General features: G+C 51.8%; 3 protein-coding genes across 5 annotated transcripts; 2 read left to right on the top strand and 1 right to left on the bottom strand.

Moving 5' to 3' along the window:
- Window positions 1–33,852: 33,852 nt before the first annotated feature.
- PLS3 (plastin 3) lies at window positions 33,853–91,269 on the top strand. 3 transcript variants are annotated; one of them, XM_059732927.1, is made up of 17 exons: window positions 33,853–33,916; window positions 61,916–62,018; window positions 63,089–63,175; window positions 73,184–73,347; window positions 76,973–77,102; window positions 77,575–77,707; window positions 80,265–80,346; window positions 81,085–81,250; window positions 83,839–83,981; window positions 85,368–85,463; window positions 85,935–86,130; window positions 86,519–86,597; window positions 87,000–87,114; window positions 87,241–87,374; window positions 88,286–88,409; window positions 89,048–89,172; window positions 90,012–91,269. In XM_059732927.1, exons 3-17 carry the CDS (start codon window positions 63,109–63,111, stop codon window positions 90,142–90,144), a joined length of 1,887 nt encoding a protein of 628 aa, XP_059588910.1. In that variant the 5' UTR covers window positions 33,853–33,916; window positions 61,916–62,018; window positions 63,089–63,108; the 3' UTR covers window positions 90,145–91,269. The 3 variants fall into 3 exon arrangements, with proteins under 3 accessions (XP_059588910.1, XP_059588911.1, XP_059588909.1); XM_059732928.1 differs by lacking the exon at window positions 33,853–33,916 and adding an exon at window positions 45,589–45,769; XM_059732926.1 differs by lacking the exon at window positions 33,853–33,916 and adding an exon at window positions 52,856–53,012.
- An 11,364-nt stretch (window positions 91,270–102,633) lies between these two features.
- Window positions 102,634–103,683, bottom strand: LOC109284415 (nyctalopin). The gene has a single exon (XM_019492766.2). The coding sequence runs from the start codon at window positions 103,681–103,683 to the stop codon at window positions 102,634–102,636; it is 1,050 nt and encodes a 349-aa protein (XP_019348311.2).
- A 10,794-nt stretch (window positions 103,684–114,477) lies between these two features.
- On the top strand, window positions 114,478–118,788 carry AGTR2 (angiotensin II receptor type 2). Its single transcript, XM_006265531.4, has 2 exons — window positions 114,478–115,245; window positions 117,283–118,788. The coding sequence occupies exon 2, from the start codon at window positions 117,355–117,357 to the stop codon at window positions 118,462–118,464; it is 1,110 nt and encodes a 369-aa protein (XP_006265593.3). The 5' UTR covers window positions 114,478–115,245; window positions 117,283–117,354; the 3' UTR covers window positions 118,465–118,788.
- The last annotated feature ends 22,452 nt before the right edge of the window (window positions 118,789–141,240 follow it).

Genomic DNA, 141,240 nt, shown 5'->3' with positions numbered 1-141,240 from the left:
GACGTGCTCTGCTCCTAGCTCACGTCTTTCTCATAAGTATAATTCATGATGGAGGAAGAAAGACTTAATGGCCTGTTGTAGGCTGGCAGACAATCAGTCATGTCCTTTCAAACGATTCTCCTACTAATCCGTGCTGCCCTAGGTGAGTGCAATTCATTCACTGGCAAGATCCTGGCAAGCAGGGCAGCAATGCTGAGGAAGCAAACCGGGTCTGTGCTCCTAGAAAAGCCGAAGCCTTCAGCATCTTATTAGCAAGAGGCAGAGGTTACTAGCACCCGTCGGACAGCCCATGCTGCATCTGTGCTTGCATTGCACCTCGCTCTAAATCTGGGTTTTGTTCGTACCATGCAACCCAGCTTCCCTGCAAATGAGCCCTTCCCCTACCAAATATTAAATCCAGTCACGAGTTACGTGTCGGCTGCAGCCGTCTACATTTCCCCCCAGACTGATGCATGCAGCCCAGGATGCCCGTAGCCAGCTTCGCAGCAGGGCACACTTTATTTTGGGTTATTTCTGCCCATAGCCGGCATCTAACTCTTCTGCAGCGCTCCTAGGAAAAGCAGTTGTAACTGCTGCAAAAATCTCTCTTTTCCATACATCTCTGCACATTATTTTCATACACGTGCATTCCCCAAGTTTATACCACACATTAAAATTAATTTTGAGTTGATGTATGTATGATTAATGAGCTCTCCACTTGGCAGTTAATACTTAAAAATGTCTCCACTTTCCAGATAAAGGCCTGCAAAACCAGAGGATGAATATCTCGTAGACATTGTTAGCATTTTTTTGCTTGTTTAAAACTGCTTCTAATTTAGAGTAAAATATGCAGCTCCCTTCCTCTCTTAGATTAGTGCCTACCGTTGAGATTTGACTACGGCGTTGTTATTTGGACTTGGCTGCGGCGTCCTGGATGACTGGCTCGTGAACACGCACTTTCCGTTTGCTTTCTACTTCGTGCACGCAGAAGGTACCACAGTGACATGAGTAAAGGTTGCTGCACCTATCTCTAATTACAACAAACAGTGATGAATAATCGCCCTTAGAGATATTCTGCCAAGTTTAGCCCAAAGCAAACCATAGTGGCTTGGTGACAGCTCTCTCACTCCAACCATCTAGATTAAAATTGCTCGTTCGCTAGGGACCGTACCCGCTCCCCGTGTGCCGTGGCAATGGGTATATTCAGCATGCTGCTTCTTGCTACGGGCGGCACTGACAGCTTGCTACGAGGTTGCCCTGGATGTCTGCATTTGCCCTTTGAGGAAGTCAATGCTTTCAACAGCTGGACACCTACCTGACCGCAGCCCCGATCCCAAACCCCCTGGGAGTCACTTGGAAGAAGTTTTTTCTCTTTGGTTCTTTGGGAATAAGAGCTGCGGCCAGGTCTAACAAAGCAAATAACATTGCTCCGATATGAGCTGCATAGCAACCCTCCCCTTTCTCTTCCTGGACCTTGTTTCTTGACTTCATCTCTTCCCTGGAAACAACCATTCAGGTTTGCACTGTGCAGGCTCAGCCCTCGCTGCCCGTGACCCCGGCAGTCACTGCAGCCCAAAGGCCTCGTCACCCTGCATGCATCGCTGCCTGAGCATGCAAAGGATGTGTCCCAGGGCTCAGCTGAAAGGGGCTGATGCTCTTCGCTGCATGAGATCTGGATGGGGCCGGGCCATTGCAAGCAAACAGTGGGCAACTGTGCACCATGGAAAATCTTATCCAGATCTAGACGGTGGCTGCAGGTGCTGGGACATCCCCACTGCCCATCCCATGCAGGTCTGCAAAGCCCGGGCTGCCTCTGTCACTGCTAAGCAGGTCGGTAACCTGGGGGCAGACCCGCAAAGAGTTTTAAGCTCTTCACTTCTGTTTAAGGGTGATTAAACCAGGAGGATTCGGGCTTCTGGGTAGCTCCTACATTGAGCATCCCTGGACCTGGGCTTGTTCACGTGCCTAAAAAGCAATGCACTGTTGGTGCCACGGAGGGTCCACGCTGCTCAAGCCAGATGCCAGCTGCTTTCTGACGCAGGGCATCTGTGCAGGGGACTTGTCCGGCAGCCCGGCTCTTGGAGGAGGCGAGCCTGATGCGGGGAGGAGCTGGGAGGGGATCTCCAACGACCAGACACTCTGCATTTATCATCACCCTGAATGTGTGCAGCGGTCGCTACCTGCTGGCCTTTAAACCCCTGGCAGCTGCCGACCTGCAAAGTGCTGTGCCCGCTCCGGTGCATGCAGACTCTGAGGTCTCCGCGGTGTTCGTAGACGTTACCCACCCCACGTGCCCTGGCTGGCTGGGTGGGAGGCATCCCGTTTGTTTGCCCTCTCTAAGCAGGCAGCAGTCGTGTCCGTGGCCTGGCTCATTAGGCTGTGCAGAAGCTCCCGGCTTCCCAGCTGTTTGCATGTTTACATTCACAGGACTGCATGCCGGGGTGTTTGTACAGTGTCTGACAAACAAGGTCTCTGGCCTTTGCTGCGCAAGCAGGACTGAAGCTTTCCAGCAAAATCCTACTGAGCGCGGCTGGGAGCATTTGCTCCCTCGGGGGTTTTTGGAGGTGAGACCTGTGTCCGCGTCCCGTCTGCTCTGAGGCTCCGTGGGTCACTTCACTACCTCTGCCCCATGGTGCCAGCGGGTGACCTGTGTCCCCTGCAAGGGGAGATGCCCCAAGGGACGCTGTGTTTGCCCTGGGAATGGCACCGGCACCGGATGGATGCATCACGGCTAGGCCTCCTTCCACCGCTGTGCAGCAGCTAAACCAGAGCACGGCTTCCCTGCCCCCGGGACGCAGAGGGCAGGTGGGCATGCACTGCCACGGGCACACCTGAGGGTCCCTGGCCCTGAGAGCACCGTCAGCAATGCAGCCAGGCCCCGTGCCGGGCTCCCGGCAGGCAGGACGCACGGGGATGCCGTGCACCGGGCTGGGGACAGCATGCGGTGCACAGCATCCAAGCCAGCAGCTAGGGGAAAGGAGGGTAACCCCAACCTCATCCTTTTCAGGCCAATTTATGGTGTCCCAGTTACTGCACTCCCTCTGCAACCCCCTGCCCTACCCCTGCAGAGAGCCCCCGCACAGGCACGGCCCCATCCCAAAATCGTCAGCTCCACAGTGCCCCGGCAGCCTGCTAGCCTAAAAGCACAAGTCCTGGAGATCTCGCCCAGGCCCCAATCCCCGCGTCAAATGAAAACAGGGCATCTTAATCATGCAATCGTAGGCCAGCTGGGCTGGCAAGGCCCTCAGGTCCCAGCTAATGCAACCGCTGCTTCAGGCAGGACCATTGCTGACCAAAGCATCCCAGACCAGTTTGCCTGTCCCCATCCCGGCCCTGGTGCCTCCGATGGCCATTGCTGTGCTGGTCCCTGAGCCAGGAAAGGAAGACCTGGCACCAGTTTCTGCAGCAAACCTGGCCTGTGCCCGGCTTGGCTCGCTTTGCCCTTGCCCCATTGCTAGCTGCCAGCCTCTGCCGAGCACCCTTGGCCGACGGCAATTGCAGAAATGAGACGCGACTGCAACTGATTTGCACCACGTTAAAATCTGCGGGTATCTGTTCTCCATCCCCGCCAGCTCCCTTTGCAAATGCACCCGGAGCAGTAATGACAGCCATCTCTGCACCCCTTGCAGCCAGCCCTGCCCGGGACGTGGGGCTGAGCGCAGGAGCCGCGCTGTCGCTACCTCTGCCGCTTTCGCACGGGGCAGAGGCACATCCTCCAGGAGGGACCTGACTGATAAGAGCCCCTTCAGGAATGTTAAAAGGTTTTCCCCACTCCCCCAGCCTAATTGCATGGAAATATAAACAGCCCAGCGCTCTCCGGGGACCCCGTGGCACCGCCAGCTCCCACGTGGAGGGGTCTTCGTGGGTGTCCCATTAGAGGCTCTCAGACTAACGGGGCAGGTGGCTGCAAAGTTTCTGTCATCAGGCAGCAAAACGAGCAGAGCCACATCTCAAGGGGCCTCGCTTCGTACAACAGAAGCCGATTTTGGGACCCAGCAGAAGCGGAGTGGCACACGGCTGCGCTCAAAGCAAGGCAGGGGAAAGCTCCCCCTGAACAGCTGCGTATGAACTGGACCCTGGGGAAAGGTTTGATGCAGATGTGCATCCCCATTGCATCCCAGAGTGGCCAGACTGGTCCCAGTGGTCTGGCCAGTCATAGTGGTAACTGGGGGAAGCTGGCCAGACCACTGTATCACGGAGGGGTTTTGCTGGGGGAGCAATCATGCTGCGTGTCTACCCCGAACACAGCCCGAGGCGCAGAGGGATGCGTGTCTACCCCCAGCGTGACACAGGGACGTGGGCCTGGCAAGGGAAATCAGCCTGAAAGTCCCCAGTGAATCTGCTCCATCAGTGTAAAAGACGGGGGTCTGCAAGCACCAGCGGCCCTCGGCACAACGCAGCGACACCGGAGAGTCGCCCCGTGAGAAAACCCGCAGCAAGTCCCGTGGGTTATCACGCAGCGCCTCGCTCTCGCTCTCGCTGCTCCAGTTCTCCCCACTTCCAAATGCTGGGTGTAAACACGGTGGTGGCTGTAGGAGCAGACCAGAAATCAGTTTGCACAGCCTCGATTAACCTGGGCTATAAATGCACCAGCCTCCAGATGTTTCATTTCAAGGCAGCTCCAGAGCCGGACTATATATGCCCTGCTGGCCCGTGCCCGTGGGTCGAGGGCAGACTGAACTGCGTCGTAGGAGGCTGTACCCGACCCCACGTCCACAAGCCCAGACCACGACAGCACGTTTTGATTAAAATACTCCATTTCAAACCAAAAGCAGATGCGAGCTTCCTGGCACACGCGTGACTCATGGGGTTCAGGGCTGGGCTGCAGCTCTGCCTCATGACACAAGTCAAATCACGGGCTCCTCCCGGGGCTTTTGACAGCAAACTCCCTTCTCGGTCCCGGTCCTGAATGAGCTCATGAGCACGCGGTGGCCAGCAAAACAATGCAAGTCTCTGAATGGCTCTGGATGACACCGGCTGCCTCCCCTACAAAGCCTGCTGCGGGTTGCAGTAAGAGGCTGAAACAACATCGCCGTGTTATTTGTCTGCTAAGGAAAGGGAAGAGCAGCGTATCAATATTGCTTTAGCTCCACAACAGCGCTTTCTTTTGGGAATGTCCCCCCTTCGGTGGCCAAGGAAAGCTCCTGGCTATTAAATGCACGATTAATCGTTCACGGTATTTCCTGTGTTTGCAACAAGCTGCACGATAACCAACTGCTGGGTCTTTATTGTGCGCTGGGCATTGGCGAGGCACGGGCCGCTCCTCTGCACCACCGCCGTTTCGTGCCGGGGGCCGGGCGGACCCCCAAAGTCTGTTTGGGGGCTGTGGCTTGAGGAGGCTTAACCAGCACCCCGAAGTGTGAGCTTAGGGAGCGTGGTGCAAGCAGGCTGGCCTGCAACACTTCTTGGCCCAACCACCGCTTCGCTGTATGGCCTTGGGCAAGTCACTTAACCTCTTCAGTAGCTGAGCTGCACACTGGGGGAGAGCTAAAAAGGACCGCTCTGTAGCCTACCACGAGGCCCTCTGATAGGGAGCAAAATGTACGTGTAGCCCAGAGGAAAGCTGCTCACAACCGGTGCTCCATTTGCCGGCCGCGGGGTGCTTTGCTGAGCTGTTGCCTGCGGCTCCTGTTCTGACGGGTGAAAGCTGCAAAGCCAAGCACTGCGAGGCCCGCGGGTCCGGACGGAGAGGTTATGTGTCGCACCGCAGGTCCAGCCCTGCTCGGACCCGTGCCAAAAGCTGCCCCGAGCTGCGAACGGGCCCCTGGTCATTGCCGCCGGGCAAGAGGGAGGCAGGAGTAAGACGGGCTGCAGCCTTCCCTTGCAGGCTCAGGATGTGGCCTGTCCAGACCAGCCCCATGGCCCAGCTTTGGGACAGTGCCGCGGTCTCAGGGGCCTCTGCCCCCCAGCGTGGCTCACGTTTTGGCTGCAGAAAAAGGACGGGATCAGAGCTGAAAGCTGGATGTCTGTTTGCAGTAACTCGGGGAAAGGAAAAATGCAGAGGCAAAAGGATGGGCTGCAGCCTGGCCTGAACTAGAGCTGGCTAAAGGTTTGAGGCTGAAGAACCAGCCAACTTTTTGGAAGAAATTTGCAGATGCTTCTGGGTTTTGCTCTGCCCCCCCCCCGGCATGGCGATTGGGGCTGGGCAAACCGAGTCCCCGCACCCGTCTGGGGAAAAGCAGCGGTTTCTATTAAGCAACGCCTTCTTCTGTGGGGTGGAAGCGATGACTGAATTATCTCCCTGGTGCATCATGCAGGATTTGTCCGCAGTTTTGGCTGGCACTTGCTCCTGAAGTGAAGTGACAGACATCGTGGGAGACAGAGGACTCGCGGAGCATCCTCTGCACTGCAGACCTTGAGGCGGCGGCTGCCGAGCTCCTTGCAAAGCCCCTGCAGCAACTGAGGCACGATGGACACTTAACTTCAAAGGGCTTTGGGGCTGTTTAAATGAAGGGCTGCCAGATCGGACCCTTGAACTGCACAATATCAAGAGCTGGTGGACAAAGGATTTCTTTTCCGTGGAGAATGAGCACTTCCAACCTGCCAGGGAAGGCGGTCAGAGGAGAGCTATCCCCGCACGCAACATCAGGACTTCCCCGCCCTGGATCCCGAGGCTGTTCAGCTTCCAAATACAGAAACAAAAAGCGCGGCGAGGGTCTTGCAAACAGAGGGGCAGGGTCCAGGCTGCTTAGACAGTCGTTCCCACCAACTCCCAGCGTTGTCTCTTGGCTTTCGCTAGTGCAACGTATCGGCCGATCTGTCTGCGAGTCTTAAGAGCCCCGACAGCACTGGGCCAGGCCCGCGGGGCATCCAGACCAGCGGCAAGCCGCTTTAGGGGGAAGAATATTAATAACAGGGTAGCGTGGTCCATCTCCTGCCACCCCGCATAGGGGATGCTCCCAATGGTCGTGTGCAATGGGGTCCAATGGGCCCATCCTCCATTTGACATCAAAGGCCGTTTTGATGAAGTGACCACCCCTCATAGGCGCCAAAAATAGCTCACGACCCTCTCTCGCCTCTCTGATTCCTCGCGAGAGAGCAGCTGAGGTCCCGATCCTGACATTTCCAGGCGGCCCAGGCACGCTGGGCTCCAAATCACGGCGGCAGGCAGCGTCTGACCCGTCGTCACCTGCGCACAACGCAGCTGGAGGCTCAATTCTCAGCGCCGCGTACAGGAAGAAACAACTGGCCTCAAGGAGAGAGAGGAAACGTATGAATTAAGGCTGGAACTGGATTAGACCTAGGCTATCATTGCCTTTGGATTATTTATGTCCTCTGCACTTAGCCCTGATGATACTCATTACGGTGAACATAGCCCACACGCTGTTTCGCCCCCGAGCCGGGACACGGCAAGCAACCACCACATGCCACAGGGCCAGGACAAGCACTGCAGAAATACGAGGGGAGCACCTGCCTGGCGTCCCCTCCTCTGGCTTCTTTCTTTTGCATTGATTTATTCTTAAATGCATCCCGAACGCCGGCTCGGTGCATGCAGAGCTGCCTCTGAAGGCTGCGGACGTGTCCCAGCTAGGAGATTGCACTCGTGCACATGCACATGCCTCTCTGGGAGCAGGCATGAAGAAGCGTGCAACACCACCAGTGTCAGGCAGCCCCGTGCCCGCCAGGCTCCTGGTCCTGTCTGTGCAATGGCAGGGCCTATCCATCCCAGGAGCAGGAGGCAGCACCGCCACATTCATGCCTCTGGGAGCACAGCTGGTAGCAATGAATTTCCAGCCATTCCTGCCCCGATGCCAACTGCATCGTACGTGCACGCAGGGCTGGTTTAACACCATAAGGACTGCCATGGACCGGCCCCGACCTGAAGTCCACCCTGCCCAGTCTCGTGTTGCACAGCGGCAAAGAGTGGATGTGGAAAGGGAGAGCGAGTGGGGATCCACGGGGGTCTTTTCCACTACTCCTCGCTCACTTGCAGCTGCCTTGTAGATTCATAGATTCATAGATGTTAGGGTCGGAAGGGACCTCAATAGATCATCGAGTCCGACCCTCTGCATAAGCAGGAAAGAGTGCTGGGTCTAGATGACTCCAGCTAGATACTCATCTAACCTCCTCTTGAAGACCCCCAGGGTAGGGGAGAGCACCACCTCCCTTGGGAGCCCGTTCCAGACCTTGGCCACTCGAACTGTGATGAAGTTCTTCCTAATGTCCAGTCTAAATCTGCTGTCTGCTAGCTTGTGGCCATTGTTTCTTGTAACCCCCGGGGGTGCCTTGGTGAATAAATACTCACCAATTCCCTTCTGTGCCCCCGTGATGAACTTATAGGCAGCCACAAGGTCGCCTCTCAACCTTCTCTTGCGGAGGCTGAAAAGGTCCAGTTTCTCTAGTCTCTCCTCGTAGGGCTTGGTCTGCAGGCCCTTAACCATAGGAGTGGCCCTTCTCTGGACCCTCTCCAGGTTATCCGCATCCTTCTTGAAGTGTGGCGCCCAGAATTGCACGCAGTACTCCAACTGCGGTCTGACCAGCGCCCGATAGAGGGGAAGTATCACCTCCTTGGACCTATTCGTCATGCATCTGCTGATGCACGATAAAGTGCCATTGGCTTTTCTGATGGCTTCGTCACACTGCCGGCTCATGTTCATCTTGGAGTCCACTAGGACTCCAAGGTCCCTTTCCACCTCTGTGCCACCCAGCAGGTCATTCCCTAGGCAGTAGGTGTGCTGGACATTTTTCCTCCCTAGGTGCAGCACTTTGCATTTCTCCTTGTTGAACTGCATTCTGTTGTTTTCTGCCCACTTGTCCAACCTGTCCAGGTCTGCCTGCAGCTGTTACCTACCCTCCGGCATGTCCACTTCTCCCCACAGCTTTGTGTCATCTGCAAACTTGGACAGAGTACACCTCACTCCCTCGTCCAAGTCACTGATGAATACATTAAAGAGTATCGGTCCCAGGACCGAGCCCTGCGGGACCCCACTGCCCACACCCTTCCAGGTCGAGACCGACCCATCCACCACGACTCTCTGGGTGCGACCCTCCAGCCAATTCGCCACCCACCGGACCGTGCAGTCATCCACGTCACAGCCTCTTATCTTGTTCACCAGTATGGGGTGGGATACCGTATCGAAGGCCTTCCTGAAGTCTAAGTATACGACATCCACCCCTCCTCCTGTGTCCAGGCGTTTCGTAACCTGGTCATAGAAAGAGACTAGGTTGGTCAGGCACGATCTGCCCGCCACAAACCCGTGCTGGTTTCCCCTCAGCATAATTTGTCCTGCCGGGCTCTCACACATGTGAGTCTTGATAATTTTTTCAAAGACTTCGTGACCTGCTGCAATCAGCCGTGGGTGCCTCTCCAGCCCGTCTGCCTTTCTGGTACCCGCGAATACCAGCAGGTGCGTGCCAACCTCACCCACTTAGCAAACACAAGCACAGATCAACAGAGGAAAACACAGGAGCTCCTGAAAGCTGCTGCTGCTGCTGCATTCGGCCAGGGACTCTTCCCCAACCACGACCTTGCATCCACGGTTGCTTTTGCAGAGGCGCGTACTGCTGGAGGATATTTCCCAGCTCTTTAAAACCCCCTGAAACCAGACGCAGGAGGCAGGACCTCCAGGCCGAGGAAGGGACACGATCCTGCACGCACAGATCAGCACTGAGTGGTGCTTGTGGTAACGGGTGCCCAGAGGAAGAAGCCAGAGGTTTCAAACCCTTGAGCACTGGCAGCGGTCGGGGGCATCAGCCCCTTGGACATGGGGTTTGCCATGTCATTGTGCCCAGGAACAGCCCTTCTGGGGCTGCTCGTGAGCTGGGGGTGCTCAGCCCCTCTCAGGAGAGGCGGTTCCCCATGACGTAAAGCAACGCTCGCTTGCTGGAGCTCGTTTCCTTCTGCAGGGCGGGATAGCCGACAGGGAGAGCACGGATTTGTGCACCCACATTTATAGGCGCGCAGAGGAAGCAACAGATTACCTCTCCAAAAGTCCATAACATTAGGTACTGGGAGCCAAGATATTTTAAAAACACCAGACTATCAAGTGAGGCCCCCGGGTCCATTTTTATCCCCCAGCCTGGTCTTCCAGCCTCGCCCGCAGCAATGCCGACGCCGTTTCCGAGCCGCCGGGCACTCGGCTTCCTAAAACACAGGCCAGCGTCTAAATACAGCTCCTATTTTTGAAACTCTTTGGTCTGGGAGCAGCCTCCTCTTCTGGTCGGTCCTTCGACGGACAACGACGGTATTTGGAGAAGGCGCGTGCAGCCGTCCGGCCCAGGAAGCGTCGTCCCGCGCCGCCCGGCGCATGAGCTCTCCCCGTCCGTTCCTCTGTTTATTTAAGGGAAGTGTCAGCTGAAGCTTTTTATTTCTATTTAAAAACAGCAAACACAGGTTTTTATATCTGCACCCTCTCCTTAGTGTGAATGACGCAGGTTTTGCAGGGCCGTGTCATAACCCCGTCTAATTTGGTGGCTATAAATCTGCAGACGGTGCAAGAATAGCATGGCCCTTGTGCCTCTGCCAGTGTAACCGGGGCACTGGCCAAAGGCTACAATAATGCTGTGATCACCCCCAAAATCTTTCCCTTTTGTGGGTTTTGATTTCAGGAAATCTTCTGTCAGCCTTGGGGGTGCAACGGGGAAGGGCAGGAGCCTCTCCTTTGTGTATCCGAACTCATCCGGCAGGGTTAGGACACATCTGCGCTGCTCCCAGGATGTGCACGACCTGCCTGCTCCTGCTTCTCACGTACCAGACCCAGAAGGGAGGCAGGAAAGACCCCGAGGGCATCCCCCACCTGTAGGCATTGCTCATACGACCATCAGCCTTGCCCCGTGTTCAGGTTCATAACCTCAGGCCTCATGCAAACGCTCAGCTGCCCCCAAACAGGACGGGGTGTCTAAAAGCCCGGTGGCTTTTTTGCCTGGTTTGCATCCGACTCGATAAAGCAGATCGGCTTGGAGCCGAGTCCAGGCTCACCCTAAAGTTTCTTGGCCTGAGGGTTGCATGGCTTATGCTTGCCAACATTTAGCACGGCTCTAATTATTACCTACCCGCTGCTGTGGTTCAGCGGTGGAAACCTTGTCTGCCTTGTGGGTTCAATTCTGGGATGTGCAGCCGTCGAGGAACGAATGTCCAGACTCGGGCTGGCCTTTGGCTGCTGTCTCAATGGTCAAAAGCGGGGCTGAAAGGTCCGGGCAGCCTCCGCTCCTCCATCCTCCTGCCTCGACGTACGTGTTGAAGTCGTGGTGACCTTGCACACGTACACCGGGACCCAGATGGATTGATGGTAGCCTACAACTACTAATTATTAGCCATTATCCCACAGCACATGCTATGGAGACAGCAACCATCTCGATAGTCCTGCGTGTCACCGACTAGGACGTGTCAGGACCGTCGGAGACGACAGAGGCTCTTCTCTCGCCGCAGGCCCGGGAATGAAAACCTTACAAACGTTACCAGAAGCTGCACCACCTTCGCCACCACTTCTGTCTGAGCTGCAGACGGACAGCCCTTCTCCATTTGAAGACTTAATGTGATGGGAAATCCGCTCCCTGCCTTCCTCGGGGAGCCGGCTCACCATCGATTTTCACCATTAGATGACTTCCACCATTGGAAACCTGTGCCCTGCTCGTTTGCCTAAGTTTCCCCAGCCTCGGTCTCCAGCCACAGCGTATTGCCCGGCCTCGTGGAGTAGCGGGAGGCAACCTCCACGGGCCGGATCCTGCAGGCCGAGCCCTGCACAGCAGCAAGGATCAGACATGCCTGCACCACCGGCATGCACGTCGCCCCCGCGCCTTTCCGTGGAGGAGCCGAACACATGACGCTGCTTAAAAGTCTTGCGCTACAAGGAATATTTTTAAAACTTCCCGTCATCCCCGTGTCCGTTTTCGGAGCCCTTTCCAAGGGTACGGGACAGGTTTTCAGCCTAGTGGGGCAGCCGGGTTTCACCGAGCTTCCTTTCCCTTGCCATTTTGCTTAAAAGAAAATCCCATTCGCAGACACGTGGGATTTCTGCACAGATCCTTGGCGAAAACAAGCGGGTCACCTGGCCGCTCTTCTGAAATCCAAGCCCTTGTTTTTCCCACTTTCCTAGGAAAATATTTTGGAGCCAAGACGCTCACCCTGGTTTTTATGAGCAATGCTCATCTCACGTCCTTCGCCGCTCGTCTCATTACTGTCCCAGCTCAGCGACCTGTCAAGCCCGTGCCACGCCGCCACCAAACGTTGGCCCTGCAGCGAACAAGTTTACCGAGAGCTGGACGTCATTCATGACTCAACCTGCACAATTTAATCCCCTCCATGATTTCCTTCCTGCAATTCAGAAACATGAAATGCTGAACACAGAATATGGCTCTCCTGGACGCGGGCTTTGGCACCAATACCTCCCGCAGCCGGATGTACAGGATGGGCAGGGGAAAAGGAGCTTTTGGGTGGACTCCCGTGTTTCGTGCTCGTGGCAAAAGCTTACGGTGGATGAGATTTCAAAAATGTTCCTCATTTAAAACTCATTTACAAACTTTGCACGTTCCAAAGCTCTTAGTCCATTAATGATTAAAAGATGTGCCTCAGTGCATGTAGGTGCTAGCCCGTACTTACAGCCAACTTTTATCCTCATTTCATTTCTCTTTCATTTTATTCTTTCTTACCATTCCTCAGACAACGGATACTTCAGCATTGCAGCCCTAAGCACGGCAGGGCCCCTGGGAAGATGCTGGGCCCTGGACCATTTGCTGGGAATACTTTAGACCAAAAGTAAAGTAAAGTTTCAGGCCTCCCCCTCGCTGAATCCCACACGTTGGATTTGATGATCCAGTGGTTTGAATCCAGCAGCTTCCCTTTACGCCATGTGGGAACGGGACTGTCTCTCCCTACATGCTATATCTGCACCCAGGCACTTAGCAAACTTCCTGCCGGGAATAAGTCACGATACAGAACAGCTCACATCTGCCTTGCCAGAGAGCGACTCTCACGGCAGCCCTCCCTCTCCCGGGCATCACACAGACACATGCCTGCAAAAGCTGAGTGCACCGGGTAAGCCCTGAGTTTGTGAATAAAACATCATACACAGGAGGAGTTGCTGTCGCACACCCAGATTGACGGGAGCACGAGGCACACCGATGCAGGCAGCAGGGAGCAAATCCATCCTGATCCGCGGAAAAGACACAGGTAATTATCTGAGCTGAAGTCACTGAGGCCTCCTGGCACTCAGTCACCGCCGCTGGGCACATCTCACTCATTCACACCTTGACACCTGGATAACCTCTGCCTGGTTGGGAGTGAGAAGGGCCGCCCAGGTCCTTCTCTGCAGAGCTGCTGCCAGCCCGTCCCCCCAGCCTGCCCCGGTGCAGGGGATTGCCCCCCTCTGTTAAGGCCAAAACCTTTTTGCACAGAAGTGGGGAACCAGCACAAAGCCCCCCAGGGCAAGGTTAAAGCTGAGCAGCGATAAAACGCCGTAGTGACCTTGACAGACCGAGTGTTTTTGTGGTTCTGATAGTCCGAGAGAGCCCGGCTTTCATCAGACCCACGCGCTCTGGGCTGCAAAGGCCATTTCTCACTGCACCTTCCTGTTTTCTCCGGCAGCAGAGCCTAATCTGTGCTAAACTATCAGTCACTGGAGTGTCCTTGACAACCTCTAATTTGTTCCAGTTACGCAGGTGGCCCTGGCAGCCAGAGCGCAATGCAATGCAATGCATCATCTTCCTTTCCCAGAACAGCAGCCTCCTTGATGAAAACCCCTTTTTCAGACCGACAGTCTTCTAGCAACCCAGATCCATGGCACCAGCCACCAGAGAAGCAGCTGAGCCATGCTGGGATCAGTGCTGAGCCAGCTTCTCTGGTATAAACTGATGCGTCTTCACGGTCTGGAGTGGAGATGTCCGCACTCATCCCAGCGGGGCATCCCTTTATTTATTTTATTTATCCCTTTATTTCCCCTGCCCTTCCAGCTCTAAGGGCTGTAGAGGTGCAGTGGCAAGGAGGAAACTTCCCATTTCATCCTCACAAAGAAATCTGTTCCAGTAACGGGGGTGCAGCATATAAAAGCATGAAGGGTAGGAGCGGTGTGATGGAGCTGAGCAACACGTGACGGCCGTCTCAAGGTGGCTGAGCACCTTGGGCCTTCACCTCTAAAACTATGACAGCACAAAATTACAACTATTAATGCCTGGCTTCTATCTACGTTCTTGCACATCCAGCAATTTATCATTCAAATGCCTACGGAGGGAGCGACTTACTGAATGCCCATAGCATAATCCATAGGAGAGCCAGGAAACTCTCGTCAGTCCTGTGCCAGGCCACGGAGAGCAATGCACAGTTCAGCTATTGCTGGATGCAACGAAGCAGGTGTCACAGCATCGACACTATGGGATCGTCCGTTCCTGCATCTTCCCCGCGCCCCAGCAGCCTCTCGCGCTGACTTTCCACACTGCACTTGCTATGCTGCGCTGGGCTCATTTGCACACAAAACGGCACGTTGCATCGCTGGAAATATAAAGGGCAAAAATCCTCCACGGATGTCATCGCCCTTTCCGTTGCAGACGCCTGGATTTAAATCCTGGGCGTTATAAATATTTAACAGCGCGCTGGGGAGGGGAGGACTCTGTGCCTTGGAAAGCAGTAGGTCTCTCGTAACTCGAGCAGGCGCAGGCGGACTGAACGAAGGCTGTGCAAAGTGCGTTTGATTTCCGAATGGCTGCGACGGTGCAGGAGGGACGACGGGTGGAAATGCTCCTGCAAACATCAGCTGGGAGGCAGTTTTCCAGGCAAACACGGGCCTTTCTGAACGAGCCCCTCCACCTTCAACCAAACAGCCCTGCATCTCCACCTCCTCCAGGTCCCAGGCCTGGGACTCGACTCCCTTCTTCACCTGCTTTGTCTCATGCCTCCACCCTTGCTGATCTCTCCCTTCGTCCTTCAGCCACTCGGGGAGGTCTTTAATAATAGAGTGATTTGGTATTTGTACTAAGACAGCACCTTAGGGCCTCAGCCTGGCCAAGCTGGGTGCATCGCTGCCTAATAAATGACAAGCCCGGTCCCAACAGCCGGACTGTGATGATGATCTTTCTATGCCCAACCTAGGAGCCAGGGAGATTTTCACCCTGCAGCAGCTGCTAGATTTTCATACAGCACGGAGACGATCCAGACATTAACCACATCCAAATGTACTCTGGAGAAGACAGAAACAGCTGCCACTTAAAAGGGGCGAAATTAATACAGCGGGTTCTTGCCGCCTGCCGTGACTTTATCACCAGGAGTTTGCAAATGCCCAGGCTGAATCACTGGTATTTGGTATAAGTAAGTCAGGCCATGCCGGGCACGTCTGAACGTGGCCAGCCACCGTGTCCAGCCGCCCATTCATCTGTGCACGGCCGCCACGCTTCCTCGTGCATCTACATGGCAATGAAAGGCTCCGCGTGCGAGGCACCGCCGCGAGCGACACGGGGAGGAGAGAGGCAAAGCAGTGAGTGAGCAATGAGGGAGGTTTACAGAGAGACCGAGGCCTTCGGGGGCACGTCTGGCTGTTCCCAGGCTCCGTTGTAGAAGGAGCCTTTTGTGCATCGCGCGTGTAAAAATTGTAAAATCCGACGTGGCATTTTTTGCAGATGAAGCAATCGTGTCATCCTGTGCCCCCTGACCCCGGGAGGCCGTGGTGAGATTACAACCCATCCCTGGCTTATGTTTCATGGGGCACTTCTTCCTAATGGCCGGCTTCTCTCTACCGCCGGCATCGCTCCCTTGCCCAACAGCAAAGCGCCGTCCTGCAACAAGGCGCTATTGTTTCCACATGTGTGGCCAGTTGTTCTTCAACAGTCGCGTTGTCTTCATGTGATCCCTTTGCCTCTCATGTTTATGCCTTCAACATCCTCCCGCTCCAGTGGTGCCATTCAAGAAAAGTATCGTGAACGAGCAGCAGAATCGATGCTGCTCTCTCGGCGCGACGGGAGGGCTCCAGAGCACTTCTGTGCGCGCGGCTCTGAGAAAATCAATACGCTCTCTTTGTGCACCGCGCAAACGGCATCTCGGTTATTAATGTTTTTACCCGCTTGTATTTCATTGCAGCAATAACCATTAAGCCAGCTGGTAGAAGTGTCAGGTTTCCTGCTCTTGCTATCAGTTGTACCTTGGATCTTGCACTAATAAAAGGAAGAGTGTGACAGTCGGTCTGGGTAGCACAGGGAGGGCACGTGCATCTGCCCAGGGCATGGAAAGGTAGGTGTTCATTCTCTGCTGACAGTACAAGGCAAACATGCATTGCAAATCCTTTCCTTGCAGCAAGACAAGCACATAAGATAGGCTCTGTTTAGCAAAAACTGGACCCCTGGCCAGGATCCTCGAGCAGGGGGTTGGACTAGATGACCTCTGAGGTCTCTTCCAGCCCTCACTGTCTACGATTCTCTGTTTTCTGTTCATCTGCTAATGTTGCTTAAGCACGTAAGTGATGCAAAGAAATGAAACAACACAAAGGCGAATGCACTGAACCGGCCTGGGCAACTTGAGGTTTCTGCAAAAGCATCTGAAAATATCTTGACACTAACACCCACAATACAGGACACACAATATTCCCCAAAGTACCTCCGGGTGCAGCATGGGAAGGGGAGTTGACGGAGTTCATGAGCAACGTCTTGGTCATCGTAAGTGATGAGAGCTTGGGAGGGGAGCACTCGGCCTTTTGCAAAGAGGCGGTCGAGCTGCAGACCTACGTGGTCAGAAGCCAGGTCCAGGTCTGTGTGACGGGCACAAGACCAGGCCTGGCATCTGGGAAAGGCGAATGGGCCAAACTTTGCCTGTGCAGATACCCCACGGGGCCCTTCTGGGCAGCAGATAAGGTAAGACTTCAGTGTCGGGGTGCAAGACCGGCACAGCACAGCCCCATCCCTCCCCGGCGGACGCCCCCCAGTCACCCTCCTGGGATGAGCGGTGCCAAATCCAGCGGGAAGGCAGCATCCAGAGCTGGGGCCAGCGTCGAAGGACCGTCTCCTCGTATCAGTATCCAAGACCCTTCCCACCACGGCGTGAAACCCAGCCGAGGAGAAGCACACGGCGGTTTTGCAAAGCTGCCCTCCACCACGGGGACCGCGTGCAGCTGACCCCGCGCACGCGGCTCGCAACAGGGCCCGGTGGGTTTGCACCATGAAGCGCTCAAATCCTTACAGAGTGTTGTGGAAAAAATGCAGAGCTGTGGGAAGTAATGGTCTTTCCATCACCGTTGAAAATTGTATAGTCAGATGTTTAAGACAGACTTGGCAGAGAAACAAAGGGAAACGTGGGCTGAATGAATCCACAAGCGAACAAAACGAGAGTTTGCTTCCGCTCGTCTTGGGTCAGAGCCGCCGTTTTCCATGCCACGGGTCTGCCTTGCTTCCCCTTCCCTGCTCGCGCACCGTAACTACGCGCGCCGACCGATCGCCGCCCGCCCTGCCTCGCCCGTCCAGCTGCCACGGCGGGAGAAAGCAATCGACCGCTGCCCGCGGCGTCACAACCAGCGCCTCTGCCCAGCACATCGTGTCAGCGACTGTACGTGGCATGTGCAAGACCAGCTGGCCGGGGCCTGCTCTGATTTCAGGGCATCTGCCCGGAGCAGGGCAGTGAGTGGGGGACGGCCCGGCCGCCTAACAAGCAGTTCCTTTTTTCTTCATAACCTCAGAGAACAAATTGTTTTGAGCTGCGGGGAATAGATCTGGGGCACGGAAGGGAAACAGCTATTCAGAAACTGGAGCATGTGGGGAAACCATTACTCACTTGCTTAGTTTAGTAACTCGTAATCATAGCGCATTGTGAGACGATGCTCTGTATCATTTGCAAGCAGCCCGGCCAGCCTGCTTTCCCCAAACCGGGGACGGACTCATCTCCTAAATATACCCATCCTCTAAATAGACTGGTGTTTGACTGGCCTGCCACTGGCCTTTCCAGGCCTGGAAATGAACTGCTGTTTGCTTTGTGGCTTTAAAGGCTTTTTGCAAAATAAGCCAGAGGAGGGCTGAGAAATGAATTCTGTCCCCGGGCACCGCTCCCCGCATCTAGGCTATGTATTCAGACCCAATGCCAGGGATATCGCAGTGTCTGACTCAAGAGGTTATTTCATCAGCGAAGCAAGCTAAGGGTTAGTGGGATGCGCTCCCGTCGGACACGACTGGAATTTCAAGGCTACCTCCGTCTCCCCGCACGCCCGTCTGGTGGCAAAATGAGTGTTATTTGCAACAGCACGACTGGGGCAGTGGGGGTGGATGGGAGATGAAGGGCCCTGTGATGCGTTCCCATCACGGTTACATGCCGGGGACCCCATATCTCACCCGAATTTCAGCAGCCCCAATCAGGTGTCCCATATCCGAGTAGCTGCCCCTTCCCCCCTAATCCTTTCTGGGGTTGTAGGAGTGTGAATAGTGGGCACGCCTACCGGTGCATTAATGCACTTTAGTTAACGCACATTAAATCTAGCACCTATGGGCATGTTTGCACACGCAAGCGCCGTAGTGCCAGGTGCTTTGAAAAGTGCCCGGTGCTGCAACACTTGCAGTTGTGTAATGCATGTCAATGCTGAGAAAGTGGTGGCGGCACGCCTTTGAACTAACACACGAGAGGTGCTTTAGTTCAAAAGCACACCGCCACCATTTTTTGCACGCTGATGTGCATTTTGCTGCTTATACAACTGCACGCGATGCAGTGCTGTTCACCTCAGCTCGTGTGCAAAGCACTCGATTACTCGCGTCTGCTCTGAAGCGGCGGGTCTCCAGTGCGTCGCGGGACAACAAAGTACGTGTATAAATGCCCTCCATTGGGAGGTACTTGGAAATGCGCATTACCCGATCTTAACGCGCACTGACTACAGAGCAGAGTTTTTAGTGATGCTTTAATGCGCATTACCCTATTGTAATGCACACTAACAAAAAGCATGTTTTTAGTGATGCTTTAATGTGCATTAAAATAGGCTAATGTGCATCAAAGCGCAGGTGTAGATGCACCCGCAGTGAACAGGATTTGTCCCTAGACAGCAGCTCCCGTCAGCCACAAGAGGCCCAGGGCATTTCACGACTCCCAGCTTCTGCGTGCACCGTTGTGCGTCCTGACATTGCAGAGCCGGCTGATCAAGGGTCTCCTGGCTGAGAGCCACAGCGACTGGGAGGGCTGGTGATCATGGGGGGTCTTATCAGTGGGGATCATGGAAAGGGATCTCAGGGCCATTTAGCTCTATCCTCTGCCTCCTTGGATGGGAACAAGAGAGCCAGGAGGCGAGAGCTGAGCCCGGCCAGGGAGAGCGCTGCGGTCCGCACAGAAGGATCACAAAACCGTGAGAGAGGGACCCGCAGAAACGCTTGCACTGGGAGCCTGACCAGTGCAAACCAGTCTAAGTCTCCCGACTTCTGAAACTTTGAACACTTTGCCCTACAGCAACCCCCAGGCCCATTGCAGAAGAGCCAAGTCCTGCTGATACCGGCCGTGAAACGCCAGCTTCGGCTTCACGCCTGAGTGAAGGACCCGGGATCTCCACGTGGCACGAGTGCAGGATGGGTCAGGAACTCCCTCGAGCGCCGATCCCCTGGGGCAGGTGTGCACAGCCCCGGGCAGCTTTTGCAAGCAGCTGTCCCCAGCAAAGACAATGCAGCCCCTCCGTCGCCCTTGAAGCCTGCGTGAGCCAGAAGGCAGGCATCCCTTTCCTACTCCCTTTGACGCCAGCTGAGCCCCGTGTTTGCAGCATGCGTGCCCTGCCAGAGATCTGTGAAACGAGGGCGGCTATTTCATTTCTCAGCCCTTGTTGCTCTGCGCTAGGTATGTTGTCACGCAAGAGTCCGGCGGTATCACCTCCTTGGAGAAACACTTCACAGGTCCCCTCCGAAAGTCTAGACAACAGTTATTTAATGCTCACAAAACACAGCGGTTGACAGAGACATATTCAACACGTGACAGTGAAGTCCGGTGGGATTTCTTTGCAGACCAGAGAACCACTGGCTTATCGTCGATAAGCAACACGCTCGGCTCATGCAGTCTGCACAGAAACGCCAAGGGACTTCATCGTCTGCCCAGTTAAAAGCAATGTGAAATGCAGATCCGCTCAGTTCTGGTCAGCGCCGAAGCTGGGAAATGTCGTTGCCGTCTAAAGAATGCAGAGCGACTGCCAAGAGAGAAAGCAGGCCGGGGCAATCATCCGCAGCTCAACTTCTTCACGATTGCAGAGGTAAACCGCCAGTCACAACCTTATCTCTGGGCAGATTTCAGGGCCAGCAAAAGCGGAATAGTTACTGATTCTGTTAATGAGAGCTTTGCACGCAAAAAGCAGAGAAAAGTCAAGACGTACAACAGGGAAAAGCAAACCCCCCAAATTCACAATCTGACCAAGAGATGCGGCTGCCGCAGTTTTAGATAAGGTATCTTATGGCAAAGAAGAGGAGCTGAGAAAACAGAGACGGGTCAAGAATTGATGTGAACATTATTTTCTGTGTGTGGTTGGACCCCAAATATCTTTTATATGTATTGCAAGTATATATATTCCAAGTATAAACGTAGTTTATCATATGTCTATATATTTATCATATATGTATATAGATCTATAGGTAGATCTATAGATCGATGTATAGCTAGATAGATCTAGAGAGAGAGAGAGAAATATATATAATATATCTCTCTCTATATGTATGGTAGATAGATAGATAATATAATATAGAGATATATAGTCTATGTAGAATATAGAATATAGAGAGATATATTATATATAAGATAGATAGATAATATAATATAGAGATATACAGTCTATGTAGGATATAGAATATATAGAATATAGAGATATATATTATATATAAGATAGATAGATAATATATAATATAATATAATATCGAGATATACAGTCTATGTAGAATATAGACTATATAGAATATAGAGATGTATATGATAGATAGATAGATAGATAGATAGATAGATAGATAGATAGATAGATAGATAGATAGATGACAGAACAAGAAGCAATGATCTCAAGTTGCAGCTGGTCTAGCCTGATGGCAAGTGCACGCTGCTCAACATGTGCCTGTAACCAGCACATACGTGCATCACGTGGACACGTCAACCAAGGGACAGGACCGCCGTGCTCACGGTCTCTCTCCTCCCGATCATTGCAGAACGCGGGAGATATCCTGCAGCTCTGCCCAGCAGAAGAGGTACCGGGGCTGCTCTTCCCTGGCAGCAGAGACCTGGGCCAGACCTCAGTGGCAGGCCCGACACTCGCAGAAGGGAGCAAAGTGCCCAGCTTTGCCGACAGGAGAGCTAAGCGTGGTCTGTGCCTCTGAGAAGTGCCTCCTTGTGTACTGATGTGCATGGAAGATAGTGGAAAGCCACCTGCAGCCGCCCGTCTCCCTTTCCCCCTGGCTCCGTGACCCCCGTTCCTGGCTGAAGACGAGGGGAGCATCCCTTAAGAGCCGCCAGCATCTGATGTGTGGCACGTGCCATGCACAGCCGTGCTTTCCTCCTTGGGGTCTCCCTGGTAATTCCCCTGCTTCTGCTCTTCCTGGGAGGGACAACACAATCCCAGGCTCTCCCCATGGCTCTCTCTACCCGGTCAGGTGGACCCAGCCAAGAGGTGAGCCCTGCAGACGGCTGGAAATTTTGTGCATCGGGAAACGACCGTACAGACGACTCGTGGGAATGCACTGGTGTTGGGTCCAGCAGGGAACGGGGAGGGGAAGAGAGCAAGGATGCGCTCACTTCGCCTGGGGTGCAGCGATTTAAGGCAAAGCTCCTGCCCAACCTCCGCTGGGACGCGAGACAGGAAACTCAACATTTCCTGCAAGGGTTGGAGGCAGAAATGCTGAACAGCAAGGCTAGGTCTTGGCTTCCCCACCCTCGGTGGTTATAAACTCACTTTGGTGCATACTGAGCCCCTCTCCAGAGCTGCTGGTGAGCGCAGGTTCCCATCCTTCGTGCGTGAAGGGCAATGGCTGATTTCAGCAGGCTGTGCCAGGTCGCATGCACGGTGCCATGTCCCCATCCGTGGGCTGGGAGAGGACAAAGCCTGAACATCTGGCAGCTTCCCCCATGGCCCAAATCCAGCTGCCACCTCTCTGCTGCAGCTCTGTGCCGGACAGAGCCACGGGGAGTGCAAGAAAGGATGGTGCGCACACACCTGGCATTGTTCCCATGCCTCGCACACACATGGGCACGGGGGAGACCAGGATGCCCCCCGCCTGTGCCCCTCTGCACGGGGGCTGCAACACCTCTCATTGCACCAGGTCTGCACCCACCCGGCTCGCAGGCCCTTCACCTTCACCCAGCTTGCTCTGCACAGCTGGGAAGCACAGCCTTTTGCCCTGGCTGTCCTAGACTGAAAGCCTGATCCTGCCTCGACAGCAGCAGACGGATGGCAAAATGCCCACAGGTTGCAGCCAAAGCAGGATCAGGTCCATTCTGCACTCAGCAGCATGGCCCAGGGGGAGGAACCAAAGGGTTAACTCTGCCCCGGGCCGCTCGTGTTGGCGGCTGCGAAGACAGCGGTTTTGGCAGCCCCGCTCTTGCTCCTCATCCGTCTTACCTTATCCTCGCAGCGCCTCCAGCGCCAGATGTCCTGGAGCCAGCGGGACCTGCCCGGGCTGCATCCCCTGCAGGGCGGGTGACAGGTGACCTGGCCCAGTCTGGCATTCCTGGGACGAAGCCCCCCGACGTGCTGTTGTGCACCGGCTGGGTCCATGGCACCCCCCGGCCTCGGCTCAGGGAGCAAGTCACCACGAGGCACTGGCTTTGCTCCCGACGAAGAAGGCTGTAGAAAGCCCTCGGGATACGGTGCATGTCCCTGGACTTCCTGAGCAGTCATTTGGCCACCGGCAAAAGTGCAATCGAGTCTGCACCGAAGGCTGTGTCATGCAGCGGTACAAGAAGAGATCTCTGCCTGGCCCAGAGATGTGCAGGTGGACCCAGCCCTCAGCAGAGACTCAGCTAATTGCAAGAGGCACCAGGTGAGCGGCACAGCCGTGGCTGATCAGAGCCATGCAAGGTGCAGCTCCCAGCCGCAGTCGTCTCTGGGCTGCTGGGACAAGGCAGCTCTAGTACCAAGTGTCCCATTCCTCCCTCTTCCCTTACAAAGCTCTCCCAGCTGAGCCAGCCAGGGAGACACCTGGGTGCAGGGGTGTGTGTGTGTGGAGCTGTATTTTATGTCTTGCTAGCCTAGGGCAAGGCATACAACCTGCGAGACCAACTCCCTTTAGTAATCAGAAGTGAACGTGGACGTGCATCCAAAGGGTACACGGGGATAGCCCCCGGCCCAGCTGCTCCTTGCTCGGGACTGGAGCCACCCTCCTCATCCCTGCAAGCTCGGCTCCGGGAGCGCTCCCTTGACACAGGAACGCGGGGCTCAGTCTCCGCACAAAGGAGCTATTCAGAGAGTCATAAGCAAATGTGCTCGCTGCACAGCAACCACCTGCATGCCTAATTTCCCTGTCTGCAGTGCTGGGCACCTGAGGAAGTGCCTGCCTGTATGGTTCCCTCCGTGCCAGCCAACAGGGAATAAGGAGAGGCCGTGCGGTGCCACCCTGCACACCTGCCGGCCTCCATAGCCCTCCGAGCCCTGCGCCTTGCTGTGGAGAGAGAGCGGGGCACGGCACGGCCGACCGGCAGCTCAGCCCTCAGCTTGTGATCTTCCTCTCTTCTGCTTTCTCAGCTGTAAATGCTTCGTTTCTACACCACCGCTGCAAAGCACGGCATTGCACGTGCGGGTGGACCTGCTAGCGTCAGGGCACCGTGCTCCGCACAGGTGAGGCAAGCTCATCCACCGATGACTGACAAAAGTCTCCTTCGACAGGTAGGTGCAAAAAGCCCGTTTCTGCTCCGGTTTGTTGAAAGCCCTGACAATTTCTGGTGCAGAAATGGTATTTCCACAGCAGGTTTGTTTTGCTGAACAGCCCTGTATATGAATGACCTGCCAGGCTCTCAGAAGGTCTTTAATCAGCGATGTACTTAAGGATGTAATGTGACCGGTAGAAAGCTAAGTTATCAAATTTAAAAATCCATAAGCGGAGCTGTTATATTCAGCCTGGCTCCATAAAAGCATGATGCATTTTTCATCCTGAAACTAATTCAGCAGATCCCCAGGTGACTTTCTGACAAGAAAACAGGTTTGGGGGGGAGGGGGGACTCTAGGCATAATTTCTATTCAGCCATAATGCGACTGAAGTGCAACAACAAGGTAAGATGCAACCTTTTGGACTGTGGAATAAAAAAAAAAGCAAGGATAAGAAGCAATTTGTGGCTTTTAAAATCCAAGTATCGAGTTCATAAGCATGCATCATAGCTCATCTTTATGCGTAGGCTGCACTTGAACGGGAAGGGTTGCTTTACAGCGTGGCCCTGGAGAAGGCTGCTCCTCCACGTGACAGCTAGGCTTGCGGCGGGGTGAAGGCCACGCTGTGCGTGTGCCCCCCTTAAAGCTAGGAGCACGCAAGTAAAAGACGAGGCGGGAGGAACGTGGCCGGGACTGCGGCGTGATGGAGAGAACGGACCAGACTCTTTGGAGCGGCTCGAACCGGACGGGGAAGTAGGGCGCACGTTCTCCACCGGTCCGAAGCCATTTCCCAGCAGAGCCGGCAGCGCTGCTACACCCGTGGGGGCTGGTGCCCCAGCAGCGGAGACATCAGTGGTGTTTCTAGGGGCTATTTCATGTGTCCTTCCAGACACAGGAGACTAGCCCTTCCACAAACAGCATGGACTCAGCCGCCAGAAACGCACGACAGACGTAACGCCGGCTCTGGGCAAGTCTGTGGTGACCCGGAGCCGTGCAGGGTGAAGCACGCAGAATAAGCCCAACTGGTCGTGTGCTTCTGCAGTGTTTTCAGCAAAACGGCTCAGGCACAGGCCCCTTTGCCGGGAGCTTTCCTTTGCTCCTTACAAGATCTCCGCTGACTCCCAGTTTATTAATGCTGGCCCTCATCCATGCTGCCTCCCGAGCTCTGGGCTTGCAAGAATGTCGGCGGCGCTGCCCGTTCCCAGCCTTCGTGCATCCCAGGCAGCGGGATGGCGGAGGAGCAGTGACTCGGTGCCAGCACTAATAAAGCAAAAGAAAAGAAGCAGGGCAAAGAATGAAGCACAGAGAGAGAAAAAATGCTGTCAAGAGAGAAGAGGAAAGAGGGAGGAAAACCAGAATTCACGCCTAAGCCAGCGGCCAGTCATCGCACTACAGACGCCAGAACAACGGTCACCAGATCCACGTATTTTAGGAAATAAAAATGATTATAAAAAATCCTATAGAGAGCACTCGCTCACATCAGCTCTGCACCTCCCGGCTACCCATCGGTCCCCTCCAGCCTTGTTGGGCCACCTTTTTGGCTGGAGCGGAGCTAGAGAAAGGCAGGGGAGACCAGAAACGAAAGTCAGTCCCATCCCGTGGCCCCCCCTGATCTTCACATCGACCCCCGCGCTGCCCCCAAAATGCAGCTGCTTGCCTCCCCTTCTTTGCCTGCTCTGAGCACGCCCCACCTGCGAGGGAAGGGGAACGCAGCAGGAGATGAGCACGCAGGAGCTGCACTAGGAGCAATGCAGCAAATGCAAAATCTCCATTGAAGAGGAGATTGAAAGGACCAGCCCCCCTGAGAATCAGCCTGCTGGGAAAAGCCTCGTGGAAGTGGTGGAGGTTTGAGGGCACATTTCCTGTGTCTCTGGTATAGTTTGCAATAGGCAAGGTTTTCTTAGGGTGGTCTCTTTTCTTGCACCAACTATGTAGGTGGCATAAGTTAGACAAACTTTGGATGCAAAACATTCTTCGTCGGGTTTCTGATCAGAGGAAGCCAGGCCCATCCATCTTCCCACCCACCACACCTCCTTCTCAGTCTCCGTTATTTGCTCGATGTAGCACAGCAGCATCTTCTTGACTCTTGCTCCTGTCCCTTCAGCAGGTGTTGCTCCCTTGCTAAGACTCCTGTCTGCTCCTGAGCTGGGGAAAGCGAGTGTGGATACAGCCGGGACTGAAAGCAGAGGTTGTCCAGGCTTGATGCAGATCACCAATGTATCCCAGGCAAAGAAAGGACAGAAGGGTAACTCAAAGCTGCTTTGTCTTTGTGTCCTACTACCTCAAGACCTGCAGTGGCAAAAAGTGCACCGTGTGAATGCAAATCACAGATGAAAGATGCAGTCACCCATGCAGACACTGCAAATGCTTCAAAGGGCAGCGAGTTTCCAGCAAGCTCTTCCCGCTGGACGAGATAATGAAGGGTGGATGCAGGCGCAGCACAGATAGCCGCCTGGCTTGCTTTCCTTTCGGGACTAGGGTGTTCACCCTTCTGTGAGCTGGGTCATCACGGTGCAGCTCTGCACAGGACAGGAGATGGGATTTAGAGAAATAAAACAGGCTGCAAAGACACGGGCAACTGAGATCATACAATCATAGACAATGAGGGTGGGAGGGAGCTCAGGAGGTCGCATCTAGTCCGACCCCTGCTCCAAGCAGGACCAGCCCCAACTACATCATCCCAGCCAAGGCCTTGTCTACCCCGGTCTTCAAAACCTCCAAGGATGGAGACTCCACTGCCTCTCTGGGTGACCTGGTCCAGGGCTTCACCACCCTCCTAGGGAGACAGTTTTTAATATCCAACCCCAACTTGCCTTGCTGCGACTTGAGCCCATTGCTCCTTCTGTCATCCTACACCACTGAGCTGCCTCGTGCCATCTCGCACAAGCAAAACGAATGCAGGGCGCTGGTGGTTGTACAATATAATTTGGTTCTGCCGAAGAGTCCTGAGACCTGACCTTGGACTTGACGTTGGTCAAAGAGGATCTAAGAGTAGCTATGTCTAAGCTTTCCTCCAGGTTTTTCCCAGGCATCTGTGCTTTGCTGCTTGCCCCATGGGGCTGGAAGGAATATTTTCTCCTTCTGTTGCTATGTCTCGGGGTGCTTTTCCCCTCAGAGGCATCGGGTGCTGGATGCAGCCCAGGCTGGGGATTTTGGCTGGGCTGGGACAACTTTTCTGTCATCCATATCTAGTGGTCAGGACAGCAAGACTTGGAGCGTGACAGAATAACTGGCAGCCTTATGGACTGATCTGCCTGATTTATAAGTAACCCATGTTCACGTGAATAGTCCCATTAATGGAAACAGAAAAACCCGAGAGGGTAAGAATTGCTCCCCTGAGTCAGGCTGGCTAGGTCAGGCTCTAAAAACTTGCTTTCAAGGAGAGAAGTGCCCAGGATTATTCAAATAAATACTTAAACAGAAGCAAATCATGCAGCTCCTAAACGTTACTTGGATTTTTAGGTGCTTTCTTTTATGGAAAAAAAGAAGAAAAAAGCCCAGATCAAATGCATTGACGTAGGCAGCAAGCCGCTTGAATTGCTCGCTTATCTGATGACCTTAGCACTGTTTGTTTTTATTGTATTTAGTAGGACGCTCCTTGGAAGAACTAGCCTGACTCTTGGAAGGTTGTGGAGAAGTCATCACTGACAACAGCACCAGCAGAATAGGGTTGACCAGCCAGTCAACTGACCTGTCAAATATTGTTAATTCACAGGTCAATTGACTGCATTTTTGACTGGTCAAAGACTGTAGCAATTTTACAAAAAAACCCTACTTTTTGTCATTTTCTTGATACAAATATGATTTTTAATTTTTTTTTACTCATTTCTTACTGGAAAATAACTGCTTTTTCTATGTAACATTTGGACCTACTGGCAATTTTTTACAGTTTTTGACCAGTCAAGTGACTGAACTTTATTTGACCGGTCAAATACCCAACCCTACAAAAGGATTTTCTAAAAAAAAGGTCCTAACCTATTAAATTGTTAAATGCAATGGGGATTTTGCCATTGACTCGAGTGGCTTGTGCTCTGTGGGTGCATCTACACATTCATTAATGCGCCGTAATGCTGTTGTATTGAGTACCTGTAATAACAGGTGCTAACTTAACGCGCAGTAATCGGTGCTACTGTGCAATGCATTAGCACAAATGAATGCTTTTCTGTGATGCTTAATGCTCATTGGACTAAACTACTACGCATTAGCACAAATGAATGCTTTTCTGTGATGCTTAATGCTCATTGGACTAAACTACTGCGCATTAGCACAAATAAATGCTTTTCTGTGATGCTTAATGCTCATTGGACTAAACTACTGTGCATTAGCACAAATGAACGTTTTTCTGTGATTAATGCTCATTGGACTAAACTACTGTGCGTTAGCACAAATTAATGCTTTTCTGTGATGCTTAATGCTCAATGGACTAATCTACTGTGCATTAACACAGTTTTTGCCAGCAGTGCTAATGCGCAGTAGAATTAGCCCAATGGGCATTAGGTGCCTTGTACAGACATGCCCGATATATCTTATTTAGTTAGTCTGTAAAGGTGCCTATCGACCGGCCTTTGGCCAAGAGAAGCTTGCTCCCACCTAATTTCCAAACACTTGCACTTACCTCCTCCCGGGCATGCAGGAATCCTCTTAACCGGGTGTCAGAGAAGCAACCCCAGACAAAAATCACCCTTTCTCGCATCCTTGTCCTCCCCACTGTTGCAGTCTCCAGTTCTGTTCATCTTCAAGCATGTAACATAAATGATGAAATCAGATCTACCTCATTTAAGCAGATGCCCACTCCAGGCTGGCTACCGTCACTCTTAGAAACAGCCCATCCTTTGCTTCCTCGGTCCGTTCAGGATTTGACTGGTTTCAGGTTGGTTTTGTTCTTGTTTTTCTTGCACTTTGTAAAAACTCTGGGTGCCAGTCGGGGCCTCCAGGATGGCTTTGCATATCTCTGGAGCGCAGCTTTCCTTTTCTGTAACCTAAGCAGCGTGCTTTTACATGTTAATCATCCTGGCTGGAAGTGTCAACCTGAAAGCAGTTTGATTTGCTATTAAAGAGACAGGTCCCTTCCTTCCTTCACCCTCACTACCTGATTTTATTTCACTGTATTATTGGCAGAGTGTCTTACGGAAGACAGCGTGTCACACCGCCACTAGTCACAACTAGAGGATAATTTAGTAACACAGGCAAGAGTAAAGGTGACATGATTTTTATAAGCAGGCAACGCAGGACAGCGGATCACCACGCTGCCAGCTAAGAGGCTTATGCTTAAAAAGACATAATTAAAATTCATAAAAGTAATTTCAAATGCAGCCACACTAACCTGCACAGGGGAAGGGGTCTTAAAGGGCCAGTGCTACTGCCACCAAAGTCAACAGCAGACCCCACTGGTGCTGAGACGGAGCCCCTTAGTCTGTCTGGCTGTGTGCACAGTGGATATATGCAAATGCACGGTCCGAAAATGTTCAATGCAGAAATCCAACTGATGATCCAGCGTGCCTTCTGTCCTCTGCTCATTGCACATCTTCTGCACGCTGCAGAAGAAAAGTAATACTACCCTGTTTAAACACGTAGACGTAAAACATGGCCTATTCCCCTGCTACTATCAGTTTACAGTGTCAGGGGTTTATACATGCATATTTTGTTCTAAACAAGCATTTCTCCATCACTTAATAAAAAGGAACAAGTGAAATACCGGTAGCCTGATGGGCCGAGTATCAGGTTTGAAAGCCTTTATTCACAGAATAGGCCTTTGCTATGTGGAAAGTCCCAGTTCAATACCTAAACAAACTTCTGGGTAGTTATCTAATCGGTGACCCCTGCAATGAGCTCTTTAAAGACACGTGCCCTGTCCGTCCTGCATGTGGACAGTGAGACTTCCACGGTGCTTTTTTGTAAGGTTTTCCCCAGGGACTTTAGTCAACATGTTCCTGCCCTTCACTCATGTACGTTGGCTTTATAAATGTAGTTCACACCCTAGAAATTGCTCCAGCTGATGTCAGAGGTTCTTGAAAAAGTTTGTTCCTCGTCCTGTTTTCTATCCCAGTACATCAAATCGCTCTGCCAAGTGTTTTACAAGAGGCAGAGAAGAAAATATATTAAAATACTTTATTCATCAGTAAGGTAAGAGTGATGCTGTAACCAGCTACACAGTTGGTCCAACAGAAGATATCAGGCTAAGAAATCCTTGCCTCTTGCTTAATTAATAGATTCATAGACAATGAGGGCTGGAAGGGACCTCGGGAGGTTGCATCTAGTGCAACCCCCTGCTCCAAGCAGGACCAGCCCCAACTGCATCATCCCAGCCAAGTTTTTGTCTACCCGGGTCTTAAACACCCCCAAGGATGGAGAGTCCATAACTTCCCTGGGTAGCCTGATCCGATGCTTTACTACCTGCCTAGTGAGAAAGTTTTTTCCTAATAACTAATACTTTAAACAGAAATTACCATCTAAGACTGCTCAGCTTTGCACTTGCTGGAGGAAGACTATCTAAAGACCCACTTCAGGCTATATCTTGGCATCGCACCTCATTATGGTCATTCCATGGGAGATCTCTTAAAGTTACCTTCAAGTTGATATCATCATTGCAATCAGGATGCTAATCAGCAGCTGTAGCCGAATGAATAGATTCACGTCCTGCAGATTAACTTCTTTGCCGCCTGAGGACATAGGAGAAATGCCCAGAAAAAGGGGGCTACTGGTGAATGTGAAATATGTCCTAAACTTTGCCCTCTCATTTAGAGAACAAAGGCATGCTTGTTTAATAGCACTAGGCTGCAAAAAAGGCCTGACATAGAAACTTGTTCTCTGCAATTCTCTGAATGGTCCATGTCTACAAAAATGATGCTTCATCTTTGGCTCTTTCATATTGCAACTTGAGAGTTAAAATAATTTTTTTTTTGCTAAAAGATACTGAACAAGCTTGATAAGGTGCACGACTCTATCGTGCTAGTATTATGCTATAAAATATACTATGAAAGGAAAACCTTTGCCTAGTATGAACATATCAATACCATTGTAGAGTGCAAAATTGAGTTGATCCATTAAATCAGTGTAACCTTATTACCCTGAGCTCCATATGAACTAATCTAATAAAGTGATGAATATGCAAAAGGATCAGATTTGTAATGAAAAATTCAACCATATAATGAAAATAAAAAGGCTGGAGGAAGAGAATCTAATTCTTGTCATGAAGTCTGCTCCTATTAACGTGATGAAGAAGCTCCCATTGTGAGCTGAATCAGTTCCATCACCCGGGACTAGTCTATCAGCTCTTCTTATTCGCAGCCTTAGAAAATTAATCTCACGATGAAATATTTTCCCTGACATTTTGACAGTAAAAATAGTTTTGCTTTATCCCATAATGATCAGAATGACAGTCTTTTCTGTAAATAATTCATACAAGGACTCCTAATTCTGGAGTCAGCAGGAGTGCCTATAAAGGATTTTATATTTAGAAAGGTGCGCCTTCACTGATAGTTAGAGAACGAGGTGCCTGTTTATCGTAATGGAGGGCACCGAGCACTTCTACTGAAACCAGCTGTTACACCGACTTGATTTGTAAATGAGAGCGAGGGAACAATATCATGATGTCAGTGTATCCTCTCTCCTTCTAAAGTTTGTAAAGTGACTGTAATATTTTGCCTAAGCTTAAATTATGAAGGATGGTGATAAGAAAGGTTAAACAAGAAGCATGGGATGCGCACCGTTGCTTTGCAAAACTCAGCTGCACCTCGGCTGAAGAGTGCTGAGAACCGGGGCAAAGCTCAGAGACGATGGATGAAAGGAGGGGTCTTGTGTAGCCCTCGTCTGTGTCCTAAACCCGGACCCACTTTCATTAAACCAGTAACTTCCATGCGTCCATCACCCCTCTCTCAGGGAATTCCCAGTTTGCACAAAGGCCCCCGCGCGGACACACTACAGGTGAGCTGTTGTGGTGCCCACTGCTCCCGTGGCACCCCTTTCCTTCCCCGGCAGCCGTGCAGAGCTGCGTCCAGGCACGCACTTCACTGCCGTGGAGGTGATCTCTCGTACTAGGTCAACTAGATATTTGCAAAAAATTCTCTTTAATTGCAAACTTTCAGGCACAAGCCCCCTTCTTCCGGCATAGGAGAAACGATTGTAAAAGTTCTCCTGGCGTTTGAGGCCGTCATCACTGATGCAGCTCGAATCCCAGGATGGGGGAAGAGGTGCAGGGCCTGGCATGCACAGCTTGTCCTGGGAAATGGGCTCCCACGAGCCTGGGCTATCCCAGGGAAAACCCTTAGTGTGGTGTATCACACACAGACGGCCAGTTTACCCTGGGATAAGGACTTTTCTCCTGGGATCCTCCTATTTCACAGCCCTGCAGGCTGTTTTTAACTCACGCGAGTGAAGTTCCCTCTTTGCTTTTGCTTCCATCCGGATCACCCGGCCTGCAGCCCCAGGGGTACAAGTAAAGCTTCCAGTTTCTTTTCAACTAAAGAAAAAAATTGTGTTGTGTTCTGCGTGCATCCTGGGTGGATCTAGGACTTTGCAAAGGAGGGTGCAGCTGGTGAGGGGCATCGTCCCCTATAAAACAACCCCAATTTTCCTCCAGTGCAAAATAAACTGGAAGCTTCGCTAACAGCCGAGGGCTGGAGGATTCTGCTCCCGATAGAAGCAAATGCAGATCGGACGTCACAGGAACGAGTTCAAAACCGCTGGCAGGGCTGTGAAATAGGAGCTCTGTGACCAGGAGAGGCGATGCACAGCAGAAGGGCAGAAGAAAGGCTAGCTCAGAGCTCAGCCAGGTTTTTAGACAGAGCACCAAAAACACCCCAACCTCGACTAGCCAGATGTTGGCGTTGCAGGGGCAGATGGCAGGGGAGCGGCGAAAGGCCTGATGCTTTTGCTGGCAGTGCTGTGGCAAAAGCCTTTGCCTGCTGTGCGATCGGGGGGTTGTTGGCCCTGGGCTAGCTGCAGGGGGGTTCAGCAGCTCACACCTCTGCAGTGAAGAGTTTAGCAGGGGCCGTGAAGCCCTTCCTGGCTCCTAAGGCTGCTGCCAGGCACAGGAGGATTAATGCAGGGGCAGCTGGGCTGGAGCCCAGGGGCCTCTGCCAAACAGGGGCCCCTGGATGCCTGCGGGGCAGATTGAGGCGAGGAGGGAGTGGGGCAGGGGCGAGTGGCCGGGGCCGGGGAAGGAGCGCTGCAAGGTGTGGGTTGCATGGGGCTGCTGGAGAAGGAGCTGAAGTCGTGGGCGCTGCAGTGCTGCCCTCGCACCCGGCCCCTGCCCCGGGCTCTGCTCCCCCAGCCCGGGGCTCCGCGCAGTGGGGAGGAAGGTCCTCAGAGGGATGGGGGGTAAGGGGTAGGGGCAAGTCCTGTGGGGGAAAAGTCTGTGTCTGCGTTGTGTGTGTGTGGTGTGTGTGCGTCCATGGGCAGAGAGTGAGCGGGTAGAGTGTGTGTTTGTAGCTGTGTGTGTGTTCATGGCAGGGACAGCATGTTTGTGTCTGTGTGTCCATGTGCAGAGTGGCAGGAGAATGTGTGTGTGTCTGTGCGTGCATCTGTGTGTGTATGTTCATGGCAGGGAGTGTGTGTGACCATGTGCAGAGGGTGAGTGAGGGTAGTGTGTGTGTGTGCGCACACGTGTGTGTATCCATGTGCAGAGGGTGAGTGAGGGTAGAGTGTGTGTGTGTGTGTGTGCGCACGCGTGTGTGTGTATCCATGGGCAGAGGGTGAGTGAGGGTAGAGTGTGTGTGTGTGCACACGCGTGTGTGTGTATCCATGTGCAGAGGGTGAGTGAGGGTAGAGTGTGTGTGTGTGCGCACGCGTGTGTGTGTATCCATGTGCAGAGGGTGAGTGAGGGTAGAGTGTGTGTTTGGATGTGCGTGTCGCGTGCGTGTTCAGGACGGGGAGGCTGTTTGTAGCGTGTGTCCACGTGCACAGAGTGAGAGTAGAATGTGTGTGTGTGTGTGTGCATTTGTCTGTGTGCCTGTGTGTGTGTGTTCATGGCAGGGAGTGTGTGTGTGTGTGTGTGTCCACGTGCGGAGAGCGATTGAGAGTCGAGTGTGTGTGTGCGTGCGCGCGTGTTTGTGCGTCCACGTGCAGCGCGTGAGCGTAGAGCACGCGTGTGTCAATGCGTGTGTCTGCGTGCGTGTGTGTTCAGGGCAGGGAGAGCGTGTCTGTCTCCGTGTCGGGGTGTGTGCGCGGGGCGGGCCGGGCCGGGGCGGGGCGGAGCCGGGCGAGCAGAGCAGAGCGGAGCGGAGCGGAGGTCGCGGCGGCGGGCGGTGAGCTGCGCGGGGCGCGGAGCGGAGCGGAGCGGGGTTGGGCTGTGCAGCCGGGCTTTGCCGCGGGGCTGTGGTTTCCGTGGCGCGGGGTACGGGGCGTGGAGCGGGGGCCGGTGGCCGGGAGTGGCGGGGCTCGGCGCTGCGCTGCGCGGGGCGGTCTCCGGTGCCCGCGGCTCCCTGCCCGCGCGTGCGGAGCCCCGGGAGGACGGCGCTGCCCCGCGGGCCGGCCCCCCAGCCCCAGCCGCAGCCGCAGCCTTAGCCCGCGGGTCCTCTTTGTTCCCGTGTCACAACCCGCCCCCCCTCGTCTAGAAGCAGCCCGAGGGCCGGGCCGGGCCGGGCCGGCCCTGCAAGTGCGGGGCAACTCCCCTCTCTCCCTCCCCCCCCGGGCGTGCTGTACCAAGAGGCGTGTGCTCGCCCCGCGCCCTGCAGCCACCTGCCATCCCGCTCTGCTTGCCTTGACTTTTGGGAGACTGATGCACCCCTGCGCTGCGCTGCGCTGGGTTTGCCCTCCGTGCCCATCGCTCGCCCTGCCCTGCCCTGCCCTGCCCTGCCCTGGGCGGCGTTGGTGCCCACGACAGCTGCGGGAGGGCCCGGCAAATGGTGCCACTTGCAGACAGCTGCCGAGATAAACCTGTTTGCAATAATGACTCGTATCTGGTTACTTGTGCAAGGAAAAGCTGCACAGGTGTGCCACTGCCCCCTCCCCTCCCCACCCGTGGGTGATAGCACAGAGCAGAGGAGGAAGTTTGACTTCTTTATTTTAAATGAGACACAAAAGGACAGGCTTGAACTGTCCCTGATTGCATTTCCCATTGATTATATCAGACTTGGGTCTCTAACGAGCGATATGCTTTATCAAACCATCGTCTATCTAACCTCCTGGGATTGCGTCAATTGGGATGGTCCCTGCACGGAGTCGTAAAGCTGTTCAAAAAATGCCACGCCGTTCTCCCCAAGTCACGGGCAAATGTTTTATTTAGCCTGGCGCGTCGTTAAATGCTCCATAAGCATGGGTTACGGAGCTGAGAAAAGACAGAGGCGGTATTTTCAGCCCAGGCCAAAAAAAAAGATGTTGGGACTTAAAATAGACCCGTGCAGACTGTGCTGCGCCGATTTAAATGTGCTAAAGAGGAAACTAAAAATACGCGCCAAGGCTGGAGCACCGATTTGGGACGATGGCTGACTTTTTGGCATAAACAAGCTTTTGCGGCTTTTAAAACCGGAAGCACGCTCGGCTCGTGTAAATGAAAATTCCCCAAAGAGACGTGTCTGCGTCTCTGGAGAGAGGTACGGCCCTTTTCCAAGATGTGAAGCGCCCATGGGACAGGAGCGGGAGGTGGTACGCATTGGTCCTGCTGGCACCGGACGGGTCCAGGCTCTACACAATCCCAGTCCCTTTGTGTGTCCCCAGGCACGTTTCGGTACTGACATGGGGAGCTCGGCCACGTAGACTGCTAGATCTAAAGGTCTCGGCACGTGTCGGGGTTTGGGCGATGTCCGCAGCGTTGTGGCACGAGTGTCTTGCACGTGCAGTGAAAAGGAACGGCAGTGTCATGTCTTACGGCGATATCTGTTCCTGGACCGACTGTGCGGTTGGGATAAAGTCAGGCGAGTTTTCAAATGCTTTCAAAAATGTCATCGCAAGGAGCTGGGCGCAGCAGTGGGGAGGGGGTGAGAGAAACTCCCCGGGGGGGACGTGCTAATGCATTAATTATTACCATCCTGCCGACTCCAGAGTCAGATCTGGTTCACTTTAGCTGCAAGTTCGTCCTTTTTTATCACACGCTTCCACCCAACTCCACAGAAGCACCGGTGTGTCTCAATTAGCATTTTGCCTCTTGATTTCAAACTTTAAATTTCCCCAAAAGGGAAATATTGAGGGCTTTTGCTATATTGGCAACCAAAAAAATCAAAGACAATTCTTAGGGAGTTGCATTCAGGATCAGTATCAGTTATTTAAACATATGACTAACAAGTCCTAACCCAGGATTTACGATAAGTGAAAAGTTAAACCTAAGTAACAAAGAAGTTTTCTTTGCTCGAACAAGTGTCGGAAACAGCTGCGATGTTAGCATTGGCACGGCAAACACTGCTACACAATTGCACGTATCGAGCTGGGTTTGAGGCATCTTTCTGATATCGCCATACAGATTAGCTTGAAAAGAAAGCCATTTTTAATTAAGTGAAAACTCTGGAAGGTATTTGAAAACTTCTTCTGGTGACTCCAAGTTTACAAGCCAGTTGGCACCAGACCAGAGCTAAGTTGAAATCGGTTCGAAATTCGCCGAGCTTTATGTCTGCTGGAGAGCAAACTTCCTGAATCATTTTGTTTCGAGTCAGCGGGCGATACAAGTAGCTTCCCTTCTTGTTACCAGTGATTTCTGTGCATCCGGATGATACAAAAGTCTCTCATTTCCCTGTGTGCTTAGCTGTAGTAATGAACAACAGGGTTTCTCTGCCTTCTGCTCTCCAAATATTTAGCCAGGCATCTGTTGACATTTGAGGAGAGGATTACTTCATAAGCAAAGTTGTCAACATTTGTTTGCATGCATTGACCCGCTCGTGGCTGAACTTTGCATAAAAATGGCACTGTCAGCCTATGGAAAAACCCGGTCCGGAGGCCTGTCAGAGCAGGGTGGCGTGGTGCGGGTGGCACGATGTCAGACTACCCTAAATTCGCTGCTCGTGCGCTCACGTGGAGTCGAGTCACCCCGGGATGGCACTTTGTGCCGGTTCAAAGCGCCAGGCTTGGCTGCGCTCGGGTCTCCAAAAGCAAGGAGATGAGCAAAGAAGGGCCGTGCCGGTGTTGAACAGCAGCTGTGATGCTAGAGGGGATTTGGGGACACACCTGAGCCCGCTGGTGTTTCCCTGCTTTGGTCCCCCCTCTTCTTCTAGGAGCAACGCTGAACCTGGAGGTGCTTTGCAGTGCACAGGGCAGGAAGATGGTCCTGTCCTTCCCTTGGTTCAAGGAGGGGTGGAGGGAAGGGGAGGCCTGAGCCCTCCTCGGCCTCGGGAGGTGCTGGGTGGAGGGAGGAGTGGTTGGCCTGTGCTGGAGTGGGAGAAGTGCAGCACCCGAGGAGGAGATGCTCAGCTTTTCCCTCTTATGGTGTGACTCTGTTTGCATTTCTGCACTTTCAACAAGCAGCCCTCCCTTTGGATCCCTCCCCACCTGCGAGATCTCAGGACAGCGTGTTTCCAAGCTCCCGTCCTCAAGGTGAGCTACGGCAAAGACGGCAAGGTAAAAATTCACTGTACAGACTAACTGAATGAGACGTGCACGAGCTTTCGTGAGCCGGGACTCCTTCATCAGATGATCCAAGGACCCTTCCTAATATAAGAGAGCATTTGCCAAGGGTGCGGGGTCCCCTGACTCGGAGTGAGTGTGCAGCCCCTGGGAGTTTTGATTCCTCAAAAGGGCTGGACCCTTTCCCCATCCTTACATCGTTTCTCTGCTCCTCGGGCTCGTGCGCTGCTTTGGCCTCCCTCCGCATCTCCCGCCTTTGCATCCAGGCAGCGGTAGGATTCTGCACATGTGATGAGAGCTCACGTCCGGGGCAGGTACCAACTCAGCCCTTGTAATTCAAGGGCTTGTAATTCCCTTGTAATTCAACCCTCCTATTGTAATGCTACTTTCCCTGATGGTTTTTCTAATGGAAAACCCTGAGTCTGCATCTGGGTTTTGGAACCCTTTAAGGCCTTTTCTTTAGATAAAGGCAAAATTTGTAAAAGAAGCTGTTGCAGCATACGGGCAGGAAATGCCACGTGTGTGTACTCAGCACATAGTTTGTAGTGTCTGCCAAGGCTGGGGCTCAGACTTGCTGAGAAGTGGTCATAGCTTGTCCTGTCGAGTCTCTTGGGTGCTGTGGTGGAAGTCTGCTCAGGCCAGAGGATGCAGGCAAAGTGTGAAGCTTGCACACGCACATTTCTCTGTCCTTACCCCATCCTTGGGCTCCATCAGAGCTCGAGAGCTGCACTTCACCCTGAATAGCTTTTCCCAGGGGGACGGTGGGTGCCGTGGGACATCGGAGAGCAGCCTGAGTGGAGACTGGGGCCACGGCTTGAGCCATAGGTATCCATATACATGGAAGTGTGTGTGTGTGTGAGTTGTAGATATCCATATACATGGAAGTGAGTGTGTGTGTGTGTGCTGTAAGGTATTTATATACATGTGTGTGCATGCTGTACGTATCCATATGCATGGAAGTGCGTGTGTACATATATGCATTGGTTGTGGTTTTTAAGGGGTCGGTCTCAGCATCTCTCTCAAATGACTCTCATGAATTTGGGTGGCTGACCCTACCAATGACAGCAAAGTTTGAGACAAACCCGAGGAGCGCGTGGACTTCAGAGCAGGTCAGACAGCCGGCTGCTAAAGAGTGGCCGGCAGAGCCTTCACTAGCAGAGCCGAGTACGGAGAGGGGTGCAGGGATGGAGGTCTGTATAACTATTGCAAACTCCTTTTAAATACAGGCAGGCAGGCAGGCAATAAAAGGACTCAGTGCTCCTAGGCCTTTCGATATAAACTGGTCTGACGAGAGATTGTATGTCTGAAAAGAGCTCAGCGCAGCTAGCATTTCCTGGCCATCTCGTGCTTTTCTCAACTTGTTCCCTTCGGGGCCCAAAACTCACTTGATCCTGAGCTGGGACAACCTGGGGAAGTGGCCCACTCGTGTTTTGTGACCCGAGGTGACTTTGGCTAACTAAAGTGCTGCTTCATGTGATGCGCTGTTGCTCTGGAAATACTGGGAGCGGAGTAACTCGGAGCAATGGCCAAACCATGATAGCCACGCACAATTGAGTGCCACAGCAGGTTTTGGGGGCAGTGAGCTCAAGAAGTCGTTAGCTGGATGTACAGAAGATGAGTTACATTCATTACATTTATTTGTTGCTGACCCAACTGTTGTGTTGAGTAGTCCCTGATGGGACTAACTGGGCACTGGCTTTTAGGGGTCTGGCAAGATGGCCATGTACACGCGCCTCATTTCTTGTTATCTTGCCAGAGACAGGACATGGGCTAAGCGGACCTTTGGTCTGACCTAATATGTCACTCTTCGGCCGTGTCTACACAAGATGCTTAATGCGCAGTAGCCTAACGGCACCGCGCAGTAGTGCATCACTGTACGACAGTGCTAATACGCTGCTGCACGGCATCATTAGGCGACTGCGCAGCAGTGTCACTTAAAAGGCGGTTGTGGCGCTACTGCGCAGTAACTCTAGCTACCACGCATTTACTTAGCACTTCATTAAGCAAGTACTGAATTAAATGCGCAGTAACTACTGTGCATTAATGAGCGTGTAGACGCGATTTGTGTTTGATAGCTCAGCTGGCGAAGAGCAATTTCTTTCCTCCCCCTCCACACGTGCACCTGGCCTCTACTACCCGAAACAGCTGTTCGCAGGCAAATCCCTGGGACGCCAGAGAGAAAGGGAGGACATTCACGATGTGAGGGCAAAGACTGATCTAGTTCTGTTAATATTTACTCACAGTTGTCAGCTCCAGCTTAGATATTTTGCAGGCTCCCCAAAGTCATGGCGCACAGCTGATAGGGTTAATATTTATTTTGTACCCTTATGTCTTGAAGGCTCTCCTTTCAAGTGTACCAAAACCTCTCTTCCATCACCGAAGGAGAGGTCTGTGCAAGTCCCTGGAGCGTGACTGCAACTCTTCGGTGTTTTTACGTGAGCACCTTTACATTTTAAGCTTGATGTAGCTTAAATTTAAATTAGTGAAGTGCAAAGGCTGACACCCTGGACCTTCCCCTCAAAGCTTGGGACAGCACAGACCCCTACTATCAGCCCTTCCCTTAGCTATATCACTTGCTAATTAACTTATTACACATCTTTAATCATATACACTTTCCAGGTTTTTGTATGTATAGAAGCAAGGTTTTTATTTTATTTTATTTTATTTTATTTTATTACTGAGCCAACTGTAAAGGCAGGAGAGATGTTAGACAGCTTTTGGGCACAAAGCAGCCTGAAAAAAGACACTTGGTGTCCGAAAGTTTGTCTAACATTTCTCCCAGCTACACAGCTGGTCCAGTATAAGTTATTGCCAGAAAACCTTGCTTCTCTCATGTTTCCTGGACCGGCCAGGCCACAGCCCTCCAGCCCTACTATGCCAGACAACGTGGGTATACTCTGTATATCCTACAACAGGACGGAGTCTCTGTGTAGTAAAGAGCATTGTAGTGCCCATAAGAAGTTTGAGTCCACCTTTCCAATCAAGTAGAGAAATGTCCTTCCAGGTATTTGGCTTGACTGTAAAGTCTGAAATGTTGGACTATGCTGTATCTTATACGTCAGCCCTGGTGATCTGCCGGGCTTCAGATACCCGTGGCTCTTGCCTTTTGGGAGTCAGATCAGAGTTGTTTCAAAACCAACAGTGAGTGGGTAGCTAGGTGTACCAAGAGGACTAAAATTTGTAGAGCAAGCTTTTAAAATGGCTTGCTAGTCCGTCTTTTGTTGATGAGAGTCAAGACATCATGCTGTTAGGTTGCATTTTTCTTTAGGGGGTCACCTCCTTTTCCTGTCCTAGCCATTGCTTTCTCTCCTTCTATAAATCCAGGCATCCTTGGCCCTGAATCCTGAACTGTGTAGAGGGCATTATTTTATGGGGAGCGAGAGCAACAGTTTCGAGCCCCCACCTACAACCTGTTGTGGATGCCGATGTTGGGTATCTGGAGGTTTCACGTCTGCTGCTTGCTTTCTGCTTGGTTGGTGAATGCAGCCGCCCTCCGCCGTCCCTTCTGCACGGGGGCATGGAGGGCGGCTGTTTCGTGCATGTAGCCCTCCCACTAATTAAATGTGTGGAGCTTTCCTGGAGGAAGGAATTAATTGCTTAACTCAGTGGTACTCTTTAGCCTCAAGGCACCCATTGTTAGCTTGGAGGCGCCCCTCGGAAAATGCCAGCCCTGTTTTCCCTTTTTCCAGACAACAGAAAAATACTAGGGCAATTCTTCTCTTGCAAAAGAACTGTTCAGCATGCATTTAACACTGAATTCCTGTTTGAAATCTCTTGCGAGTCGTGTTTGCACACCTAACCGTGCACCTTTGGAGGGGTCTCGAGGCACCCCGGAGGGACCACGACACCCTGGTCAGATGAGAATCACTGGTTTCGTTCCACCGCCTGCCTGGCTTCTGCTTTCACCATCAAGATACAATAGCAATTTATTTTGCAATGGGGGGTAAAGTACAGCATGCTAATTAGTTGGGAAACAACAATGTGGGAGAAATCCAGGGGCTTATCAGTTTATGGTGGCAGCTTCCCACGTGAAGGCAATCTTTACCAGCACGGTGTAAAGAGGGAAGTGTTAGCTCATCCGAGCTGCACGCCGCTGTCCTCTTGGATCCGCACAGCCCACGTGCTTTCTCTCCTGCCTCCTCTCTAGACTTCCTGGCTCCTATAAAACGACAGATGGTTTATGTGGGTCCACGCAAGTAACCTGCAGCTTTGCAGCGATAGTAGAGGATGCTTCAGCATGTTTGCCGATGTTTCGCACTTCCGTGGGCATAACGCTAAGGAGTGCAATAGATGCTTTTAATGCCAGTGTGAAGCTAGGGATGTGGCTGACTATATAAGTTGGAGTTGATTTTTCAGTCTGTTCCTCAGCCAGACACAATCTGTCTAGCATTGCCCTCCCTCCCGGTCCTCACTAAACGGGTGTAGGAGGAAGCTCGTGAGTGTACAGAGCGGTCACTGTCTGCAGAGGTGCCCGAGGGTGCCCGTCTCCAACACACTGGCAAGCCTTTCATTTCTTATCATGGGAATAGTCTGTGTTAACAAAGATACCACAAGTGGCCTTCAAGCCTGCAGTGTGCTAGTAAGAAAGGCTTGGCGTGGGATCGAGTGGACCAGCCGTGTACTTGGACTTCACATGGACTTGTTGTTTAAAGCTTTTCCTCCACTAAGTGACCCCTGAGTAATACTGTGCTGTTTCTAGCCCTGAGCCTTGTTTCTGGTCTGCTTGCTGTACTCCTGCGTACGAAAGAAAGACCGACTCTGTTTTCTTAACGATGCCGTTGTCCAGACGAGCTGGGTCATGTGTGCAGCGACATGAAATAACTACGCACAAACCGTTTAGGAGAGGGAGGCAATAGAAGTGCCTGCTGTTTTGCACCGCTCTTCTCGAGGCTGAAAGCACAGCCGCCTTGTAGAAGTAGTTATCTGGCCCCGGACGTGTTAGAACGACGCTTAACCCCGAGCAAGCTAGCAGCGGCGTGCACAGCCCTTGGGCCTGGATTAATGGGATGAGTCAATGCACTGAAGGAAGTGATGCTTGTGTGAGTAGTTGGGGAAGCCAAGGGGTACAAAGGCAAAGGCATTTTTGAAGTCAAATCCAACTGGATGATGATCAGCTTAACAACTTGCTTTGCAGCTTTGTGCCCTCCAGGGTAGAGGGTCTAAGGGGTCTCTGGTAGGGTGGCCATCGTAGAGGACATGCTGCTTTTCTTCTACTCTGGCCTCTATTGATACGAAACCCAACTCCTCTGTTTTTCTCTTTGAGAGAAACTTATTTTCCTCTTCAAGAAAAGGACATAAGGCGTCAGGTTTCGTATCAATACAGGACAACCGGACTGTCCTCTGTGATGGCCGCCCTAGTCATGCTATTTCCAGTAGCAGTCGTCGCGCTTGGATTGGAGCGTGTCTCCTAACTCAACGCCCGGTCTCAACGTCCAGCGCGTGCAATGAGGGGACGCCACCGCAGCCCTCGGGAAGTTGTTCTCACTGCCCGTCCTGTTCAGGGCAAAGGAAATGCATTTTCTTTCTCGTCTGAATTTGTCCGTGCCTTAGCTTCCAGCCCTTGGATCTCGATGTCTACCAGATGGAAGGACCCTGCAGTCTCACCCCTGCACCGAGCAGGGAGGTACGGGCTACGTTCAGGCTGCCCTTCCAGCTCTCTTTTGACTCTTGCTCTCAGGCACGTTTGCCAGCCCTTGCATTGCTCTCCTGGCTTTTCTTGTAACCCTCTTGCACTCTCCGCCGTCCTTCCCGAAGCATGGAGGCCAGAAACGGGCACGGCGTGCAAATACAACGAGCTCGCATTCCTCGAAGAGAACAGATCGCAGCCAGTAAGCCATGGCCACCGGACGGACGTTGGTCTTGTGGAGCAGAAAGGCGGGTTGGCCTGGGAACACCCCATCTCCTCCGGGATAGAAACGACGTGCTTTCCAGCCAGCCAAAAGCTGTGCACAGGATGTTCACGTCTCGGATGGTTCTGGGCCGTTGGCAGCTATGGGAAGCCCCTCATCTACAGAGAGCCGCCGAAGGTCTGTTTGTCATTAATTCGGCAGCAGCTGCTATAGTAATCGCCCTCGAGGAGGCTTGCGAACGTTAAGCGTCCGACTGCAGGCCGGCAAAAGCAAAGTAACTGGGTTATGGCTGAACGCTGGCTGCCGTTCTGGCCTTGAGTTCTTGCCGCGCTTTGGAGGAGACTTGGGGAGCGGGAGCTGGAGCATATATTGTGGTGCATCACGTTGCTGGTTAGGCGGGCGACTGCCGGGCCCGGTCCCGGTACCTGGGGTATCCGTTCACAGCAGTGGGTCTGATCTCCCTTCCCGCATGGAGTCGACTGGGGATGGACGTGTCTTGCTTTATTGCTCCTTGCCTTTTCTGGTTCAGATCTTGGATTTTCCCACTTTTTAAGTGCCTGCCTGTTTCCGCTACTTCTGGCAGGGAAAAAGCACTTGCTGTCGATCGTTGTGACATCCCAGTGTCTTGCGCACAAAATCGATTTAGTGGTTCAGAAAAACCTCTGGCACTTCTTTCTTTTCAGAGAAGGGTGATATTTGCGGGGAGGGGGCGAATAAGCCTGGTCTGGCAGTCAAAGGGGTGGTTTTGGGTTGTGGGCTGTCGAAAGGTGTGGGTTCGCACAGCGACACGCTCCTATCGGTAGTTTGTGTTTTAGCTTTGCATGATGAAGCGGTTTCTGTTGCACTTGCCCCAGATGACCCTAATTCGTGATACCTTTTTGTGATCGACATCTGTTCACTTCCAGCAGCGGGGAGTGTGACTGCCCGCTCTCTCCAGCCACCCCAGGCAGGAGGTCCCAGGGCTTCAGGGGCCTGATCCTGCACGACAGCGGTCCCAGTGCTGGGGTGCACATCTGCACGTGGGGTGTCCCCTGCATGCAGACACGTGTCCCAGTTTGGGCAGTGTGCAACCCTGGAGGACAACAGCCCCAGTGATGTCTGTAGACGTTGAGGAACGAGATGCACTGATCGCACTCTAAAGATGATGTCTGTCTCCAGCCCAAACAGGTTCTCTGGGGAAACGAGGTTGAAGAAAGCCCCACTTGTGCTCTGGTGTTAACACGAGACCAAATATAAAAGAATGACAAATATTTAGATGGGAGATAAAGGGGCTTGTGATCCCATAGCCGGGGGACTGCAGATCAGGGGAACGGGGGGATTTCAAGCGGGAGACGTACGACTGTGTCCGCTCCGATCCTCCGTCCTGGGGTAGGGAGCGGAGCTCGTGACGCCGTGCAGGTGGGTTACGCGTGCGGAGATAACCGTGATCAGGTGCAAAACGCCAGTCTTAATATTCCTCTGCTTTCTTAGCGTTCAGGGTAGACGGCAAAGGGTTGGCATCCAAACAGACCAGCCAGGAGACTCGTGTTTCTGTTCTTCCAGCCCTGACGTTACGTGGAGATGCCTGTTGCAATGCCGAGACGCTTCCGGACCCCGAAACGGACTTGGCTTTTACTACAGACGGGACTTTGCTCTTAGGCTCCTGCCTTGAGAACGACTTGCAGGTTGTTTTGTTTGTAACTGAGATCTATCTTGTCGTCAAGATAATGGGTACGTGCTAGGTAATTAGAGGGAAGGTAGGCTCGTCCTACACAAACCACCCTGCCGGCTTGCTCAAGACCGGGCAGTGCCAGGTGAGGTGCACACCCTTCATATTCCCGGGCCCGTTGCGCCTGCCTTTCTCCATCCTGCCCATCTTGAACTCGTTGCAGTCTGATGCAGATGCAACCTGTGGAGGAAGCTGCTTCCAGCCCCGGCTGCCTGGTTGTGTAGGAGCCTGCTTGAGCCGGGCTTGGTCCCCTCACCTCCTTGCCAGACCTGAGCTCGCGGCATAAACAGCTGTTGAGAGGGATTATTCATTAACGTGCCTTGTCCGCAGCTTGCTAATGTCACAGAGCTGCATGTCAGCCTGCTTTTCCTCGCCTGCCGGTGCTCACTCGATTGCAGGGAATGAAATGACTGCTGCTGCGTCCAGAATCGCTGGAGGAGCATCCCAAATTCCCCTGGCTCCGGGACCGTGCTGACCGACTGACCGGGATTTGGGATCGAGCCTGCTGCAATTAATATTGTGCGTGCCGACCGCTCGCCCGGGTATTGTTCTGCAGCAAGAACACGACTCCTGGCGCCGTGTTGACTCGCGCTATCTTCCCCGCTAATCTCCTGTCGAGGGTTTGTGGGATATTTGTGTTTTAAACGGGGCGGTGGCTTGGCGATTCCAGCACCCTGGCTGTTGTCCCAGAGGCAGGCTTACATATTTCTGTGTGCTGGAGCTCGAACACAAGCGCGACGGTCAGGAAAATCTGTCACTGTTTTTCTTGGGTGAAAGCAGTGTTTGTCTTCTGCTGTGACTGCTGGGCAGCGCTGCCGCGCCGCCCCGAATGGCTGCAGTCAAGCCACTCGGTGCCTCGACCCAGCACAGAACAAGGGGCTTGTGTCCATCCGCGCGTGGTGGTTTCAGGGGCTGAGCTAACGGCAGCTGTCTCCCAAGTCACTTCTCCCTGGATCTTGCACAAAAACGTTTCGCTTTCGAGGCCCTGTTAAATGACCCCAATGCCTCTGAGGGCCTAACGAAGCACCTGAGCAGCGTGGGAGCGCACGGAGGTAAGTAATCGGGGTGCTTTTTTTTTGTGGGCGAGAAATAGGCAGACAAAACGCTTGGGGTAGAGGTGAGATCTTATTCGACCAACTAAATAGTTGCAAAAAAAAAAAAGAAAAAGTTTTTTCTTTGCAAGCTTTCAGGCTCAGACACCCATCATCAGGCAAAGGAGGAACCGAAGATGTTAAGAGTTCTCCCAGGTGGAAATAGAGAAGTATGAATAGAGAAAAAGGGGCAGGAGAAGGGGAGGCGATGAGCAAGCTGGCGCTGGCGCTTCCTGTCTGTGCCACGGGGTCCCTCGTGGACACTGCCTGGGTGCAGGAGCGCGGTCTGGGACGGGGGCACGTTTGCCATCGGCTCCTGTGACTTGCAGGGTCTGACTCTGCAGCCTGAACTTCAGCTTGCTCCACTTGCAGCCTCTCCACAGCGTTTTTGGCAAGGGACGCTGCTTCCCTTTCCTTCGGGGGAGAGAGGAGGTCCCGGCGCTTCCGGCCTTTGGTTGCCCCTCTCTCATTCTTGCTGATTTAACGTCGAGCCCAGAGTTTTTGCTGGGCCCGTGCCACTGCTTAATTAAAACCAAATGCTGTAGGAAATGCTAGGCTGCTGGACGAATCGCTCTGGAGCTTGCAAAACGCTCAGCTGCTGCCTTGCTCGGGAGGTTTTTAGAGCCTTACTCTCTCAATCCAACCCTCTTGGAGAAAACGGCATCGCCTGGGTGTCCCGGCCTCCACCGAAGAGTTGTGGGGTGATGTCTTGTACCTTCTTGGCTAGCCCTACGCTTGCACCCCTGCCCGACTCTCAAACAGCTACCGGTTAAGCCCGTGCCGTTATACCTCTCACAGATTTCGACTTCCAGATGTTTAATTCTTACATCAGGCAAAGTATTTTTGTAGGTGATCTCTTTTACTGGATCTCTGTGCCTGGGATAATGTTAGCCGTGCTTCTGAATGCAGGGTGCTCTTCATCAGCTCGTAGAAATAGCTTCCTCCGCCGGATAGACCGAACCTCGGGGCTTGTTTTCGGGTGTGCAGTGGACCCCCCTCGCCCCCCTTTTGCATTGGAGACTTTTGCAAACAAGACTCATTTTTGAAACTTGGTATTTTTAAACCGAGCTTCTAAATGGAGTGAAGTCACCAAGGAAGGGAAGATGCGAGTGAGAGTGTGGTTTGGGACGTGGCCCTCAGGTGCAGGGAGATACCTACGGAGATTTTCCACCGAGAGGTGGGGGAAAGCCATCGGGTTCACTCGACTTCCCTCTGGAGCCCTCGATGCCCGATGAGGAGCTGGACCGTGAACTCCACCCCGATGCATCGCTGCTTCTGGCCCTGCCTGATGCTCGAGCTGTCTGCCCCGGGAGCAATTCCCGAGGCGTTTGAGATGACTCTTCCCATGGGGGTGGGAATAGAGGTGGAAACCACGTCTCTGAGCAGACTGGACTGTCCGCGTGCTTGTAACGCGGCTCTGGGCATAATGCAGTTTTAATGCAAGTGTTTTTTAATGCACGATCCTTCAGGATCTGCTTTGTGGGATTTTGCGGGTCTCTGAGTGCTACGTGGAAGGCTTGAAGTCCTCGCAGTGCTGTCTGCCCCCAAAGAAATCTTGGGCCGACGGGTGCTGCTCTGCCGATGGGAAGTGTAACGGGTGATGGCTTGCATTGGGCACGTGAACTGGGATCGTTTGCGTTGCACAGAGCTGCTGAAAGGTATCCGGCGCAACGACATCCAAGAACTTGATGGACTAGTAGGAGTTGAGGAGACCAGCTGCAATACCTGCAGGAAAAACCGGAGCGCATGGTTTGAAGCTAGACATCCAGGAGTGGCTCAAAGGTGCCTTGAAAGCTGATCCCTGACTTAACTAGTTTTGCTAGGACGAGTGAATGGGCCAAGACGACTGAACAGAAATCTGACCGCTGCCTCAAAGGACGACTGGCCATGCAGAGCACGGTGGCTCGTGACACCGATGGGCTCGGACTTGCCTACCCGCGTACGGCAGGAATAGTTAGGACGCGATTTCCAGCTTGGCAGCAGGTGAGATGACTAGTAGTTGCGTTTCTCTGGTAGGTGAAATGCCTGTGGGTTTGGCCTTCCCAGTTCTCTCGGCATACAGAATACCAGCCCCGCCTCGCTCCCTGAAGGCCTGCGCTAACTCCATCGGCATTATCATTGCGGGTTGCGTATTGGGGAAGGATATTATTAAGCATCTCCTGACCTCCGGTTTTCCGTAATTGGCAGTTCTGCTGCAGTCCTGATTCATCTTGAGCCACATCCCCTTCACCGGAGCAGTCTTGCTTCGAAGATTACAGCAATTTACTTTCCCCTTAGTAATTTAATCTAGTTCTTGTGCAGTCAAGTTGCTGACATTCAGTGTGTCTCAAGGGGGAAAAAAATCTAATAGCAAGTAAATCCATGAGGGATTTAATCAAAATGGGCTGGAACCATTTTTAAAAGCCCTGGTAAAAGCACCTGTTTTGTATTGTGGTGTCTGTTGCAGAAGTAAACTTGGCAGTGAAAGATCAGAGCGTGAACAGCTGATAACGGCGCAGACTTGAGCCGCCGCTGTTCATATTACAGAAAATCCCCCTCTTTCCCTGTTTTGGAGAGCTTTCTGCTTTCCCTTTAACACGCGAGACCAGCACAAAGACGTCTTCAGGTTCCTGCACATCAGTTTACGCTCTTCTCGCATCCATAATGGCTAGCTTTATCTTGCAGGTCTTAAGAATAAAAGACAGATCGGTTTTGATTCCCCTCGCCCACCCTGCATGTCAAAAAAGAGCTTGTGGCGTGAAAGTAGGGGTGGGTGTGTGGGGCTCGGGGTGGCCCCTGGGAATTAAGTGCTTGTTATTAAAGAGGAATTAATTCCCAAGCACGTATGCGCGCGCGGGGTGCATTTCCATCCGTATGGGGGGCCGTTTGCCTAAAGCTATTCTGGTCCGTTTCCATGTTGCTGCGTCCTCGTGCTTGCCCTCCCCGGAGATGGGCATAAATGTCCTAACTAGAACAAGGGCTGGCCTGGATGGACGGTCCCCTGGGGAGAGAGGCACAGCCTGTGTTGGGGGCCTGGCTACACAGGAAGCTTTGGGAGACGGGAGATGCTACTTGCATCTTCATTCCCTTTGCACCCTGCACCCCGCCTCCTGCCTCCAGTTCGGTCTCAATTGCAGTAAAGCGAAAAGGCTTTTCTCGGAAGCCACTTTGCTGTGCGCTCGCCGATGTAGCGCAACGCGCGCCTTGCCGGGGGAAGCTGTACACCGGCTAAAAGTATCGTTGCCTTTTACTTCTGCCTGTGTCCTTCCCACTGCTTGACCTCGGCCTTTGCAGGTCCTGTGGGCAGCGGAGCAGAGATGGGAGCTCCCCCAGCATTGCTGGCATAGACGAGACCCAGGAGACGGCTCCGGGGCTCCTTGGCTCACGTTGCAGGAAGTTTCCTGACCTCTCCTCCACTAACATTTGCCTTGCTGAGGGTAGCGTGGTTGGGAGCTGCCTCTGCAAAAACAGCAAAGGCAAACGAGGGATCAGCAGTTTGCCTGGATTTGTCGTGGCCTGAGCAGACAGGGTCAACCTGGCAGAAAGTCTTGAGACGCGGCTCTGTGCCTGAGGTCATCGGACAGCTTGTTCTTTCCTTCGCTTTCCTTTTCCGCACCCACCTTACGTTTCGGCATGCCATCGGGAGTGACTCAGTATTGAATGTAAAGGCGGTTTCCTGCTGGATCCAGCTGAGCTCATTTCCTGAGGCTGCACCGGGAGTCTGGGAGGCTCTGCATAGAAAACGGCAAGTCACCCTCGGCGGCATCGCGAGCAGGAAATAACCACAGGCTGCCAAAGCCTGCCGTCACCTGCCCTCGCCCGCCACGACCCCAAATCCTGCCATCAAAGGATGCACGAGCTGTCCAGGTTGCTTTGCGCTCGTTCTGCATGCCATGCCATGCAGGTCTCTGATCTAAAAGCAGATGCAAGCTTCTAGGCTCTGTGCTTTTTAAACTAATCAGCTCAAATCGTCATTGAGCAGAGCCGATGCAGGCACGTCTTCCTCGTGGCAGGGCTGGCTCTGGAGAGGACTGGTCTGGAAAAGCTGCTGAAGTTCACAGCACGTAAATGCAGATCCTCGCCCCCGAGTTGTCTCACAGCTGTGCAATGCTGCTGAAGAGAAGGGCCAGGAAATGCATGGGATTTGAATGGGATATCAAAATAGCACGGGGGGGAGCGGGTTACCTCACTTTCTCTTCTTCAGGCTTCCAGCAAGCCTCTGTCTCTGGCCCGGTAGAGTCCTAAACACCTTTAGCTGTTTTCAAATGATCCAAACTTCAGGCCTTGCTGGGGTTTTCTGGGATGCTGGGAGAGCTGGGTGAGATCCGAAGGACGTTTTGCAGCATTTCAAAATGCTTTCCCATACGACTGCGGTGGGGGCTGGTGGGCGCAGCTCTGGGAGCAGTGGTTTAATTCTGCACTGACCTCGCTTCAAGTCCAGCTGCAACGACCAGGGGCCTCGCCACCCCCAGTTTAAACCACCGTTCCCAGTCCCTAGGGTGCAATGTCTGCCACTCGGTGAGTTGAGTGCATGCCGCAGGGCCACAAATTTCCTGGTCTAATCCTGTGTCCCGACACTGGTTTTTTGGCTTTGGGGAAATCGCTTAACTGCTTTGCTAGATGTCTGCAAAAGGAATGATACAGACTGACTTCCTTAGGGAAGGGCCTGGCAACACTTAATTCATTTTGCACGGACTCGTGTTAGAAGTGAGGGGTGGGAAAAGTAGTTTCCCAACCGTGTAGCTCAGAATAATGTGCTTGTGGAGTCGACGGCTGACGAGCGCGCAGCTGGCACTTCAGTCTCTTTTGTACCGAGCGATGGCTTCCTTTCCAAGCCTTTTCTTTTTCAAAGGGAAAGAGAGAATAGAAAGGAAACAAATCGGTGTTTGGACCAGGCTCGAAAACTCCTATTTTGGAAGAGCGGAGGGGAATGCATTCGCCCAGACGGGCTCTAGGAAATGAGATGGGAGTGTCCCTGAAACTGTTTAATCCGCTGGCATCCACCAGCTCGCCCCGGCCTGGGAGTGGTCGAGATCGTGACGCTGGCACCGTCCCCGGTGCTATTTTGGGTTTCTGAGCATAATTACGCGTTGCGCCCACAAGACTGGGTTTCGAGCTATTTGAGGACCGAGCTGCTCTGAGACGATCGGCCGGGGAGGGAACAGAAACAATAGACGTGTCTTCTTTCTTCTTTTTGAACACGAGTGAATGGGTGAATTGCAGCGTGTCGCCCGGCACACGCGGGTCGGGTCGTGTGCCTGGCACAACGAAGGAGCGGGTTGATGGTGACTTGGCCGACTCTTAGATGCAAGAGGGTTGCAACTCATCTTGCAAGAAGACTTGCTCTCTCCAGTTTTTTAACAGCCTGTGCAAAGGCCATTAGGTACAATATCAGAAAGTCTTGCCATGCCTGAACGGTCCCGTGATGAATTTGGGGGAGATGAGACTTGCTGCCATCTGTGACTCTAGCAGAGACCGCAGGAGGACACGAGTGACCTGGCGAAAGTTTCCTTGCTCTCATTGCCTATTTGTAATCACATCTTGACATTAAATTGGGCACAGCTCTGGATAAGACCGAGGGAGCGGGTGATATGCTACGTTAGAGAGACCCCAGCCAATAATTATACCGTAGCGCGGTAGTGGCGTGAATTGGGATAATTCCCCCAAAATGTTGCTGTTAGTCTAGGGCAGAGGGCTGGGGCAAGCAGGATATTTAACATACAAATCTTATTATTTTGGCTCTTCTGGCCTGGTAGGAAAGATCCTGCTCTGTACACCACGCTTCTTCCCAGCGCTTGCAGCTTAGGGGCAGGGTAAGCAATGCTTTTCCTTAGCATCAGGGAAAACCAACTTTTCCTTCTTCGTGGTTGTGGTGGGTTGTGGTCGTGGCTGTGGTTTCCTGATATCCTCCTTGTCCAGCCTCCCTTGGTGCCTGGGAGTAATTAATGCTGGTGCAACTTAATGCAGCCTTTAGACCAGGGGTGAGCAGTTATTGCAGCTGGTGGGCCGCTTAACGAGGTTTGGTGAGCTGTCGAGGGCTGCACCCTTGACATTTGCTCCGCCCCTAATTGCCATCTTGGGGTCAGAAGTCCTGCCCCCTAATCCCTGACCTTTGGCACCAGACCTCCCTCCCCTTGCTCAGGAAATACTCCTTTTTGGGAGGGGGGGGTGCCGTGTTAGAACCAGAAAAAAAACCCAACTCATACCCTAAAAGTCCAACACCTTCTAGAATATATTTTAATTTTATTACAAAATTTATTACAAAATCACGGATCCGGCCCCGGGCCGTATTTTGCCCGCCCCTGCTGTAGCCTGCTCTAATTGACACTGGTTTGGTGCAGCCCGCCCCAGGCAGAGAGCGTGACGCTGGCATTCGTGGCCACGCCGGGGGATCTGGACCCGAATGCCGAAATAGGGGTGTGATTTTTACCATCGTGAGCAAGCTGGCAGTTTTTTCCAGCTGTTAGACGTCACCTGGGTATTTCTCTGCCTCTGATAAAAGCCGTGGATAGAGACCAGGAGGGGCCTGCGGGATTGTTGCTAGTAAAATGCAATGACCCCTCGCTCTGTCCATGCTTCGGCCCAGAGCAGAGGTCTTGCCGATGAGGAGGGAGGGAAAGATGTCTCTGAATCTGAGGTACAGATTAAATCCATAAAATAAATAAATACCCTTTTTGCATCAGCTCTAACTAAGAGCCTGTGGCCCTGTCTGCGTCCCGCAGCTTCCGCTTTCCGTCCAGCTGCAGATGTGAAGCCCGTGCTTTCTGCTGCTTCATGCTTTCCACACAAGGAAGCTTTTATTTCAAACCATTTTTGACGTCCGCCTGCCTTTGAACTGCTCCTATTTTTAACAGGGGTCTGGAGGAGGAGTGCTGATGGGTGTTGTAACTGCTTTGGTTTGGAAAATACACGGGCAGTGTTGTCTCTGGAGATGGGTAGACTGGACTTTTGGAGGTTTTTTTTTAGCAACAAGCTTCCATGCCCTGCGTGCAGGCTCTGACGTGTCCTGCAGCGTGATGCTGGGGTTGTGGCAGCATTTAAATAGCAGTGCTCAAGCAGCACGCTCCCATTTGTCGGCCGGGAGTCATGTGTGTCGCTGCCCGAGTGCCGTCGTAGGAGGAATGCTGGATTTCCAGATTCACTTGGGGTGTGGGCAAAGGTTTCTTTCCTCGGGAGCGATGCAAGGACGCTGCTCCGCTCCTTTCCCCGAGCGGGAGACCCGCAGGTAAGGATGTCTCAGCTGATAGCAATTTAAAACTGACCTGCTGTGCTGGCTTGAAAACACTGGTAGCAGTGTATAAATTTTGAGCATGCTCCGTCGATACCTGTCTTTTTTTTTATTGACTTGTTTTTCTCTGATGCTTTTTGGTATGCAAAGAAAATAACTGTAGTTCAGCTGAATCAAAGAAAAGCCTCTAATAAATGTGTCTGCGAGCTAGAATTAATCTGTGGCTCTGATCCAATATTAACTCTGCGTGCTCGTTGTGCCGCTCGTGCGGAGTGCTTTCATGTGGCTGTTTAAATGGGAAAACAGAGGCATTTTTGAGCTCTTTAAACTAGCCGGAGCGCGGTGTTTTCCGTTGAATGCACACGTCGCTCAGGCTCCTTCGCTGGCACGACTGGCTGATCGCATTAACCGGTGAGCGCTTGTAGCTGTCACCCCGCCGCGCTCTGCGAGGAAACGTCTCTGAAAAGTTATAGGAAAGCATTGCCGACTCGGTGCAGAAAATAGAAACTGCACCTCCGCGATCTCAGTGAAGACTTGCCGGCACCCTGTGCTACAGCTGGCATCGAGCCTCACAGACCGGGGCTGATGTCTGAGCTGAAGTACGCTGATCTTCCTTAATTTTCCTGGTGAAAGGTATCCCCGTGACTAACTCTGAAACCGTATAATATTACTATTTAAACAGGAGCCTTCCCTTTGACGAATGCGCCTTCAGCACTTGAGTGGAGTGCCTTCCTGTTTATGCAGAACAGCAGAAACTTGGATGCTTAGAAAGTGCTTTTTCACTAGAAAACGTGGAGGTTTGCAACCTTTTTTGGCCTCCGGCACCCCTCGGAAAGTGCCAGCTCGGACCGCAGCTGGGCAGTGCTTTCAACACCGTGAATTCCTATTTGCAGGCTCTGGGTTTACCCCACGCTGAGGTTGTGTGGCACCCTTGAAGGGATCTCAGGGCACTGTTGAAGGGATCTCAGGGCACCCTTGAAGGGATCTCGGGGCACCCTTGAAATTTACCCCCTGCTAAGGTTGTGTGGCACCCTTGAAGGGATCTCAGGGCACCCTTGAAGGGATCTCAGGGCACCCTTGAAGGGATCTCGGGGCACCCTTGAAGTTTACCCCCTGCTAAGGTTGTGTGGCACCCTTGAAGGGATCTCGGGGCACCCTTGAAGGGATCTTGGGGCACCCTTGAAGGGATCTCGGGGCACTCTTGAAAGGATCTCGGGGCACCCTTGAAGTTTACCCCCTGCTAAGGTTGTGTGGCACCCTTGAAGAGATCTTGGGATACTCTTGAAGGGATCTCAGGGCACCCTTGAAGGCGTCTTGGGGCACCCTTGAAGTTTACCCCCTGCTAAGGTTGTGTGGCACCCTTGAAGGGATCTTGGGGCACTCTTGAAGGGATCTCATGGCACCCTTGAAGGGATCTCAGGTCACCCTTGAAGTTTACCCCCTGCTAAGGTTGTGTGGCACCCTTGAAGAGATCTTGGGACACCCTTGAAGGGATCTCCGGGCACCCTTGAAGTTTACCCCCTGCTAAGGTTGTGTGGCACCCTTGAAGGGATCTTGGGGCACCCTTGAAGGGATCTTGGGGCACCCTTGAAGGGATCTTGGGGCACCCTTGAAGGGATCTCGGGGCACCCTTGAAGTTTACCCCCTGCTAAGGTTGTGTGGCACCCTTGAAGAGATCTTGGGATACTCTTGAAGGGATCTCAGGGCACCCTTGAAGGCGTCTTGGGGCACCCTTGAAGTTTACCCCCTGCTAAGGTTGTGTGGCACCCTTGAAGGGATCTTGGGGCACTCTTGAAGGGATCTCATGGCACCCTTGAAGGGATCTCAGGTCACCCTTGAAGTTTACCCCCTGCTAAGGTTGTGTGGCACCCTTGAAGAGATCTTGGGACACCCTTGAAGGGATCTCCGGGCACCCTTGAAGTTTACCCCCTGCTAAGGTTGTGTGGCACCCTTGAAGGGATCTTGGGGCACCCTGCTGCAACACCCGGGTTGAGAATCACCCTCCTAATAGGAAGCAATCGCTTCTCGACAAGGGTACCCCGTTCTCACATTTAGAGTGAAACTGGTTTCGGTCAGGAGCTTGCACATTTTTTGCTTTAAAACTAAAAACGCTGCTGACTGGGAGTTGAATCCAGGCGAATTCAGATGAGACACGATATACTTTCTCAGCGCAAGTGATGAACGACTCTCCGCGCCAAGGTGGTTCTGCGTCGGCAGAAACCACTCAATGAATAGTGGAGTTAAAACGCGTTTTCGGGGCTCCAGACAGCAGTGGGGGATGTGATCTGAGCATCGTTGGCGAACTTCTCTGGACTCTGCAATGCAACAGCGCCAACGAGGTTGATTGCAACAGCGCCTATGGGCCTTGAACTTTAATGCTTCTTTTACAATGCAAATCCCACGGGTTCACGGTCATATCTATCTTCAGTTTGGGGCACGGGGTCCGGCCCTGGTGGCAGCGTTTCCTTTTGGTCCGTGTCTTCCCCCACTTGGCAAGTGATTTGCTGCAGGAAGGACAGTGGGAACTCCTTGCTGTCTGCAGAGAAGTTATTTTCCCATTGGAAGCTTTAAAAGTTATTTGTGGTCTTCAGGGAAGGAAAGGCCAGCAGCTTTTCCACTGCTGGCTTTTCCAGTCCGCTTCCAGGGAAGATGCGATCTGCTTACTTAAAATCTCTCCTCCAGGAAAATAACTGCAATGTGCTTGTGATTATTTATTTTTTCCACCAAATGCCATTGAGAGGACTCTGGAGCACTGGACTTTTTACCAGACTGCTTGCCACGGCACTTAAATACTGCTCAGGAAGTTATTCTCCTTTTCAGCACGTTGTTTTTTCTGAAGCAGCAGCTCTCTGGCTCCTGCGGGATGGGGAGAAGACTGAATAGTACGGACGTTGTCCTCCCCCATCTGCCCCTCACATCAAATCCCTTCTCATTTCTAACTCCTTCCTAGCAGGCAGACCGTGATGTGAAATTTCTTGGCTTAAACTTTTGAAACCACACGGTAAGCTGGTCATGCGAACCGCCTCTTCGCTTTCAAGTGCCCGGCATGGCGCTCAAAAATGCGTCTGGCGTCTCTCTTCTGTACCAACCTGTTTGTCATCTGAATAATGGGTACAAGCCACTGATACGATCTTCTCCTTCCTGGCTCTGTTTTGAAGCCTCCTCCTGTTTCTTCTCAGGCTGATAAGAGGCTGTTTGCAAAATGTGTGGGGAGAGAGAGAGAAGGAGGTTGCACAAGAGGAGAAGCGTCTGGTCTTGGTGACGGCTCAGGAATGCAGCCATGATGGGTTCGGACTTGAACGAGCGTGTTTTGGGGGGTTGTGCAAGCCATCTCACCTCTGCATCTCTCTGCTGAAGACTCGGAAGTTGAGACTTCGCAGCGTGTCCTGCAGAGCAACACGCCTCTCGCTCGGAGCCGCTGCGCTCGGGCACGTCTAGCGTCAGGGGATGTGGTTGCTTGTGGGACGTCCGGGTAGCGCGGAGCTGGCAGAGTTTCGGGCACGGGCGTGTGGGTGGAGAGGGCGGGGACCAGGTAGGAGACGGCTGGGACTTGTCTGGCCCAGTCCCAGCGGACCTTTTGCCCTGGCGATCGCCGGTTCAGTCCCCGGTGTTGGGGTCGTTACGTGGAGCCCCCAGAGCCGGGTGCTAGGGTGGCCGTGTTTAGATCTAGCATCCTCATGCCTTTGTGGAGATGGATTTCCCTCTACAGCGGTGGTCTCTAACCTTTTGAAGGTGAAGATCACTTTTTGAAGTAAAGGGTGACCCAGAGGTCTACCCAGGATCTCTGATTTTAGCTGGTCCCGTCCCCCCCATCACCGGCAGAGCTGCAGCATGGCTCCCCGAGGAGCCGCTTTGCTCAGATACGGAGAGATGTGCTACCCCGCCGGGCACGCAGGCCTCTTTCATGGGGGCAATAATTGAAGCATCTCTGCGGTGCGACGAGGCCCATTCCTGAATGCTTCATGACATGGCGCAGCCGGGATTGGCAATACGATCGTCCCTGCAGCTCCGGATCGGCACTGTATGCATTTATGGAGGCAAAGAGGAAGAGTCAAAGCCTCCGCGGCTGCATTTCACCCCGAGGAACGGCTCTTCCCCAGCAGCGAATGCTGTCCTTGACTTTATGTCCAATGGGCATGGGCTCCGGTGATTAGGTGCCCAACACCTGGTGTTTAAGGTGAGACCTAAGTGACCTCCATACCTTCAAGGATCTGGGCTGACGGTGTTACCCCCTGGTGCAGCATGGCTGGTGGGTCCTGCCCCTCGTTAGGGTGGGGGTAGAGATGGGCAGGGGCATGGCTGGTGTGAGGTGGGTGGGAGGAAGCGATGCCATGCTGTCACAAGCATCCTTTCCACCCTTGCACCTTGCCCAGTCCTCTCCTTCCCACACGCTGGGGAAGCTGCACAACTCCACCGCCGCCGTTTGCAGGGCAGGAGCCCCTTCCTTGTGCTCCGAGCGGCACGCTGGTGTTCGACGTGTCGCGTGCTCCGACCTCCCTCTGCTTTCCTGGCCCAGGGCACTACTGATCGCCCCCGCAGCGACCGTGATGGCTTTTAGCACGGCCGCCCTGACACTCGGGAGCAGCCCAGCGAGGCTACGAGGATGGAGCTAAGTGCGTGGCTTTGTTCCCAGCAGTCCTGGTGCTTTTCACTTGAGGCCTACTGACTGCTTCATCTCTCCAGATGGGATTTCCTGCCAGCTTGCTCATGTGCAATGTCTGCGGCTGACAGCTCCGGGGCCGTGCCCTGCCCGGAGCCGAGCGCGCTGACGGCGTGGTGCATGAGCGAGGCGGGCCGTGGGGAGCTGTCTGCAGAGGGTGGTGCAGGATGGCTTAGGCTGGTCCATCCCTGCCTTCAGCAAGCACCCGCGCACGCTTGCCTCCCTCCCCAGAGCCAGAGAGAGATCTGGAGTCGAGCGCCTGCTCGGGCACTTCCCAGGTTAGGATTGCAAAGCGGCTGAGTTTTCCGTGGAAGACCCAGGTTGCTTCCTCCGCGCGCCCCTGCGACGTCTTGGTTTGTCACGGCCCCGAGCAGCATCTTTCTTCTTGGAGGGGCCGGAGCAGGCAGCCGTCTTTCTGCTGCAAAATCCCCCTTGGGAAGCTGTCAGGGATGAAGTGAGCTCCGGCGCAGGTGAGGAAGGTCTCGGGAGACTTTGCCCTGCTGACGTGTCTCTGGGTCTGGCCGCTGCTTTGGCTCCTAAAGGTATCTTGGCTAATGAGCTTGACAGACATTTCCCCACACAAACATGGGGAGTTTTTGTGCCAAAGACCTCAAGGACTGCCCCTGCCTCTCTTGGTGCAGCTTTGCCCTGCGCTAGCCCTGGAAACCTTCGCACGCTTAGTGATGGCTGGTGTCGGTGCCCTCTGTTTGGATGGGACTTCTCGTTAGGTGTGTGATTAGTCTTTGCATGCGTCCCCTCCTGCCTTGAACTGGTTTCTTTGGGTGCCACATCTACAGGGTGTATCTGCATATAGACATGGGACTTCCCTTTTATACCTGGGATGTACCCGCGTTTCAGGAGGTCAGTTAAGACAAAAAAGTGCTTTTTCCTAAAAGCTGTGTGTTGGGCAGCTTGAAAATGTTCCCTGTGATTTAAATCGGAGTTTGTCCCTGCAGGGTCTGAGCCCCGGGTTGAAAACAGCAAATGTCAAAGTGGTGACATTACTTATGTGCACAGGATCCGGCTTCCCCGTGAGCATGCTCCGAGCAGAGCCAGCTCCTGGCCGGGAGCGCAGCAGCTAGAAGGACGTGGGCGCTTGCTGCCGTCCTGGCACCGGACGCAGGGTTGGGGGCAAAGGCAGCCAGGTCACCAGGCACTTGTCCCTCTCTTGCACACGATTTTCGTGCTGTTTTGCAAAAAGCATCTTGGAAGCATAAGGCTTCCTCAGCCTGGCGAGTGGCTGTGCCTGTCCGGGAGCACGAACAACTTCAGGGCATCTGCTTGTTTTCATAATTAGGAGCAAATGACACGACTTCTCTTGCGATCGGGACTTTGGGGTTGTGTCCATCTGCCAGCAATCCCCGCACCTCCGTAGGGCAGCTTCGATGGCTGAAATCTGGCCCGAAGGTGGGACTCTGTGCTGCAGTGGCCTGTCCCCCGGGCTGGGGAAGCAGGGAGTTGCTTTTCCGTCCTCCCCAGGGAGTCCAGCTGCCCGCAGCCCGCCTGGCACCGGAGGAGCCGTGCCCCCCGCGCAGGAGGAATTCGGTAAACAACGCTGGCTTCTCTGGCATCCGCGTGGCGTGCGGGAGAGGACCGCTCGCTTCATAGGCTTTTTAATGCTGGCAGGGACTGCCCTGAACTCCCCTTCCTGATGCTTTCTACCTGCATTCACGATCTTAGCATCTGTTAGAGTCTCGCAGGCGTGCGCAGCCTCTTCCCTGAGGGCACGACAGAAGATGGTGGTGAGAAAACCCCGCAGCAGCCTCCTGAAGTGCATCACGACAGAGGAGTTTTGCTAGTAACTGAAGTGCGCGGCTGCCCGCTGCCCCGGGGGGCATTCACCCTCCAGCCACAACTGGGCTGGTGCGTTTGCCGTCGGATGCACTGGGGATGAGGCACTGCAGTGCACCCGGGCCCGGGACGGGAGACCCCCAGTGTCGGCTTGCATAAGCGATGCATTGCATTTCCCCTTGGCTGCCGGCCAGGCTGGCACTTCTGCACTTGCATAGTTGGGCTAGGGCTGGATAAGACTAGCCATCTGGTATCCACGCCAGGAGCGAGGGAGCCTTTCCTCCACCCTCCCAGGGAGGAGAGGAGCTCCTCTTGCATTGCTCCCTGCTGCCGACACTCAGCAGTGGCCCGGTGGCTTTCCAGGCCTGGCATTTCTCAGAGGAGGGCGCGGATGGGTGCTGAGCAGACCCCCATCCTCGTCGGGTGGAGGAGGAGGTCTGAGCCCCAGGACGAAGCTTCCCTGCTCGGGCTGCCAAAATCACCCCTTGGCTTTGGTGTCGTAGGTTTTGCCGAGGGCAGGGGCGGAGGGGACCGCACCCAACAGCAAGGTGAGACGCTGTCCGCGCTGGCCTCCCGTCAGCACCGGCCGCCTGCCCTTTGGCCGACCAGCTCGAAAGGAGGGTTATGCAAGTGGCTGGCTGTCCGGCCAGAGAAACATCCGCTGGGTCCGAAGCGCCCTTCGCTTCGTGCTTTCCTGGCTCATTTCTTCTGCAGCCTGCGGAGACGGTATAAAACCGCAGGTCTGCTCAGAAGTGAAATATGTGCTGCGAGTGAGTCACCGTTCCCGGATGAGCCTGGTTTAATGGGATGAAAACAGGGCATTTTAATACCTTGCTACTTGTTTTCATGCTCCAGTCCTGTCTCTGTGTGAGAGACGCTGTTTCCGAGGGGAGACCGGGTTGGGAGAGCTGGGGTTTTCGACTCCTCTAGAGAGGCAATTTGCTCCTGGACCGAAGGCGAATGCCAGCTCTGTTCTGGTGGGAGCATTTAGGACCGGCTGTCAGGAAGTTGGGAGGGACTTTTAATCCTCCGACATTTAAGAGGTGCGTGCACATTTTGAACGCTGCATAACTCTTTAACCTCTGGAGAAGCAACACGAGTGGGGCTCGTACCCCCGTGGCCCGTGGAGTCGGGCACGTGGCTGCCGGCTCTGCACAGACCTGCACGGGGCCAAGCGGCTCGTGGAGCAGGTCTGACGGGCACCTCCTGCATCGAGAGCCGGTTCTCCGGGGAGGAGCCGCTCTGCTTGTGGTTAATCCATGCGGGAGGAGGACTCCAGCCTTGCTGCTTGGGCCAGGTGGAAAAGCACCGGTGCGTGGTACCCGCTGCCCTTGCTTCCCTTTCTCTGCATGGGCCGTGCATCTCTGAGCTTGCCTCTCCTTCGGGTCTTGTGAGCATCCTCCCAAGGGGCAGCAATGCTCCTCACCTGTCTCTTATGGACCAGAGACCATCCCTGCCTCGACTTTGGCAGCTTTGGGGCGTCTTCTGCTTCTCTCCCACCACCCCCATAGACCGCTGGGAGCCCCCTTCCCTCTGCACACCCGCCCTTGGCCCTTCAGGGAAATCGGGGACAGTGGCAGGACCGATCTGCCATGCCCATGCAAGCAAGGGTTTTTCAAGGGAAGTCAAGTAAACCTCCTGCCCCATCCTCCACCCCAAAGGACTTTGACCCTAGCAGGGCAGGAAAACCTCCCGTTGGCCTGCGTCCGCGGGCTCCTGCCTGCCCTCCGTGCTGGTGGTGACCTGCTGCTCCACGGCTGGAAAGAAAAGTGCCGTCCCATGAACGAACAGTGCAGAGCAAGGGTCCTTTTGCACGGTGGGGAGGGGCCGGGGAGCAAGCTGGGCTGGTCGGAGGCCACGGGGCCGCCGCGATGTAAACGCGCCAGGACAACTTGACCTGGGGTCAGAGGATCCCGGTGGTCCGCAGTGCGACCAGGCAGAGGGGGCCGGCGCTGTGGGGCTGTCTCCCGCCTCTTGCCAGCGGCGCGGCACGGCCGGAGGGCTCCCCGTTGCAGACGAACCTGGCTCTCGTGGCATGCAATCCACGGCGTGTTTTAAAAGCTCTTCTGGAACGGCGCCGGGTGGCTTGCAGCTGTTGGTCCCAAACCCAGGGCACCTCTGTCTCGACCCCGCTGTCCTGGGCCCGCCTGTCAGACGCGGCAACTGATCCAGCGCCTGCGACAGGCTCAGCATCTGGGGAGGATTTGTTTATACAGGGTTTTGACCCAGGGGAGTGCGCCGGCATGGAGCAGGAACGGGAAAGGCACTTAAAGCCGGTAGGAAACGGCAGCGTCTCGGCGGAGGATGCATTTGCCCTCCAGCTGCAGTGGGGCACCGGGAGGGGAGCAGGGCTCCGGGGCTGCTTGCAATGCAGGGAGAAACCTCCGTCTCTTGTGCTCCGTGTTGCAGACGAAGCCATGCTCACGGTGTCTTTCGTTTCTCCCCGCAGATCCTAAAGCGGCACTGAAGCCCCAGCGGATCCGGCCACGACCTGCTCTGCGCTGCGCCGTGCGGCCTGCCTGATACCAAAAGCAGCAGAAGTGACCCTGCAGGTAAGGGCAGCGTGGTAATCTGGGGAAGCAGGGCACGCCTGGGTGTGCATAGCCGGGGGCGAGTGTCCGAGCAGACGGGGCCTTTGTGGTGTGGCCCTTGGGTGCCCGATGCCCTGGGCTGGACCCGGCTTGCGAGGTGACACCTGGCCTGGACAGACGAGGGGGATGAGCTGTGCCGCTGGATGAGGAAGTCACAGCTGGATGAGGATGACGGTCTCCTGCCATTTGATCCTGAACGTGTAAATTGGACCCCATCTCCAAGGGCCCTGCCAGGGGTGAAGCTGCTGGGCTTGCTAGTTAAACCTTCATCCATCCCTATGCATTATGCCAGAAACACCTGCTCCTCCCCAAGGGTGCGGTGGGATCTTTGCGAATGACTCTGGGCTCCCATCGTCTTTGCAGCACGGCGGGAGGGGGCTGTCGCGCACCCCGGAGAGAAGCCCCTTGGGCAGCACGGCTCCCTCCTTTCTGGGGCTTCTGCATGAAGTCTGTAGGTTGCTTGGTGCATTTGGTTTTAGTGGAAACAAGCCCCCCGGGGTACATCTCCCCCTGGGATACAGCGGCTAGAGGCGCTTTGGATCGTGTCAGCCGCTCTTCTAGAGATATAGCCTGCCTGTGAATGCACTTTTCAGGCATTGCTGACAGGATCTTTTGTCGGGCTTTTCCCAGAATCTCATTTTCCCCGAATCAGGTTGTTGTGGGAAAAGGAGACTTTGTTTGAGCTCCTAAAAAACCCTGCCAGAAAACACGGGGATCCCCAAATGGGCCTGTTTACCGCTCCTCCAACATCTCCAAGCACAACAGACGTGAAAAGCAGTTGCAGCGACCTATCTGCCTGCAGTAAAAGGCGCGTGCAATGACAGGTTAGCAGCGCGGTGCTACATGTGCATCCCTTCCCAGCTGTGTTCAGCATCTGGTTTCTTAATGCTAAAAATAATGGCAGGAACTGCAGTGATCTTTTGGGCTTGGAGCTTGGAAGTGTCCTGCCTGCTGCTATTTTCAGGGTCACCGTTTGAATCAAGCGCGTGTGACTAAAACAGGGTTTCACGGTGCTTCTTTTCTGGTTGCAGGTACTCGCTGAATACATGCGATGGCCAACACCATGCAGATCTCCAAAGATGAGCTGGAGGAGCTCAAGGAAGCCTTTGCCAAAGTTGGTAAGCAAATGGGCTGGCAGGTGATGACTGTTAGTTTTCTGACCTCCTGGTCCAGCTTAGTGCTGGCAGGTGAGCCTAGTGGTGATGGCCTTGTAGGATGGGCAGTAGTGGGGCATGGTCAGCATCTGGTGGGCAGCCCGTGGCCACGTGGCTGCTGTGCCTGTGTGCAGATGTCTCCTGGATGCATTTGCCCCAATGACTTGACCCCTTTACGGGTTGGGGTATCCCACAGAGCCAGGGAGCAGGACTTAGGAGCTCTGCTCACCGGCCCGTGGAAACGGTGGCAAACGGGGGGGTATCTCCGTCTCGCAGCTTTTGCTGTGCTCTTGCTCCTCTTTGTTTGAGGCCTTCCTTATGTCGCGAGCTCCGGCCTGCAGCCAGCAAAATTGCTACCTGGACTGTGGAAAGGAGCCGTGTTGTTAGATGGATTAAACCTCCTGTCCAGATCCGCGCCCGGCGGGCTGGCGACTGCAGACAGACCTCGCACGCTGTGCCCCGGTGATCACTTGTGCGACGCGCACCGGTGCAGCACTAGCGTAACATGAAAATCCTAACTTAATTTCATGACTAGCGGGTGGGGAGTTCGGTTCGTAGTGCAAGACTGGGAAATCTCCGCCAAACCCAGCAGATGTCAGCTCACCGATAGCTCCGGAGATCACCGCTGCAAACGCCACGCGCTTTCTTTACGTAATTGCAATGCGAATAACAGCGGCACCTGCCTTTATTAGCAGAGTCCCTGCTTGCCTTGTAGTAACTGTCTGGCATTCGTATTACCTGATGGCCTACAGCATCTAACGCTGGGAAGCCCTGAAGCTATTAGACACTGCTTTCCTGCTAGCAGGATTTTAATGGGTCATTACTTGGTGGTTCTTCTGGGAACCTTTTTGCCTTTTCTTTAGCCAGCATAAAGGACCATCAAGCTTAAAGCTGCCTTTAACAAGGTCTCCTTCCTACCTGGGAGAATCAGCCACGTGGAAAAGAGAATGTCATTAAGCACAATCGAGGCCCTTGTGCTTTTAGGATGCTGGTGTGGAGATGGCCTGGGAGTGTTTCCTGCCATGATTGACATCAAACCGTGCTGCTTTTATTCGTGGCCCCGCTGTGCATTGAAACGAGAGCATTTCCAAGAGCTATTTTAACCGTGACATCTAGCAAATCATTGTTCCGGTTCGGTGGACGGTGCTGGAGAGCGTATCGTGGGGCGGGGGGATCAAGCTGAAGGATTTCTGTAATGCTTTGTCCTTAACTCCTCTGTGCAGTGCTGCAGGCACCTTTCCAGCCTTTCTGTGCTGTGAATGCTGGGTGTGCCTTTCATGCAGGCATCTCCCCTTTGCAAGCCTCAGCCTTTCATTGCTCCCTCCCGTGGTAGAAGCGGCAGGCATGTTCACCCTGGTCCCAGGTTCACCACCCGCAGATATCCTTGCTGTAGAGACACTGGGCAGGGAGCTAACCCCTGCAGGGAGCTCCCCCAGACCTGGGTAGGTGATGTGGGTATGAGGCCTGGCCCGGTGCATGGAGCAAACCTGGGCCACGGAGGGACAAAGCAGTCGGATGCCTTCTGCGGAGGCAGTCGGGTCGGCGTGCTTTGCTCGCTGCAGCCCCGCGGGGAAGGCAGTAGGAACCAGCAGGGAGGTCACAAGCATGGGCTTGTCTGGAGCACAAACCGACCGGAGGCGTCTGCAGAAGAAGCTGGCACCCCTCTCCAAACAGACGCGTGCTGCAGGGCAGGAGGGTGCAGGTTTTGCTCGCCAGTCCCTTCAATGTTGCACGCGCGCCTCCTCCCGCGGCCCCCACAAGCTGTGCATACGGCCCTCGTGCCCCTACCCGAGCGGGTCGGGAAGGAGGACTCCCGAGGTTGCCGGCTGCCCCGGCAGGCTTGCCGTGGTGCATAGCGGGTCTTGGCATGGGCTGTCCGGCTCAAGTATGGGCAGAGCTGCTTGGAAACCTTGCTGAGAGCCACCTCTTCCTCCTTCAAAACCCGGGAACCTGCTCGGCCTGTTTGCTCGGCCTCGGCAGCTGGCTGTTTCCACTGGAGCTCGGTGCACTGTTTATTTGACTCCTTGGCCGAAACAATAGCGGCCCTGAATGTTAACTCCCAGCAAAGTGGGATGCTGCTGGAGTTTTGCCCCAAGAGCGCATATCCTTAAATGGAAACGCGTGGGCTCTTCCCCCCACCCTTGCATCCTGTTATTTAAGCTATTTTAAGTACTTCTCTGGCTCTGCTTCCTCCAGACCTAACGTGGCTTTGATTTTTTTTTTAAATTTTTTTTTCTTCCTTTTTTCCTCCCTGCGGATTTGCTACACAACCTGCATCTGGGCAGAGGATGGTGCCGCCCGTGTCTCGCGGCAGGTCCAGCAGGCTGGCGTGTGCACACCTTTCGGGACAAATAGGAAGCTTTTATAGCTGGGGGCCGGTTGTGCAGTCTGCCGTTGGCCTGGTAAAACGATTTTGTGCTTGTGCCCGTTAGCAGCTCTGGCTCTTCCTGCGCTCAGCCATTCGTTTTGGGGAGGGGTTCGATCACCGGCCATTTCATTATTTCACTTCACCCGCAGCTTAGTTGCATAGCCTCCTGATTTAAGTCAGGGAGGCAGCGGGTCTGGTAACAACGGGGAATAGGGTTTGCCAGCCTGAGCGACGGACCGAGATGAATGTCCTCGAGTCCTAAGTGCTGCCATCGTGACAAATGTCTGGTGTCTAGAGAAGCATCGAGCCAGTAAAGGATGCTCGACACGCTGCCTCCTGGATGAGCCTGTGCCAAGCCTGCCCTGGGCACGCAGCCCCGGGGAGCCGGCGGCACGGCTAGCTGGTCGGCAGGCTTGCAATGTCCCGGGGGCTGCCAGGCGGTTGTTGCCGATGCTGCAAGGATCTCTGGTACTTTCCAGGAGACTCGGGTCTCTGGCCCCTGCTTGACCGGCTGTGTTCGAACCCCGGCTCAGCGGAGGTGCAGGTTGCTGGACTAGCAAGCCCACCGGCCAGGCAGTCGGAGACCAGCCGTGCCGTTCGGTATACCTGGGGCACGTCCTGCATCACGTCCCCCTTCTCCGCTGGCCGCCCCCTTCTGCCATTCCCTCCCCTCGTCCTCCCCGATGAGACGAACGTCGCCGTAGGTAAATATGACCCTTCAGAGACTTTGCAAGACTTCAGCGTGGTTGTGTGAGCACTGGAGTCGGGACCTGGAGATATAAGGCGTGAGGGCTTTTCTCTGAGAAGAGAAGTCGATGCAACTTATTGAGGGTTGCTTTGGACGTCGGCGCCGCTTCTCCGTGCTGTACAGATGCCCTCGCTTGCTAACCGGCCCTTTCCGTGTTTCAGACGCGTCTCACAGGGGTGTTTCTCGCTCTTTGCAGAGCATTCGCAGCGACTGAAATAGCATCAGGATGCTTTTAGGCCTCGGCCTGACCCACATTTAAAACTCTGCAGATTCTGGGGCAGCAGATCCATCGGGCTTTAATACTTAAATCTGCCATTCTTGCTCAGGAGTTAAAACCTGAAATGCAAGCTGCTTTGTGTAACGAGTTGTGGGGTCTCGCGGCATATCTATCCGCCTGGTCCACCTGGATGTCAAAGCAACTATGGTATTGCTTTTAAAGACCAGTGGCAATCCCAGGGCAGCTTTTTTTTTTCTTCTCCCCAAGGATTTTGAGCTCCCGAGTAAACCCGTGCTTGCAGGAGCTGACAGCCGGTTGCTGCCAAGTGGCACAACGAGAATCAAACTGCAGCCGAGCTGGGATACGATTTAAGTCAATGTGACATAAGCAAAAGGGGCCTCCCCAATATCAGCTTCTCATGGCCTGCAGCACGCTTCATGCATGGAAGGCCGGAGAGCGTGGGACCAAGTCCATATCCCACTTTCAGAAGTGCCCGAGTGATTTGGAAACCAAAGCGCTGCTTAAAAAATGATGGGACCATGGGCTCTGAAATGCCCTGCTGAGCTTGGATGATGGGACTTTAGGTCCAAAAGGACTGGACCTTTGGGGTTAAACAGTGCTTGTGCCTTGTCTGCAGATTCAGCTCAAATGCTGGAGCAGCCGTGCCATGGCGAGAGCTGCGGCATTGCAAAAGCCCGCGTGATGAATGTCCTCACCTGCGTGTTGCAATGCCTTTCCTGGGTCGTTTTCTGTGCCGCCGCGCTGCTCTGGCTCTAAGGCGGGGAACGGGTGGCGGGGGGACACCGGAGGACTGCTCCGGGGATGGAGCCTGCGCCGTCCTTGCAAAGCGGGCACGGCCGAGCAGAGCCCGTGGTCCGGCCCGAGCAACCTGCTGGGCTAGAGGCACGGGTGGGTGAGGCGCTTGTTGCAAACCCGAGCGAGCTCTCCGGTGCAAATCGCCCGTCACATCTGCGCAGCCTGGGTGGGAACACCATGCAGATAATTCAGTGCAAGGCATCCGGCCGTGGTCAGTCTGGTTATCTGCTGGGTGTTGCCTTGTGCCATGCATACTTGGTGTGTGAGCTGGTGCTGGGTATCTGCCCAGCTCAGTGTTAACTGATCCTCGGGAGTGAGTCATTGCTTCAAGTAACTCAGACGGTGCCGCGGCCCGTCCGGACTTGCTGCGGGTTGCCCCGAGCTAGCGCTGTAGCAGGGTCGGTCTGAGCCTAACTCTTTCTTTTTGCTGCATTGAGGTGCTAAAAGTGACTTTCAAGGTCTCATGGTGTTATATATTTTTGGTGCTCCTGTGGTTCTGAAATAAAAGAAGGTCCCAAATCTCCCCATGTCCTCGTCTGAGATGAAAATGCATGATGCCTCCCAGTGTAACAAGCTTTTGTAGAGGGGAAGAGGATGAAAGTCTGGTAGAAACAAATTTTTGCAGAAAGCAGGGTAGATTTGCACCTTAGAGACTGATTAAATTAGATATCTAGCCCAAGCTTTTGTGAGCTAAAACTCACTTCATCCGATGCTGTGAAAGGATCGGATGCATAAAATAGAGTCCAAAAGTACTCCCTGCCCATGCAAGAGTCCATCTCTTCCTGTTGAAGGCACCTGCAACGGTGTGGGAAGTAGCTCGTGAAGATTAGACAGGGCGGCAAGTGAGCGTGGAAATGCACTTGCCGAAACATCTCGGGGTCGGACTTTGCATCTCCAAGTGCGAAGCGAAGGCTGGGCGCTGCGTCCCCTTTTGGGAGGAGTTGCCGGGCATCCTGCGTGGGGTTGGGTGGCCAGCGGGCACGTTCCCCTGTGCGCCGTGGGATGGAAAGGTGGACCCGCTGGCCAGCTGGGAGGGCTCGATGGGCTCAGGAAAGAGACCGGAATTGGGGACTTTGGCACTAAAACTTCCTCGGCACTTTCCAGCCGGCTTCCCGTCATATGAAATCCCATCCTTGGCCTCTCCCCTGATGTTGCCGAATAAACACAGATGTGCTATAGAGCAAATCCTTCTCTGGAAACTTAAAAAAAAATATATATTCACATGAAAGATGTTGGGAGGAACAGAAATGCTGGAGGAATGGAAAGAAAAATCAGCCCTGTATGTCTCCCCGGGATAACGGGCATGCGCAGAGCTTCCAGCAGCCAGCTTTTGGTGTTTTTGGAAGTAGCATGGAGTCGCAATTCGGACTCGCAGACATCGGCGTTCCTGATGCTGCCGGACTCGGCAGTAGGGCAGAGGAGTCGCAGGGGTTACGTGCACCCAGACTCGAGACTGGCCGCCGGCTTGCAGACATTTGGGGTGAAACTCGAGCTCTGCCTAAGCCCTCCCACCCTTCGCTTGCATTTTCTTTAGATTCGGGCCGTGAAGGGCTAAGCGTGAAGGAGCTAGTCGAGGCAATGAGAAACCCATAATGAAAGAAAGTGAGATTTATCTGCAAGGGAAATAGCTTGCTGATGACATCTTGGGCTGGAGTGTTTCATAAAGCCTGCTTTGTAAGCTTATATTTTTGGAAAGGAGCTCTAAAAGTGAAGGCCAGACAGCCGTTTTTCACCAAATCACTCATTGGCTGAGCCATACAATATTTCATCAGCATTACTGTAATTACTGCAGTTTGAGATGGGATTTCAGTGTCCTAGTAATTCATTGTGACATGATACTTTTTATAGTCTAACACTCGAGGCAGAACTTGGGAGGTTTGTTTGAAGGTGCCTTGGACTCCTGCCATGAATCGCTTTGCTTTTCCCTTTCTTGCAAACTTATGAAAATATCTTCGAAATCCCAGCTGGAGCTGGGTAGCCGAGCGGGTTTGGGGGTGAGAAGGGAGTGAGGGGTACCTGCCGAAGCATTATACATGAAGAGCAAACCACCCTCCAGAGCGGTGCTTTTGCTTTTTGGGAAATCACCTCTTACCTTTCCGTAAAGGGCTGGGCATTGGGAAGGATTTGAACGCACCTCTTGAAAGCAGCATCTGCTCGGTCTACGAAGGCTGGCCTTGGTTTTATAAAAGCCGAGCGTGCATTCACGCGTGGTGGGGACTAGCACGGGGTGCCTGTGCCCTTGCAAGGAGCGCGTGTCTGCTCTTCCTAGCTGGGGTAGGCAAGAGTCTCAAAAGAAGAGGCCAAGGACAGCGTGCGTTCCTCTTCCGGGGTAGGAGCTTGCATCTCCATTGTCCCAGGTGGGGTCTGTGGCAGAAATGCCACCGTTGGTGCCCCTCTCCAGAGACCTGTCTCAGCCAGCCTGGGAGGCTGGTGTTTCATTCCTCAGGGCGGGGATCTCCCACCTGGTCTACATGACAGAAGCCTGGCGCCTGGGAGGCGATGCTCTGGTCACCTGGGCAGGGGGGAAAGGCCCGGCCCTGCGCGGGCCCAGGTAGCCAGGGATGCGGGGGAGATTGGTCGGCTTGTGGCCAGTATTGGCAGCTTCGATTGGACCGGGCTGCGGAGGTCAGAGAGGTTATTTAAGGGCTCGGTCCAAGAAGAAGGGGGTCAGCCATTAGCCATGCGGTCATCCAGGTGAATCTGAGCCTGGCTCTCTCCTCATCACCGCATGCTCCAAGAGTGCCCTGCCTCCAGAGGAAACGCCAACCACCTCTGGACGATGAGAGTGAGTAAGCTGCTCGAGATCCGATTAGATATTTAGTTTCAGTAACTCAGATGCGTTTAAACGGCTACCTCAGCCACCCTGGTTTGCTCTATGGGATTCCTCTGATATTCCTGTAAGATTTCTATGATATTGCTCTACCTTTTCCCCTGTTTCCGCCCTACCCCCTGTAATCAATAAAGTTCTCCTTTGTGACCGGTGTGGGAGACTTATTGAGGGGTGGGTCTAAATTATGCCGAGGAGGCCCCTTAGGTCTGTGGACTAAGGGAGGCTTCCTAATCAGCCCCTGACTTGGGAAGTGCCCCAAGTGCTTGTATTGGATCTAGCACCCATTGGACGATCAGGCCTGCGTTCTCCAAGGTGCGCAGATCCAGAAGTGAGTCCAGAGCCTTGGATGGTGGCAGCGGGACCCCAGGCTAGCGGGTGTGCTCCAGGGAAGGGGTCGGCCGGACGGGAGGCACCCCAGGGAGGCACTCGGAGCCTGGACGGTGGTCGGGTGCAGGGGGTGGGCGGCTCAACGCAGGAGCGCCCCCTACTGGCCCGCCACAGGGTCCATCTGGCCGAGCCCAGGAGGAAGCTCGGGGCCCTGCAGCGAGGTGTGGGGGGCCACGAATCCAGTGGCCCAGCATGGGCACATCTGTCCAGGCTGCAGGGAGGGGGACCTGGCCGGCCTCTCCCCTTCTCACCCCCTAATGAAAGCAGCCTCTGCATTAGAGACCTGTAGGATTTGGCAGATGGTTTTTCTATCCTAAACTCAGGGCCCTTTAATTATTTCAAGTGCCTCTCTAGGTGCAAGGAGGCTGGCTGAGAGCGCTGGAGACCAGCGGTGCCCAACTTTCTGGCCTTGCAGGCTGGAGGAGTGGCTTGGGGTTGGTCCGCGGTCCCTATCCCGTGCACCCCTGCTGTAGACCGAAGCCCGTCCTACCAGCAGCCTCTGTGTCAGCACCAGTTACCCAGCTCCGATCCCCTGCCTGGCCCCTGGGTTTCAACTCTCACGTGGGCACGGAGAGTGGATTGCGTGTTATCCAGGGTGCCACGTGTGTGCATCCAAGGAAGAGGAGGAGACCCCTCTATTGCTGCTCTCGTGCAAAGTTGCTTCACGTTGGGTAGCCAGTGACCGTAGCCTCGTGTAGCGTGGGATACCTTTGCTGGCCGGAGCCTTGTTCTTCCCAAATTGCAGCATCTCATAGCCGTGTTTTGTTAGCGCCCGGCGGGAGCTCTCTGAAGAGATGCCGCACACCGAGAGAGGCAGTCTGCAAGTGGCATCCTTCTTTGTGCGGGTGGTGCAGAAATGCCTCCTTACAGGAGCATGGTTTGGTAGTCCGACGGAGGAGGTGTTTTCCAGATTTAGCAAAACTTGGCTCCCTTAAACCCTTTGCCCCTACTCACTGGTACAGGCACATGACAGCAAGCGTCTTGGTTGAATTCGAAACAGCAGCTCATCTGCTAACCTGGCCTGAACCATCCTGTCAGGTGCTAAGGGTTGTCGGTTTGGGTCCAGGATGCACGTGTGTGTCGGGTCCAGGATGCACGTGTGTGTCGGGTCCAGGCGATGCGGCTGGTATGTTGTGCAGGTAATGTGCAGATCTGTTTGCAAGGCCGGCCCGTGGTAAGCAGAAAACCTTGCCCAAGACTATCTGTATTTCAACCCAACATTAGGTATGCAGTGTTGCTGCCCCTGGTTAGCTGAGCGTCGCTTGTGGGCAATGTTTAAAATAACAGGGAGTTATTTGCTGTCGGTAATAGCCGGAAACATTGATTTGATAAAAATGTGGCATGCAGGACTGATTGAAACATCCCTAGATTCACGTGTGTAAAGTGTGGTGTGTTGCCGCCTTCTGCTTTTAACATGCTGGATATGTTGCAGCGGGGAAATAAGATGTGAGGGGCCTGCTAGATAAACCTTCCATAAAACCAGAGGGATTTCTGCTCCAAAGTTTTACGTGGAGCTTGCCCACGTGTGTTAAGAGCAATCCCATTCAACTCCCAGTGGACACGTCTACACATGCATTAACATGCTTTAGTTAATGCACATTAAATCTAGTAACTCTGGGTGTGTACACACATACTACATTTCTGACAGTTAAGCTGACTTAACTTTTTAAAGTCGACTTAACTGTCGGAGCGTACACACGCAAGCGGAGCAGAGTCGACTTAAATGCAGCACAAGATAATACACCTCCAAGGTGCGCTATCTGAGTTGCATTAGTTAAGTCAACTTAGCTCACAAGATAACTGCCACCACGTCAAGGAGGTGTATGTATGTATGCTCTGACGTGGCTTATTTTAGGTCGCCTTAGTACGTATGTACACACCCAGCTCCATCGCAAGGTACTAAGAAAAAGCATAGTCACTTGTCTTAATGCACATTAAATAGAGCGTGGTTTTCAAGTGATGATTTAATGTGCATTGAAATAAGGCAATACCCATTAAAGTGCGTGTGTAAACGTGCCCCGTTTGAAGTTGCACTGCGGAAAGTCAGCCGTGTTTGCGCTTCTCTGGAGGACTGGAGCATTGGTACCTGCGCTCGCTCGACGCATGCTAGATCTTCACTAAGTTACTTGCTTTAAGTTCAAGCGTGTGAGCCCGCTGTGTCGCCCTTGGTCTCGTCTCGTCCTTCACATCACGCATCAAGAAGATGTGATGCAAACGGTGAACTGGTGCTGCCTGGCTCCGTTTAGCGGCACATCCTTTCACAGCTCCCTCAGTTTACTGCACGTTCCTGATGGGTCTTTCTGAACGCGGGATTCGGCCGGGCACAAGCTGCGTGCGTGCATGCGATGCAGCGAGCTGGAGCAGGGAATCCCCTGTTCCTCCGAGGTTCTGGAAGATGCACGGATGCTACCAAACGCATGGTGACATTTTTATTTTGCCACCGCTGCTGCTCGAATGCAACCCCATGGATCCAGCCCTGCGGTCCAGATCCACCCAGGGCAGTTTGACACCACTGCTCCATGCAAAATCTGTTTAGATGCAGGTTGGGGGGTGCTTTGAGGTAAGATGCCCCATTTCACATGCTTTCTTCTCCTTGCATTGTGCAGATCTCAACAGCAACGGGTTCATTTGCGACTATGAGCTGCACGAGCTCTTCAGGGAGGCCAACCTGCCCCTCCCAGGGTACAAAGTGAGAGAGATCATCCAGAAGCTCATGATTGACAGCGACAAGAACAAAGACGGGAAGATTAGCTTTGAGGAGTTCGTTTATGTAAGTACAGAGGGCTGCGCTCTCCGGCAGCCGAAACGTCTGCGTTCGCTGCAAGCTCTTGTCCTGGTTCGGTTGAACGAGCCGGTGTCTGAAGGGAACGGGGGGTCTGACTTCTCCTCCCCCCATAGCCCTCTGCACTCTGCTTCCTGGCCATTTCCTAGCAGGACTCGATGTCGAGATGGCAAATGTGCAATTGCACCGTTGCCTGTTGAGATATTGTCTGGTCTTGACCGGCCTTTTGGGCAGCGTTGCAACCTCCCACTCGAAACAGGTGGGGGAAAAAGCAAGGTTTTGCATCAAAGAAAGGCTGCAAAGCTTTCCTTGCCTGGAAACCCTCTCTCCTCCTTTCAGTCCTTTCTAAGACGATGCTCATCATTTCTGGCATGGGAGGGAAGCTCGTTTTCAGCTGCCAAGCCTTGCAGGCAGTGGCTGGACGTCCATGAGATCCCGCCAAGCATGTTGGATCCCCAAATGCCTGCGGATGGTGTTGGGTCCAGGTGCTGAAGTAGCTTTGTAGCTAGCAAAGTCCCGAGCCAACTCTTGGGCTGAGTCGAGGTGGTGTTTGCTTCTCCAGGATGGCAAAACAGCCAGAGAAAATTTCTTGCCTGGATAGCGCATGTGATTATTGGAGGCTCATCCTCTCCAGTTGTTGCCCATAAGGACCTGAGGGGGATTTTAAATTGCACAGGGGGATTGCACCTAGATGCGAGTCTGGGATGTCCAGATCAGCAGATCCTCCCGCTCAGATAGGAGCAGACCTGGAAGATGAAGCCATTCACAAAAGGGCAGAAAGTCTGGTGCGTCCAGCAGAGTCTTAGCGCCGTCCCTACGAGACTGGCGAGATGCTGCCCCTCGCCCTCCGCCTGCCCCAACGCACGGACGTTGTACGAGCGTGCTGTAAAGCAATATGTGCTGTGATGAGGAAGGTGTTTTCACGTGCAGCTTTTCTTGATATATCTTTTTTTTCTCTTAACTTAGCTTCACCTTTTTTGTTCCTCAGTTATTTTCAGCCTCTCTGAACTCTTGAGTTCGGAGCTGAATAGTAAGTTGGAGTTCGTTTGCAGTTTGTGAGCACTTGCATGTTGGGTGCACGTTTCAGCTCCGGTTCTTCGCTCTAACTCGCACCAGGTCATAGTTTGAGAGTCACGTCGGCAATTAACGGGCTAGCAAGGTGTTAACATTGTCAGTTCATTAAATAAGCAGATGCTGCTTCTGCAGGGGCAATGATTGAATCCAGCAATAATGCAGCTTAAACTTTTTATAACTAAAGTGTAGCCAGCAGCATTGATCCTCCCCAGGCTGATTGTCCTGGGACTAGAGGGGGGAACAAAAGCTTAAAAGTTGATCAAAATTGGGCCCTCATATAAGCATATGTTTTAGAGAGTGGACAAGGGGCCACGTGACTAGTCTAGCCAATGGGAAACACAACTGCTTGCTTCCAAATGCATCATAAAAGTCCTCATGGTACAAGCTGCTGCTTTGAATCACTTTGGAAACTCTGGAGCCCAATTTCTTCGGTCCAGCTGTATGGGAGGTAGGACTGTGTGGAAGGGTGTTGGGACAGGAGCAATGCTGCGGTGTGCTGTGTGGAGCAGGTTCAATTCCCCTCGCCTCGTGGCTGCTTCATCCTGCTGGCTGGCCTCGTCTCCTCTGCTAAACAGCCCAGGGAAGGAGGGGAGGACGGGGACGTAGAGCTAGCTGCTGGGCATTTCCCCATGGTGGAAGAGCTGGTCAGAGGAGGATGTGGATACCCCAGGAGGAAGGCAGGAGGCCAGTTCTACACATGCATTAACATGCTTTAGTTAATGCACATTAAATCTAGTAACTCTGGGTGTGTATAGCAGGATGTATGTAAGTAGGAGCACAGCCCGACTTTACCGCCCCATCGATATAAAAGGACGCTGATACAGGATGCTGTGATGGGACCGTCGCATGTCCATGGGCCGTAGCAGCTGCTTCATCTGGGATCCAAGTTAAGGGGATGGGGATTGTGTCTGGGAGCATGCAGATGTGACGGCAGCAGCTGCCCTTCTTTTTAAAGTGGCTAAAAGGTGCGTGCGTCCATCCCCTGGCGCTGGAGGCTGCCAACCAGGGAAGGCGAGGGACACATCCTGGAGTGAGAGGAGTTTGTTTGCATAAGGTCCAGTCCTGATGGCTTTTGCAGAGATGCTCTGCGACCAGGGCTCTTCTCAAATTCCCACGTTTGTCAAACTCTTCGCCTCGTTCAGTTCACCCACAAATACAGCCGTCACGGCTCTCAGACAGCGAGAACGGCAGCACAGAGCAACAGAAGTTCAATCGAAGCTTACGCCGTGGGCGGCTGGAATTGCAGACAAGAGGCCGACTGGCCCCTTGCCCACCTGGTTAATCTGTTGTGTCTATCTCGAAGCAGCGAGAAATAGCCCTGGGAGGTGATATTTCAGAGTTAGGCAGTAAAAGACAAACTGGCTAGACACGTAGAGCTAACGCAGCTGCTTCAGCTGGGACTCCTGGTCCCGTGATGGCAGAAACCCAGAGCTGGATTTGCACACGTGCGGTGGTGGGAGGTGTAGAAAGTCTTGCACGTGTTCAGAGAGGAGTGGGAGCGGGCAGATGGGGAAAATAAGGCAAGGAAGCAGGGGAAAAGCTGTCCCTGCTCTCCGTAGTCCTCCATGGGGCTGTTGCTGGAGTGGGCGGCTCTTTGGGTGCACTTGTGGGATGAGGAAGCTATTGAGCGTTCGGAGCACCTCGGGGGTCTTTTTTCCATGCAAACCTTTCCTGGAGGGTCTGAGACTCGACGCAGACGTTCGCTGTTCGTCCATGGGATGAGCAACTAGGACGATCAGGGGGGATTAGCAAGAGGAGGGCAGAATGGGCAGGGCGGTGGGGGGTGCGGAGAGAGCCGCTTGGCTGCAATATCTTTATTTGAAGTCTGCACGGTTTGCCGTGTTCGTTCCTAACAGGCTGCTGAGCTCTCTAGGAACCTTTAATCGCTCCTAATGCATCCTTCCCTGCAAAGAGAGTCCAGCATGACCTTTCAGGCTAACCTTTCCGCAAATGCCAGGGCAGCTTGGCAGGCCTGTCTGCTACACAAACGGGATCACGTGGTAGGTTGTCGGGTCTGCAGATTGTCTCGGAGACTTGATTATTGTACACGTCCTCATTGCATTAAAACAACCCGCTTTTGTGTTCTGCGGGACGTGGCCCAAGTCCTCTCTGAACTAAAGCCGCCTTCACCTTACACACCGGTTAAAATTGTGCAACGGCTTTCTGAATGGTTTTGCTCACCTGGAGACAGCTGCATGTGTACTTGCTTTCATAGTATTAAGAGTTTTGAGCTTTTTTGGTGGTCTCTCGAAACCTAACTACAAGGTGCAATTACCTGCTGCTTCCTGCTTCTGCGTCAGGACGGGTTTGCCTTACCCGACTCGATAAATAAAGCAGGACCGCAGGCTTTTGGTTGGTTTCTTCTCTTCTTCTTTTTTCTCCCATGGCAAATTTAAACACCGCTGTTATTGGTTTTTGTTAGACCGTTCTCGTGTTTGCTGATTACACGCCACAGTTTGCTTTAAAGACGGGAAGAAACGAACGCTGTTGTTGCTTTTGCATTCGTGCTGTTTGTCTGACCAAACTCTTCGACCTCTAGATTTTCCAAGAGGTGAAAAGCAGCGATATTGCCAAAACTTTCAGAAAAGCCATCAACAGAAAGGAGGGAATATGTGCTCTTGGTGGGACGTCGGAGCTCTCCAGCGAAGGGACGCAGCACTCGTATTCAGGTATGACTTGGACTTACAAATGTGAATAGATCAAACCCCATAGATGGGAAGTCTGAGCAGCTGGCAGTAGACCAGCTATTATTATTATTATTATTATTATTATTATTATTATTTTCTCTGAAGGTCAGACATTGGCATGAGGGCAGGACTGAATATCAAGTGACAGCATCTTAGCTCTGTTTTTAAATCAGCCGTGTGCTCATTCTTGTTTGGATTCATCCTGGTAGTGGTCCTTGGGTTGCATTGGAGGATAGTTCGCTTCCTGAGTAATAACTCCTACTGTACATATTCCTCTGATGCTAACGACAGAGGTGAACCAAATCTGAATTTGACTCGTATGACCCATAAAACTTCAATACAACATGGCAATTGCAGCATACAACTCTTAGGTTATTCTGCATTGGTTTCCTGGGACAAATATTTGCTGTGCTTTAAAAGGCCTGGATTAACTTTACAATTGCACTGTTTTTAGAGGAAGAAAAATACGCCTTTGTAAACTGGATAAACAAAGCCTTGGAAAACGATCCCGACTGTAGGCATGTTATTCCGATGAACCCAAATACAGATGACTTGTTCAAAGCGGTTGGAGATGGGATTGTTCTCTGGTAAGTCACGATGGCTCGTTGCATACAAAACCCACTGGCATAACTTGTTTTTTTCCCCAATCCAGCTGCTTTTGTGCTCCAGCACGTTCAAAGAATTTCTATAAGGAGGCGTTGTATTTTTAAACTAGACTTTCAGTGCAACAGAGCGATGCTTTTGTATCAACTGCCTTGGGAACTAGCTCAATGCGTTGTCTTGGCCTCAGATTTCTTTTGGTTTAATTGCTTCTCTGTTTGGGTTGTGGGTTGACTTTACTCAAGGTGCATCATAAGAAGGTGAGGGAGACTTGGCTATTGCATTAGTGGAAGTTTTTAACCCGGCATAGGTGTGTGTTGTGTTACGTTACCTCCTTTTACAAACCCAGCCAACTGGATGAATTGAGAGAGAGAGGAGGCAGCAGCCTACACAGCTTTCAGTCATCCTGGATTCTCACATCTCAAAGTATTTCCCCTTTGTTGGAAGTTTCAACAGAGGATAAAGAAGATGGAAGAAATAAGATCTTGGGGTCTCACCAGCCTCCCGCTGACTTCAGTCATGGCTAGGCCAGGCTCTGTCTTGGCTGAGGCCCACTAAGAAACTTGGTTTGTTTTTAATGTCTCCAGTGCTGTCAAGCATCCTAAATTCCCCTTTTGGTAAAGGCTTTTCCAGTCGCATCCCAGGGAGGAAGCAATGGAACCAGCTGGAGTTTCAGTAGTTCCATATCAACGTTTTTCCAACTATTTAAGTTGGTCTAATAAAAAATATCACATCCACTCAATGAACCTTGCCTGCCTGTGTCCTTAGACCAACACGGCTGCAACCAAAAGCCCAGTATCAACATGGGAAGATCTTCCTGTTTTCATGATGTCTTTGCCTACCTTGGTGTGATTTTTGAGTAGTGGGGAAATCATTCTTAGTGCAAAGCAAGGACCTGGCTCTGGCTCTTTTTTTGGGCATGGTATAAAGCATTGCTCTGCATGCTGAGCAGGAGGAAAACCAGTTCCTAGTCTGGCTTTGCATTGCATTCACACGCAGTCTCCTCCGAAGGCTTGCGACGCTTTGTTTATTTTGGAAGGGATGTTTTAGAGCAGCGGGGTCTCTCCTTTCTAACTGCTCTGGCCTGAGGCCGCTGGCAGACGTTACTGTCAAGACACAATTAACCTGTTAATTGCACCATAAATAGCACCTGTGCCACACGTTCAAGGAATCAGCGGTGCGACCAACTGGAAAACCAGCCAAAAAAACATCCCATGAAAGATGCATAACGTTTTTGTGGCTGGATTTCATCGTGTCTGATTTTGAACGTGTGGCTTGGTAACCAGAGCCAGCTCAAGACTCCCATGCACCCCCGGGCTGGGACCAGCAATCCGCTGGTTGTGGGTCCCAGCCCTGGGACCTCTTAGCTTCAGCTGGGCTGCGGGTGCCTGGTTGCTGTTGCAGGGGGGAGCTCCGACTCCCCTGCACCAGCAAGTCAAAGAATCACAGACAAGGAGGGTTGAAGGGAGCTCCGGAGGTCACATCCTGTCCAACCCCCTGCTCCAAGCAGGACCAGCCCCAACGATATCATCCCAACCAAGGCTTTATCTACCTGGGTCTTCAACACCTCCAAGGACGGAGATGCCACCACCTCTCTGGGGAGCCTGTTCCCATGCTTTACTACCCTCCAAGGGAGAAAGTTTGTCTTAATATCCAACCTCAACTGCCCTTGCTGCAACATGAGCTCATTGCTCCTTGTCCTGTATCTGCCCCCACTGAGACCAGCCCAGCTCCAGCCTCTTTGCAGCCCCCGGCAGGGAGGTGAAGGCAGCTATCAAATGCCCCCTCATAGGGTCATAGAGAAGTAGGGCTAGAAGGGACCTCAAGAAGTCATCTCGTCCAACCGGCGATTGAACCTGTGCCCTTGATGAAGCTTAAAGTAGCAATGGTGCCATTTGCACCTGATCCCCGATCCCAAAATCACGTGCCCTGCCATGCGTGTGTGGCGCATGGTTGTTGGGGTTGGATCTGATCCCATTGTGCTGCTACATGACGTGCCAGGGGCCTGAGTTGCGTGTTCTTTGGGTAGATGTGACATCTTTTATTAGACCATAAAAATAGTTGGAAAAAAGTTCTTTGCGAGCTTTCAGGCACAAACGCCCTTCTTCGGGCATTGGGAGACTCTGCTGCTTTATGAGTTCTCCAAAGTAGAAAAGAAGCTAAAATATAACGAGAAGTCTGCAAAAATGCAAATAACTGGGAGCAAACAGGTTTTTTCCCTGGAATTTACAGCAGCCGCGAGCAGGACAATAAGTCGTTGCTAGTTGCTGGTGGTGTATGAATAAGTCATGAGTTCTTACTCCAGCGACCAGGAGACCAGCGGTGGCTGCAAACGTGTTTAAAGATTCATCAGACCGAACAATTGGTTACAGATACATCCTTGATAGCACAAATATTAAACCTCATATTTTAAACCACTTTGAATAGCACTTTTTTTTTTTTTTTTTTTTGTAAAAGGGCACTTTGCTGTGGCAGATACTTGCCAGGACTTGTGTTGAGATAAAATGCTTTAAAGGTGTTTCAAATATTTCTTTTCTTTATCAGCAAAATGATCAACCTTTCTGTTCCGGACACGATCGATGAAAGAACAATCAACAAGAAAAAACTCACGCCATTCATCATCCAGGTATGAGATTTTCCTTATGTCTAAATAAAGTTCAGCTCATGCAAGACTTGTGCAAAAATAATTCCTGGGCGTGCTCTGCTAATTAATTCAAAACCTTGCTTCAGAGCAGAGAAGAGTTTAAATTATTATTATTTTTAATAATTAAAGGCAATGTTGTAGTGCGTAGTAGATGGAAATCTTAGTCGAGGGTAATGTTCTGTAAATATTCATAAGGATGAAAGGAATTTCTCAGTTCTGCTAAAGGTCTCTTTGGCAGGCTATATTAAAACTGAAATACTATAACAAATCCGTCTTCAGGTTAATTTTCATATCAAAAGGAGGTCTGAGAGCATGCATGGAAATAATCATGTATTGGAAAATGCCGTCTTTAAATTGCTAATGTTACCCATCCGTGTACTGTAGGCAGCTGCCAAGTATTGTGAGCAATATTCTGTACATGCTTATAAACAAACGTTTCCATTTCATTTTCTGTTTTAATCTTGTTAACGCCACTAGATGCGACTCAGGCTGAAACCAAATACTAGAAGCTGAAATTAAACCCGTGGGTCTTATTCTGTTCATATTAATTTAGTCCTGTTTCGGAGACAGCTTGTTTTAAAAGAAGTCGAGCTGGAGTTCAATGCATCAGGATTTTGCCATAAGACAACGTTTTTATTCCTTAACGGGGGAGGCGAGTCCCGCAGCTGCCTGCCCCGAATGAAATGCAAAGCCCGTCTCACGGAGCCGTATTGTTTACAGGAAAACTTGAACTTGGCGTTGAATTCTGCCTCCGCCATCGGGTGTCACGTTGTCAATATTGGAGCGGAGGATTTGAGGGAAGGGAAGCCGCACCTGGTTCTGGGACTGCTCTGGCAGATCATAAAGATTGGCTTGTTCGCTGACATCGAGCTCAGCAGAAATGAAGGTAACCCCGACTGCAAAGGGTGGTGTACCTTCGCTCCTGTCCCGTTGGGAGGGCAAGGCAGGGCAGGGCAGGGGAGGAGAATGAGTGAGACGGATGAAAGCCGCGCACCTTGGCCTGAATGGATGATCCATGCTTTATTCTCCAAGCCCTTTTCTTCCTCCTCGCCTCACTGATCTGTCTGGCCTGGAAACTGCCTCTGTCCATCGGGCCGAGTCCCCCTGCGGTCTTCCCTAACGGTGCCATCGTCCTTGTGAACAGGCCAGGCGTACATTCGATGCTTCCAGTAACAGCAAGGGTTTCCTGTCCTGGGTGGGCGTCTCCTCGACTTCTGCAAATAAATTGATCTCAAAGCAAGCTTCCGGGTGCAAACAGATGATTTCTCGCCTGGGGAAACCCCTAATAGTCATAAAGTAGTAGATGCTTTCCTGAATGGAAGTAGATGTGTTCAAAACCTGCGCTGAACCAACGTGTGATGCTGGGGCTGGTCAGAATCCGTCCTTTTGTAAACCCCCAGCCCCCATTGAGAGAGAGATAGAGATGGGCCTGTAGCTGCTCTGAAGAGAGCGCGCTCTCTATCTATCTATCTATCTAGATCTATATAGAGAGATATCTAGATAGCTATATATATGTGTGTGTGTGTGTGTGTTTGCACATACGTATACATATATGTGTGTGTATATATACGTGTGTATGTGTTTGCACATACGTATACATATATGTGTGTGTATATATACGTGTGTATGTGTTTGCACATGTGTATACATATGTGTGTATATTTACATATATGTGTGTGTTTGCACATGTGTATACATGTGTGTATGTATATATGCATATATGTGTGTGTATGTGTATATGTATGTGTTTGCACGTGTGTGTATATACATATACACACATACATATATATGTATATACACACACACGTGCAAACACATATATATGTATGTGTGTATGTGTATATGTATGTATATATAAATACATATACACATATACACACATATATGTATATATACACACACGTGCAAACACATATATATATGTGTGTGTGTGTATATGTGTATATGTGTGTTTGCACGTGTGTGTATATACATATATGTGTGTGTGTGTGTGTGTATATATATATATATATGGCAGACAAGGTTCTTTGGGTGAATCTGATATCTTTTATTAGACCAACTTAAATAGTTGGAAAACAATTATTAAGGAAGCTTTCGGGTTCAAAACACTCGTGTGTGTGTGTGTGTGTGTGTGTGTGTGTGTGTGTGTGTGTAATATAACTGATCAGCAAGATGTGTGCATGTCTGTCTGTCTGTCTAAATCTAATCTATTACAAACCAAAAAACCTGGAAAACTCAGTTTTTGACTGGAATCTGAAAGATGCATTTTAAATATATATATTTAACTTGCATTGTAAATATATGTATAATTTATCTTTCAGGTTCCAGTTGATAACTGACTTTTTCAGGTGTTATTAGTTTTTGAGAAACCCACCCAAAACAGACACACTGTACAGGACTGAATTTTAATTTTCTTGGATGCATTTAATCAGAGCTGTTTGGTCAGCGTTTCAGAGAAAAAGATGCATCCTGCCAGCCCCAATCAGAGCTTGAGTAAAGCAGGGACTCAACCTTCTGAAAAACCTGTGTATTTATTTTTTATTTTTTCACTTGTTCCTTCACTGAAACAACCTAGACTTTCTGGAAAACTCACTGAAAAAGAGAGGCCACCCCACTTTTGTTCCTCTGAGTGAGCAGCGGGGTTGCCTGGGCACTTGTCTGGGATGGGGAGCCCTGGGTTGGCGCCTGTCCCCACCATTTCACAGCAGAGCAGGGTTTGGTGCCTGGGTCTCTCATATCCCAGGTGAGTGGCCCGATGATTGGGCCTTGGCTCGCCTGCCATGGCTGTTTAGCCATGTTGTGGAGTCGATGCATCTTCCTGATGACCATTGAGCTAAAACCAGTGCATCTTGGTAGAAAGCTGCAGCATCAACGAATTGGCAATGGTCATCATCCAATTGATCCATTGATGATCTATTGAGGTCCCTTCCGACCCTAACATCTATGAATCTATGAATCAAAAGAGCTGCGTTGGAAACATTTCTGACGGTGCAGTTTCCCTTTCCCCACTGCTACCGACACGGCGGTGTTGGAGCTAGACCTAGCCCGTTCGCCACCTGATAAGCATTAGCAGTGGCCTTCCAGACAACGCTTGTTTTGAGCTGTGGTCATTTACTTCAGCCAAAGATATGTGAAATTACTTATATCCTTCATTTTTTTTCCCTCAAATTGAAATGCACGCACTAAATAGTTACAGCCTCTCAGCCATGGAAAAACTCCACTCACACCCCGACCAAAACTTTTTACAGAACTTTTTCCACTTAAACATTTGTTACTTTTACCAGGACAAACCGAGGTGGTTTTTGTCTGAGTTGGAAATGTCAGAAAATTTTTTTTTTTTGGATGTGATCAAAGTCTTAGTCATCCAAAAACATTAAAGTTACTTCCTACCAAGTTTAATTATAATGTGGAAGATGGCGTCTCTTAAAGAATGCTGTCCTGTGTCTGTGAGCGTCCTTGTGTTTTTTCTTCCAGCTTTGGCTGCCTTGCTCCGTGATGGTGAAACTCTGGAGGATCTTATGAAGCTGTCACCAGAAGAGCTGCTCCTGAGATGGGCCAACTTCCATTTGGAAAATGCCGGGTGGCACAAAATCAATAACTTCAGTTCAGACATCAAGGTACGTGAGAGCCGCCTGCTTCTCTCGGGAGTCGCCGGGCTGTCTGAGCTACGCGCCAGCGGGACGTGGTTGTGAATGGACAAGGTGGTGTTTAATTCCCTCAGAAATATTTGCTGCTTTGTTAATGAGTTAGGACCTGGGTCTGCAAACAGGCATGTGCTGCTTCGCTGCCTAGACCAGAGCCGTTGGTTTTTTTCAGTGAGGACACATGAATAGCGAGGTGAAGCACGCACATGCATGCTTGCAAGATCAGGGATCTAGTGCTTCGGCACGAGATGATCCAGCTCCGTACAGCAGTGATGTGACGTCGGTATACATGGGGGCTTGCACTCCTGTAGTGCCGGCTTGCACCCAGGTGTCCAGTGATGAACCTTGGGGTCTGTTTTGGACACCTCAATCTTTGCAAGACAGACTGACTAGTTCAAAAGCCCTTGGGTGTTTTTACGGCTGTATGCACCTTGCTGGCTTTCACATGGCAAGCGCACACAAGCTCAAGATGGTTTTCTTTCAGAAGCTATTTGCAAGAGCTTGTAAAGGAGGCTGTGGACCAGAGCTCATCCAAAAAAGGGGGAAATTGCCTTTGGAAATGTTTTGGTCACATCTGCATGGGAGAGCACTCCAACTGAATGGAAATTGTGTTGCTGGCTAATATTTACCCAAAATGTAGTGTGTTGGAACTGGGGAAATGTAGGTCTTCAATGAAGTCCAGTGTTCATGTTGGTGCAGAGTATTGTGGGCTCTTCACAGCCCCACAAAGGCATGGACTTCAGCTTTTACAAGAAAAACAAGTCCAGATGTTGCATTTCCTTCACAATTACCACTGGATGCAAGGCTATGAGCTCTTCTCCTGTGTCTCCAAATTCTCCAGAGTAGTTTAAAATGCTCGATTTTATCAGCTCTAAGGAAAAATATCTGCATTGTATTAACGTGAAGCAGCGAGAAAACCCTGTATAATCAAAATATTGACAGCACAGTAGTGGCCATGGGCAAGAAGCTGCTCCGGAGGCTGGTGTGGTTATAGCACCTTGGGTTTCTGCTGGCAGTTAAAGATCAGGGCCTTTTTATACTTGCTGTTTCCCTTGTAGCAATCTGTGGGGTGTAAAGAATTAAAACCGTGCCTGTTCTTTTGCAGATTAAATGCTATTAAATCTGACTCGAATGTTGCTAACTTTCTTTCTCTTTCCCCTCATGCCTCCTGGATTTCTGCTGTGGTGCTTTTCTATTGCTCTTTTTCTTATCTGTCCAGCTCACTGACTTCAGTAATTCAGTCAAGGTACATACGGTAGCTATGCCCGGTGACTTGATTAAGAGGAGGCTGCAATGTGCAGCTGCTGTGGCTTTGCCCCTGTGTGAGATGAAGCTGACGCTCTGTTTCATGGATTTCAGGACTCCAGAGCTTACTTCCACCTTCTCAACCAAATTGCACCAAAAGGGCAGAAAGAAGGAGAGCCACAGATCGATATCAACATGTCAGGTTTCAGTGTAAGTATTCAGCCTTTTATACCCTTATTCTGGAAACCGGCCGGTCGCGGACTGTCTGCCGTCAGCCCCTACACTGTCAAGATGCCCGGGGTGTCCGTGTCCGAAAACATTGGTGGGAACCCGTGCTTTAGATCTGCAGTTAAATGCCAGCATGTTTCAACACGAAGAAAGCAAACATGTGCAAATAAATTCGTGCTTCCAGCTCTTTGTCAGCACGCTGAATTATGCATTTTAATGACCCTATTTAAAAAGCACCATTTGGGGCTTTGCACCAGACAGAAATTAGAGAAAGCACATTGCAACCAACATGACCTGAATTAACACGGCATTTCTCCATTGCTTTCTGCATATCTGCCCTGCTTGCTAAATGCCCCGTGCAATCCGGTGGAGTCGTGCCTTTGGGCATGGTCGAGCGGTACCCACGACTGCGCCCAAAGGCCGGCTCTGACCCAGGCGTGTTGATTCCCACAGGAGAAGGACGACTTGAAGAGGGCAGAGTACATGCTTCAGCAGGCCGACAGGCTGGGCTGCAGACAGTTCGTGACTCCTGCCGACGTGGTCAGTGGGAATCCCAAACTGAACTTGGCCTTCGTGGCAAACTTGTTTAACAAGTACCCAGCGCTCACCAAGCCCGAGAACCAGGACATCGACTGGACTCTCCTGGAAGGTAACAAGACCTCTTCTGCTGTGGTGCCTAAATCACACCCAGCTGGAGACCAAATTACTTCCATAATGCAACATGGATCCTTTCCGTGCACATTCAAACACCGCGCATGGGTAGCTCTGCAAGTTGCTTGTGAAAAGTCATGGAAGGAAAAAAAACCAAACCTGTTTTTCACCCTAAAAATAAGCTGTCTGCCCCCTGTCCTGTTGAGCCTGGTGGGAGGCATCAGGACAAACATTGTTCTTAAAGCAAGGAGGTGTGGAGGTAATCGCCGGCTGGCTTTAGCCAGTATAGGATGTTATGTAGCTAGCCTTCAAAATGGCCCCAAACCTCTACTTTTATATGGGGTTACGTGTGCATCTAAACCCATCATCTCTTTCTCTCCTTGCAGGAGAGACGCGTGAGGAAAGGACTTTTCGTAACTGGATGAACTCTCTCGGCGTGAACCCCCACGTAAATCACCTCTATGGGTAGGTGTCGGCCCGGGGGCTCTTGAAGGAGCAGTTGGCTTTTAATAAACCACAGCCTCAGTTTTTAGAAGCTGCCATTGATTTGAAGGGGGTAGCTCCACCTAGGCTTCCTGTTGTTGCCGTGTTTAGGGCCCAGAGAGCTTGGTTAATTTTGATTAATCCTTTTCTAGCGATGCACTAATAAATTAGGAGCACTCCAGCAAGATTGCCAAGTCACTGACTGGGTGTTGGTTATTCTTGGGGTACTCTGAAATCTGCATTTAATGGCACAACATTCAGGGTAGTCGTATTGCTGGCTTGTGCTTTGGAAACCTACCTGCTGGGCACAGCATTCAAAGCAAGATGAAAGGGGGAAGGTGATCCAAGGATCGCTGGGGCTAACCAGCGCTATCCCTTTTTTAGCGACCTCCAAGATGCATTGGTAATATTGCAGTTATATGAGAAGATCAAAGTGCCTGTCGACTGGAATAAAGTGAACAGGCCTCCGTACCCCAAACTCGGGGCAAACATGAAGAAGGTAAGAAAAATAAGCCGTTGGCTAGAAATACAGTTAATGCAAAATGGGGAAACTTCTCTGTATATTGGGGTCTTGTTGTTGTTCTGGTGCATGATTTGTGTTCAACTTCTCTCCCTGTGGGTGTAGCTAGAAAACTGTAACTATGCAGTAGACTTGGGGAAGCATCCAGCCAAATTTTCTCTGGTCGGCATCGGTGGACAGGACCTGAATGACGGGAACCCAACGCTGACCCTTGCACTTGTCTGGCAGCTGATGAGGAGGTAAAGCGGATCTGAAACAACTCTGCGCTGCGAACGTCACAAGTGTGGCTTGCTGAATCCTGTGCTACCACGTGGCTTGTTTGTCCCTCTGTAGTGGCTAGTCTGTGTATGGAGAGCCAAAAACTAGGCATATTTAAACAGAGTTTTAGGTGTTTTAGAAACAAATCTAAATGAAAGGCTTACTGGATTATTGCACCTTTGGAAATTCCTTTTTGCCTCTTTATACTCGCGTGGGTAGAAGGAAAGAAACTTTCATTATTAATGGGGAGGGATCCCAATGTTAGTGAATTTATGAAAATAGGAAAGATTTTTACATTTTATAAATCTTTTAACAGAGAGTTAAAAAGCATTGCTCAGAAGAACTGTTGCCATTATAAAACATGTTTTATATTTTATAAAAAAATATTTTGTAATAGCAAGAGTTCTTCTAACCAATGCCTTTTAACTCTCTCTAAATGATAAGCTGAGTTTGAACCATAGAGACAAAAGGAAGTGACTACTTTTAAATATAATGTTAAGCTTTACATCTATTTGTCTTTTAAATCATGCAAAGCTTTAGATGCATTATCCCTCTGAAATCGCTCGTGAGCCACGGTCATCAGAGCTGATGGCAACTGCGCAGTTTAACAAGGGACCGAATTGCTGCAATTTTGTACTGTGCAGGCTAGGGGATTCGTGGTGTATTGGTTGTACCAACTTCTGTAACTCCCGAGTGACGTGTCTCTCGTTAGACATTCATTTGCTGCCTGGTTAGGATATTTTAGAGCAGAGGCTGCTGGAGACGGCCCCGGTCCCCTGGTAGGGTCCCTTTTATCCTACCCAAGTGCTGAAGTCTGGACTCGGGTGTAACCGGGACCTGCGATTGCCCTGTCTGCTTCTCGCTTGTAAGTAATGGTCTCTCTGGGTCCCAGGTACACATTGAATGTCCTCGAGGATCTCGGCGACGGTCAAAAAGCAAATGACGACATCATTGTAAACTGGGTGAACAGGACCTTGAAGGAAGCTGGCAAGTCGACTTCCATCCAGAGCTTTAAGGTACAAGTCTCTTTTCTGCGATGGGAGTGGGGCGACGGGCATTTCCTTTGCCTGGCACTGCAGGCAAACATCTGCATGCCATGAACCACTGTATAAACGAAAGGACAGTGTTGACACGGGGCCAGAGGGTTATAAATCATGCATGAATAAACACTAACCTGGAAATTGGGTTTTCGACCATCTGAGTGAGGTGCTGGAATAGCCTTGAAGGCCCAGGTGGGGAAAGTCCTAACTAGCTGCCAGGCGGAGAAAGCGTGAGTGGTTATTGGATGGGATTGTGTGCCGATGATATCATATGAGCGTAATTGTATGATGTGATAACTTGAAGCTGGACTCACCATCTAGTCCCATGTTCTTCCTGGACAACTTCATTTAACGATGTGGGAGTGGGGCTCTTGTTTCCTGCAACCCGGTTCTTGTGTAGCCCTGCCACAGCATGGTAGCTCGGGGAATAGCCTTCCCCTAGCCTAAAACAAGGGGCAGGAACTTTACAATAATTCAGTATGTTTTAGAAAGGTCGAGACCAGTGTTTTTGGAGGGTCTGGTTTTCATCGCACCTTCCACTGCTTCTGGATTGAATGTGAAACAGAGAGCAAATCTGTCCGTTCCTTAATGCAAGTCACCGTGTCTCCTACCAGGACAAGACTATCAGCACAAGCTTGGCGGTGGTGGATTTAATTGATGCGATACAGCCCGGTTGTATCAGCTACGATCTTGTAAAGACTGGCAACCTCTCGGAAGATGACAAACAAAATAATGCAAAGTAAGTCTGTCCAGCCTGAGGCTGGAGCATCGCGGTTCCTATTTTGTGCATCTCCGTTGCTCCCAGGCCAGTAGCACGCTCTGCTCCGCTCTCCCAAATCTGACCACCCTCCAGCTTCACAGCAGTTGCTTGCTCGTGGTCCTCCCAGGCTTTTGGGAGGAAAGCAGGAATGCTCAGATAGCGCTTAGCAAAGTGATCCTCTTTATCTTCATCTCTGACCTCAGTAATACTTGGCCAGGAGCAGGTGTTTTGAAATTTGAACTCGAGACTGGGCCCGGGGGTCCTTTAGCACCATCCTCAGTATGGTGCTTCAAAGCAAGCTTGCCGCGCGATGCGCTGAGTGGATGTTGGAAACTTCCTCTCCGGGGTGACTCTATCAGAGTAGTTCGCAGGCAACTTTCTTGCTAGTGCTAAGGTTTGCTTGAATATTCATAGAAAGCAAGCAGGGAGCAAACCTGCTCGGAAACATTCATTCCAGAAGGCATTGAATAATTTTTACCATCTCATCAGATTTTAAAATATGTAGTAGACGATGCAGAGCATCTATTATATTTTCTCAGCAGCTGTAGAAAGACTTGTAATCAAAGTGTTAAGTATCATACGTAGAAATGCAACATTTTCCTGGACTAAAGTTATTTAAAGAGCAGTTGCAGTGTCTTGAAACCTTGCTCAGATAGGGGAACTACATTTGTTTTAGCTATCTTGAAGCCCAAATTAAGTCTATTTGTCAGTGGCGATTGGAGTCGCTCTGGCAGAGAGGTGTGAGGCAAGTAGTATTCGAGGGGAAAGGATTGTAAATGCTCACCTGGACTCTGTCTGTTTTCTTGAATGGCAAACAGGTATGCGGTGTCAATGGCAAGGAGGATCGGTGCCCGAGTGTACGCTCTCCCAGAGGACCTGGTGGAGGTGAAACCGAAGATGGTCATGACCGTGTTTGCGTGCTTGATGGGCAGGGGAATGAAGAGGGTATAAAATCATTGACACGTGCAGAAAAGCCCAGCCTGCCATCCCAGGTGCAAGACTAGCAGATCAGCTGTGTCCAGCTTGAAATGCAGTTGGCCTAAGACCTGTTGAAGTTTAAAGGACTTTCGGTTTTGCTTTGCAAGACGGGAACGCTATCCAAAATCTCAGGGAGAGGAGTTTAGACCAACAGACTTGCTCTTTTCCCAGGGTGAAAGTTTGACTTGTCAAGTGCTTACAGAAATGCATTCATCTCAGGCCACATCTTAGCGTGCTGCTCTGGGGTTTTCAGATGTGCTGTTTCTCAGATATCCCATGTTTTTTCTTCTGAGGGTTGCTACGGTGGGTTGGCATGAATCTCAAGAGACACAGATCTTACTTTCTATCTGACAGCCGGTTTAATTTGTATTGCGGTCAAAGTATGTTCTGGGTTTCAGCTTCCGCTTGCGTTTGTAACTATAAAGTTACAGGACTAGCTGCAAACCAGTAGCATGGCTTAAAAGGTTAATTGAAACATATATCTGAATCTTCCTGCAGCCTTCTCTTTACACGGTGCTTTTTTTTATACATCTAACAATACTTTGATTACGTTACAAATAAAGCCTAGCGGTTTTTCTCTGGTTACTTTTTTTTAAAGGCTTTCACATTTAAAATATATTTGAGAATACCATGAAACTCAGCCTTTCACAAGAATAGCTGTTGTCATTTTGCTGGTGTCGTGACATCTGGGGATGGAAATGAATGCCTTTTCGTACGCATCTTGATTCAGTTGTGTGCACCTAGAAAATAATTTTTACAAAGTCTGCATGAAAACTATACTTTTTTATTTAAAATGCTGTTGGATATAAAACTACAGAACATTGTGGGCAGGTTTTGTGAGGGGAAGAAGCAAATGTTACAAACAGCAGGGTTCAATAAACTGAACAGCAACTGTGCCGAAACAGAAAACTATTTTTGCAGAAAAAAACCGGAAAGTGTTGTCACCAAAGAAGAAAGGAGCTGTATCCATAGGAGTTAATATACTCTTGCTTTGGCAAGCTGTTTGCTATATTTTGAGATCATATTGCTATTCTGAGCTATTCAAAGTGATGTAATATGGTGGCAAAGCGTTAGTTGAAATAAAAACATTTAAATACACCTCGGTGTTGGCTTGTTCAGTCTGATCCAAGTTTGTAGCCTTTCCTGGTCCTGTTACACTTTCTTTCACTCAACTTGAGGTTCAACAAGGACAAGTGCCAAGTCCTGCACTCGGGAGGGAGCGATCCCCTGCACCGGTGCAGGCTGGGGTGACGGGCTGGGCAGCAGCTCTGCAGAAAGGGACCTGGGGGGACAGGGGACAAGAAGATGGACAGGAGCCAGCAGTGTGCCCTTGTGCCAAGCTAAGGGCATCCTGGGCCACGTTGGTAGGAGCGTTGCAGCAGATCGAGGGCAGTGATTCTTCCCTGTATTCAGCACTGGGGAGGCCACATCTGGAGTCCTGTGTCCAGCTGTGGGCTCCCACTACAGAAGGGATGTGGACACACTGGAGAGAGTCCAGCGGAGGGCAATGAAAATGGTTGGGGGCTGCGGGACAGGACTGGTGAGGAGAGGCTGAGGGAACTGGGCTGATTTAGTCTGGAGAAGAGAAGACCAAGGGGGATTGAATAGCAGCTTCACCTCCCTGCCGGGGGGCTGCAAAGAGGATGGAGCTGGACTGGTCTCGGTGGGGGCAGATAACAGAAGGAGCAATGGGCTCAAGCTGCAGTAAGGGAAGTTGAGATTGGATATTAGGAAAAACTTTCTCACGAGGAGGGTGGTGAAGCACTGGGACAGGCTCCCCAGAGAGGTGGTGCAGTCTCCATCCGTGGAGGTGTTGAAGCCCCAGGTAGACAAAGCCTTGTCTGGGATGATGGAGTTGGGGCTGGTCCTGCTTGGAGCAGGGGTTGGACTGGATGTGACCTCCTGAGCGCCCTTCCACCCTCCTTGTCTGTGATTTCTGTGCTTTGGACTTGAGGCCCTGAGGCTGCTTGGTGCCTTGTGTAAACCCCGTGGGACTGCAGCGCGTTTGGAGAGCTGCATCTTCATCTTCCCCTTCTGGTGAGTAACCTTGGCGGGGGGGGTAAGGAGGGTGTTTCTGAACAACTCCATTTCAAGGTAGCCACCAAAGGAAATGCCGTCCTTGCTAATGCTCGTGTGTGGCTCTGCCATTCTGCGGGGCACGATCAGGACGTGACCTGTCGGTAATCCCGTGCATCTATCTTCTTGTGCCATGTGACGCTCTTGCACTTGTCCTGCTGCAGATTTCACAGCTCTCGCTGAAGGATGCTGCTGGACCACGTTTACAAGAGCTTGCAGGTTTAAATGAAAGAGGAGCTTTAGGAACGTGTCACGGGGCCTTGTCATAGCTGTGACGTGGTACACGCCAGGAATTGCACACTGATGGGCAGCTGGGGGGCCAGATGTTGTGGGACCTTTGTGAGGAGAGCGTTCTTCATAGAACAAACCTCTGGATGGATGGAGCCTGGATGGTCTGCAAAGTTACTGTCCTGTGTTTTCATGCAGGCTTGTTGCAGGCATCGCCTGTGAGATCGGGGAAATCTGCTCCAAGGACAAATGCAGGGAACCCCGACGGACTAACCTTGAGCCGGACATCCACAGTGCGTGTCCGTGAAGTCATTCAGAGGGCAAGTCAGACTAAACTTTTGGTGCAAAACTTTTTTATTTAACAATCATTCATTGCTGTATTTGAATATCTTTGATGCACACCCCACTGCCACGCTGCCTGGTCTACGTGTACCTTCAAACTCTGTCTTTCTAGCATCTATCATCTTGCAGCCAGAATTTGTGGGCATTGATATAACTTCACGTACTCCTGGTTTAATCTGGGAGTCTGCAGTGGGGGGTGGTCTTCCTGGAAACGCGGGGGCTGGCGGTGCTGTTCTGCTCTTGCCGTGCTGCCGTCACATCATGCAAACACGCGTGTCGTTGTGCCCCCGCCGAGCGTGCTGCTCAGATGAATCCCGGCAGTAGCTGCAATCAGTTCTGTTTGGATGACTGTTGTACTGAACAGCCTTGCTGTTCATGGGATTTGCAATGGGGTATGGAGAGGGAATCGGAGATTAATTTAGGAAAGCGAGGCGGTGGGGCCAGGTTTCCTTATGCGTGGGTCTAGGAGAGCCCAAGTTACTGCTGCACCTTTGTGGGCTGGCTTGCCAGTGTGTCGCAGTTAACTGCATGGCAAAGAGACGGTTTGTACACTTCAGCCAATGCACTTTCTAAATACAGCATTAGCGAGTCAATGGGCTGCCTCTTCGAACCCCTGCATTGAGCCGGGAGGCGTGCCTCTCCAGTGTGTTCCTGTGAAATGGGTCTTGTCCCAGCTCATTTTATTCTAATTCCTCCATTTCTGTAAAAGCAAGCCCTACAGTGTGCTGGTTTCCACACAAGCAGAGGGCTCAGCCTCGGGGACAGGGTTCACGAATGGGTTGATGAATCCCCAGAGAGGAGCGGACCTCGCCCTGCGATCCCTCCTTGTCTGATGTGTGATGTCCGCAGGGGAGGCAGCAGCAAATGAAAGGATCTGGCAGCCTTGAGAGGGGCAGCTCCTGGTCCGAGAAGTGCCGTCATTGAGATCAAGTGTCTGGTCAATGGTCATGGAGATCAAGTGGGTCGGGCCCGTGGGTCCAGTGCACTCAGACCCGACAGCGTCTTAGAGGGGGCCTGGGTGGAAACCGTCCGTAGCACTGCAGGTTGAAAGCGGCTGGCGTGTCAGGGTGCATCTACACATGCAATTCGTGCGATGCAATCAACTCCGGCGCAGTTTGTGCTGGAGTTTATTGCTCCTGGGTGCACGTGCAGATGGTATGTTGAGCCAGGTCAAAGCAGCTCCGGCTAGCAAGGGGCCCAGGGTCATCCTGCCAGCCCAGGGCTGCTCCGACCCAGCTCAGCCACGTGCGGTGGGGCCGACTGGTGCACACCAGTGCTTCGGTGCAGGGCTAGGCGGCAGGCAGCCCCTGCCCTGACATACCATCATGCCCCAGCCGGCCCCATCAGTGTCTACACATGCTTGCGGTGCACTAAATAATACTGCTGCAAGTACTAAGCTATAGCGGAGTTAATTCGTTTCCCCCAATCTAATAGGGCTGCACATATAGATGCCAAGACTTAACTGCAGCAACTCCGGTCTGGTATAAATGCTCCCACTGAGCATTTGTAGAGATGAGAGCTGGGCAAAGAGTTTGAGGCTGGTTTCATCGTCGCCTGGCATGAAATCTGGGCGATGTCCAGACCGAATTGCAGTGAACTAGGTGTCGTGGGGAAGTGGGTAGTACGTGACTCCAGTGCTTTGGAGGGGAACGGCCCGTGACTCCTGACTGCTGAGGTCCAGGCCACAGCCCAGGGCTGCAAGACCTGTGATGAGAGGATGAGCGCCCCAAAGACACCCTGGGGAAGGGGAGACCGTATAATAAGTAGCATGAAAAGGGGCTGTTGTAAAGGAGGACGTGTCCATCTCTTCCGGCCTGGGGCTGAGCTGCGGGTGACCCGGCAGGTGTCCAATATAAGGCATCGCTTTCAGGACTTTTCAATCTCGGCAGCCAAAGGGAAAACATCCTGGAAGCTTCAAAGGCCGAGATAAGGTTTCATCACCGCAGCAATAAATCCAGCTAAGAGCTGCTCAGATCCTTTTTCACATGAAAGCCCGGCCTGGCCATGATTTAGGCATGACCTCTGTCTCCCTGGCTGCACTGGCTTGAATGATTAAAACCGCCTCTCAATTACTGATTGCAATTGCTTTCCCTACCTGCTCGGATTTTACCTCCCCGAGAGCAGCAAATCTGTGCTGCGGTTCCTGTTCAATCAGATAAATTGTCACAGAGTGGGCTCGGATAACTGAGCCGAGCCTGTTTCTGCAAGGGTGCCGAGGCCCCGTTGCTGGGGTTTGTGGCTGTTTGGCTGAAATATGCAGCTGATTCTCCATGGCGAGCATCCGATTAAGGGCTGGGATTGTGGCTTTATGTATGGGGGGACTGTGGGAGGCGGTGCAGGAGCAAGGGAAGGGGAAAGAGGCCACACCGGGTCAACCCGGGACGGGAAACAGCAGGTAGGTCACTGGGGCGTGGGAGGGCCAGGGTTTAGCTATGGGGGGACAGGGCCTGGGGGTCCCGTGCAGCCCGCTCTCATCTGCATCAGTTGCACGTCCGGGTGGATGGAGGATGGTGAAAAGCGGGGGTGCAAGCGGTGTGGTGCAACATGGCCTACAACACAACACACCAGGTAAAAAGAAAGTGGCAGCTGTACTACTAGCCCCAGGGCTGTATTACTCAGTTTAAGATGGAAGCAAAAATGAACACAACTTTATTGGGATGTGCACTGATTTGCAAAATTATGTATATCAAGTTTAAAAAAATGCAACAAGTTGCCAGATGATATTGTTTTATTAACCCCGCTGTCCTTCTAGTCAGACATGCCTTGTCTCCTGTGTCTGCCTTGGAAGCGTTTTGGGGAGCTGAGCTTAAAACACAGCCGGGCAGGTGGGAAAGTACGGGCAGCTGCATGCATCTGGGCACGTCCCCGCAGCCAGCACCCCCTCCTAGGACCCTCGTCAGCGGCCCGCCGTGGCCCCCGTCAAGGCAGACTCCTCGCTGGTTTGTACAGCTGTGAGATGCTGGGGGTGGCGGTGAGAGAAGAGCGTCTTTGCCGTGGCTGGCTTGGAGCTGGCCTCTTCCCTCGAAGGAAGCAGGTTAAGTGCACGGGAAATGCAAGGCTTGTGGCTTGCCCTGTCTTGTTCTTAATGCAGCTGCACATTGGAGCTGGGTAACGGGCAGGGGGGAAGCAGGGCAGTTCATCCGGATGGTGATTTGATGGGTGGGTCAGTCCAACCCATGCCAGGCACAAGGGAACTGTTTAAAACTCATTTTTTACCTACCCATAGAGCTTGCTTTTCTCGCCGCTGCACAGCTCACCCTCATCCACCCCTTTGGAGGAGGGCAGTTCCTGCGGATGCTTTGCACAATTAGCAGGATCATCGGCCAAGATCCTGCGCTGGTCTGCGTGTGCCCTTACGTGTGCATCCTGCGGCCCTCCAGCCCCAGAGACGGGTGCAAACAGGGCCTCTCCGCAGGAGTCGCAGGCGGTCCTTGCTCAGGCTGGGAAACCAGGTGAGTGTTCACTTGAACCTCATCTTTGTCCTCTGGCGTGTTTGCCGCTGGTGGCTGGGTGCATCTTGGTCTGCGAGAGCCTGTTCGGAGCAAATCCCTCTCCGCTGTCCTTGTTCCTGGTGCCATCTAGGGGAAAAGGAGGGATCTGATACAGCTGCAAATACCGGGCGTGTTATCATGGAGAGGATGAGGAGCAGTCTCAAATCGCAGCAGGGGAAATTTTAGGGTTGGTTTAGGAAGAACTATCTTGCTATGAAGGTGGCTCAGCATTGCTCAGACAAGCTGGGCAATCTCTGTCCTTGGAAAGTTAGCAGATGCTTGTCTAGGATGGTGTATCCAGGCATGGTCCTGCTCCATGCAGTGGGTCCTGGGGACCCCGCCAGCTTGGCTCGTTACGATTGTGACGTGGTTGTGCTGTCATAAACAGCAGCAGCGGAGTGCAAGCGGTGGAACAACCTCGCTACGGGACACGAACCCGGGGTGGAAATGCCCTTGCAGAAAGTAGTCCCTTTCACCCCCGTTTCGTGCCCTCCTAGCTCACCTGTGCCGAGTGAGCCCAAGGACTTGTTGCATATCTAGAATCAGCTTCCTTAGCCTGACGAAGAGTTTTTGAACCCGAAAGCTTGCTTAATAACTATTCTCCAACCATTTGGGTTGGTCTAATAAAAGATATCAAATTCACCCAAGGAACCTTGTCTGCCTATGTCCTTAGACCAACACGGCTACAACCTAAACCCCTGCATATCTAGAATTAGGCACCCAAAGCCTTGGGGAGGAGACTTGCAGGTGTGTGCCATGTGCTGAGCCCTGCAAAAAGGTGCTGGATTTGGCCTTTCCTTCCTGGATCGTATTCTTGCTTTGCCTGAGCAAAGGGAGGCAGGTGCATCGCAGGCCCCAGCCAGCATCAGACGTGGGCTCGTTAGGGCGCCAGAGGGAGCTGCTCGTTCATTCTTCGAGGGAGGCCACCAAGCTCCGGGGCTGGAGCCGCCGCCTGTGTCTGCACTGCTACCAGCCCGCGGCAGAAGCGATGCAGCTCGGGACAATGTGCAAAAAGGCAGCTTCCTAGGCAAGGAGATGTCTGGGCATGGGGGTTCCCACCGGCAAATGAAACTAGCCTGCCCGAGGAGCATGGGTCTCGGTGCTTCCTTCCCCTCTTGGGTCCATTCACGAACACAACGGGGAAACCTTTCTTTAAACATCAAACGCTCCATGGAGAAACATGTTTCTCTCCCAACTGGGGTACAACCACGTCTAAAGGATGCTCAGCCTCGGGCCGAAGTTACAGACTCGATGCCAAATGACCGTGTGAGCTTCAACGGCCCGTGGGCTACAGGCCACACAGGGTGGTGGGCACGGACGCACCTGAGCTCTGAGTTGACCAGCTCTGAGATGCCGTCCAAGTGCGATGGACCGTGCCTCCGGCCCTTGCGGGGCGCCCAGTGCTCCTGCTTGCAGGATACGGGAGAAGTGAGGGGGGAACAAGCAGCCCCACGGCCTGAAAAACAGTCCCATTGCTCTCAAATGAACAGAGGAAGCATTTCTCAAAGTGGAGTTTCTGCAGGAAAGGCTTAGGTGCAAAAATATTTTACCCAAATCAGCCTTCAAACCTGCCCCCCACCCCAAAAAAACCAACAACTCTAAAAGCCTCAAAAAAAGTTAGCATTTTATAATATATTTTTAAAGTTTGTGTTAGAAAATCCTAACTTTTTTTTGGAAGGCTGCTTTTGGTAGTATATATACTTGCCTGCGTGCACACGCATACGCATATATAAATAAAATATATGGGATGCAAGATAACATACATGCAGGCATATATATATACATACACGTATATATGTGTGTGTATGTATATGTGTGTATATGCATGCCTGCATGCATGTATAGAGAATCAAAATATAAAATTAATATAAAATAGATTTTAAATTTATAAAGTATTAAAATCATGAATATAAAAGCTGACAAATTTCTTTTGCTAGGAGGGGTCTTTTGTTTGCATTGATTTTAACTAAACTAAGCTTTATTCATTTCCAATGACGTGTTTTTGGTCAATTGTTTAATTGGTCAGCTGAGCCCCCAAAGTACATGGGGTTTCTCCCCTCCACCCCTCCCCATAAAAAGTTTCATGCTTAAACTTGTTTCCAGTTAAATGAGATCTATTGGAGAAACAGTGTTTGGTTGCAAAGATCTGAGGAATCCTGTTTGAAAATGAGTTGAATAATTTGGACATCTAAATATAAGGCAGCCCCGTGCTTTCTAATGGGTCTCTTGCCGCCGGGGCACTTTGCACGGCACCGTGCCCAGCTCCGCGGCAGCTGACAACCTACAGGACAGCCGGGACCGTGTGGCTGCGTGAGCTCTGGTCGCAAGCGTGCCCCCGGCCCCAGGCTGAGCCCTCCCCGGGCACTCCCCCCTTGCACACTCAGCACATTTCTCTCTCCCTTTGACAGCTGAGCTTGCAGCCTTTGCCTTATCCAGGAGGCCGAGAAATATGTGGGAAGTGAGATAACGAGGGTAAATGTGGGGGGGGAGCTGGCAGAAATCGCTCAGCCTGTCCACAGATCGTCTCCCCCACCCCGGGGTGTTGGCTCTTCACCAGGGCTGCGTTCGAAGCCCCCTCGCGCGGCACGTATTTTGGGGCAGGGAAGCTGGCGGCATTATCGCGTGTGTAGGAAGGGTCAGGAATGTGCCGAGTCCGCGTAGGGCTTCGGTTGCCTGGACCAACTCCTCTGCAAGCTGGAGAGGGGAGGTGTTGTTTTCTAGACTGTCATAGTGTTGAAGGGAGCTCGGGGGGTCACATCCAGTCCACCCCCTGCTCCAAGCAGGACCAGCCCCAACTGCATCATCCCGGCCAAACTTTGTCTACCTGGGTCTTCAAAACCTCCAAGGATGGAGAGTCCACCACCTCTCTGGTTCCACTTCTTTGCTACCCTCCTCATATCCTAATATCCAACCTCAACTTGCCTTGCTGCAGCCTAAGCCCATTGCTCTTTGTCCTGTCATCTGCCCCCACTGAGACCAGCCCAGCTCCATCCTCTTTGCAGCCCCCCGGTTGAAGGCTGTTATTCAATCCCCCTTGGTCTCTTCTCCAGACTCAATCAGCCCACTTCCCTCGGCCTCTCCTCACAACCCATATGCCCCAGTTCTTGAACCATCTTCATTGCCCTGCACTGGACTCTCCCTTCAATCCTTTCTGTCATGGGGGACCCACAGCTGGACACAGGATCCAGATGTGGCCTCCCCAGTGCTGAACAGGGGGAAGAATCACTGCCCTCCATCTGCCGATGCAGCCCAGGATGCCCTTAGCTTTCTTGCCAACACGGGCACACTGCGGTTATCTCAACGCAGACACCAGCTTCGTGCTGTCTCTCAGGATGCTGAACCGTCGGATCTTTGCATTTAAAGGCCGCATTTCTATCCGTGGGGAAAGCCTGGGCTCTATGAACCTGTTTGGTTTGGGCCGGGGGGCCAGAGAGGCCTGGTCTAGGGGCAGAATAATGCCCTGTGAAATAACCCACCTCAAAAAGCCAGAAACCTCAAGGTTAAAGAAATCAAGAGTCTGTCACCTCACAGGGTCTAGGAGCATAAGCCCAGGTGTAAGAGGTGGATAAATGAGAGACCTTCATTAAGTCAAAGTTGGCAGAGAGCCCCTCCGCGAGGTTTCTGCTGCTGGGAAAGCTCCGGTTCATGATGGGGCAGCTTTGACCGCTCTCCTGATCCGGAGGTGTTTTGGAAAGTTTCACTTTTTCCCCATTCAAAGCAGCTGCTGCGTTGAAATCTCAGTTGCTACGGAAGAAGCCGGCATCTGAAACGCTCAGCATGGGAACGGCACACCTTACAGCTAGCTAAACAGCATGTCTCCATCGACTCCTTCCCTCCCCACGGGGTGGTCAGGGCATTGCCCCAGGCCCATTTCTTTTTGCTCCGATCAGGAACAAAATTTTACCATCTCAAACTCCAGAGACAGGAAAACTGTGCCTTGGCCAGCTCCAGCTGAAATGAGGTGAGTGACCTCTGCCTTCGTCCTTCTCTGGTACCGAGGCCGAGGGTTAGGGTACGAAGCACTCGGATCAAGGCGTCCTGCTCCACTTCCAGCCCCCTGGGAAAGCTTTGGGAAGCAGGAAACACCTCTGTTCTCTGCCTGGTACAACACCAATGAAGTGCTGTTCAAAAAACCTGTTGGGAAAACATCTGCTTCTCACCCTGGGCACTTAAAAGGTGTCTTCTGCCGGGCGGAGTAACCTCCCAGGTTGTGACGGCAGTGGAGGCTGCATCCGCACCCCGCAGCACTGCAGGAGCTGTAGCTTGCACCTGTGCAAGGGGATCGAGGTGAAGACCCTCCTAACCCTATGTCTGTGTGCTGCATGGTTGGCGATAAGGCTCTAGCTAGGATGCTAGCATTACATTTGCGGACAGGCCCAGGGATGGTATGTTTTTGGCCTGCAGCATCTTGAAAGCAGGGTCCCAAAGGAGTGGGATGCCTGCTATTGTTAGCTACTTCTCTCCAGCTGCAGGGAGGATCTTCCTTCCAGCCAGGACCTGCTTCATCCTCCGGTGTTGTTTACCAAGTTCCTGCTTTGCGTGGCTCATTTCTCCATGGAAAGCAGCCTCCTGTCGGATGGTGGGAGCTTGCCAATGGTAAAGAAACATCAGTGGGATGTTTGAAGCCGCTTTGCAAGGGGTAATTCCAAGTAGAAAGGCAGTAAATCAAAGCAGCCAGCCGTGCACGGAGCTCAGAGGAGGACAGGCACAGATAAAGATTAAAAACAAGCCCACATCCAATCACTGGCTCGGCTACGACTTGTTTTTGCTCCTTAATCACATTTATTTCCTGGCCGTGCACTTACTCCGTGTTTAGCGGTGGTTTTTTGAGGACGTCAGGGCTCTGAAACACAGCGCCAACGAGCCAGCAATGGGACTTGGGCTCTGTTGTTTTTCTACACCCACGTCCACCAACAAGTCTTTTGGGGGAAGATGGATGAGGCTAATTTGTGGGCAGGGGAGGGAAGAGCGAGCGGAAAAAACTGTGCTGGAGGAGTCTTGAGGCATCCTCTGCAACTTGTGGAAACTCCCAGAGGCTGGAGAATAAGGGAGCTGCAGTGACACCATACATAATATTTATTGAAAAAAAAGATAGCGAGACAAATGTGGCTTATAGTGCGTGCCCCCCGGGCAAAAGGGGCTATTTGCAAGCGTTAAAATAGAGGCCGCGTGTCAATAAAATATGTCGGGCATTGTGAGAAATAGCCTTGAGCTGGAATCTACTGGGTTACGAGATGTGTGACAGCTGCGCGCGCTCCCCGTTAGTCCCGCGGTTCCTTGTTTAAATTCACTTTGCAGACCTATGTTTTGCTGCCTCCTGTTCAGCGAGGACCAGTGAAGGGCGATCCCTGTCCGCTTGCCATTTAAGTAGCTGCTACCTGACTGGAACTGCTCTTGCAAGGCTTTCAGATGCGTGGGGATGATTGATCATTTATTTGCACGCCCAAACATAGTAAGCATCATCTCAGCAGGCAGGAATACGTGCCCTACCCATTGCAAACTCGCATGAACCTATGTGATCTGCACTCAAGGGTGGCGATTGTCAACCAGGCGGCTAGAGAGCCTTTCAAGGTACAATGCACGCTGTTAAGTGTGCAAACAGGATTCATAAGATAAAAGCAGAGAGATTTCAAACAGGAATCCACGGCATTAAAAGCATCCTGGCCTGTTGTGGTCTGAGTCCTTTGCAAGGGAAGAATTGCTGTGGTGTCTTTCTGTTGTGCAAAAAGGAGTGAAAACTAAGAGCTGGTATTTTCCAAAGCCAAAAAATGTTGAGAACCGCAGCTCTGGAGATCAGCGACAGCAACTCCTATAAACAGGACATCTAAAAAAATCCATCAAAGGACGACGGCCGGTGAAATACCTGCGCAGGTTAACATAAAAACCACTCTCAGATTGTAGGTCTGCATCTCACAGCAGCTCATGCAGACACTAAAGCCTTTTGATATATAGGGAACAGTCCCCCGAGGTTCAACTTCCCCTGGGATGCCAAAAAGAAATCGGCAAAAGGGTGAGAAATCTCCCGGGCGGGCTTCCTCCTCGCTACCGCACCACGGTCTGGAAAATCCCAGTCCGAGCAGGGGGGCTGCTGTTAAACAACCTTATAATGCAGGCACCGCAGTCAGCATTTCAGTCATCCCCAAAACTAAACGGTGCTCCTCACTAAAAATGGCATATCCATTTTAAAATAACCCCTGCAACTGTAGCCACAGGGACAGATTATTGCAGAATAAGAAGCGGCACAAAAATCACATTTTGAAGTTTTTTGGGGTTTTTTTTTATCTTTCAGGTGAAAGGCAGCATCAAGGCAGGTGAACAACGTGTCCTACATCCTTGCCCAGTGCCAACGGCACCAAGCAAGCAAGACCAGCGGCAGGGTGTCGGAAATGGCCGGCGGGCGAGAAGCAGCGCTGGCGTTGCTGTCCGTACACGTGCTATCTTCTGCCGGCCCCGACGATAATAAGCAACCAGGTGATTTCTCATGACCGACAAAGTGGAGCAGGGTCCTGTTGTGGAGGGCTGGAAAGGCGCAGTGTAGCCCCTCCACCAGCCCTTTGTACGTCGCTCTCCACTGCGGGAACCAAAGCATTTTGCAGTCGCAATTCCAGGGGTTGTGAGACAGAAACACGTATCTCAGCTTCACCGTCCCGGAAAACACGGGACTGGGAAGGTAGCTTAGGTTGTTCTTGCTCAAGTGGAGGAAATGCAGCTGCTTGAGGTGGGAGAAAGCCGAGCCAGCAATGTAGGCGATGCGGTTGTTGTTCAGGTACAGCGTCCGCAGGCAGGGCAGGCTGTTCAAGGAGCAGCCCACCCTGGTGAGTCTGTTGGCTTCCAGGTGCAATGTCTTGAGCCGGATCAAACCTTTGAAAAGCTGATTAGGCAAATCAGAGAGAAGGTTGTGTCCTAAATTTAGCACGCCCAGCCCGCTCAGCGCCGTAAATGCGTCCCTTTGAATGATCCAGATGGGATTCTTGCGGAGGTTCAATTCGTAGAGGGTTTTCAGGCCCTTCAGGGAGTCTCTGCCTATGGCTTCGATGTGGTTGCTGGCCAGGCTGAGCCTTGTGATGCTGGGTAAGCTCCTGAAGGCTTCTGGGATGTAACGCATGTTATTGGAGCCCAGGTCCAGCACTTGCAAGGAGGGCAGGTGTGAAAACACCAGCGGGTGGATTTCAAAGATGTTGCAGAAGGATAAATCCAAGCTGGCGAGGTTCAAGAGTCCTCTGAAAGTGTTCGCGTGCAGAGACGTCAGCCTCGAGTTCCCGCGAAGGTCCAGCTCCCGCAAGCTGCTCAGCGCGCTAAAGGTCCCTGGGTGCAGGAAGGTCAGGTTATTGCCGTCTAGCCACAGGCTGCGAAGGGCAGTCAAGTTTCTGAACATACTGGCGGTGAGCACCCTTAAAAAGTTACTTGAAAGGCTTAAAGAAAGGGTGGAGGTTGCTATTTCTCCCGGGAGAGCTCTCAGGCCAGCTCCGTCGCAGCGTACGGTATCCCGGGCTGAGCATCTGCAGACGCGAGGGCATGCAGCAGAGCCGTTCCACGCCGGCGCGATATCGGCCGCATAAGTGAGCACGGAAACCACCAGGAAGAGCATGACCCGGTGTAAATCAAACACCGCGTCTGATAATGTTCTGCCGTTGGTGGGGAAGGAAGCGCCGTGACCCTTCTGGGCGCCGCCGACACTGCCTGGGCTTTTAATGCAAGTGGGGTTAATTTGAGCTGCTGACGTCCACTGCAGACCAACGTGGATAAAGGTCTTAGGCTGGCACAAGCTGCTTAAGCCGTGCAGGAGTGGGAGGGATGCGGATGGGGAGCGGGAAGGGGAGACAACGTTATGTGCAGCTCCGGTCCCTGCATCTCAGCAAGGAAGCAGCAGGATTAGGAAGGGTGCAGAGAAGGGCATCCCAAGTGAGCAGTTGCCAGATCAGGAGACTAAAGAGGCCCGGACTTGTCAGTTTGGAAAGAAGGAGGGATAGCATAGAGGTCTATAAAATCACGAAGGGTGTGGACCAAGCTACCAGGGAGCCGTTGTCCACCAAGTCCCGCAACGCTAGAACCAGGGGGCAGCTGCTGTAAGGAGCAGGTGATAGGTTTGAAACTAAAAAGGGAAGGGGCTTGTTTTATTCGATGCGTTGTTAACTTGTGGAACTCACCGCCGCAGGAGGGGGGGAGGCCAACGGGTGCAAGATGGGCTGGGACAAATTTGCGGACAATAGATTCATTAAGAGCTGCTGAGGGGAACAGTCGGAGGTGTTTCCTCTGGCATCTCTAAATTAATGATGGCAGGTGCAGGGAGGGTTATGAATAGGGCATATCTCTAGTCCAGTGCCCTCCCTATAGCATCCACTCCTGCCACTGCTGGGGATGGGACTGTGCTGGACGGAGCATTGGTCTGACCAGCCTGGCGCTGCTGATGTCCTTATGCGTGCACGCTCAGCCAAGGGCAGGCTCAGAGAGGGGGCAGCTGGTTGTTTCAGGCAGGCCCCTGCTTATCCACCACTTCCCCAGTTGCAGCCCCCACCCTGAAGCCCTCATCCCAGTGCACCGGGGCAGTTTTGGGGCCCGCTGAGCAGGGCAGGGGCATGAGGGGAGAGTCAGAGGACAGGCCTGACGTGTTTCTGGAAGACTAGTGCAAATGAGCTGGGATGCTGCCTGCAAAGTGTGTCCATGACACCCATTTCCTTTCTCCACCCGCGTTGCAGTGAACAAGTGCAGGGAAAGGCAGTCCCCTGGACAGGGCAGGGCAGCGGGTTGTGCAATGCCGAGAGGATGCGAGTGCATCCACGCTGTCGCTTGCAAACATCGCAGCGGACCCAGTGGCGGCACAAACGAGCAAGGGGACTTGATGCAGGATGGGTCTCGTTCACCGACCCTGAACGCGTGCAAGGCAGCTGTCGTTCACCCGCTGGTGCCTGCCTCCAGCCAACAGCGCAGCCGAGCTGCCGAGAGTGCTGTCGCACGCTGCATTTTCTGCATCGCTCCCCGAGCCCGGAAAGCAGTGATAGCTGCAGGGAGGAAGCCAGGACACCTTTGTGCTGACCGGGCCAGCTTAAATAGCAATCTCTTGCTAGCTACAACCTAAATCTCCCAGCCCACAAGCAAGGGCAGAGGCAGCACACAGTCCAGATCCCTCTTTGGGAGGGACCACGGTGCCTGTGCTGATAGCAAACCGATAGGCAGCTAATGCAGAATAGGCCCATCCTGGAGACTTCCCGACACCTGCTTTGCACTGGTGCGTGCATCTCGCTCGCTCGCTCGCTCGCTCGCGCCCCCGCTGCACTGAGAGTCCTGTTGGACTATTCGCAGGCATGCTGTACAGCCTGAACCGGATTCGGGGAGCGCGCCAGCGCCTGCCAGGATGATGGATGGTCTCGGCCGCAAGGAATGCATGCTGCGGTGCAGCGCTCCTGACAGCCTCGCGCCTGGAGATAAGGCCTGCACGATCTGCTTCTCATTTGAGGAAAACCAGATGCGGGCTCCTGCCGCCCCGGCTCTCCGAGGCCCTGCTCAGCCTTGACCCTACGCTGCAGGCCGGGGATGGCGGTGGCCACAGGCGATCTCTTCCACGGGACACGTCGACGAGCGGTTGCTGTCGCTGGCAGGTCTAAGCTCTTTCGTGCAAAGAGGCTGTGTCCTCCCATGCATATAAAAGGCAGCTAGTACATCCCGCAGGGAGCTTGGAGGGTTCATTAATATGAAAAATCTCGCCATCACCTTCAGGCCGGGTGCCTGCAGCCAGAGCAGGACTCTGAGGGCCATGAGGATCGTGAGCTCAGCCCCACCGGGGTTTTCACACTGTTGGTAGTGTGTAAAAAGACCCTCTGCTCTCCTCTCCGCTTGCAATCAGGGGTGTTTTCTTTTCCCCCTGAAGGCAATGATTGTCTCCTAGGAGTAGCTGGGCTCCACTGGTGCAGAGGAGGCTGTTGGGGTGTGATGAGCCAAATGTTTTTTAGCATCCTGGGTGCGAGTCCTCTTTGGTGTGAAAGCAAGGAGCAAAGCCGAGCCAGCATGGGACATCTTCCCGGGAGGAGATGAGCACCCCAGAGGTGGTGTGATGGGTTTATCTTTTGCCTTATAGGGACCGTTCAGGCTAACCCCCAATCCAAGCATCCTGGAATCAGAGAAAATGAGGGTTAAAGGGACCTCAGGAGGTCACATGTAAGCTCCAAGCAGGACCAGCCCCAACTACATCATCCCAGCCAAGGCTTTGCCTAGTGGGCTTTAAACACCTCCAAGGATGGAGACTGCACCACCTCTCTGGGTAACCTGGTTCAGTGCTTTACTACCTTCCTAGGGAGAAAGTTTTCATAATATCCAACCTCAACTTGCCTTGCTGCAACTCGAGCCCATTGCTCCTTGTTCATCATCTGCCCCCACAGAGACCAGCCCAGCTCCATCCTCTTTGCAACCCCCTGCAAGGAGGTGAAGGCTGCTATTCAATCCTCCATCTTCTCTTCTGCAGACTAAATCAGCCCAGCGGTAAACCAAGACCCAGACTCCAGTTTGGGACTCAGCTCTTCTCGCTCCTGAGGACTGAACGGGGAATGCTGTTGATGCACCTTTGCAACCTGTGTCCAACCCACCTTGCAGCCCAGCACCGCGGCTTGCTCCCTCTCCATACGGGCACGTCTGTGCTTTGCAGGGAGATGTTCTTGGGCAGGATTTTCAATCGAGCTGTCTCCTCTGCCCAGGGATCTCTCCGCTCCCCATCCTCCCTGCATTTGGTGGAGAAACCAAATTGCATTATAGCTGGCGTGCCTTGCACAGACCCCCGGGGACACGAATAACCCTTGCTGACTAACGTGCCCACTGGTGCCGGAGGAGGCAGGGACGTGTGCTTCAGCGCAGATCCGCGCTCAAATTCCCGCGCGGTCATTAATCCTCTGCTATCCGGGACCCGGTGAAAGCTTGCTGGACCTCCAGGGGCTGATTACCATATCTTTGGCAAACAGTGATTGGCGACGGGAGAGCTGATTATTTTCCTTCAGACTCCAAGATGACTAGACCGCTGCTCAGAGTCTTGTTAACTGAGTAACTGGTGACACACTCCCTTGTCTTTATTTCGTTATTTTTTTATCCAACTTTTTAATAATTTCAGTTATTTTCCTTAGTCTCTGTATAGGAATCCTCTAGTTTTCAATCATGCCTTTTTTTTAAAATACCTCTCTGTTCTGTTCAAATGTCCACCTTTCTTTATGTGTTTTCACCTCTGCTTTTGGTTTCTTTTTGTATTTGTTTGCTTCCTTCTTGCCTCAGTTGTTCTCCAGGGTTTGGGTTCCCTGCTCTCCTTCCCCTCCAAAGTGCCCTTAACAATGGGCCCATTCTGCCTTGCCAACTCTTGTCTAGACAGTGGCAGAAAACCCCACAACGTTTGCTGTGGTCCAGTGTAAGTGTGGACTCACTTAACCCTTTTCAGTGCTTCTCAACCTTTCTAGACTCGAGGCACCCCTGCATAGACTCAAGGCACCTCTTGGAAAATGCCAGCTCTTAGTTCCCACCTTTTGTTGGCTCAGAAAAATCATAGGACAGTTTTTATGTTGCAAAGAACTTGGAAAGACCCCAGTTATGGGTTTCTATTCCATGCATTCAAAGCCCAGCTCTCTCCAACTGGTGCACATCCTTTCTATAGTGGGGGGCGCAAAACTGGACACGGGACTCCAAACCTGGATACGCCGCCCCCCTCCTTGTAGCACTTTGTTTGCATCAACTTTTTTCCTTTTAAAATTCTTAAAAGGACAAAAAAAGGAAAAGAAACAGCAGTAAACCCTGAAAGAACAACTTCTCCCTGCAAGGCTGGCCAGGACCACAGCATTGTGTAATGGTGTCCACCTCCCAGCTGTAAACAACTTCTCTGCTGCAAAGGGAGGAAAAACCCCAAAGCCAAGCCTTGTGTCAGCTCTCCAGCTGACGTTACTGGAGGCCAAACACTGATTCTCGGTGCAGAAGATGAAGTCACGTTGCTGTTGAGATGCTGAGAGCTGGGAGGTGGCTTCCCATGCCCGCGTGGGGCCCTGACACATCTCCCGGGCTGTCGCATTGGCAATGTGGTTGTTGGCACCTGTGACCTTGTGTAGGTGTGGTGACAAACACACCCATTATCCCACCCCACCGGGGCTGCACCCACTGCAGGATGTGTGTTGGAGGTGTGCGCAGGGGTATACCTCCCTGGGCACATCTACACGTGCGCTGTAATGCGCATTAGCCTATTTTAATGTGCATTAAAGCATCACAAAAAGACCCCTGTGCTCTTTAGCTAATGCACATTAAAATAGGCTGCTGTTGGTTTTTTAAGTAGCTCATAGTAGAGGTATTAGATTTAATGCGCATTACCTAAAGTGCATTAAATGAATGTGTAGACATGCCCCTCTGCCCCAGCTCAGCAGGACAGCAGCAGTCTGGTTCCTCTCTCTCTGCAGGGAGGCCAGGGTTTCCCCTTTGCTAAGCAGGCTGAATGCCTGGCTTTGTCCTTCCAGCCAGGAAGGTTTGTTTCTCTTCCGGCTGAAGCGATGTAGCTCGGGCTGAACGCGGTGGACCAGTTGCATTGCTTTTCTTCTGGTTTCTTCTTCATACAGCTTTTTTATTTGTGCAGTCCTGGCAGCACAGGCAGTAGGAACAGGGTGTGTTTCTTCACCACGTAGATCTTGTTTGTCCAACTTCAGCCCTCCCCCCACTTTGTTGTTGTTGTTGAAATCCAGCTCTTTCCTCCCGTTCATGCCGACTGTTTTGCAATGGATTTCCTATCAGGATTTTGCAGAACACGTTGGGCTGTTCCTAGAACTTGTTCCTGCTGGATGTGTCCGACTGGGGCTGACACTTAATGGGAAAAGATAAATGTCCAGCTGAGTGCTAGCTTGTTGATTCAGAGTCCCTATATATGCAAAGGATTTGTGGATATCATCATAATCCCGTTTATATGTCGCGGTGGCTTAAATGAGTCCATTCCAGGGTTCAAATTATGGAGGAGCTCGGAGGGGCTGAGCCCCCCCATAGGAGACGAAAGACCCCCCCAAGAGACAACCCCCCTGCCACGAGCCGGTCAGCCCCCAACCCTCCCCATGTCTTTCTAAGCAGCCCGGGTGGTGGCAGCGGTGGTGGTGGTGGTGGGAGCCGCCACCGCTGCAGACCCCACCAAGAGTCGAGAGTCTTAGCCCCGTGCCAGCTTCTGGGATTATCAATGTCAGCTACGGCTCGCAGCCCTGGGTCCGGCTGCTGGACCGGGGTGATTAGATGAGCTATAAATACAGCAAACCTTGTTGTCTTGCCTCCAAATGAGGAAAGGCAGGGTTAGCAGCAGCTTTTGGTGTCTTCTCTTGTGAACTGCAGGAAGGGTGAACTGCAGGGAGGGAAGTGAGTGTGGGGATATCTGAGCTTGAAGGGAGCTGATCAAACGACCTGTTTTGGGGGCTGGCAGGTGAGGCCTATTTGTGTGGATTTGAAGAAGCAAGGGTGAGCAATGCAGAGACAGCTCAGAGTGTGGTAGGGCAAAGGGTTTCCTCAAGGTTTCCCCAGGTCTCTGGGGCCCGGACTTCTTTACCCTGCCATGCTCTCTCTTTCTGTCAGATGGGGTCTATCATCCATGATGGTCAAGTGCATCGGGATCCTCTTAGGGCAGGCAATGGGACTTGGGCTCCTATAGCCTTCAAGCTCCTGGAAGCCCCCGCGCTATACCGCAGAGGAAGCGACAGACCCCTCCTCGGGTCAGTGCAGCCGGACGCTTGCCCCGGGGCCGGGAGCAAGATGGGAGGGAGGGAGGGACTTGCAGAGAGGGCTCAAACGGCTGCCTTTAATAGTAACAGAGTCGGTGCCTTTCCAGAGCTGTCGTGTGCTTATTTTCTTTACTGATTTTAGTAACTTTTGAAATATGTAAGGCCACTTTTTTGGCCGAACCATGCAGCACTTGGATGGTTTTGGCAGCTGGGGGAGCTGCCATGGCTTGGCCCTGATGGAGCATTCCCAAAACATGCCCCAGAATAAATGTGTGCGGACGGAAATCCATCCTTCCCCCCGCACGGACAGACCAGGCTGCCCCGTGCCCTGCATTGCCCTCCCTGGAGCTGAGCACCGGGGTCCTGAGCTCTTCTGAAGCTCAGGCTGCTTTGTTTGGGCATCTCGATGGGAACGGAGCCCCATGGATGCTCAGGACCCAAGAGCCCAATCCTGAAGGGCCACAGCTCGGTTTCTATTGATGGGAGCCCAATCTTCCTGGATCCCCGTGCCATGGCAGGCTTGCTTCTAGGCAGGTGTGCGTGCATGTTGTCCCCAGGAAAGTGAGAAAAGACCCCCCAGCAGGCATGTTCCCCGGGGATTTGGGTACTCCTTGAAGTGTGAAGGACCTGCTTGGTCTGACACCTTCCCCCAGGGAGACCTCAGCACTTGTCTCCGGTGCTCTTGGGCTCTCTCCTTAATTAACACTGTTCCTCTCCTTACACACAAGCCATTGGCAGAGCAGGGACTGCAGCCTCAGCGTCCCATCTCTGGGCTGAGCATCCTTCCCACCAGGGTAGAGAGCTGTGCACCAAGGACGGCTGAAGTATTTTTATCCCCATTGAAAGAGCTGCAAGAGGAAGGACTGCAGGAGACCAGGGTGAAAACACACCCTCCCTACGGCACGGTGGTTAGGAAGACATGCAGCAGCCAGGTAGGAGATATTGCATTCAATCCCTGCCCTCAATCTCCACCTCCAGCGGGCATCCTGAATGCCATCTTCCATGCAGAAATCATCGGCCATCCAGCCCAGCCTCCTAAAGAGTCTGGACAAGCCGTGCCAGTGCTCCTTTCAGCTGGAAGTGCTGTGGGTGTGGAGGGGGTACACCCTCATCAGACACTTCCCGCTGAAAGCTTAGTCCCTTGCAAGCAAGAAAAAGAAAAGCCAAGGAGGAGAAACTCCAAGGACGGGGTTTTATGCGGCCCTGGGAGAAAGCAGCTTTTGGGCAGGACGTTTGCAAGGCAAAAGAGGGAAATGGCTGCGGTCCAGGGCAGCGCAGGGACGCATTTTATTCTGGAGGCGCAAGTGTATGAAGCAAGTCCCTGGGGCCCCTGCGATGCCGCCAAAGCAGACCTGTCTCTCCGCGCTGGGCATCTCGTCCTCGGTCAACACTGAGCTGGACTCCGCTGTGCCTTACTGACCTACATTTGATGCCGTTTCTTGGGCAGCCCGTTTCCACGGCTCTTCCCAACAGAAACAAATTAAAGCTGCAAATACCTTCTGCATCTGGATCCCACATGGACGAATCTGGCAGGCAGGGGAGGGAGGTCTCAGCCTCCCGAGAACAAGCTGACAATCTGCTAGAACATTTTGAAATATGGCTTTGCTTGGAATAATCCAGGCAAGGATAAGCAGCATTTATCAGCTCCCCTGCCAACACCAAGCCATGAGAACTGACTTAATTTACCCAAATGAATAATGGCATTGCAGGTCCCGTTATCTCCTCCCCATCCCGTCCCTTTGGCATCGGTGCAATCTGCCAGCCACGTCACTAAGCGTTTGGGCATGGTGTCGAAAAAAGGCCACGCTCAGCTTTGCAGGCTAACGTGCAATTGCACATGCAGACGGGAGGCTTGAGCGTGCAAATTTGCACTTGCAGTCAGGTGAGCACAGCACTTGGGTAAGACTGGAGGGCGATGCCTTCCACTGAAATGCATGCTTGCGTGTCCCATGTATGCTCGGCTGTTTCCACAGAAGGAGGATGGTGCTTCATGGGTTTCCTACTCATCCTTCGTCCTCGAGGGTTGGGTGGGAGAAGGTGCTCTCGCCCCACTAGCAGAGCAGCAAAAGGAGGATCCAGAATGGGCTAATACAAGTATCCCCAACTGGGGGGAAGGTGGGTGTTTCCAACGTGTTCTGGGGCAGCCCTTTGCACACAGAGGCCCAAGTCCTGATTTCTGGGCTCTGCCTAGGTCCAGCAATTGGATAACGCCCCATGTTGAGCCAATTCCTCTCCTCTGAAGAGTGATGGATGGATGGAGGGCAAAGCTGTAGGAGAGGCTAGACACCAGCCCATGTCTGTGAGCAGCTAGAAAGCATCCAGAGGGGAAAAGCAATGTTTCTATCCCAATCTAAACAGCCACTTGGTCTGGTAGCATGCAGAATAAACATTCACATGCTACCGAGCGTTTCTGGGTCACACTGGAAGTTGGAACTGGGAGGGAGAAGGAGTCGGTGGAGACTATTGATGGTCCATTCAGATGGCAGCCGGCATCATGTGCTTTCACGTGCCATGGTGTCGTGGGACCGGATGAGCGCCGTGTCAGTCCACGTGTGACTAAGTCTGAATCATGCACCTGAATTGCTTTGAAAGCACCTCCCAGGTCAGGAACGGGGGGTTTGCAAAAGTCCCAATTCTTCTCCTTCGTGTGAGGTGCAGCGCGCTGCCTGCAATTTCAGGGGTGTGAACTTGCACACGTAATATTTGCTCTCTCCACAGGGGCTTGGTGTGACACTAGAAGCACATTTGAAAATGCCCAGGTGAAGAGGTAAAACCCAGTGGGCGTTTTGCAAATATTACATTTCTCTTTGTTTCTCATAGACTGCTATAATAAGAGATGGTGGGAACACTTGCTGTCAGTTGTATTTTCACTGGAAAAACTTTTTCCTCAAAAAATAAGAAAAAATGTGGGAATTTTTTCTTTAGGACTTCCTAGGTTTTCAATGCAAAAAAGGAAAAACCTCAGGCCTATCAGTTTTCTATGACTGGTTTCCCTCCAGTCTTTTCCAAGAAGCAAAGGGAAAAGGGGGGCAGGTAAGAACCTACAAAGCAAACTAAAAGGAGAAAAAAATGTTTGGTGTTGATGCTGATTTTTTTTTCAGCTTTCAATTTTCATCAATATTTGGAAAAACTTGGAATTTTTCATGGAAGAGGCAAGAAACACAAGTTCTCCAGAACAACGTCCCAGCTGTATTTATGTTTGGCTGCTGTGACCGTGATGCACAGTCCAGAAGTCCTGGGAAGCTTGCTGCGCCGATGGGAAGCTAACTCTGCATCATGCATCCTGCAAGTCGGGTGAGCCCTTCAGGGCCCAGGGTCTCGCTGGTGTGCGCGGTGCACACGTATGTGCTGAGATGCTTTGCTTTTTCATGGAAAACGTTTGTCCTGTGAACGGGCATCAGATTAATCACAGTAGCTTGTCAGCTCTGACCTTTGGTTTGTCCCTGAGATGCCAAATTGAATGCACCAGAGGACAGGGGCGGATCCGGGGGATGCACAGATGCACTTGTACACACTTTAATCCTTTCTGCACCCAAAGTTTGAAACGAGCTGCCTGGCCGTGGCAGCAGCATTTCGAGGTTGGCAGCAGTGAGGGAGTGCATTGATGTCGTGGCTCATTATCATCTGCCTGAACCCTTCTAAACGCTTCGTTACGGGGGTGTTAATGACCCTCTCATCTTTTTAATGGTCTTGATGTTCCACCAATCAAGCTCACCTTTCTTGTGCCAGCCTGCTGGCTGCCCCTGGTCACGGAGCTCCTATTTCACAGCCCCGCCAGTTGTTTTTAACTCTTTCCAATGAAGTTTTATTTATTTTATTTTTTTTGCCTCGACCCTAAACTGAATCATCCAACCCTCGGTGCCTAGCATACTAGTCAAGCTTCTTAAACTGGAGAAAAATTGGCATTGTTTTATAGGTGATGATGCCCCTCATCACATGCTGCACCCCTTTTTCCAAATCCTAGATCCACCTGTGCTGGGGTAACAGGACTGGGTGAGCAACTAGGTCTTTGTATCATCAGGTGCCTGCCTTTTCTGGGCTCCGGAAACAATGCAGCTCACCAAACTGCGTGTTTGGGTGCAATTTCACTTTGTCCCCAAAAGTGCTTTTGGGTGGTGACAGCAAGGGGCAGTGTCAGGGTGCTGTCCTGGGTGACCCTGGGCAAGTCACGTAGCCTCACAAGCCAGGTCCGTGCCACGTGTGCTCCACCAGCCGCCCACGAGTTGGTGATGGGAGCTGGAGTCGGGAGAGGGGCATGTTTCTGGGCTTGGTAGGGGGAGGTATAGGGGTGACGGTGGCTTGAAGTAAGAAGCAGAGCTGAGCCCTTCTGCCCTAGACTGGCATTGCCAAGGGCATCCTGAGGCTCTCCGAAGGGCATCCCTTGGATGCCAAGGACGCTGTCTCGCAGGGAGCCCAGCTCCCGCGTCTGGCGCCGAGGGCAAAGCCGAGGGAGGAGAACAGGACAGCCTGTTTCCAGTGCTGGATGTTTACTCTGCGCTGATCCGCTCGCATTAGCACGCCCGCTTCTCCCGGGAACAGAGGCAACCCCGACCTGCCAGGGCACAGTGGGCCTTGCTCAGCTTTACCCTCCCTGCTTTATGTGCATCGGGTCTCCCTGCCACAGGGGTTGGCTTTGCTGGCAATGCAGGGTCTTGTGCATCCTCTGGCAAGCAATGCGCCCGCTCTTACCAGGCGCCTTGCTGGGCCCGCTCGATTCACCTACAAAGTGAATGTTTTCCTAGGCTGAGCTCTCCCCATTTGCAAGAATGAGGAACCTTTCAGGCATGCAAGACTTTTTGTTTTCTTCCCTCCCCCCTGCCCCGAAAACACGTTGCTGCCGTACGTGGGTTTGTGCAGGAGCAAGGGGCTGTGGCTGGGCATAGCTCCACGAGCACCACTGCCCTGAAAGCCAGCTTGGTCTGTTTGTGCAAACCGCAGTTTTTTGGGTTTCTTGTTCCTCCCATCTGATTTATTGCCTGCGTTCACATGGCCTCGAGAGGGGGATTCTCAAAGCGTTTTGCTGCCAAAAAAGGGGGGGGAGAGGGCAGAGAGAACTGGCAAGCGTTCCCGTTTCAGTCCCGGAGTTATGCATTTAGGTTGAAGTCTCCCAGTGGAGAAAGCACAACATATAAGAAGGAAACCAGAGAGCTGGAGATGTTGCCTGCTGGAGGGACCGTGGAGTAAGGGGGCATGTTCGACCGAGAGCCGCCTTCTGCTTGAAATCTGCCGTTTTTAAGGTAAGATGAGCGTGAATTTTCTTAAAAATTAGTCGCTTTATTTAAAACCTCATTGGGCTTGAAATAGCAGCACGGTAAAAGGAAGCATCTTTTGCAAATCCTCCCTGTATCCTTTTGTGATGTGAAGACAGCGGTGCATGTAGACGCATCTACGACACTGTATTTAAAATCAAACATGAAATGGTCCTTTTACAGAGCGTCAGTCCAACAGATAAGACCTTATGACTCAAGTTCTGGCTCTTGGATACCTGTCTATTAACTTCAGAGATTTGAGACACACAACAAAGTAATTTATTTAGTTAATCCCCCTCCCCTCTGGGAAAAAGCTACCATTTTTAATTACAGTAACGGCATTTGAAGATCAATATTTATGAGTGTAGAGGCACTGAATATATCAAGGTGCCTTCATCTTCTTCCAGATTTAATTCTTAGTCCATTAAGACAGTAATGTATTTAAGCATGAGTCTTTCTAGGCAGCACATTGTACTTGGTGGATATTATTTCTGATTGTGAGGTGGTTCGTTAGAAATCATTAGAACAACGGAGAATACCAGGACTTTTGGAGACTTTTCGCTAAACTGATGCAGAAACATTGGAGGCTTCGATGTGACCGTGCGTGTCGAGTCAAACATGAAACGATCCGGTTGCTGAGAGTAAATCAAACAGATCAGACCTCACGGCTCAGTTTCTGGCTGTTGAGTATCTGTCCTGGACCCCCCCGACCGAGGTACGTCCTCGAGTCCTGGCTCGGGGAGATTCCCTGTTGCCCTAAGATTTCCCTGGCTGTGCCCTGAATGCTGCTTTTTTAGGATCTGCAAGGATTTTTAGCAGCATCCATATGAACGACTCCATGAGGATTAAACTAGCAGCCGTGGCCTCTTTGCTGTAGCTAATGAGACATGATTGAAGGCAGCTGTTGTAGCCTTTCTATTGATTCAACTCCCAAAGCTTGTGCACCGCTTTGCTTTGCTCAGCTCTTTCACAGAAACTTCTCCGGCAGCAGCTTCCCAGGGGAGTTGTGCGTGGCGTGTGCACGTCCCTTTCTGCATTGTGTAGCCGTGTGTTGCCCTTGTTCCCATGCTGCGTCTTTCAAATGAAGCACAATCCTGCAGCCCCTGACCCCGAGGACACAAGTCCCACTGGCTTCCTGGGGATCAGGATGGGGCTCTAGATCCTCTGATGCCTTCTCATGTTTGCAGGGGCAGATCTGGGGCTGGGGGGCTGAGACCGGTGCTCCTCAGCCGGATTTGCTCTTGTCACTGGGTGACATTTTGCAAGCCACAACACCGCTCCCTGCCTCCAGTCCAAACTCAGCAAAATCCTAGAAAAGGAGGGTGGGAAGGGACTTAGGAGTCACATCTAGTGCAACCCCCTGCTCACACCAGGACCAGTCCCAACTGCATCATCCCACCCAACGCTTTGTCTAACTGGGACTTAAACACCTCCAAGGATGGAGACTGCCCCACCTCTCTGGGTAACCCCTTCCAGTGCTTCACCACCCTCCTAGTGAGAAAGTTTTCCCTAATATCCAACCTCAACTTGCCTTGCTGCAGCCTGAGCCCATTGCTCCTTGTCCTGCCATCTGCCCCCACTGGCTCCACCCTTGTTGGACCCCCCTGCAGGGAGTTGCAGGCTGCTGTTACAGGGATAGCAATGCTTGCTCACCTCGCAGCAGAGCTGGGAGGATACTTGAATACTTACGACGGACTTGCCGCCATGGGAGCAGGGTGGTTTAACTTGAATTGGGACGCAGGGCGATGAACCTGGATACAGGCTGCGATTCTGTTCCCAATCCATCCCTCTTCTCCGGTGCCGCTCATAATCGCTGCTTTGGCCTTTGCCTGTCCTAATTAGTACACACCGTGACCTCTTTTGTGCCAGTGCTCCTCATCTTAGCAGAAGAAAAGCAGCTGGTTCAGTGTACGTAGTCCCCTATTCTGGCTCTCAGGTTTTTATTCTGGAATAATGCTATCTTCCCAGAACAGGGGGCTTGCGGGATGCCCTGGGCTCTAACACGTGTTTTGTGCTGATGTGCAGGTGAGCGATGTGAAGTAGCGGCGTCCGTGCCGCCAACAAGCCAGCAGCCTCCCTCTCTCCACCGGCCCCAGGATGTACGGCAACGCCTCTGAGCCTCTCCTCCCGACCGAAGAGCCTCTCCGGGAGCTGAATTCATCGCCCACCAACGTATCGTCGTCTTCCTGCTCGCTCAACATCTCCGACTATCAGTTCACGCTGATTCCCGTGCTGTACTGCATTATCTTTATCCTGGGGATTGTAGGCAACAGCGTGGTGGTGGCGGTTCTCTGCCGCCATAGGGGCTCGAAAACCGTCGCTAGCATTTACTTGTTCAACCTGGCCACCGCGGACTTGCTGTGTCTGGCCACCCTGCCCTTTTGGGCAGCCTATTACTCCTACGGATACAACTGGCTCTTCGGGTCCGTGATGTGCAAAGTGTCGAGCTCTGTTCTGTCTCTCAACATGTTTGCGAGCATTTTCTTCATTACCTGCATGAGCATGGACCGGTACCGGGCCATCGTCCACCCCATCCGCTCTCAGCGGAGGACCCTGCAGCAAGCGTCTGTCATAGCGCTGGTGGTTTGGGGCCTCGCCTGCGTGTCCTCCCTGCCGACCTTCTATTTCCGGGACACCTACTACATCGAGAGCTTGGGGGTGAACGCGTGCATCATGGCTTTCCCCAACGAGAAGTACGGGAAGTGGTCTGCCGGCATGTCCTGGATGAAGAACACCCTCGGCTTCCTCGTGCCCCTCATCGTCATCGCCACGTGCTACACCGGGATCAGGAGGCGCCTGTTGAAAGCGCAGGGCTTTGAGAAAAACCGGCAGAAGAGAGACCGGGTCTTGAAACTGGTGGCTGCCGTCGTGGTGGCCTTCGTGCTGTGCTGGCTCCCCTTCCACATCCTGACCTTCCTGGATGCCCTGGTTCACGTGGGCGTCGTTAACAACTGCGACGTGATCAGCGTTATCGACGCCGCGCTGCCCTTCGGCATCTGCCTGGGGTTTGCCAACAGCTGCGTCAACCCCCTGCTCTACGGCTTCATTGGAAACCAGTTCCAAGAGAGGCTCCACCATTTATTTAAACTGAGAGTCTACCAGTTTAGCAACAGAGAGAGCTCCTCGTCAAGGAAAGGGAGTTATCTTAAAGATGTGGAGACCTACAGGAGCTGTGAAAAAGGAAGGGAACCGGGAACCGCCTGCTGAGAAGGAGACTGCATTGTGCTCTTGCTTTAAACCTGTCCCTGTATGCCTGAGCGCAGACCGTTCGGAGTAAATGTATAAGTAAATGTATAAATGACATACATGCAACTATACAATGATACGCAGCTGGGGGGGAGGTCGCACGACTGTTGTTTAATACAGCGTGGGGATGGATGACAAATGGATGCTAGTGAAAGATTGGGGAATAGATGCACGTGCACAACGTACTCGATGTTGTAAAGCTGCCTTCCTCAAGGAAACGGTCTGGCGTGTCCGAAAGCTGTCGGTCACACGATCCAAGGAGTTAATAAAGCAATGCAGATATGACTGTGCCTGTTTGTAAGAAAGCATGCCCGTCCCTATTTGATTTCCTGGAAACCTGTGATTAAGTGCATTTTTCTTAAAACAAACCTACGTGGAGGGGACAAGGCTGGCTTCCCGTTTAGTCGGTGCTGGGACCAGACACTCGTCTGATCTGGACTCACGCCTGAGTTGTCAAAAGGGACACGTCGTGTTGTGTCCCCTCGGTGTTTCCTGCGCCCTTTGGCAGGGGACGGCGGGCTCCGATTTAACCCTGCTTTGCAAAGGGTTTCCCTTCCCACCCGTCCCCGGTGGTGCCGCGCCCGGGCTATCGAGAGCACCTGCTCTTGGTTGGTTTTGGGTGTTATCCTGCATGGGTATGGAGATATAACGTGCTCAGGGAGTGTGCCAAAACACCCGTTTTCTAATCAAAACCAGAGCTTTTTGCTTCAGGAAGGGGTCAGGGGGGAATGGACTCCCTACCATGCTATGGTTTGGGGCAGAGGCCTGGATTGGGAGACCCTGGCGTCGCGGTCCATCTTCTGCCAGTCTCGGCCTGACCTGGGGAGGCAAATTCTGCTGTAAAGGAGGCAGAACAGGACTGAGACTCGGGTTTCCGGGGAACGAGATGGTGTGGAAAGCTAGCAGAAACGACGCGCCCCCAAGAAATGTCTTTGCTCCCGTGAAATGCCCTGCTGTTGAAACCCACTCCCACCAGCACCCATAATGATCCAGCCCTGGATAGTTCTGGAAGAATAAGCGATTAGTGGCTTTGCAATTAAAGAAACACATCGCGTTCCTCCAGCAAAACAAGCAATCCTATTAGGAGAATCACCCGGTGTTTCAGTGGCGTGATCAGAGAACCGGTAATGGGTTACTAAGCATTTTGCCTGCAGATCACTCGGGTTAGGTCGGGAAGCCAGCACGGAGCGAGTAGCGCTAATTGGCATCGTTAAGACGCCGAGCTTGGAGGGAGCATTGTCATACACCCTCAGCGTTTGATCCCGACCCCTTTGCCACAGCTACATCTGCTCCGTGCTTAAATAAGTCACGCGTCTTTCCCATTGGCACCATTCACGCAAACTACATTCATTTTTCTAGCATTGTCCTTGGCTTGCTGAGGTCCCAGCCTCAAAGCAAGCCTACGATGCAGGGCAGGCTCCATGCTGACGACGTGTTCAATTGACTGTCATTTGTAGGGATCAATTTGGCCCCTATCAATGGGTAAAGTCAGTGGCTTTCAACGGTAGGTGTCAAGCATCGTCCAAAACCGAGTCTCTGGTACAGCGCTGGGATGCTACGAGAAGACGGGCGCTGGGTTTTGCTGTGGTGACAGCTGCATGAACAGGGCTCAATGCCTTCCTCGGGTTTCTTGCAGAATTGTTTCAAAGACCAGAAAACAGCCCGTGCGTGTCGAGAAGTCAAACACTCGGGGGTTCAGATTTTACTTTCTTGTAGACAAGAGCGGGAAGCTTTTTCCTTGCAAACCTCCAGGTCATTTTTCACTGGGGGAAAATAAAACCCTTTTTGGCAGTTTGTCTTGGGACTGATTCTAGCTATTAGCGGGGCGCAGCTCCTCTTCCCATTGCTGTACTTCCGCGCTGGTATTTTGGGGTCACCTCAGCCATTGCGAGCCACATGTGCTGCCCTCTCTGTCTGCACCTTGACTTCGTGGCCTGCACTGGTAGTCCACAGCGTGCTTCTTGCACCTTGCACTGGAGCCCTGGTAGTCCACAGGCAACTTGTCTCTCCTGTGCTTATAGAGGTAGGCGGTGGGCCACAGAAGGGCCAGAAGCCCAAAACAGGGCTCTGGCAGGGAAGAGCTGGAGCATGCGTGATCTCTTCTGGTCTTGCGAGCGATACAGATGTGGTGGGATTGACCCATCGGTTCTCACAGCTGGATTCAGGTCCTGTTTATATTTGCATTACCCTTGGCAGCGGATGGGATGGCCCGCAGAGGTCACGCATCCGCAGAGGGGATGCTGCAGTCCTGTCTGCAGCCTGGGTTTGTGGCGCTGCAGCCAGGGCAGCAAGAAGCCGGCGACCGTGTGGCACATGACACGTGTCCGCACTTTTGGGGGACGGCCGTGCAGGACAGGTAACCCCTCCATCCCACCTCACAGCCCTGCTCTATCCACCCCCCAGAGCCCGGCTGTCAGCTCCACTTCCCTCCCCGCAGCGCTAATGAACTGCAGGGATCGTTTATATCCGCCGGTGCCGCTGAGCTGAATGTCAAGCCAAGCGGGACGGCGGCATTTGTTAATGAGAGCAGGCGCTGGGTGGTTCGTTAAGTGACTTGTTTGCATAATGTACACAATAACGACTGTGGGGAACAGCCTGTTCTCCTGGAGAAGTCAACACCACTCCAGCCCGTGCTGGCACCGGCTCGGCGTGATTTATTGAGTGCAGGAATGCCCCGTCATCCTCCCCAAGCTGGCCAGTAGTACTGCACGCCCCTCGCTGCCGCTTGGGCCCTGCAGACAAGGAAGGGACAATGGAGGGAAACCTCTTTCCCCGTAGACACAACCGCCTTTTCACACGAGCTGAGCATGCCCTCCATGGGCGTGCACGACACCCAGCATCCTGGAGCCTGGGGATAGGTGTGCCCTTTATTTATTCTCACTGCCAAGCACGCTAGCTCTGCACACCCCTGGAAAGGATGCACGGAGGATGCCCCAGAAGCACCTCACACGGCTGCTCTCGACCACACGTGTGAACCGCCCTGCTATGGGACCGCGAGACATTTTCTGGTGGGGCAGGTCTGCCAGAAGAGCCCTCGAACTTCTTTGGCTGGATGTAGACCAGTGCACATGTGTCCCAGAGGTGCTACTAGTCTCTCGGGTTGCTTTTGGATGAGTTCTCCAGGCTCTGCCTTCAGACCCGTCGGTAGCCTTTATGCCAAGGATGTGCCTGCTCGTGTTCCCAGGCAGGCTATGCTGCCGGGACTTCTCCCATGAAGAGTAATGCAGAATTTTTTCTGCTTCTGTCAGTCCTACTTGGCTTCCCACTGTGGGAGATGGGGAGGGCATTTGGGCTGCTGTGTTGCACGTATTTGCTAAGCACCATCGGTCTGGTGCATGCTGGGTTCACTAGCACCAGGAAGGGTGTGCATGGGGGACGGACCGTATCCCAAGCCAGCCAGGCCGTGATGCTGGTGCACTAGCACCTGGCTCTGGCCAGTTCAGACGCTCGCCTGCCTTCCAGGAAAGCCCGACGATCCTCTTCTGGAGCCAGGATTTCCTTTTTGTTGGGAGCGTTCGGGAATTGCTTTCCACTCCCCGTCGGGACAAAACGTCCAAAGATCCCACGTATCCGTGAAACAAGATGTTCTGGGCAGTGTTGATTCAGAAATGCTGAAACAGAAAGCGCTGCCTCGCAAACAAGCACCCCGATGGGGGTCGAGGCAGTGCTGGTCCTGCCTCGAGCCGGGGGCTGGACTCGGTGAGGCCTCCCGAGGTCCCTGCCGGCTCGACTGCGCTATGGCTCTGTGAAATGGGTATCAAACGGGAGCATTTTAATTTCGATTCTCCCAATCTATCGTCGTCCTCAGTGATGATGAGGGTAAAAATGGCCAGAATTGGCATCGGTTTCTAGTAAACTCTTGCACAACAGTTGGACAGTGTTTCAGTTAAAACGTGTCCAGGGCTGCGGTCCCATTAGGAATGAGCTGCTTCGGGCAGCGAGCATTGCACGGGCCTTTGTATCGCTGTGCAAGGCCAGGAGTTACCAGACACGCGTCTCGGGCCCGCTGTGCTGTGCTAGTTAAAGCCACGGCCGTCGCCAGTCGGGATTAGTGCGATGCACGCCAGCTCAGCTGTTGCTGAGAGCATGCATCTGCGCGCTCTGTCAGCCCCTGTGTTTCTGTGGGTTTTCTCCATGAAAAGCCATCCGGGGACAGGCACCGTGGAGAGCAGATGTTTTCTTGGCACGAAGGCCTGCGGGCCAGAGATGACCCGTCACCCGGCATCCTGCCCTGCTTGGTTAGGGTCACCCTGTCCTTCCCCTTCCAGAGACCCCCAAGACTCCCCAACACAAACAGGTCTCGTGCTGTTCCTGTGCACAGCATCCAGCTCGTAGCCGTATTGGTCTGGGGGAAAAGCAATCAGGACTCGTGGTAGAGGTGATCGCTTTTATTAAACCAACTAGATTTTTGCAAAAAAAAAAATCCTTAATTGCAAGGTTTTGGGGCACAAACCCCCTTCTGCAGGCATAGGGGGAAAGAGTATACAAGTTCTCCCAGGTAGAAATGAAAGTTCATATTTCATAGGAGAGTTGAAGGTGCGGTAAAATCTCCTCTTTGGCACCGTTCATTTTATGCAGGTTTCCAGCTTTTCTCTGAGCCTCACTTGAATAAAACAAACTGCTCCAAACAGATTTTACCACACCTTTAACTCGTGAACTTTCATTGTGATACGTGAACTTTCATTTCTATCTAAGAGAACTTTTTACCGTCTTTTCTCCAATGCATGAAGAAGGGTGCTTGTGGCCGAAAGCTTGCAATTAAAGACATTTTTTTGCAAAAATCTAGTTGGTTTAATACAAGAGATCACCTCTACCACGAGTCCTGGTTCTTACAGGAGGATGCTAGAGCCTGCTGAACGGTTTGACCTCCAAAGCTGTCTGCGTGTTGAATATGCCATTTCATCAAAGTCTACACTGTTTGCTGGAAAATGCTAATTTTCACAGTGGTTGCTTTGGTTTTTTTTTTAAATTTTGAATCAGGAAAAATGAAACACATTTTTGTTTCTTATCAGCTTTTTGAAACAAAGTGACATAGTCATTTCCCCCAACTTAAGGTGCAGTTCCTTTTGGCTTCCTGTGGACGCTGGAAGATTTGATTTTCCAGGTTGCATTGGGTATTTTGTCACAGAGAGGGGAGACTGAAGCCAGCCAGGGCAGCACCAGAGAAATGGGATGCACGGCTCCTTCCAGCAGTGCTCAGCACCGGACCGTTACACAACCCGTCTACTTCTCCGCTCCCACTGGAGCCCTTCCTGCGCCTGCCCTCCGTCGACGCATCTGCCCAAAGCCATTTCTGCAGGCAGAACAGTTTTATGAGAGACTTTTACAGACTTGGCTTCTGTCTGTTGTTGGTGAAAGAGGAGAGATGATAAATCCAGCAGCAATGCACTTGGCAATCCAGCCCCGTGTTAGCAGGGCAGGAGTTAGCCCTTGGGCTGCAACGAAGCACTTCTGGGCCCAGGGCCTGGAGCCGAGACTCTGCGGGGACAGAGTTCAAGTTTTCTCCTAGCTGGGTCGCCAGTTTTCAATACTGCCGGGTCCCTGCCTGATGAAGCTAATAGACAATATGTGCCCGATGGCTTATTTTAATGAGCACTTAGAATAATATAGCAAGCACACAGTCGATGTGGAGTCCTGCAGGAGAGGGGTTAACAATTCTGTAGAAAGCCTATGTAGCTGTTAAATGTTTTAGCTTGCAGAGCCCCTATTCATTTAATCCTTGTTTAATACCATACAATATTGTATGGGGGCATGATCACAGTTCACTGGGTAGGGTAGATCTCCATAATCTGATGCACAATTTATATCTGCCAACTAATATTTAAAGATACAACATAGTGCATCGACGCTTTCCATCATGTCATACGACTCGGGTCACAAAAGCAGGGCGCTTCAGTCTTACACTGGGAGTCAGAGCTGGATTTGCAAAGCTTGCTCTCTTTCCCCAGCAGTTTGGACGTTTAAGCAAACAGAAGCAGGCAGCGCTGCAAGACGTGGCTAAGAGACGCTGAGATTCGTGCTGGGTTGTTTTTTTTCTGTTTAAACACGGCGAATTGAAGTGTTTTATTAGCTTTATGACAAATGCAAGAAAATCAACAAAAAAACCCCCAATGAACTTGTGTAGTTCAAATGCTAAGCATCAAACACAGATTTCAAACCAACATGAAAGACAGAGAGAAACCAAAGGTGCAGGAAGAGAATCACTCCTAAGGATAAATCAGAAAATACAGATCCACGAGCGCCAACATGTAAGGAGCATCCCCGCTGTGACTGAGGAAAGGGAGACCTGCATTAAAAATATATGTACAGATGCAATCAGGACTCGTAGTAGAGAAGATATCTTTTATTAGACCAACATAAAAATTCTTTATTTGCAAGCTTTCAGGCACAACCCCCGATCAGGCATCAGAGAAAAGATTGTGATAGTTCTCCTGGGTAGAAATGAAAGTTCATGTTTCGTAGGGTTTCACAGATTACACAGCTGCAGGCTCTTTGGGGACATACAGTACATTCACAGCTGGATTTGTGGGCTTTTAAATGCACAGAGTGGGTACAACAGAAGGCAGAGATCCACACCATTCATAAAAATGAGGAAATGATCACTATAACATTATAGCTACTTAAATCTTATCCCTGGTTCTTTTGCTGGATGACGAGGCGTTACCCAGAAAAACCTCCCTGCTATCAGCTCGTGATATGGCTTTATGTTGTGCACAAAATCTGTCCTTTCTATCGGCCCCAAGGAAGGAAAGCTGGGGGTGTCGGTACGTACCGGTGATGTCTCTCTCGGATGCCAGAGGCTTTGCATGATTTGGGAGCATGCAAAGTTTTGCCACGAGATGGCAGGCAAGTAATTACCATCTCACCTCTGGAGTCTGACCTGATTGATTGGAAGCAACTTTTTTCCCCTAAATTTCCTAAAGTCGTGTGATTCAGACGGTGCTGGCCAGGATCTGAGCAGCTTTCGGTCGCACCGATTCATCATGGAGGATGGGAACAGCAAAGGTCTTGTGTAGAAACCGCTGCACCCGGTAATGCAGGTCCTCACCGGAGTGGCGAATGTGAACGTACCAGACCCCAGGTCGCATTCAGAGCTTGGCCTGAATGAGACGTGCTTTGCAAACGTGTATTAAGCCTTGTTGTTCCTCAAGACAATCGAGTTTAATTTCTCTAAGAATCGGGATTTTTGCAAAGGTTTGAAAGGCTGAAAGTACCCAGAAGCGGATCCAAAGTCTCGGCCCCTTTCAGAAGCGCAAGGAGGTATGATGCTGCATGCGTATCCTTTTATTTAAGGTCATTGTAATGGAAATATGTGCAATATGTAGCACATCGCTAATATGAGTATTGTCCCATTCGATACATAGCTAATATGAGTATTGTCCCATTCAAGACAAGCTGCCTCTATTGCTTATTATGACTTGAGTTGGGGCTACAGTGCACTGCTTTTTCAAAGTGGATTATGGGTAAAGCTGCCAATTTTCAGGACCCTAAATACAGGCTACTTCATCGATGAGAAATCATTTGATGGGGTTTAATACTTTGTTTTAAAGAAAACTCTGCATTTTGACAGAACTGCTACATGTGTTTTCGGAAACAGCATGGAAAATTTCAGCTCATAAACGCACCGTCCAATAAACCCCCCAAACCAACCTCCTCCCTCCAATTCTTCCAAGGCCTCTCACACATCCAAAAAGGACAAACAGTGTAAACCTGAGAGCAAATGCATGTACAACCTAAGCAACCAGTATTTAACTAGATGATACTGAAACGGGGACAGTTTGGGTGGCTCAGCTAGAAGGTTAAGTTCTGTAAAAATGTTGTTTTCCAGAAGCCTGTGTTTTATGAAGGATACTCTTGGGGGGGGGGGTTGGGAGACCATCAAAAAAGTATAGATGAGCCTTCAAAATTCACTTTGAGCTTCTTCATGGCTTTAAAGGTCGATGCTTTGAGACTTTTTTCTGTCATTTCTGCCATTTTTTCTGTCCAACACTCGGTTGACCTGAGATAAGAGCATCTCTGCTGCCGCCCTGATTCCAGGTAGAGATTAATACAAACTCCACTGCAGGGCAAATGTCGTTTCATGAGATTTCCTTCATTCTCAGTTGGAAGACACGAGGCTGACGTGGTTTGGGCAGTGAAAATGCATGAAGACAGTGATGGTGCAGACTGAGGAGAAGACCCATGGGAAGACTACAAAAATGTGTGAAGTTTGAGGTGCGAAAGGACATTATTGGAAGAGAGAGGTCCTGGGAGAAAATTTGGTGGGACGGCAGGAAGAGACGGGTGGAGCTGGTGTATTATCAGACCCAATACGACGTTGCACGCGATGCCTGATGACGATGGTGATGGTTTTCTTTGTTGTGCCCAATGCAGCTCTTCATTAAGGCTAGTCTTCCTTTTCTCCCCACAGCTCTGAGTGCTTTCCCATGGAGATCAGAAGCTCTTCCTGACCTCTGTTTAATTCACTGTTGTGGTTAGGGGCTGTCTGCCGTGGGTTCCTGCTGGGAAATAGAGCATGCCAACCAACACCCATGGGGGGAAATAACGTGAAGTGCCATTGCCTGGCATTGCCGTAGCACTAATACCTCGATTAATATTTACCTTGCTCCGTCAGAGTGGCATCGTGCACCATCCAGCTGTAGCTCAGCACTGCGAGGTGAGGGGCAGAGCACGTACCCCTCCAAAGCCATAGCAAGAGGCCTTGAGTTCAAGTCTTGCTCTGAATTCATGATGAAGCCTGCCCCTGGGTGATTCAGCTGTAAGTGGGCACTGGGCATTCAGACTATCGGCGTTGGCATGTCTTCACCCATGCTAGCCCAACACGTGGCCATACCAGGCTAAACACGGGTGTTTGTGAGAAACGGGGCAAGTTGCCGATACTAGGACAAAACCCACGTGTTTAAAACACCGGGCTGGCTTGGTAAATTAGGATGGCTGGTTGCTTTAGTAAAGAGATTTATTCATAAAGAAATTCATGTAGCATACGTGTTGGGCTAGATATATATATATTTATATAGTCAGTCCTCTTTCCATATAGTCGGTCCTCTTTCCTGCCAGGGCAGAGGGTTGGACACGATGATCCATTGTGGTCCCTTCCGACTCGACGATCTATGAATCTAGATGCTGTGACCAGACTGAACGATACCGTACTCTGCGAGTGATTTCCATGAGCACAAGCAAACTGCTGGCAAAGTGAGGACAGTGGCACATGGTCCTTTCTAAACTGCGTTCATGGCCAACGTGCAGGGGTGCAATTTCTCAGACTCGCTCCTATATTTATAGAGCCACGCATCCCCGTGCTAGCACAAGGAGCAACAGTCCCATTGCGGGACCAGCCCCAGCCACATCATCCCAGGCAAAGCTTTGTCGAGTCAGGTCTTAAACACCTCCAAGGATGGAGACTGCACCACCTCTCCGGAGAGCCAGTGCTTCACCCTCCTGGTGAGATAGTTTTCCTAATATCCAACCTCAACTTGCCTTGCTGCAGCCTGAGCCCATTGCTCCTTGTCCTGCCATCTGCCCCCACTGAGACCAGCCCAGCTCCATCCTCTTTGCAGCCCCCCGGCAGGGAGTCAGTGGGTGCTGGGTGGGGTCTCACTCTCCTCTTCCTAATCTTAATTAGACTCAGTTTGGGGAAATCTCCTCCTTTCCACCCTGAAGGTGTCAGCAGCGCTCTTTGCAGCACCGAGCCCGAAGGCTGACGATCTTCTGACACTGTCAGGGTTTGATGCTCCGCAGGAGACTCTCCCGGTGCCAGTCCAGAAGCCAAAAATATTGGACTCCGCGAATGGAAGCTGATGGGAAAGCCCCTGACTTTGAATGTGCGGTGGGAAGCTAGAGCTAGCTCCGTAGCAGGATGATTCCCAGAAAGCTTCATGCTGACGGCAAAGGTAAACTTTATTCAGAGCCAAGTTTTGGAGTAAATCACATTATTGCAATAATTATTTGCTAATGGCAGTGCCCACAGTCAGCTGGGTGCTTTCCAGACATGCTGCTGAAATCTGTGGGACTTTCACAAACATCACCAGTTTGTGTCTTGGGGAATGTCTGCTAATTTGAACAAGGTGGATATTGTCTCCAAGCCCTTTGAATCATTTCTCAAGAACTGTCAAGGGCTCTTTGTTTGCAAAACAGGTGAAGCAACTGCGGTCCTGCACCGGAAGGGGAAGGCACATTCATAGCCAGGGACCCGGCTTAGCTACTAGCGGTAAAGCTGCGAATCTTTCAGGTTGCTGTCACCCAGCCAAGGGGAAGCAGGTTAGGATTTCCCCTTAAAGAAAGTGCAGTGCCTTGTCTGAACAACTTACAGCCTAATAATGTCACCTTGGAAGCAAACTTTTCATGCCGCAGAGATGTGAAATGTTGCTTCCTGTTGGCTTTCAGCTTGAGGGTCTGCAAAACCGCACACCGTTGTTTAAAAGAGCGCTAGGCTGGAGGGAAGCAACCCCAGGCGAGCCATGGCTCAGCAAAGCGGGCAAGAGAGTTCAGCTGCCCGGCCTCTTTGGAGATGTGCGTCCCTCTTCCCCTCGTTTCCTCTGAGCACGGTTGTCGTTGTCATGCGGGTCTTCAGTCGACAGCCGCGTGCATGGCTAGGCCTTGGCTTCTCCTCCAGACATGAGCTATCCCGCCCACCCTGCAAAAAAATAACCCAATGTCTAGTGATGGGACCAGCAGCTGTTCATCCAGGAAGTGGCCAAAGAATATTTGTTACTCACTGATTGAACCAGGGTCAAAAGAGCACCTTGTCATCCTCTCTGATTGCTCTTACATTCACTCGGTTTGCACACGGATTAGCCCTGCAACAGGCGTGTTTATTTTGCAAGGCAGCCCCTGGGTTTTTCCTGCACTTGAGAAATGTGGGGAAATCAAAAGGGGAAGCACCTCAGCCCATCATTTTTTAGGGACGACCTTTTCCTCCCTGCCCACCCCCTTTGACCGTGTCTGTTCTCCCTGTGATCCTTGCCTAGGAAGCCCTGGGGTCTCTCCACTCTTCTCCATTTCAGAAAGATTGATTCCCCGGGAGTGCGGACAGACAACAGCACGAGCAGCAACGGGCTCAAGTTGCAGCACGGGAAGTTGAGGTTGGATATTAGGAAAAACTCTTTCATTAGGAAGGTAGCAAATAAGTGGAACAGGTTGCCCAGAGGTGGTGGCATCTCCGTCTTTGGAGGTGTTGAAGACCGGGGTAGACAAAGCCTTGGCCGGGATGATGCAGTTGGGGCTGGTCCTGCTTGGAGCAGGACTGGATGTGACCCCCTGAGCTCCCTTCCCACCTGAATTTTCTAAGATGTCTATGATTTCTGGTCTCAGTTGTACATGCACTGGGAATGTCTCCCAGCCAGCACACTTTCTCACTGCTAAAACTGGGGCATTGGGCTGATACTGGGGTGCACAGGCTCTGGTTCCCTTTTCAGCTATCACTTTGGGAAGCATCAGTTAGATTCCCAGGGAACAGATAACCACGTCGTCTTCGCCTCCTCTTCCATCCCACCCACTTCAGTTAATGACCATTAAACACGCAGAATCCCATGGGGGTTATTATTGTGGATATCACGATGAGGCACCATTGGAAAAGGGTGCATGGATGCAGTACCATCCAGCCAGCCGCCTGGGCTCCCAGTTTGGGAAGTCCATGCCCATAGCTACATGCCCATATGCAATATGTCTAATCCAGTTAAGCAATGGGGCACTATTGCCGTTGCTGCTTTATTAATATTGAGACACTGCCGAACAATGCCCGTCAGCTTTAGCTACCAATTACCTTGCCCATTAAATGCTAAATGTGCTATACAGAATCGGAGGCCTTTTCTGCTGTCATGCTGTAATAGAAGAAGAAATAAAAGGCCATATTATACTGCATTGCCTAATTACAGGTTACCAGCTGGTGCAGCACAGCAACGGCTGCCTGAAAGGTATGTAAATGGACCCCGATTAGAATAATGATATTATTTACAGAAATGAACAGTAGTCTGAAAGCAAAAGTTAAATCAGTACTGGCTGGGCTTCAGGAAATTCAAACGGTCTGTGCTGGGGAAAGATGCACCGTCCCTCACGCTCAAGGGGAGATCTGGCATGGCTTAAACTACCAAGGATTTGTAGTAGCAGCTGGAAACGGCCCAATTCCTATACTTAGTGGCTTTGCTGATCTCTGCAAGAGCTCTGCTGTCCCGCTGAATCGTGTGTGTGGGGCGAGAGGTCGGGGCGGCCTGAAAAGCAGTGTGTTTGAGGGAGCGGGTTGGCAGTAGCTCTGGCTGTGCATTGACTGCCTGTCTCGGGTTTTGGCTTTCTCAAAGCAGCGCGAAACCTGGCCGCACCAAAGCAGGAATAAGGATTCATCCTATGAGGGCATCTTTGCAGGGCCCGGGGCTCTACAGCCAAAACAAGCAGCAAACCCTTGCTCCAGCGTGGGGGTCCTAGAGACCTACAGGTCATGCAGAAGTGACCCCAAGAGCATGTCCCAGGTCTGTACACAGATCCTCTGCGCTCCGGTTTCCTCTGAGCTGCTTGGGGCTGTTCCCAAACTGCCTCCGCTGTCTAATCGCCCATCTCCGGTGGACCCCAGCAGGGTGGGGTGGACAGGACTTCTTTTCTCAATGGCAGGTAAGGAGTCCATATAGACATGGCCAAAGTAGGTGCATCTACACGTTCATTAATGCACCATAGTTACTGCACGTTGCATAACCAAGTACTAAATCAATGTGCGCTAACTGGTGGTACTGCACAGTAGCGCTGGAGCACGGCTTTTTAACGCTGCTAAGTGCTCAATAGCTTCGTACTACTGTGCAGTAGTGTATTCGCACGGGTTTTGCCCTGTGCAGTGTTATTAGGTGCAGTTAGTGTCTCGTGTAGACGCACCCAGTGTCTACAAAGGGCGAGAACTGGAGCGATGGTGAATGAGTGCGTGTGACAGCAGGGCAGCAGGTGCGTTGCTGACCCCAGAATATCAGTGCGGATACTGCTGCTTTCGCACAGCTATGAATGCTAGTGCAGTTCTGGTGTTATATTATTGCTAGGCTAAATTTGATATATAGGGATAAGGTAAAACTTGAAACCAGACATGATTGCATCTTAAAACCGTACAATGTTGAGATTAACTTTGTTCTGTGTTTGAAGTGCTTTTACTGCGGGCATAAATTCCTGGGGGGTTTTTTCTTTCTTTCTAAATCAGATTGCAATTGGAAGCATATAAAAAAAAAAAAGCAGTCGTGTATTTTTTGGAGCAGAAGTTATTTTAGAGATTGAACATGACAAATTCCATGAGCCTGAATATTGCTTCAGACATAAATGAAATATTAACTGTGCTCGGGAAAACTCACGGCAGTTTCACAGTGAGTTTCTGTCCCTCTTACATGTTTCAGGAGAGGCTCTAATTCAGTTTGGCACCTTTATGTGTGCACTGAATTCATGGCAGAGCAGAACTGTGCTTGCTCACATGCTGGAGTCTGGATTACCGTATTTACTCAATTATAAGATGAGTTTCCCCCCCATTCATCAGTCAGCAGAGGGTGCCCAGCAAATTGGCACATGCTGGCAGGCAGCAGCTCGGAGGGACTCTGCACCGGCTGGCCAGGAACCCTGCACACAGCTAGAAATGCCACACCAAGCACCGTCCCGGCAGCATCAATTCTGGATAGACTACCGTAAGTGCACGAGTACAATATGCAAGTTGCAACAGACATGTTTCATTTCAAGGTTATTGGTTGCATATTTGCTCCTCACTTCCATGTGCTCAGGGGGAGCAGGGTCTGATAGGAAGGGGGTAGGGGGAGAGGAGCAGCTAGGGGGAAAAAATGGGGGAAGAAGAGAGCAAAGGGCTACCTGACCCCCCACATTTATTGGGAAGGGGACAGCTTCTAGGCAAAACTCCAATAATTATATTCTATATCTGGAAAATTATAACAATATATTTTCCATATATAGAATCTCATTATTGGGGGTCGTCTTACAATTGGGGCCGTCTTCTGTTCTAGTAAATATGGTAGCTATCGTCTCAGTGGACCAGGACCGTGGAAGCCGGCGATGAATGAGGTAGGGCTGGAGGGCTGGTGTAGCCGTGATGGTCTAAGAGACATGGGAGAAGCAAGTTGGTCCAATAAAAATACCACCAAAAACCCTTGCTTCCTAAGAGGAGTGTCTGTTGGGGGTTAGCCAATGCTAGCCAGGGGGCTTTATTGATGTTTGGATTTCTTTCCTCATCTCCAATACTTACAATTCATAGATTTCCAGGTCAGAATAAAACCTTACAATGATCTGGTCCTATCTTCAGCCTCACGCAGGCCGTAGGGCTGTCCTGAGCCAGCTCCTGCTCCAAGCCCAAGAGCTAAGCACATCCAAATTGCATGTAGTTTCTCCAGCAGCAAATTGTTATCAGCACCACGACAACTCTGACACTTGTTTTTGCTTAGCTGTGACTTACAGTTGTTGGATCGTGGTGGTCTTTTCTCTGCTAGGCTGAAAGCCCTGGGTTTTTACGCTCATGCTCTTCATGAGGTTAATTATTCTGCGAGCAAATCATCTTTTAATCCTTTCTTTGACAAGCTGAAGAGATTGAGCTTCCTGAGGTTCTCCAGATGCAAAAGGGCTTTCCAGCCCCTTATTCCTTCTCGTGTTTCTCCTTTGACACCTCTCTGGACCTCTTCCACCAAGTGTGACGGGTTTCAGAGAGCTCGGTCGCGTTGCAGCAGGGCCGGTGCCCTACCCCGGGCTTGCACCGGGGACGTGTTCATCCTCTGTGCTGCGCTTGTTGTTGACTCCGGTTCCCATCGCCCCGGCTGTATTGCATTTCAGAGTGAGAGGTTGCTTCTTTCAGTGTCACCGATGATGAAAACCTGTTTCTCCGAGTGATATTTCCCAACATGAAGACCAGGCATGGAGGAGTCGAACTCCAGCAGGCTTCCTTGAGTGCCAGGCTTCCCTTGCTCCTGTTGAATACTTCAGCCCCGTGCAGAGCAAATCCTGCTAACATTTCCTAGCTCCTAAGAAGTTTAGGACATGCACTGTCCCAGTACTGCAGAACCAGCCTTTCAAATGTTCCCATCCTTCAAACAAAATCTTCCTATATTGAAAATTTTCCCAGTGTGAGGATCTGCTCAGTTAAATTTGAAGTATGAATTTCATTTTCTGGAGGGAAAAAAAAAATGAAAGTTTCTTTTTTACCTTTAAATTGCAGAGAGGAAGCATGACAAGAAAAGCGTCAAATCTGGCAGGCATCAGCTAACAGCTAATTATATGCAGGCCTGAGTTTATATTCCAGGTTCTCTACTCAAAAACGCACTTTCCAGCAGGAAACTCTCTGTTTCTCTCCTCTTTATTAGTGTTCCCCATAAATACTTCCCTGTACTATATTTTGACAGCTGGATGTACCTTTTCTGTTTTGCTTTTATTTATTTATTTATTTTTTCCCAAGTCACTAGCTAATGTAGTAAAACTAGGAGCTTTTTGTCAGAGATTTATGTGAGCCAATAACATTCCAGTACTGAAATAGGTTACTGGTACGCTGTGCTCTGGGCTGCCTTTGAATAAAAGAAGAGATCATTTGTTTGCAGAGTGCTTGGCAAGTGTCTCCCTGGGGCTAGAGCCGGGCGGTCCAAGGACAAAATCCCCGGCGCAGGAGCTGTAGCAAAGGAATGTGGCCGGAGCTCTTCTGATGAGGATCTCCTCCGTCTCGTCTAGCCGGCTCCAGGCTTGGGAGGCAGTCAGACCGCGGTGGTTGGGGCGCTTCCCATGCCCCCAAGGAGGCACGGAGCCCAGTGCCGCCACGAGAGCTGATGCAGCCACCTGCAGTTCAGTGGGCGTGTCTACATGTGCATTTACGCCGGCTTAAATTTACTGCGCAGTAAATTACTGTGCGCTAAATGGGAACAGGCCAGCGTCTACACGTGCAGGCATTAAAGTGCATTTATGCTGTGCGTGGACTGACTTGGGACTAAAGCTCGGGACCATACACACAGCATTACTGCGCAGTAAGGCATCTACATGTGCATTGCTGAGCAGTAACTAATCAGGCGTAAATCTGATCCCTGCATGATGCAGCAATCAAATTTAGCTCAAGCCAGTGTAAGTCACCATATTTGTGTGCAGTATGGGTGTGCAAGTGTAGATGTGCACCTGAATTTTGGTTACTGTGCAGTGTAGACATGCCCAGTGTCCATTGAGCAAGACTCCCACATGAGCTGATGGCTAAAGAGTGGTTTATGGCGTGAAAATGGATGGTCTCGGATGAGTTGAAGAGGCACAGGGATGGGAATCCATCAGGGACATCACTACGCAGCAGTGCTCTCATTCACTGGCCAAGCAAGGTGGGGGACTGCGCACGCCCAAATGCACTGCTCTGGGGTGCACCCACATCTCCTGTCTAGGACTGACTCTGCTCATAAACACCCGGGCTTCAAGGCTGTACAACCAAGCTCCTGCGTCAGGGCGCGTTAGCAAACAATGTGCAATTCTCTCTCACACTTGCCAAAATGTGCAAGCAGGGAGGTGGGTAATCCTCCCTACACCCTGCTGAGGTATGCAGCGAAAGACCATTATCCCTGTCTTACACAGGAGGAAACTGAGATGCAGAAAGTTTAAATGACTTGCCCAAGGCCACTCTCCCGCATTCCAGACGCGCCCTAAACTCCCACTGGCTTTATGGAAATCTGGATGCAAAAGGACAGCAGGAGTCAGCCCCAGTGAGTCAGTGCCAGAGCCAGAAGGAAAAGGAAGGTGCTTTGTGCTGTAAGGCCTGTCCCGTAGTCCTGAGAACCGGTGGAAAACAAGGAAAGTGGTACCAAGGATGCACTGAATTCCAGCTCCTTCTTCTGCTTATTCCTGCCTCTTGGTGACAGAGCTGGTTGCAACAGAGAATTTCACTTTGCAGGAATTTTCCCAAATTCCTTTCCCTCCTGAACCATAATTTGATATATCTAAACTCATGGTGAAAATAACTTTCCACAATGTTTTGAGAACATTGATCCACCCTTGTAGGAACGAACCGTTCAGTTGTGAGTCTGTAGCAGCGTCCGTTCGCGCTCCCTAATGCGACAGCTCTCGTCAGGTTGCGTCCCGTTGTACTGCACGGGAACGACATCCCGATTCAGCTTTGATAACGTCGAAACAATGTGTTTTAACCTAATCCAACCCAAAGAATTTCATCTGATGGGAATAAATATTTTCAGTAACTCCTCCCAGAAAATTTAGACAAAATCGTAGACAACGAGGGTGGAGGGGAACAGTCCAACCCCTGCTCCAAGCAGAACCAGCCCCAAAACCCATGTGTATGTCACCAAAGATGAGGAATTTGTGGAATTAGAACAGATTGCCCACAGAAACCTGGTTCTCTTGAATCACTTATGACTTGTTTCAGCATCTCATGCCATTCTTGGTAAGTCACTTTTATTGTGGAGTAGGCTCCAGTTGACAATGGTATTTGCATGTTGAAATAATGCAGTGAGCTAAGGCATATATCAAAGCAGGAGAATAAAATGGAATAAGTAACCTTTCTCCCAAAGGAGGATGAGTAGCAAGAAGAGCACTCAGTCGTCGGATAAGGTTGCCACATGGGATGAGTAGCCTCCACGTTGATCTGTAAGAAGATTGTGGGTGTTTCCAGGGAGAGACGCTTTTCCATGATAGAAATGGTCCCTCTGTTTTGGGACATGCCCTCTTGTGACGCCCCTGGGCTCGGTCACGTGAGCAGCGACAGCTGTTTCATCATTTGCAAATTCACCGTGGAAAATAAATAAATGTTCTCCCAGATGTGACGAAATCCTAATCGTATAACAAGCGGCGCCAGCTCAAACTGTTCTGTTCAGTCTGTTCTGCTTGCACTTGCCCAGCCCTTGGCTCGTGTCCATCGATATACAGGCGAAGTGTTGCTACACACAGGAATTCCCGTTGTTAAAGGGGCGGATGGTTCCCCCGAAAACTTGACGTTGTCTCGTTTTGAACTTATTACCTCCTCATCACCCCTACTTCTTGTATTGAGAGAGAGAGTAAATACTAAATCCTGGTTTACTTTCCCTTCACCATTCAATCCCTCTCATCTCCACCTCTTCAAGCATCCCTTGTCTAAACTGAATAGACCTGGCCTGGTAGTTGCTTTGGCAAGGTGAGTATTATATCGTGGACCTAGAGGCATGTGGGTAGAGACCTGACCTGAACCCAGAGCCACCCATTTAGTGCAAACAGCGGGGTGGTGGGGGCTGAGCTCAACTAGCGGTGCAGCAGGGCCGCTGCTCTCAATGCCCTAAATACAGAGCTCACGGCACCGAGGTTTCAGAAACTCTCTCATTCCCCTTCCGTATCCTTTTCCAAATGATTTCCAAGAGTCCTGAGATCATCACGGCTTTGAAAGAATGAAATCCCGCTGGAAGCAATAACAGCAACATAAAATGAAATAGCTTCATAACATGCCATCTAGTGCCTTGAACAATCTCCCTGCGTTCTGGTCCAGAGCGTTTCTGAGTGATTTATATTTGTAAGGAGCATATTTTAAAAACGAAAACCCTGTAAAAGTGTAAGCTTCTTTTCCCACTGCCAAAAACTACATAAAAAATGCAAAAAGTGGAATGGGAGATGACAGAAGCATCGCTGGGAATAGGGCTGAGCGGACTTCCAGCTGCAATGAGTTTTGTGACCGAGAGAGCACCCCTCCCGTTACAGCGGCAGGCCAGCGAGGTGCGCGCACGGGGCTGCACGCGACGGTCTGAAAACCACCGAGCACACAGCTCAGGGAAGTTAAGGTAAAGGGATGGGTGTAGGGACTACAGCTAAATCTTCCTGATGAAGGGGAGTGCCGGCTGCCTTATAGAAAGGGCTTTGGCTCGTTGATTTTATGTGTGCTGTTATCAATCTCCTGCATAATGCGTGTGCATTCCCACTTGATTTTATAGCCCCTTAAACAAACCATTTCTTATTGTTCTTTGCATTGGCGGCTCGGCTAAATTTATTTGCCCATTTGTCATGCTTGCCTGCCAACAGCACAAACAAAAATCCAAGATGTGAAAGAGAAGAATGACTTAGAAAGCAAAGGATTAACCTTTTCTAAACAGGTGTTGGCTTATGTCGTAATATTAATTCAAGGCTACATAGCTGTCTGTATTTCCCTATTCTCTTGGCTGATGGCTGTTGATAAAAAAAGCCTCTCGCATTGTTTTTCTGGCATTGCAACAGGTTTTGCTTAGGATGTTCTCATTTCTTCCATGATGATGCTTGCCAGCTGGGGCTTGGTAGGGGCGAGGAGGGGCGATGGTTGCTACAAGCCCCCAAAAGTTTGGATGCTCATTCCTGTCATTTAAACGACCTTGCATCCAGAACTGGGCTGCAGTTCTTGTGAAAGCAGCCTTCCCTCCAAGGGGTCCAGGGCCTCTTGGTACCTTTCAGGAGACAGGACGCTCACCGAAATGTTCTTTCTAGCGGTACCAGAGCTGAAAACGGCTGCAGGAGCAGCTGTACAACACTTGGCCCTGTCAAAGCCCCCTGCAAACACGAGGCCAGGGGCTGCTCTCAGGAACACGCTGCTAGAAATCCAGCACAGCTCCATCCCAGCCGACAGAGCGGCTCTAATTTGAACAAAGGGAAGTGCAAGTCGCCGCCGGCCGTGAGTAGGCGCAGCGTTTCCAGCAGGCGTCTTTGGGGCCGGAGCTCCGGGTTCAGCAACTACTTGAACAAGAATGAAACACGGCTGCTGCTTTTGGAGGCAGAGCAGCAAGGCCAGGGAGGCCCTGCACTGAGTCCAGAGAGCAGATGTATCAGAAATCAGGAGTTTCGGCCTCTCTGGCCCGGGATCAGTGAACTGGGCCACCCATGCAAGGGATTAGGATGATTTAAAGAGAGCCATGAACCTTGCTCTCTTGCTTTCCCAGAAGAGGAGGATGGAGGGGTGGATGATGAATTGGCTTGCTCCTTTTGCTGCATTGGCTTGTCCCTCCAAAGTTCAGGGTCAGTGTCTTAACTGCAGTGAGTCTTGCTGCCGAGCCTCCAGGAACGTGTCAATGGGAGCCTGTACACACCATGGTTTTTAATCCTCATTAAATTAAATAGATTTATAAAATTTACACTTGTTTATTTTGGAGCGTCGTATCAATGTTCGCATGCACTAGCTCTGTATTTGTGCCAAATGTGAGCATGCAGCCCAATGCCTTCCCCTCTTCTCGCTCCCCTTTCCATTTCTCTATGCCGCTATTTCTCTATGCTTTTAACCAGTCTCCTCTCCCCACACCCGCCCACCACCAGCTTCAGCCTTAAACAGCACATCTGTAGGAAGGGCCAACACTGCTGAGAGCTGGCCCTGCTCTCAGGTGCTCTGCTCTGCGCAGGGTCCCTTGTCTCCAGCCCACGTAGCTTTCATCTTTCTCGAGGGTAAGCTCTTCCCATATGTTTGTGTGGCTTGAAGCCCCAGGGGACTTGGATCCTGGTCACTGGGGCATTATTACAGCACCAAACATACCCTGAATAACAGCTAAATACAACTAATAAGCCTAAAGCAGGGATCACAGCTTTGGGTCTGTGTTTCTACAGCAAAATCCAATACAGGTAGAGCTGGTAGGAGCAAGTGGTGACCTACAGCCCCATAGCCCTGACTCGAGAGAGAAAGGGAGAGATGTTTTTCCATGGCTTTTTAGAACCATCCTGCACAATATCGAGCAGGATGGGGAGTCTCCATTTAACCCTCCAGGGTAGTTTGAGGAAGCCATGGAAAAATCACTGCTTTCTGCTATCTCCTTAAAGGGGTCTTCCATAGTCCCAAATACCTGCTCATCCAGGCCAACAGGAAAGTTGGTGTCCTTTTCCCCTCAAGATCTGTGGCTGGGTCCGGGCTTCTCAAGCAGGGTCCTGCCTCTAAGCAGGGGTGGATCCAGGGGGCTGCACTTGATTCCCGCTCCACCCCAAGTTTAAAGCCAACTGCCTGGGGCAGCCCATTGACTTCATGGCTCATTGTCATCCACCTGATCCCTTCTGAACTCTTTGTTCCTTGGGTGTTAATGACCCTCTCTCCTTTTTTTAATAGCCTCGATGTCCCACCAGTCAAACTAGCCTTGTTCTGCCGGGCTGTTGTCTGCTGGCTGCTCCTGGTCACAGAGCTCCTATTTCACAGCCCTGCCGGTCATTTTTAACTCATGCCAATGAACTTCTATTTGCTTTTCCTTCAATCTAAAACTTGATATCATCTTTATTTGAGTCAGGCTCGTAGCATAGAAAGGGTCTGTCATTCTGCCATCCAGGTTTAATCAGACCGAACTCTCAGTACTGGACTCTGTCACTGAGCTGGTTGCAGATCAGATTTGTGCTACTTATTTCTCAAGTGGAAAACATGCAAGTACCAGGGATAAATGTTGGGCTGCAGGGAATGGATTAAATGGATCTGAGCAATAATGCCAATGTGAGCTAGGAGAGAAGCAGCCTCGTTCACCTCCGTGAACTCCAGCGGCAGCCGTGCCCTGGTGAGGTCATGTCTCTTTGCAGGACAAAACAATGACCACCTGCAGTAATTGCTGTGGTCAGGACACTGCCCTGCTTATGCAATGGGGGGAAGAGATCTCATTTACCCCAGGACACCAGAGAGCATCACGGAGCAGCAGCACGATGTTTCTTGGGGAGCTGCACAGGGGCATGACTACGAGTTACTGGATGAAAGTCATATGAGGAAAAATAACTAAAAAGGGAGACAGCAAAGGCCTGATCTGATCTCTTTACCTACAGCCGAATTGAAGGATGTGGCAGTTGTACCCCAAACCAGCTGAAGGGCCCCCGTATACCCGCTCATCCGCGATGTCTCAGGAGTTTCCTGCCCTGGCACCTCTTCCTCTTGCTTCACAAAGCAAGGAGGCATCAAGGATGCACGTGCTGAAACTATGGGGTCAGGAGACCAAGCGACAGCACAATTAGCATCTATGTTAATCTAGCTCTGCCTCTGCCACCCGTGTCCAGGTAAATCGCGCTGCTGCCTTCACTGGAAACAAGAGCTTATGTCTCAAGGACAGGGAGTCATCTTTAAACAGAAGGGGGTTGGTGGCCCTCCCATTGCACGAATGCTTGGAAACTCAGCTGGATGTAGCGGTAGGGAGTTTGCTGCAAGGAGCAATCCTTCAGTCCTAAATTATGAGCTTCAGGAGCTAAAATATGCCTTTTCCATCTCGTGAATAGTGTGTGTGCAGTTGTATATTTGAACACCAAAGAATGAAATAAAAGCCAAGAGGACAATCAACTCAAACAAGGCACAAATTAACTTAAATACGTTAATAGTTTTAGATTAATGAAAATATTAATCAATCAATTCATGTTCAGGTTAAATAATAGCAAAATAAATTTTATATAGCCATTCACGACATACTGTAAATTAAGGACAGTGGCCCAGTTTAGGCCCTGGAGATGCTCAAGTGTTTAACACCAATAAAATTAGTTTCTGAATCTAATTAAATGAAATTCACTGCCATAATCTTTTAAATTCATGGTAAAATGTGAACAGATTAAATAGCACAAGTGACCAATAATAGCAGCCTGTTCAGATGCTATCTGCTGCAGCTGGCCAAAACTTTTTGCATGAAACGGTTTTCTGTTGGATAACATTCTTTTCTCAAGATTAATAAAATCGGTAGGAAAATGTGGATTTCAGCTACACATTTTGGATTTTAGTAAATACTGTTTTTAAAAAGCCAATCATTTTACGTCAAGTCCTTGAAACAAAACGTCTTTTTTTTTTTTTGTTCTGACAGGTCGAACCTTTGTGTTTTGAAACGATCCAAGCCGAAGCTG

This window comes from Alligator mississippiensis, chromosome 8 (assembly GCF_030867095.1).
Source record: "Alligator mississippiensis isolate rAllMis1 chromosome 8, rAllMis1, whole genome shotgun sequence".
In the NCBI taxonomy this organism is placed as follows: Eukaryota; Metazoa; Chordata; order Crocodylia; family Alligatoridae; genus Alligator; species Alligator mississippiensis.
Note: the sequence above shows the minus strand (reverse complement) of the source record. Positions and strands in the feature narration are given on the sequence as shown.

Coding starts and splice junctions, on each gene's coding strand:
- PLS3 (XM_059732927.1), top strand. CDS start 63,109: ATGGCCAACACCATGCAGATCTCCAAAGATGAGCTGGAGGAGCTCAAG. Junction 77,708..80,264: donor GGAGATGGGATTGTTCTCTG/GTAAGTCACGAT, acceptor TTTCTTTATCAG/CAAAATGATCAACCTTTCTG. Junction 80,347..81,084: donor TCACGCCATTCATCATCCAG/GTATGAGATTTT, acceptor TATTGTTTACAG/GAAAACTTGAACTTGGCGTT.
- LOC109284415 (XM_019492766.2), bottom strand. CDS start 103,683: ATGTTCAGAAACTTGACTGCCCTTCGCAGCCTGTGGCTAGACGGCAAT.
- AGTR2 (XM_006265531.4), top strand. CDS start 117,355: ATGTACGGCAACGCCTCTGAGCCTCTCCTCCCGACCGAAGAGCCTCTC.